The sequence below is a fragment of the Magnolia sinica genome, chromosome 10 (assembly GCF_029962835.1).
Source record: "Magnolia sinica isolate HGM2019 chromosome 10, MsV1, whole genome shotgun sequence".
NCBI lineage: Eukaryota > Viridiplantae > Streptophyta > Magnoliopsida > Magnoliales > Magnoliaceae > Magnolia > Magnolia sinica.
In genome coordinates, this window is record NC_080582.1 from 47,180,676 (window position 1) to 47,324,854 (window position 144,179).

The 144,179-nt window shown below is 40.8% G+C and overlaps 2 protein-coding genes and 3 long non-coding RNA genes across 8 annotated transcripts; 3 read left to right on the plus strand and 2 right to left on the minus strand.

Annotated features, from left to right (window-relative positions):
- Nucleotides 1-2,389: 2,389 nt before the first annotated feature.
- LOC131258362 (uncharacterized) lies at nucleotides 2,390-10,058 on the plus strand. Of its 3 annotated transcripts, XM_058259634.1 has the most exons (6): nucleotides 2,390-2,514; nucleotides 5,671-5,729; nucleotides 7,117-7,953; nucleotides 8,049-8,525; nucleotides 8,744-9,177; nucleotides 9,291-10,058. In XM_058259634.1, exons 3-6 carry the CDS (start codon nucleotides 7,749-7,751, stop codon nucleotides 9,927-9,929), a joined length of 1,755 nt encoding a protein of 584 aa, XP_058115617.1. In that variant the 5' UTR covers nucleotides 2,390-2,514; nucleotides 5,671-5,729; nucleotides 7,117-7,748; the 3' UTR covers nucleotides 9,930-10,058. The 3 variants fall into 3 exon arrangements, with proteins under 3 accessions (XP_058115617.1, XP_058115616.1, XP_058115618.1); XM_058259633.1 differs by lacking the exon at nucleotides 2,390-2,514 and having other exon boundaries at nucleotides 5,352-5,729; XM_058259635.1 differs by lacking the exons at nucleotides 2,390-2,514; nucleotides 5,671-5,729 and having other exon boundaries at nucleotides 6,722-7,953.
- A 652-nt stretch (nucleotides 10,059-10,710) lies between these two features.
- Nucleotides 10,711-11,745, plus strand: LOC131257457 (uncharacterized). Its single transcript, XR_009177418.1, has 2 exons — nucleotides 10,711-10,955; nucleotides 11,206-11,745. It is a non-coding gene; the product is annotated as an uncharacterized LOC131257457 (long non-coding RNA).
- A 9,080-nt stretch (nucleotides 11,746-20,825) lies between these two features.
- On the minus strand, nucleotides 20,826-21,445 carry LOC131258364 (uncharacterized). The gene is made up of 2 exons (XR_009178076.1): nucleotides 21,157-21,445; nucleotides 20,826-21,049 (listed from the first exon to the last, which is right to left on the minus strand). It is a non-coding gene; the product is annotated as an uncharacterized LOC131258364 (long non-coding RNA).
- An 18-nt stretch (nucleotides 21,446-21,463) lies between these two features.
- Nucleotides 21,464-47,705, minus strand: LOC131258363 (uncharacterized). 2 transcript variants are annotated; one of them, XM_058259636.1, is made up of 4 exons: nucleotides 47,337-47,699; nucleotides 46,749-46,892; nucleotides 31,794-32,002; nucleotides 21,464-21,735 (listed from the first exon to the last, which is right to left on the minus strand). In XM_058259636.1, exons 1-4 carry the CDS (start codon nucleotides 47,582-47,584, stop codon nucleotides 21,590-21,592), a joined length of 747 nt encoding a protein of 248 aa, XP_058115619.1. In that variant the 5' UTR covers nucleotides 47,585-47,699; the 3' UTR covers nucleotides 21,464-21,589. The 2 variants fall into 2 exon arrangements, with proteins under 2 accessions (XP_058115619.1, XP_058115620.1); XM_058259637.1 differs by lacking the exon at nucleotides 46,749-46,892 and having other exon boundaries at nucleotides 47,337-47,705.
- On the plus strand, nucleotides 34,906-41,817 carry LOC131258365 (uncharacterized). Its single transcript, XR_009178077.1, has 2 exons — nucleotides 34,906-35,560; nucleotides 41,000-41,817. It is a non-coding gene; the product is annotated as an uncharacterized LOC131258365 (long non-coding RNA).
- Nucleotides 47,706-144,179: the final 96,474 nt, after the last annotated feature.

A 144,179-nucleotide genomic window follows, 5' to 3' on the forward strand; every position in this document is an offset into this window, starting at 1 on the left:
GATGTACAACGTGGATTAAATACATACATCATGGTGGGCCCACAAACACCAACCATATGCGAAAAGGGATGGACGACCGGTGGAGAAGACAGAGAGGCGGGAAAGAGAAAACAGACGGGGATGAGAGAACCGATGGAGATTATACCCCGTAACCCTGCCTTTATCAAGTGGCTACTCATAATGTATGTATTTAATCCATACCGTCCATCCGTTTCTCCAGTTCATTTTAAAGAATGAGACAATAAATGACACAGATCCAAATCTAAGGTGGACCACACTGAAGGAAAAAAAAAATGGTGATTAGATGACCACCGTTAAAAACCTCTTATGCGATACAAATGGTTTCAACAATAAATATTACGGTGTGCATTACGGTGGGCTTAGTAAGTTTTTAACGGTGGGCATCCAATCATCACCCTTTCCAGTCGTGTGGTCTACCTGAGATTTAGATTTACTATATTTTTGGGATCATTCAGTTACCTGAGGAGGAGCCGCACCTAATCGAGAATGCATTTAACTTGCGGGCAGCATTGCCTCTATCCTCCACGAAGATTGCATACCGTGCTCTGTGGGCCCCATTATGATATGTATGCTTTATCCACACCGTCCATCCATTTTTTTCCAATCATTTTATGAAATGAGACCAAAAGTGAGGCAGATCCAAATCTCAGGTGGACTACATAAAAAACGGAGGTGATTGAACTCCCACCGTTAAAAACATCTCAAGGGGCCACTAAAGTTTTGGATGAAGCTGATATTTATGCTTTCCTTTCATCCAGGTCTGTGTGACCTAATTAACAGGTTAGATGGAAACTAACCATTATGACAGGCATTTTGGTGGGCCCTAGGAAATTTTTAATGGTAGGTGTTTAATCATCACTTTTTCTTATGGTGTGGTCCACCTGAGATTTGGATCTACTCATTTGTAGGGCATGAAAACTGGATGGACAGCTCGGATAAAACACATATATCATGTTGGGCACACGGAGCACCACCAATGGCGATGCCCCCATGCACTCCATGGGAGAGAAAACTCTTCTTAAACAAAAATTTCCTTTCTTTTTCTGTTTTTTTTATTTTCAGTCTCCTCTGCAATCTCATTAACTGGTGGGCATTTTTGTCATTTAAAAAAATACAGTTTAAATGGACAAATATCATGGAAAATTTGTGGAAGGTAGAGTTGGACATCGAGTTGAGTTGGGCTCAGCTCGACTTTGCTCGATCAGCTGCTACCCCTGGCTCGAGTTTGGATCGGTTCAGTGACCGAGCCACTTTGTCCAGCTTGACTCGGCTCAGTCAGCAACTCGGGCCAATTCAAGTCGAGTTCGAGTTTGAGTCTGAACTTTTGAGCCAAGTTCGAGTTCGGGTTTTTGAGTTTGAGTTTGAGTTGAGTTTTCGAGATGAGTTCATATTCGAGGTCAGAAGTTTCGAGTTAAATTTGTAGTTGTACATAACATTTAATAACACAATAAAATTGAAAATAAAAAATAATATACAAATTGAAAACTAAAATATTCTAATTACAAACTTGAAAATTTACAACAACATTAGAAAAAAAAAAATTACTTTCATTATTTACTAATTACGTACAACTGGAAAGGAGATTCGTTTGCCGAGTTCGAGCTGCTATCCAATTCTTCATATATATACTCATTCACCTCTCTCGAATTAGAAGGTGGAGAAAACTTTTTATCATGCTCTTGTATAATTTGAATTAGATTGTTCAAACTTTCTTTGTGAGAATATTTATTTGTAGTTTCAAACACCCTTTAAAATACACCAAGACTTCAGAGAAACTTGGATGGTTTGTTACTCTTCTTCTTTTTATTTGTGCAACTTGAACCTGCTTCGGCATATGTTGCATTGGAGGACATCGTTGATGTTTAGAAGCTTCTTTCATACTACATTTTAAAGTAAGTTGAAATTATTCTTCTTTCAATGCTAATAATCTAGCTTCCTCATCTACCTCAGAAAGTTTGGATGGGGGGGGGGGGGGGATGTTTTTTATTCAAATCAATAAGGCCCTGTTTGGGTAACCGGTTTAACACGGTTTACAGTGGATGCGATTCCTCAATCCCTGATGTGACAAGTGAGAGCGTGTTTGGAACGCCACCGCCTTTCCACGTATTAAGAAGGATTAAATGCGTTGCCGGGAGTCAATGGGATTTCGAGATCCTTGCGGATACGCCTCTTTCATTTCTTATCCCTCGAGCCACACCCGTTGTCTTTCCGAGGACACCTTGCGGACCTTGCGCGATGGAAAATCACCTTATCCTCTCACCAGACCTGTACGGATCGAAGACCGGCGCCCATCTTCTTCCATCCCATCAGCTGTAATCGCAGGAGATGGGAGGAAATGGCAGGATTGCGTGGGTATATCCCCCATTTGGAAGGATTGGTCCTAGATGGAGGGAGAAATCCAAACCTTACGTGCACAGGCATCGTTGCAATTTCAGAGGCTGATTTCTGGTGCGGTGTAGTCGGGGATTCATTCCTCGAGTTGGATTCGAAGAGGTATCTCTGTCGACTTTCCAACTACATATGTTTGACAGGTATGGATTGTTGTATGCGTGCAAATGACGGTGTATTCCCATGCCATAGAGCTTACATGTGCTTAGATATCTTCTTTTATGAATATAACCAGTTGGATTTGGGGTTTTTTCGTATGGGGCACTTGTATGGTAAGAGTTGGGAATTTCCTTCGGTTATGGATTTTCTAAATGGTTTTAAAAAGGTATGAAGACATGATTAAGGTGAAGATTACTGTTATTTTTTAAATTATTTCCACCATGATTTACATTAATCAGGGAAATGCGGAAATATCGATCATATATGTTTTTCTTACAGACCCTTTTTTCAGGGCTCGTTTTGGTAGGAAAGGTATTGAGAGATTGTAGTATATTGGTTTCATAAGTCTGTGATTTGGTGGCCATTAAAATGTGGGTGATAACATTCCATCTCCAACGTATCAGGAATTCACTTCCAGTATATGGATTCTAGACTGTAACATTCGTTAATCCATTGCAGCATGTTTATATTCATACATAGCCGATGGGATAGATGTCTCTTACTCATCTAGGATGGCCGCTGTTGCAGGGATTTGCAGTGGATTGTACTACTTTAGTTTTTTACTTCATTGTTGTCATTTGTATAGGATGACTATAATTTTTACTCTAAATTAGATGACTGTAATTTTTCTTGGGTGTCCTTGTGATTTATTTTTTTATATGATTTCTTCATTTAAGATTTGCACCCCTTGAAAATGTGAAAATGGCTTTTTCTAAATTGAAATTTCCATTTCTTTTATAACTTGGAAATGTCTGTGTAAGTGGCAGTGATCTGTTTTGTTTCCAATCGTAATTTGTTATTGTCATTTGTTTGGTTTTGTTATGTTCTAGATAATGTTTATTTCATTATGTTCTTCTCTTTTGGGTGGTCTTCTCATTTTTGTTTTTGGAGCTATAACCAATGGCACATATTTACACTATTTATCTGCTCTTGAATGTCATTTGCTTAATAAATGAAATTTGATTTTTATATTAGAGAACAATCATAAACTCTAATTCTCAAAATACCTTTTCGCCCCAAAAATATTCCAGACCCACAAGACTTGAGAAGAAAAAAAAAAAACAAAAATTGTAGTAAATACACCACACTTTTCATCCCTTTAAATCCTTTTTAAAAGAATTCAAAACTGACCATGAATCCTTTAGAAAAAATATTAAATCAAACTTAGGACATACCCCACACACTTCTGCCCAATACACTTTTTTAAAACAACTGTAGTAAGAACCCTTCCTACAGGTTTTTGACCAAAATCCCTTTTTAGATAAATCAATTTAGACCAAACCCCACAAATTTAGGATACCCCCCCCCCCTAAATCACCCAAAGATTCCAACTTGCAGTGGATTGTACTTCTTTAGTTTTTTACTTCATTGTTGTCATTTGTATAGGATGACTATAATTTTTACTCTAAATTAGATGACCGTAATTTTTCTTGGGTGTCCTTGTGATTTATTTTTTTATATGATTTCTTCATTTAAGATTTGCACCCCTTGAAAATGTGAAAATGGCTTTTTCTAAATTGAAATTTCTATTTCTTTTATAACTTGGAAATGTCTGTGTAAGTGGCAGTGATCTGTTTTGTTTCCAATCGTAATTTGTTATTGTCATTTGTTTGGTTTTGTTATGTTCTAGATAATGTTTATTTCATTATGTTCTTCTCTTTTGGGTGGTCTTCTCATTTTTGTTTTTGGAGCTATAACCAATGGCACATATTTACACTATTTATCTGCTCTTGAATGTCATTTGCTTAATAAATGAAATTTGATTTTTATATTAGAGAACAATCATAAACTCTAATTCTCAAAATACCTTTTCGCCCCAAAAATATTCCAGACCCACAAGACTTGAGAAGAAAAAAAAAAAAAAAAAATTGTAGTAAATACACCACACTTTTCATCCCTTTAAATCCTTTTTAAAAGAATTCAAAACTGGCCATGAATCCTTTAGAAAAAATATTAAATCAAACTTAGGACATACCCCACACACTTCTGCCCAATACACTTTTTTAAAACAACTGTAGTAAGAACCCTTCCTACAGGTTTTTGACCAAAATCCCTTTTTAGATAAATCAATTTAGACCAAACCCCACAAATTTAGGATACCCCCCCCCCCTAACCCTAAATCACCCAAAGATTCCAACTTCCACTCCACCAAATAGTAAAAGAAATGAAAAATAGAGAGAGAGAGAGAGAGAGAGAACCTTCAAAGTTATTTATTTATTTTGCTTCCCTTCCCTTCTGCAACTACTCTAAATAATACCATCCAAAAAAACCCGTACTTCAAAAGACAATATAGAATACTTCCATTGACTATATTTGTTGCCACCCACTCTACAAGTCATATAATAGACAGATTTTCCATTTTTTTATTTTTTCATAAAATTTCATCACTAATCAAAAAGGAAAAACAATATATGGTGTGGGAAGTCCATTCAAATGAGTTACTATACCAACTCAATTGTACCGTAGGGCTCACTAGTCTAACTGTACACCTTTATATGCTCTATATACCAACAGTAGAGCATCTTATTTTTGGGTCACACAATCCATACAGCCCAGCAGTCCATTATTTGCACTTTATTATCTATCTTTGGCATAAATTATCTATAGTGTGCTAATCTTGGAGGAATTGATGATGGAAGAGGTATATTATCCATATCTATTTACTCCATCTCTTTACTCGCATTTTACAAGTGATATATCCAATAGAATTTCCATTTTTTTTCCATAAAATTTTGAGCATAGCAAAAGGAAAAATAGTAAATGGTGTGGGAAGTCCATTCAAATGGCTCTCTATACCATCCCAGTTGGACTATGGGGCTCACTAGTCTAGTTGTACACCTTTATATGCTCTATATACATACTGTGGAACATCTTATGTTTTTGTTTGCACAATCCATACAGCCCAGCAGTCCATTATTTGCACTTCAAAATTCTATCTTTGGCATATATTATGTATAGTGTGCTAATCTTGGTGGAATTGATGATGGAAGAGGTATATTATCCATATCTATTCAAAGATGATGAATTGTAGATGTGTTCTGTTTTTTTTTTTTTTTTTTTTTTTTTTTTGGGGGGGTAACTTCATTGTAGTTGTTGCCGCAGAAAGTACAGCAACCGAAGAAGTCATTCAATACCCAAATCCAATCACTCAATTCTGAAAGGTGTGGTTATCATGGCCCCTACTACAAATATATTGTATCTTTTATTTTAGTTCATGTTTTGATAGAATTTATTTTGAAATCATGCATATTTCTTTCAATATCCTTCATTATCCTTAATTTGAGGCATACTTACAGCCATCCTATGTCAAAAATGAGGTTGTTGAAATGAAAAAACATGGAATGAAAGTATCACATGACAAAGGCCCTGTTGCATATGTATTCTTTGTTTGATCACAAGTATGTATAACTCTGTTTTCCAAAATAAAGTGGTTGTTTTCCAAAAAAAAAAAAATGGTTTATTTTCTCCATAACTACATTGGCTGTAAGCAAATACCTATATGTGAATATAGCTCAAAATTCTACATGTAGAAAAGATGGTTGGAACAGGATGCCAGTTTTGTAAGAAAGGAAACAATATTTTCTTATTCCTAGCAAGGGTATGATTTCTGCCAGGATAGACAGGCATAAACATCATAAAAATCATTTGTACTATAGAATGCTTAAAATAATGTTGTTTGGAATTTTAACCTGATATAGCAGTGGGGAAAGCTCTAAATCATTACAAATCCTCTACAGCATGGATATTATGTAGTGATTTGTACTCGAAGAGTTGCTTTCATATAACTTCAGCAACCAACATAAAATATGAATAATGGTGTTGTTTGTAAATGTGGTAACCAATTTGGGCACACTGGCATCCTCTTGTACCTTCCTTTCTACCTGTTCTTGATTGGAATTGGCAATGTCGTGACTTGAATCCTCAGCTTTGGGCACACTGTGATCCTCTTCTACCATCTTGTCTATTTGTTTTCCAATAAAATTGACAATGTCATGACTTGAATCATCAGCTTTGGGCACACTGGCATCCTCTTCTACCATCTTATGCTCTGTATTATTACTGAGTCTTCTAATTCTTATGTCACTTTCATTATTTTGCATTCTATCTGTAATTACCACTAAATAAAGAAGATAATTGGAGGAGATGAATGAGGAGGCTGGTCCATCATGTAGGGCCCAACTCAAAGTGTCAATATCCCCCACTATGTAATCATAGTTGCTCAATCAATCCATACATCTTGACAATGACCTTAGTAATGGATCCATGTTGTTATCAATTTGTCATCATCCATCATGTGGAGCTCACAATTTCAATGTTCCATCAATCTCATATTCTCTTTCATAGGGTGACCCTAACCATATGAGAATTTGATCCTAATCCCTAATATTTTCATCATACGAGAATTTGGTCCTAATCCCTAATATGCAATCCCTTTAACAGACTTCTCTTACCTTTCCAATGACCTCCTATTGCTTTACGTGCTTAACCTGAATATTCAAGTAGGGATTTCCGTGGTGATTTCATGGTATCTTGTCTCCGTAAGTGTAGGTGAGGTTTATGAGATGGATAGCGACGATGAAGAAGAGATGGCCGAGACCGTGGTGGTGCTCGCAGTGGCCGCATGCGTCGCTGCTATTGGGGAATATTATCGCCACTATATGTTAAGAGAACCGCCGCGTCAAGGGGAAGACAAGCAGGCAAGATTTATCAGCTCTATCATTCGTGCAAGTGACAGGGACTGTGTTACGCAGTTGAGGATGAAACGAGAAGGTTTCTTCTCACCATGTAACATACTATAGGATAAAACGTAACTACGCGATACTCGTAACGTTAGTCTTGAGGAGCAATTAGTCATATTCCTCCATACAATTGGACATAACGTGCGTAATCATGTGATAGGACACAGGTTTATACGTTCAGGTGAAACCGTAAGTCATCACTTTCACCGTGTGCTTGATGCAATAGTGTCTTTGTATCCTGAATTTGTTAAGCAGGCCGGTACTGATACCCCCGCCGAGATTCAATCAAATCCTTATTGGGCCACTTATTTCTAGGTACCATTTTCGATATGAAGAAGGCTTTTCTGTTATTATGTTGAAGTAAGTTATTATTTACCATATTATCTTATAAGTGAAATTTGATATCATGCTAGATGGGACTGTGTTGGTGCGATAGACGGGATGCATATTCCCGCTCACGTGGAAGCATCCCAACACCCAAGCTTTCACAATAGGAAGGGTGTCGTATCTCAAAATGTGCTTTCTGCTTGTTCGTTTGACATGACATTCTTATACGTGCTAGGTGGATGGGAGGGTTCTGCTTCGAATGCACGAGTCCTACATAACGCACTGACGCGAAGTGATGATCCACTAATTGTCCCACACGGTAATTGTTTTATCACAAATACCTGGTAATATTGTTCATGGTAACGTCATTTTCAACACACTAACCCCCAAAACCATAACTCTTATGCATTGTAGGAAAATATTTCATCGTCGACGCAGGATACGCTCACTCACCTGGATTCTTGGTGCCTTACCGCGGTGTTCGATATCACTTGCAAGAATATCGACCTGGGAGAGCACCCATGAATAAGGAGTTATTCAACTACCGACATGTACAATTGCGAAACGCAATTGAGCGTTGTTTCAGTGTAATGAAGGGTAGATTTTCTATTTTGAAGACAGCTGCACAATATCCATTTGAAACACAGGTCAAGATTGTAGTAGCTTGTTCTTTACTACATAATTTCATTCGTCAGGAAGACGAAACTAAACAAGATTTAGATGATGTTGGTATACCCGTGGGGGATGTAGAGAGTAATCCTACACTAAATGAGGTATTAACAATGGATGAGCGACAGTGGCTAGTTCAAGTGACACAGTGGGAGAAAGAGGCGTGGATCAAAGTTCATGATGAAATTGCGGAGCGCATGTGGACAGACACCCAAATGAATAGTAGGAATAGATAGGCTCCTTTTTTTATTAAATGCATTGACTTATCGGATAGGCACATATATGTATAAGTAAAATATGGTCGATTTGAACACTATCATTTTGGACTTACATATTCACTTGGTACGATTATATACTCTTCAATGCATGAATAGCTGCTAGTAGAACTGTACACTTCACTATTTATTCATTTTATAACTCTTTGTTAATCCACACATTAGGTGAGATGTCTGACAATTGGGTAAGTAGTACACCTACACCGACGCAGTCCCCGGCGAGGTCTCCAGTTCTACCGACACGTTTTTCTCCACGCGAGAAGACTGTAAAATCACTTGTTGAGCCTCTATTGCGAGCTGCAAAGATCAAGTGGACCAGAACAATGGATCAGATATTATTCAATACGTTGTTGGAGCAAATTGCTTTGGGTCGAAAGGTGGATAATGGATTTAAGAGAGAAGCATATCATGCGGCCGCTGAGGAGGTGTCTAGGAGGACTGAAATATTGGTAAACTGGCAAAACGTCCAAAACCGATTGCGGTATCATAAGCGAGAGTACAACGATGTGAAAGACATGTTGGCCGCAAGTGGTTTTGCGTGGGATAGCGAGCGTATGGTTGTCACAGCCCCAGACGAGGTATGGGAAGAGTACCTCAAGGTAATGGTTGCTCACAACCCCTTGCATTGAATTTCATTTGTTACATAAGTTTCTCTCTTTAATTATGTGTACTCAACTATTATCTACTTACTTAATCCTTTCCTTGTATGTAGACGCATCCAAGAGCAGAAAAACTACGTGGGAAGCGGATAGAACGATTGGACGATTTAGCGACGATTGTAGGTACAGACCATGCAACAGGTTGCTACGCCCAAGGAAGCAGGAACATGGTCGCAGCTTCATCTCGTGTTCAACGAGATCTAAATGAAGCATGGACTGACCTGGACGATGACACCGATGCACATATCGATATTTCCGAGGATAATCTCGGGGATTCAGCTGGGAATTTTCGAGCTTCGAATGAAAGCCATAAGGAATCTGAAAATCGCTCATTCCGCAACACTCCCAGTCGAGGAACCGAATGTGGGAGTAGTCGTGGTGGGAGTACGACAACGAAACGGATGCGTACTGCTTGTCCCTGTGACGTCCTCGGGGTATCTCTGGATGGGGTGGCAGAGGCAATGCAAAAATTTAGACTTGGTAAAGAGGTCAACCGTAATACTAAAGTACTAGATCTCCTCGAGGAGGTTCAGGGACTGACCAACCCAGAGTTCATCGAGGTTGGTGGGCTGCTGACCAAGGATGAGAAGCTCGCATCCTTTTTCGTAAGTCTTCGACCAGAGCGGAGGGTCGATTGGTTGAAGAAAACTTTGTCTGATTTCAATAGAAATGTTGGTGGGGGTTCTGCTTGATGGTTGCAACAACATTAATTAGATTTCGTTTTGGATAATTTCAATATCAGGATATGTAATAACTATATACACATTCTACACTTATTTTTTTGGTAACCATCAGTTTTTAGGGTTTTTGGATATTTACCACATGCATGATATTCTATTATGTGTGAAACTAATCTTCCATTTTCAGTACTATTCACTTTACATGCTTTCATATTATGAATTGTATAACATGCATATTTTTCGTATCTTGGTTATGTTTTTGTGAATGCAGATAGGTTCAATTAAATATTACATTGTAGTCAACGGTCGTCGACCTAGGATATATGTGTTTTGGGATGAGGCACGGTTGCATGTAGAAGGATATAGTGGTGCTAGACATCAATCCTTCAAATCATTCCAATATGCGACTGCATGGTGGAATTCTAACCATGCAAGTACAAGTAGAGAGTCAATGATCCAGACTTGTGGTGAGGTTGAGTCACCTACATATGCCAGTAAATTGATCCAAGAAATTCCGAGATCCAGGGTGTGCATGAGTACTCAAACAGATGATACTCCCACAAATGACGGGGGCACGGTGGCTGCATTAGTAGTTGTCATCTTGGTTACATTCTTCATCTTATATATAATCATTAAGCTATAGTTTCAATGTTTCTGCACTTATTCTCACTCTGATTTTGGTAGACATCTGATATTTGGTTCCAGTAGGCTTTTTTAATGCATGTATAACTCCCACAAATTATCTCTCAATCTGCCTGTATTTAATAGTACTGTGATGTTCTAGTTAAATGTAACGTGTATTTTAATTTCCTTCATACATTAAAATCTTATAACTGTTGTCCCTTTTCATTCCCATGAGTATGGAGTTCACCGCATTCCATCCTGACACCTGAACACAACTTCCCAAGGGCCAGGTATGATGTGTTCTATTTGTGATCAGATTAATGTATAAATCTATTTCATTCGTGAACGCATTTGTAGGCAAGATTTATCATGGAGGGTAACTACTAGAGGATCGGAGTATCGTGTCTTACATTGGTATGAATTTCCATTTCCCATTGACATTATAGGTCATCACATTTGGACATCACTCGGACATGTATAGGTAGTAGTTAGTCCTAGTAAAAGAATATGCATTGCGCATATCTAAATGGGTTAATGTACGATGCTTCTCCTTCTCGAGGTATGATTTGTGTTCCAATAAATTTCTTTTATTTTTAGTCAGGTCGCAATTGATTTACTAAGCACTTTAGCCATGAATGCCCTCGTTGTCAACCTCTTTCTACAGATAGGTCATGCACCAAACAACCACGCAGGCCGTACTCCAACTCTGAAACTTGATTCCATCGGATTGCGTAAGTTCTATAGAAGGCATGGAACATCTCATTTTAATTTTTTTCTTACAGATGATTACAACGTGCATGAAAATGAGTTAGGATTTCATCATATTTCGTATTGCTTTTGCAGACAAACATTCATGTCTCTGGTTCACGATCCGTAAGTGCCTCCATCTTTCCGATCTATCACACTACGTAAACATTGTGGTCCTCATGTAGAGGAGATTGGAGGAATATGATAGAAGAACCGAAGATATTTGGGTGATTTTAAAAAAATGAGGTTTTCTGTATGTTGCATGTAATTAAATCGTTGACTGTGACTTTTGCCTTTCAGTGATAGCGTCTATATAATGAATGTAGTATATTCCCTGTTTTTGGACACATGTTAACCAATATTGTCAGGGCTGTGATCCACCCAATGTAGCCAATGGCTGCTGGTCGGTGTGGTGGACCCGACGAGGATGTATAGCTTCCATCCATGCCATCATTTATTTTTTCTTTTTAAAAAAAATAAATTTAGATAGTTTCATGGTACGAGACCAATCATATTTCTTTCAGATTCTGAAGTGGACCACGTATTAGGAAACCAACTCAGAACAGTGTTGGTGTTTACAGCATGTTTAGGTGGGCCACATAAATCGGTTTTGATCTTCCTGTAGTTGATTAGTTGATTTCTGTGAATCTTGGCGTTTGGGCTTGATCAATATGTTGGATATCAAATTAGCGGTGACAGTGGGCCAGACGTTGAATTGGCGTCTGTCTCTCCATGTATAATCTTCTTTCCTGAACTAGGGCCCACAATGAACCTGATGGGCTTATCCACGCCCTCCATCCGATTTTCTAGCTAGTTTAAGGCATTGCGTATTAAACTTGACGCATTCGAAATCCTGTACTGGACCGTATCGGTGGAAATGGGAATAATGATTCCCACCGTTGATTTCTTCATAGGACCCACGCATGAGATTTATTTGTCATCCAACGTTTTCCTAAGTTCTCGAAGACGTAGATGAAGGGAAAAAAACCAATATCGGATTGATAAAAAATGTGGGTACCCCAGAAAACGTACTCCACACAGGAGTTCAATTGATATTGTATCATGTGGTGTGGTCCACTTGATCTTTGGGTGTGCTACAAGTTTTAATTAAACACATATTTGTATCTACTCAAGTGGATGGACGATGCTGATTGAACACAAATCTCACTGTTGGTCCCGCATATCAGCCGTACAGTGGGTAAAGTTAGATGGAGAGGTGTCCGCATTCGATATGCAGTGGAATCCCATCGTGTAACTAAACAAAAGCTCTTTCGAAAACTTATGGGATGGTTGCAATCCCATAAACCCCAAATAGGGCCCGGCGGTGCATGGGATACAGATTTACACAACAATCCGCCGACAATACCCTGGGCGTCATAAATGCATGGGATGGTTGTAATTCCATCCCATGTAATCCGCTGTAACTCACGCACCCAAACACGCCCTAAGGGTCTAAAAAAGAAGTTGGACTTCCTTTGAAGCTTTAGGACACGGTTCTACATCTTCAACCCTGACATGATAAGTGTAACCCAAGCTAATTAGTTTTGTTAACAAACTTGACCCTACACAAATGACACAAAATCTTTAATTTTTCAGAGTTTAGAGAGTGGACTAAGGAACCATAGTCCCAAACGTCGGTCGATGATTCACTTGAAGATATATCAAGGTCCTAGAGGGGGGTGAATAAGACTTTTTAATAAATATGTCAATTTAAAAATCCTTCTTGCAAAGCTTAAACTAATCTCGGATTAAACTAAGCAAAGCAATCTAACTCTAAAGACTTCTAAGCCACTAAAGGATCCAATCTTATAGACTTCTAAAGATATATCAATCATCCAACTAGTTTATAGCATGGTGAACATGGTGAATGGAATATGCAACTATCAATCCTAAGCATCCATACTTATCTAATCATATAAGCATGAATCAAGTAAATGCACAAATGACAATTCAAACATAAGCATATATAGTGGTTCGGCTAAGTACCTACTCCACTCCCGGCGGACGTACTCTCTCGTAGAGTGTACCGAATTTCACTATGAGAGGTTTTAAATCAGGTTTACCTCAAACCTTTATAAACTACACAATGTATAGCCTATACAAGGCAATCACTCATGCCTACACAAGGCAATCATACATACTTACACAAGGTATTTGCCTACACAAGGCAATAACACTTGCCTACACAAGGTAATAATAACACATGCCTACACAAGGCATTAACACATGCCTAGACAAGGCACTCGATCAAGCCTACACGAGGCTATCACACATACCTACATAAGGTATTGAGTCGTATACAAGGACATTATATGTATTCTCCCGTCGGAGGCCTACAAAAGGTCTTAACGAGTTTACAAACAAACTCTGAAACAAAATCCTACACAAGGAAGAAGTTTCAGACTCTTTAGACTCTTGTACTTACTTATAAGTGGATGAGCCCTTCTCGATGTAGCTTATAGGTTGCTTGATCTCTGCTTTGTTGAGCTTCAATCAGCTCCCTGATGCTCCCCCTATCACGATGATGTGGTTGTTTTGATGTTTCAGCTTCACGATCAATTTTCTTGCATATAATACTCCTTTTAGGGTAAACAAGGTAATGGGAGTAGGGCCTAATGTGATGTATATGTGGCCCATTTGGTAAGGCCCATTATGATGAATATGAGGCCTTTGTGTGAGTCCCAATGGGGTGTGTATGAGGCCCTTGAGTGAGGCCCATTGTGATGTATATGTGACCCATTTGGTGAGGCCCATTATGATATATGAGAGACCCATGTGGTGAGGCCATTATGATGTGTGAGCCCACCGTGATGTATATAGTAATGTTATGATGCTCAACTATTCTCCTAGCTAGTATAAGGCCTTGGGCCCCCATCGTAGAATAGATTCTATGGGCCATGCCTTGGGAGCAATGATGGTTAAATGTCCACATTGTAAGAGATGCACACATTGTGATCTCCCATTAGGCCCACTGATTAGGCCCGCTCTCATCTCCCCTTGTTGTGGGCTAACCCAAATTGATGGGCCCCCACTAGTACAAGTATGATCCATCTCACCTTTTTGGGTTATCCCAAATTATTGGACCCCCATTAATGCTCACCCATTTATATCTTTTGGGCCCCATTGATAGCCCAGCCAGCTTTATAATAAGGTGGGTAAGGAAGCCTACTTACTGTATGATTCACCCTTGTTGAAGATGGATGAATATGGGGTATCAGATTTGGTATATCCACTATAGAGGACCGATCTTCACATTATAGATCAAATCCATTGTCCTTTTGTGGACCCCGTCTTGTCTATAGGTTGATTATCGATTCCGACTATGATTATGTGATAGCACAACATCATGATACATGCCCATACACATCATCTACATGCTTGTTATGAGAAGTGACTGATCATAGCATTATGCCATTAGGCAGGTTGTTTATGGGACTCCTTGATAGGCGGAGTTGTCCCACATGAGCGCACGGTATGCGCAGGATTGGTACATGACTGGATTGTGTGACTCATGCATCTTGCATTATGTGTTTTGATTACTATACACCCTACCAACATCAGAGTTGTAACCTCCGCAGGTATAGCGTGACGACAGGATTGGATACTGAAAATACTTGTTAAAGCACGGGGGCATCATAGATGTCCAAGGGTGAAAGTCCCCAAACCCTTATGGTACCAAGAGGATGCTCCAATATCGAGACCGAGTGGATGTATGAGCGCATGAGTGCCGAATACCATTAGGCCGCGTCTCCTACTATGTCGTGGTCGGTTGTAAGGAGGTGCCTTACCTGCCCAAGGGTAGGAGGCAATGCTAGGCCGAGTCTGACTAGCTTGTAAATGGGTCCACTACCGACATGCCGGGTAGATATTGACAGACTATTAGTCAGGCGGGTAGTGAGGTCTCTTCCACTTGCATGGTTGCACGTCCAGTTAGGGCGGCGATCTGGTGTAGAGTGTATTAGACTCGGTGATATCCCAGCAATGAGCTGTATTGATATGTGGATTCAGATGAGGACAGACATGCTTGAGCTATATCTAGCATATGACATTGGCCATATAGGCCTTGCATTGCATGGCCTTAATGTGGCTGATAGCATTCATGCCTTCCATCGTATAGCCTTGGTACGACTAATAGTAATCATGAACTTACCAGCACTTTCACATTACTCTGATATTGCATACTTGCATTTTTACCTTGCGCACACACTTTCACCACCCTCTAAGCTTTTTATAAGCTTATGCACGACCGTTGCGTGCAAATAACGCTATGACATAGCTAAGCAAGAGCAGGAGCATGCAGCCGAGCTTTTAGAGTTCCGATATTATCTTATATTTCCCTTTATGCATTGTACTTTAAAGATTTTGATTATGTTGGATTTTGTGATGGTGTTCTTTTTATTGTTCGTGAGTTATGCTTATAGTTATGCTTCTTATGGAATAAATTCATGTTGAAAATTCTCCTTGTAGGATCCCAGGATCGGAACCTGGTATATGGGTGCCGGGAGCCGAGAATGGGGTACTACGGAGGTTGTCAGGGTCGGATTCGACGATCGGGAATTTTGTGAGCCCGGTTTCCGAGTTTGGGATGTGACACCACCCCTCCCATCCATCCATGTATCCAACCATACAACCAATCATGCATCCATCCATCTTTATAGAGGCTTTAGGGTTCTATAAATATATATATATATATATATATATATATATATATATAGAGAGAGAGAGAGAGAGAGAGAGAGAGAAATGGTCTACTGTGCACATATCGCATGAGACCTTTGTGCGCACCAAGCTAATGTAGTGGGAGTGAGTAGGCTTGGAGTGGGCTCTGCGGTAATGTTTTGGTGAAATCCACTATGACCATTAATTTTTTTTATAGTAATTTAATGGTAGTCCAAAGAACAGGTAGATTCATGATTCGGGTAGACCATACTAAGAGAAACACCGGGGGAAGAATATATTTACCGTTGAATTTTTACGGGGCCCATAGTGACTTTTATATGAGATCTAATCCAACCATTAGATGCCTCATGACAATATATGCATAGAGATCAAATTTTAGACCTTTATATGATTTATGTGGGCCATACCAAGCCAAACAATTTAGACGATGGGCATTCCCTTCATTGTCTCCACTTATATGGTCCAATTAAATTATGAAAGTGGGTGATTTTTTAACCCTATTGACAAATTATTGTCACACATCTTATTATTAGAGTGGATTTCACACACACATTAAGATGACCCCACCCTGTTGGCATGCTATAGCAAGATATGCGGGTTACATGTTGGGGAGCAGATTAGGTGAGATCCGAGACTGACCCAAGACGATGCCACCATTACGTGGGCCCATTTGATGTATGTATTCTATATCCACTTTGACCATCCATTTTCCCAATCATTTTGTGGTATTATCCCAAAAATGAAGATATCCAATTATCAGGTAGAGCATAACATAGGAAATTAATGGTGGCGTTCATTCACCACTATTTCCTGTAGTGTGGTTCAACTAAGCTTTGGATCTACCTCGTTCTTGATCTAATGATATAAAATAATCCAGCAAAACAGATGAATAATATAGATAAAACACATATGTTATAATGGGGCTCAAATAACACTTTTAGTAAGCTGCTGAAAGAGTCAGCATGCATAAGGACGTGAACAGGCGGGCAAGGCAGGAGGGTTGGGGTGGGCCCATCCACTTCGATAATGAGATGCATGATATGAATTTAACCATAGTGCTAAAAGCTCACCCGCCTACACAATTTAGGTGGGCCATATGAGTGGAAATAGTGCATGATACGCCCACCATTTAGATTGTTTCACTTGTATGGCCCCACATAAATCCAGGATGGGCATGAATTTTTGTCCTCATGAATGTATTTCTAGGAGGTAGGTAATGGTTTGAGTGGATTTCACATAAATATCACGGTTGGCCCCGTAAAAATTTAACAATAGACGTATCCTTCTACTGCTGTTTCTCCTGGTATGGCCCACCTGAATTACGAATCTGTTTATTCTTTTAAATCTACAGTTAAATTACTATCAAGAACCTAATGATCAGAGTGGATTTCACAGCACATCACCATAAAGCCCACCCCAAGCCTACTCACTCCCACTCCATTAGCTTGGTGCGCATAAAGATATCCTGCGGGACGGTGCGTATGAGACCATTACTCTCTCTCTCTCTCTCTCTCTCTCTCTCTCTCTCTCTCTCTCTCTCTCTCTCTCTCTCTATATATATATATATATATAATATGGGGTTTACTGTTTAGAATTTTTATTTAATAAATAATATATAATATATTTTTATATATTTATAATATATAAATAATATAATGCAACGATCGATGATCGGGTTTCCAACCATGGATAGCATCCGGGTTGGTCTGGCTGAACTCTCAATCCCACATACATATACATATCATAATTCACAAATCACAACAAACAACAAACAACCAAGGTTTGATTGCTTACCGCACCGAACGAGCGGGCAGGGTAGCGAGGGACGAGCAGGGCAAGGGCGACAGACGAGCAAAGACAGACGACCGAATTGGTTGAGAGAGAGAGAGAGGGTTCGACTTCAAGCTCGATAGAGTTTGGGCGGTTGGGCTGGGTAAGTGAGAGAGAGGGGTAGGGTCTTTTAGTTAGGGTATTTATATCACTAGAACTGAGTCAAGCCGAGCAAATCGAATCGAGCCGAGTTCGAGTTATGTACCAATCTGAGTCGAGTCGAGCTCGGGCCAGCTCGAACTCGGCTTGAAATATTTTTGAGCTAAAAAAATCAACTCGACTCGGCTCAAACTCAGTTTCGAACCGAGTCGATTCGAACTTTTTCGAGTCAAGTCAAGCAAGTTAACCGAGCTAGCTTGTGTACAGCTCTAGTGGAAGGTACATCCTTAATAATAGCTTGATTAATGAAAAAAATAATTTAAAAAGGTATCAAGTTGTAAATACCACTATTTTGAAAAGAAAAAAAAATCCCTAAAAACATAGAAAATAATAAAAAGGGAAGGAAAAATCTGGGCAATCCAAATTCATCAAAAACGATTATATATTTTCCAACAATTAAGGGTTTGTTTGGTTGTACCTAGTGTTCAAAGTGTTAGTATTGCTACAAGTTTCGTTAGCCAAGGATATGGAAACAATATCAATATCGCCGATAACTAAAAATGCCGGGAAACATAGGAAAAATAGTGGAATTTTTAGTGGAACTTCACGATATGCTAAAATACGCATTTGCATATAGGAATAAAAAAATTTACAAAAAGAATGCATACATAATAAGTTTCCATTTAATGGGGGCTTAAAAGCATGTGCCGTTGTAAGAAATCAGTCTCACCATCCAACGATCCATCCAACCTTCCATCTAAACATCCATTGATATTGCAGAATATCGACAAGATATGATGTTTTGCCAAGAAATCATATACAACGGCAAAGGAAACGAAAGATTGTGGTCTCGATATCGCACATATTGCGATAACAATAATATCAAGATATTGTCAATATTATCCAAGACAAATTGAACACTACATACAATCATGTGCCCATGAAAAAATTTTAATAAACAAATTTTTGGTGATATCGATACATCAGGGATATTATTGAAATATCGTTGATAGACTTGTGATACAAGCGTCGCTTAGAATTTACACGTTCAAAAATATTGGCAATACGTTGGAGATGTTGATACATTGGCAATACAAGTGTTTAAGTTATACATTGATACGCCATCCCCTAATAGCTCGAGCTTTTAGAGAAAGTGGTGATTTGACATGGCATCAGAGCGGATGGTCAAGTGTTCGAATTCAGGGAGCAATAAATATGCCTCCCTACTATATTCTTCCATGGGAGGCGTTTATGGTCATTTATGGTGTAAGTTGTGAGTGTCCCTCCACCCTTGCTTAATATGTTCCAAATGTGAAGTGTGATGGTATTGCTACTAGTGTTATCGGTATTGTCGAGCTGGAGATAAAGAGAATATCGGAGATATTTCACTAATATCGGGAATAATTCAAACAATGGTTCTACCCAATGCCAACAGCAAGATGGGTTTTCTGCCCACAAATGGTGGCCAAGTCAGAAAAAGGTTGGCACTTGGCACATGGCTTCAACCCAGATGATCCCCGGCAACATCTAACCAAATATCGATTTACTAGACATCCCAATATCGTCTTATATCATGCAATCTATTCATACCCATTTCGGTCGAGTCTGTGATTTGTACGAGTTTGCATGGTGTGTCGTAAGATTTTCCTACAGATATGTACGGTGACTCCTCGAAAAGTAGAATCATAACGTATCAATTGTCACTGAACAACGGCTGAGCTTAAATGATTAAATGACATCAGAAAAGCGATCAAACTCGCACGGTCACAAGATAGGTGGAGAGAGGGGAGAGTTAAGAAAGCGAAACGTGTGAAGCGTCTAGAATCCAAGTGATGGAGAACGGTTACCATAATTGGCGAAACGTGGGAAGCATCCAGAACAGGTGGATCGAAAATTCAATAGAAAAATTCATCTCATACCAAACCAAACAAACCCAACATTATCTTTCAATTATCTTATCAATTACTCTTTCAATTTACATTCCATAGTGTAATCTTTTACTTTTCCTGTTGAATAAATTACATTCCTTAGTGTAATCATTTTCTTTGTCAATTTACATTCCATAGGGTAATCTTTTACTTTTCCTGTTGAGTAAATTACATTCTTTAGTGTAATCATTTACTTTCCAACCTACCAATTTACATTCCGTAGTGATAATCAAGTAACTGATAATCCTTAATTATAATTAGAGTTTACGTTCACACTCTGGACTTTGTTCAATCATCGAAGAAGTGTCCTTCGACAGTTCACAGCAGCCGACTGTAAGGATTTCTTTCTTATTTTGTTTATTCTATATTGAAAAGTCTTTTCGTACAGAAAGCAAAGGAGTAACCCATCATCAAAGGACGAACCCCCACCCTCTGAATATCATCTGATCCAATTTATGCATTGAGCGAATAGACGGCCGATCTCCTCAGATCTTGATCATACACTATGCTTACTTTGGCAACCTAGGGTCATTGCTGTTTAGTTTGAATTGTAGCCGCAATCCCAATTTTGGCATACCCGCATACCCAATTCTGGGAAAAATTGCAGCGAACACAACCTATTGAAATTTTCAAGTAAAACCACCCATCCAATTGGGACTGAAATATTAAATACAAATCAGGACCCAAAAAATGTACGGCAGACATTAACCCAACCCTAGTATCTTATCTTGATACTCCCCAAATATGCCTTAATTTCTCATTAAATGAAACTACGGGAATTAGAGCCTGCTGATCCCAGTCGAAAATACATGTACAACATTCGTTAACTATTTTGCAAAGATGAGAAACATCATGCAGCAAAAGAAAACAACAATACCATAACTACAACATTAAAGCCACGGCAATGATGCTGTTTCATCCATCCTAAGCTCAACAACTGTCGTTACAAAAATACATCATGTATGAATATAAAAAGAGGATTAAGAACGGGCAGCTAGTGTGGTTCAATGCCTCCGAGGCCCCTTTATGAAGGATTCAAAATTTGAAGGCAGAGGAAAAAAGAAAATCTTCTTCTCTTAACAAAGCATGAATGGTGACTGAACTCAAACAATACCTTTTGGGATGGGTTATGGGCCCCCGGCTTGGTGTACAACATTTAGGGCTATCTGATTGTTCTCGGCAACCTGATCTTATTTGTCAAGCTCCACCAACCTGTCTGGGTCGCTGGAAAAACTACTCCTGAGCTCCCTTTGAAATCCTTTCGGCATCTCCAAAATAATCGTACTTAATTAATTACGGTATGGAAGAAGAAGTTGGGTTGTCAGGCTTACCAGTCCACCAACAAGCATAAATTATAATGGCATCAAATGTTACAATACTCAAGGTGATATTGGCTTGGAATGTCGATTCTTTAAACAATACCTATGTTAACAACAGAGGTTAGTGGGGAAAAAACAAGAAACAGGTGCATCCCAATCAAAGATAATTTGGCCATTCCCTTTAATTAATACAAGGGATAAGTGCCATTCCTCTCAGATTAAAATGGCCGAGGGGGAGCATTCAAAATGAAAGTGCCTGCAACTGCTACCTTTGTTGTTTGGTCCCATCATAGAAAAAAAGTTGTTTGGTCCCATCATAGAAAAAAAAAAAATTAATAACACATGTATATATATGAGAACATGGAAACCTTTCAATCACCAACTATAACTCACAAACACTGCAATACACCAAATTACTTGTTAGAAAAAGGAAAGAGGAAGATCTCTAATCACTAGAATAACCGTCCTCGTCTTCTTCATGCTCCGTCACAATCTTCTCTATAAACCTCTTCCGGACTCCTTCGATGAAAGAGCTCCCACTTTGGCCGTCATTAAGCACAGGATTTGATTCACAAAGTGCTAACGCAACACCTGGATTGAAAAGTTCCAAGGGTTACATATTTCAATCCCAGACTCAAATAAATATAGATTCCTAAGCCAGATGGAGAAATAAATTATATAAGCTACAGAAACCAAGAAAAAAGAAAATGCAGTTGCGCCTTTTCTTGCAAGTATACAAAAAAAAAAAAATCATTAAATAGAGAAATATATCAGGGGAGAGGGCACGAGTCTTCTATACAAGCAAAAGGTCAATGGACACCGATCGTGGCAAAAGCATCAGCCTAGAAATTTGCCTCCCTTTCCATGTGGGTTAAATGAAATGTTTAGCTTCACAGCAAAAATGGTGAATTTCATTTGAAATAAAAAGTGAGCATCAACGGCTCAAAATGACTTTTAAGAGCCAGACAACAATGCTCAAAAAAAGTCCTGTCCGCTATCCCTGGTTTGGAACAATTCTTCATAAAATAAGTATCCTTTGCTTGAGAGCAAGCAACTGTGACCTCGCTCCACTGGAAAAAAAAAACAAAAAAACAAAAAAACAAAAAACCAAAAAACCAAAAAATGATACTCCATAATTTCTTAAGGTTTGGCCAATTTCACTAGGTCTGGAATTCCCAATGGTGGTACCGTCGGATTAAGTTTCCACCCTTCCTCTTGTGGACATTTTCTGCAAGGAACAATTTCAGTCACAGAAACTTAAATAACACTGGCAGCCAATTGGACAAAAGGTACGGCATGATGGTACCTCGGAATTGACTAAGACTACTTTTAATTATTTCATTGAAGCTTTGATTGTCTCTCCTTCCACACCTCCCGACATGGCCATTTGGAGCATCCTCCAAAGGATCCTCTCATCATTTTTGAAAGGATTACTACCCCAACTCCTTGGAAAGTCATCGAGCTTTTTCCAGAAAACCAGTGTCACTTTTCTAAAGAGGTAATGATATCTTTATTAAAAAGGCACAAAGCAATACAGATTCAAAGATGATGAGAGATAATTTAGAACAACACAAACCCTAAACTTTTAAACTGCATTTAAATCCCTATTGCAATCTTCCTGCCCCAGAGCCCAATCGATAATAATCTGATCCTAACCTGCCAGAAGACATCCTCTCTCGATTCAGACAGATCGTGAAACACTATTATTTACCTTCTTCCAAATGGACCACAGAATTGCAAGCAAGGAAAGCTGTCGATTTGTTTTCTTTCTTCTACCTAGCCAAACTCCATGCCAGGCCATAAAGAAATCATGGGTGCAATTGTACCCTACCCAGGCAAACTCCAAATGAGCGGAACAAATTCCACCATATGGCAGTGGAGAATTCACAATGTAGGTATAGGTGGTCCACTGTCTCCTTGTACACATAGATAATATCCATCTGTTATGATCATGTTATTATGCCTCAAGTGATTGATAATCGACACCTTGTTCCTCCCAACCAGCCAACTGAAGGCAACAACTCTGGGAGGACCTGGATGCCGCCATTTGTGTTTCCTTGGAGCAATGTTAGGCCCAAAGGAAGCACACTCCAAAAAAACATAAAAGGATCTAACTATAAATCTTCCACTTTTTTTCAAGCCTCAACCACCACATCATTTTCCTCAGGATCTGGGACAACTTGGGATCCCCACACCAATAAACTAACAAAGTCGTTTGCATCCTTGTTATAGGCACTTTTGGAGGCCAGCACCCACACTTAACAAAGAAAGATGTGGTACTCGCTCACCATAATCTATTGCCAAGTGGCTCACTCGTTACATCTGTAACAACGCATCAAAAAGGGATGTGAAATGAGCCCAAGTTTTTCAAACCAATTAGCAATAGATGGAGAGATAACCAGTTTACAGATCCTTATTACACACGAAGCAAACACTAGGGAGTTGATACTCAAAATGCTGAAGATGGTCAATGGTGATGTGGGTGATTGCATGTATCCGCAGGGTTTAGTCTCACTTCAAAAAGAGGTGGGGACACCCTGTGTCTTCAAAAAAAAAAAAAGATGGTCAATGGTGAGGGTTTCATCCACCACGGCCATCCAAGTGAATGCCTCAATCCTTGTGGATGCCAAAGAGCTACAAAGTAGAGCACAAGGCGAAGAACTACCCTCTTTGAATAAAACTTCAAGGAAGAAGACCCTTTGGTTTTCCAAATTCTTAGCACATAATAAAGACATCGTAAAGTGCTGCCATCAGAATCTTCCACTTCAACATCTATAAGGTAAAATCTGCAAACCCACCCCCAACCAGTGTTTGAAATATCGGCATCGCGTTATGTATCATATCCTTGGGATACAGATACGTATCAGTTATCGCACAGGATATATCATTTCTATCATGTAATTTATCGCACTTTTTGGAAAAACACGAGGAAACATTGGGAAAATGGTTGAATTTTTCAATGAAACTTCAGGGATTGTTATAAATAAATAAATAAAGATCTTAATACACACTTTTATCATAACATCACAAAAAAGAAGTACACATAATAAGTTTCCTTTGTATAGGATCCTAAGTTATACGTTGTCTGACTGAACTAATGCAACTATATTCAAATTGAATGCATAACATTTAGAGTGCATGTGATGATCATTTCATCAAACACTCCTAAATACTTCAAAATTAGTCTCAATTGATAGCTGGTTGAAGGGAAATCTCCAAAAAATAAATATTTTAATAATTTTTTTATTTTTTTATCAATTTTCAATTAAAAATATTTTTTTATTTTCCAAATATTGACAAGGACTTAACAAATTAGTAGATCAGCCCTCATACATGCTTGATTTCATGTTTGGAGTGTAACATTGCAAGCAATTTAGGAGAAATTTGGAAAATTTTTGAATTTTTTCCAAAATTTTCCAAATCGGACGACCTACACTCAAATTTCGAAATTAGTCTCAAATACTCTTAAATACTTCGAAATTAGTCTCAATTGATAGCTGGTTGAAGGAAAAATTTGAAAAAAAACACATGGAGAACATGAAGAACCAATGGATATCGAAATCAAAGCTCCAACTCCATGATTTTTCATACAAAACATAAAAAAACAATGGATTTGTAACCATTTGACACTGATTTAACATAATTTCAACAGGAAAAAGAAAAAAGATCGGAAATTGAAAATGCTTACTGGATTGAACATGTCGGATATTGGCACTACTTGTGCGTTTCGTATCACAAAGGTGGGATACAAGATATATCGAGGGATATATAGGTTGATATTGTTGATATTTAAAACATTGTCAATATTCGAAATTTCGGTATTGCGCAATGTATTGCACCCTTGGGATATAGATACATATCGATTATTGCACAGGATACATCGTTTGGATCGGGTAATTTATCACGTTTTTTGGGAAACAAGGGGAAACATTGGAAAATTGGTTGAATTTTTCAATGAAACTTCAGGGATTGTAAAAAAAGACATTAAGACACTTTTAAATCATAACATTTCCAAAAAAAAAAAAAAGTGCAGATGATAGATTTCCTTCGCATAGGGTCCTAAGTTATGCACTGTCTGTCTGAACTAAGGCAACTATATTTAAATATAATGCATAACATTTACAAATGTCGAAAGAGGTGTATGAAATCACATCCAATTCATTCAAAAGCAGAAGATATAGTAGAAAGTAATATTTAGAGTGATAGGCATCCAAAGGTGGACCCAGATGAACGACTTCAAATTTTCAAACGGCTCAAATAGATAAATAATCACATACACATGCATATATGAACCTTCATGTGCATTTCTTAATGTCCTTTTCAGCCTTTAAATTCAGCCGGTTCACTTATCAGGTGGGCCCCACACTTGAAATCAATGGACAGACAGTGGTCTGATACAGTGTGAAAGTGCAACCTGTCTAATATGTGGCCCGCTTGAATTTATATCTTTCTCATTTTCGGGCGTGTGGCCTAAAATGATATGGAAAAATAGATGGACAATGTAGATAAAACAAATACATCATGGTGGCTCTCACAGAGCACCGTCCAACAGCCACCTCGCTACTGGCCGCAACAATAGGCAATCCACAGGACACGAATTTAGGCCACCATCCTACATTGGGATGCGACGTGGGGTCCACCGTGATGTTTGTGAGAAATCTACCCCGTTCAGCTGTTTTGAGAGCTCACTTTAGGACATGCGACCAAAAATGAAGCGGATCCAAAACTCAAGTGGGCTGCACGAGAGGAAACGGTGGGGATTTAGTGACCACCGTTGAAATATTCGTATGGCCACAGAAGTTTCGTATCAGGCTAAATTTTTTGTGCTTTCACTTTATCCCAGTGGGAATGACCTTATAAACGGTTTGGATGGCATATAAACATCAAGGTGGAGCCCAAGAACCTTTCAATGATAAGAAACTCTTTCCCCAATTTTCCCTCTCGTGCGGCCCACTTAAGTTTTGGATCCACCTCATTTTTGGTCCAATGTCTTAAAATGAGCTCTCAAAATAGATGAAAGAGGTGGATTTCTCACAAACATTATAGTGGGCCCCATTTAGCATCCCAATGTAGCAACTTCCTGCGAACGGCTTTCACAAGAAATGTACGTCTGACCTAGTGGGGGTAGTACCCAATCAGCGCATGACGAAATAGGGATTTAGGTGGGACCCTGACTGTAGCCCTACCATGATGTATATGTTGTATCCACACCGTTCATCCAGTTCTTTATGACCTTACCAACAAGTTGGATGGAATATCAACATTCCGGTGGATCCCATGAAGTTTTAATGGTGGGGATTCAATCACTATTGTTTCCTGTGTTACGGTACACCTAAGATTTAGATCTACTTCATTTTTAGGATCATACCCTAAAATGAGCTTGCAAAATGGGTGGACAGGGTGGATGTAAGGCACATACATCACAGTGGGCCCCACAGGGAACCACCGAGGATCAACTCATCTGGGCAGAACCAGTGATCTCGGCATCTAACCAAACCACGCAAATGGAGCAGCGATGTGGGTGGGACCCTGACTGTGGGCCCCACCATGATGTATGTGCTGTATCCACACCATCCATCCATTTGGAGAGATCATTTTAGGGCACGAGCCAAAGAATGAGGCTGATCTAAAGCTCAAGTGGACGCCACCACTGTGCAGTGATGGCCACCATTGAAACTTAAATCATTTCTAGGGGCCCACCATGATGTTTATTTGAGATCCAACATGTTCACAAGTTCAAACAAATATGAAAGGAGGGAAGCAGAAATATCAACTTGATCGAAAACTTCCGTGGCCCAAAAGAAGTTTTTAATAGTACGCGTTCGATCCCCATTGTTTTATGTGGTAGGGTCCACTTGAGCTTTGGATTTGCCTCATAACATGAAATGATATCTCCAAATGGATGGATGGAATGGATATACAATACATACATCAAGGTGGGGCCACCAAAAGGGCCGCACCGTCTTTTGTGCAGTCGGGTCACATCGAATCTAGTCTTCCTTAATGGGTGTGGATTAGGAGTTACCTAGGTAATAGCTTAGTGGGCGTTAACCTTACTATAGGGCCCGCCTTGATGATATTTTGTATATCTAATCTGTCCATTCGTTTTTCCAGCTCATTTTAGGTCGTGGCCCCAAACATTAAGCACATCCAAATCTCAAGTGGACCACATCACATGAAATAGTGATGATTGAATGCTCATCATTAAAAACTTCCCACAGCCCACCTGAGATTTGGATCTGCTTACATTTTGGGATAACGTCCTTAAATAATAGAAAAACAAAAAAAAACAAATGAAAGGCGTGGATATGAAACACATTCATTAAAATAGGCCGGATACGGTAATCTTAACAACCACTAAGTTGTTATCTGTGTAATAACTAATCTACTCCCTAACTTAAGAGACCGCGAGAGAATTTGACAGTCTTTCGACTCTCTTCTCCGTTAAAGACGGCTGAGAAACCGCAACGGCACAATCCATCCCAAATTCTCCCTAGAAATCACAAGATTATCAAAAATCTCTTGAAAATCTTTCTTTTGACAAATCCCAACCCAAATCCCCATCATCCTCGTCGGAATAGTTTCCTTCCCAAATATTATCTTTGAAGAAGGAAAAAAAAAAGGTTTTAGGAATTTTCTTACATGATCCGACAATGTCAACCGTGGCCCACCAAATTCAGACAAAAGCGACTCCCTCAGGAAGATCACAAAGGTAAGAGAATTTTTTTCTCTGATATCGCCGATATTGGCCGATATTTTGTGATATCTCGTGATATACCGCACAATACACAGGAGTTTATCAATTTTTCTTTTTTTTTTTCAAATTTCTAGGGTTTCATATCGCTGGACCACGATACCGATAATATCGGCCGATAGCATCAATATTGTGAACACTGAACCTCCCCTCATTACGGTACCTAAAACAATTCACACCATTAGATATTTTTACTTGCATTCACACTATCATCACACTATGATGAAAGGATACTATAAAAATCAAGCTTATGTAATCATTATGCAGGCTACATCATAAATAATAACAATAATAATAATAATAATAAATAATAACGCTTGGAATTGCCTTATTTTTTAGCCAAGACTATCTTACAATGGGTAAATTACATGTTGAACATGTATAACATTTGAGACAATACCAGGTCGCATTCATTATCCTATGAGTATACACACGACAATTCCAGAAATCCCAGGTCAAAATCCGGGTTGCCAAACACAATTTCTAAATTCTAGATTCTGAAAATCCATATTGCAAGATAATAGAAAATCCAGGGTTTTATATGCAGGATCTGAAAACTAGGGATTGAAATCCATGGGCCAAACAGACCCTAAGATAACACAGTTTACAAAATCCTCCATTATTGTTTATTTTAATCAAACCGAAGTAATTGTGAAAAGATGGAAGATAATGTTGTTCCTTTCAAAAAAAAAAAAATGCTGTCCCATTTCTTTTTTATAGGAAACAAGAATTTATTAACGAGAAGATATGCGACTATCCATTAAAGCAATGGATAATCATTTCCGATACAGAAAATTGGGTCAGGAGATGCCATAGCTAGCCATCCACAATGGAGCCACCTCTCTCTTCACTTGGCTAAAAGAAAAAAAAGGTTGACCCAATTTCTATTAATGATGAATTGGGTTAAAGTATTGACGCCAACCAGGAAAAGAAAGGCAGTCTAGACCTGATTTTTATTTTATTTTATTTATTTATTTTTTTTTGTACATGGATGACCCATCTAGATTTTGATAAGATTGCTAATAGAACCTGGACAGTGGAGATTCAAGGGTATGGGGTGTTTATCGAATTTAGAGTCATCCAAAAAAAAAAAGGAATGAAAAAAATGTCCTCGGAGAAATTGGAACTGCAGCAAGTTGTGAAAGATGACAATTGGGTTGCCAAATTCAAAGGTGAGTGGGAAGGCACCAAAAATGCGTTCCCAAGGACCCCATGAACAGAGAGTTGGCATAAGAAGTGCGTACAATGAGTATTAATTTCTCTAATACCTATATAGTAGTAGGGGGGAATTTTACTAGACAAATCAATTTCGGAGATTGTAAAACAATCTCTCAATACTTCAATTAGTACGCAAGAAGCCAGGAATGAGATTGAAAAAGTCAAGTTACAAAACGGTGAATGAACAGATAACCGAATTCATTGATGAAAAAGTTGAAGGTTCTTCAATGATCTTCCAGCTACACCAGTTGTAAGCAAGAGAGTTCTACCTTAAAGATTCTGTAAATGATCAAGATTGGGAAAACGAACTAGTAACAGATGAGGAAATTGAGAGACTGATAAAAAGAAGCTGAAACTAAAGCCCTTGAACTGATGTGTTAATCCAGCTTTCTATAAACATTGGAAGATTGCACGGAATATGTTTGTGAAGCAGTCAGAATCTCTTGAGCAAATTTAGAAATTAAGTGGAATCAAATCTACTTCCATTACGAAATTCCAAAGGGATTCACCAAATTCTATGTACATGTGTAAGCTTATCCAATTGTGTGCTTTCCTTATAAGCAAAAAATCAATCCGCAATCATAAAGGGCAGAAGCATTGAGATAGTGTTCTTTTTTTCTCTTGGTTTTTTTTTTTTTTTTTTTTTTTTTTTTTGAGAGAGAGAGAGAGAGAACTGAAATTTATTAAGACGCCCACCAAAAGGCGGGTACAGAATACAACCCGACTCTACAGCTCAAAAAAAAAAGAGGGACATTAAGATACTTCTTATTCATGAATTGCAACTTCCAGGGAAAATCTGGAGAGCCTATAGCATTGAGGTGGATATTAAAAAAGATAATAACTCCTTATTTTGTTTCTGATAAATAACAGAAAGTTCATCAGATAGAAGAATGGGAAGAACTAAGCATTAGGGTGTGAGATTTCAACCAAAAGTAATTCTCTCAGGACCCCTTTTGAAAGAGATTTGGCTACATCACCAGCCCTCCCAGTAAATAAGAAAGAGAAATTTCGAATATGCCAGAGGTGGCCTAATCTTATACAATTTCCTAGAGATTTCCCTTATGCTACTTGGAGCTACAAAACCTTTGAGCGTGACAAGGCTTTCCCAACAAGCTTCCATCCAAACTGTGCCTTGAAACACCAGATGGACTTGTCTCTTCCAAACACTTTTCGACTAACAATTATTGCTATTCGGTTAAAAGAAACCCACTCGAATCAAATGAGATTTCTAGAAACACAGATTAGGTGTGCAAATGATATTTGGAATCTCTCAAATTTTCAGTGCCGGTTAATGGTATTCCAGTGGGCTATTCCAAATTAATAAGAGGAAACAAGAACTTCACAATTGTAATTGTACCTTCAGCAGAATGGTTAATGAAACCACTAAAGAAGAGAGGATCTCCCACGAACAAGCAAGTCTGCATATCCCCTTTTCGCTTGCCAATCACCCGATGGCTTTAATCAGGTATTGGAGTGGTTAGACACTTAGAGACAAGAACAGAAACATTTATTTTTTTTGAATTCAGTGATTCAAATACAGTTAAACTTATGACGATTAAAATTGGGACTGAATTCTTTTTAGATCTCTTTGAGGTAACACTTATTGTTGAAGGAGAATCCACTGAGGCAATGGCATGGGAATAGGGTAAGGCATTACCGCCATGGTCATTAGCATTCGTTCTAAACAACATCAGCATCTGCTATCATATCTAGTTCCTTCAATCTGGTCCTGAGGGAATCCATCGCCATTGCAGACTCTCTGGCAAAGGAAGGAACCCATAGAGACTATTCTTTGTATAGGGGACTCTTATCCATTGCCTTGATGGATTGTATTTCTTTGTAACTAATGCTTTAATAAAACTTCAAGTTATTCACTAAAAAAATTACCTGATGATTTATACGGTTGTTGGCAGAGATAACTTTGGCCAAAAAAAAAAAAAAGGTGCTTCCTGATTTTGTTAAGGCTGTTGCTTACTTGGATGAACCAGGAGCTGGGGATCGCAACTACCAGGAAGAGCTTACTTTATGGATTTAATGTCGTCATGAAAGCCAATAGGTAAATCCAACGATTTCATGGCATTGCGCAGACCCCAGGCCAAATTAGCCCTTTGTAGCACCGTATAACAGATTTAGCAGGAAGGTAATTAATTAGCTTTTCTCAAGAAGTGCAAAAAAGGAAACCATGGTTCTTGTTCTGATTATAGAAGATGTAACGATGAGAACCAGTGTATCTATTACTGTTAAAAGTGGAATCCTGGTAACTGCAATATACTGGATCAGTGGAATTGCAAAACTATACATAGGATTCAAGTTAAGAAATCAAGTGGATGAAACAACCAAGACGCTACGTGGATGAAACTCAACACCAACAGTATGGTTGGAGCTAGCAGTGCAAGTAGGGAAAGAAAATTTTATGATATTATTCATTTACATTAAGCAAAGTCATCATTAATAATAGAAAAGGTGGGGGAAAATAAAAAGAAGAAGTGAACACCCCAGTTATGCACACTAGTAGTAGTTGGAGCATATTCCATATCAAAACTTGCAAAGTCCGGGTTTAAAGTAGCCAAATGAGATTAATTAAAAACCTGAGCAATAAGAGCTGAAAACAATTATACATTTTGTAAAACTGTTATGATCAGAATGTTGGAATAGTGTAAGCTTGATAGACAAATACCTTCAGGAGTGCATTTTTGGGAGCCAAAATGATGCAAACCAACATAAGTTGCTTTGACAGCACTGTTATTGTACACCAAGAGAGTTGGAAGATTACGGTCCGGGTAGTTTGGAATGCATTCGGTAGAGATAATTTTAACGAATTTTGTTGCAGGGTATCTAGTCGCCAGTTCTTCCAGACAACTCGAAAGTATCTTGCATTCTGGTATTCTGTGATAAGATTGCAAATTTGCAACATCAATCAATGAAAAAAATGCGCATTCACAGATAAAATTATACATAAGGACAACTGTTGGGTAAAGATGGGATCAAACATATCACTTGAACATCGTGGCCGTCATGTCCAAATTGCGAAGGCACGACAAATCCCTCATGGTATTTGTGGACCCATGTCTGTCTCTATTTGCATTTGCATATGCACGCATATTCAAGTTCTTGAAAAACAAATCAAATACTAGAATCATAATCACCGCAAATCAAATTGAACCCCAAATTGAAATATTATTTTAAAATTTGTATAATTAATTAAAATCAAAATGTGAAGAAAATGATAAGATATGGTGAAATTAATGATAATTTACTGTCCCACATCAAAATCTAGTTCAGTACTACAAAAAAACATCAGACTACGTAATCACACATTGGACAGAAGTCTCTGTTACTAGTTAACCCCCAAGCTAGTCAATTTCATTTCCTTCAGACCAATAAGATAAACATAACTTTGAAACTAGCAGTAGTCATACAGTCTGTGCAATTTTCTTTTTTAAAAAAGATGGACAAAACATCTTCCAATACGAATGAACCGAATGAACCATAGAATCTGAATAGTAATTCAAAGAATTCTCAACCACACTCCATGAAATGTATTTCAACCAGATTGTATACTCTATGTATGTATCAAGCACCAGGATCATACGCATATGTAGAGATGTTACAATTGGGCCAGTGTGATCATTCTACAAACTATTTAACCACAATTCAGGATCAAGGGGAAGCTGCTATTCACATATCCACACGTCTATGCATTAACAACTCAGCCTGGTAGTGATGCACTGACTAGTCCCAACCTTACATATGTCATTGATGTCAGGCAGGCAGCCAATCATTGAACTAATGTCAAAGAACATGAAAGCAGACGGAAATTGCCGGGAGAAGGCTATGATGATGACTACTCATCGTCAGCAACATCTGAACCTTTCTCCCAGCAATTTTGAGCCAGTTTTTGAATGTCAGATAGGCTTTTACCTGGGCTTTGGAACTGGCCATGGTAAAGGCTCAAATTGACAAAAAGACGTATGCCAACACAATCCCGCTCAGTACTAACCCCCAACCCAGCTAACCAGGTGATGCAGGACAATTAACCACTTGCTCTAAAAGCTCGAACTGTTACAGTATGGCGAATTAATCCCCTTATCTCATAGCCCAGGCCCCACATCTCATTGGTTAGGACCTCGGCCGAACCCCCTTCGTGGGCCCCAAATCACATGGGTCGTCCACCCCGAGTGTGTCCCCGCATCCCACGGGCTACCCCACTCAAGCCCGGTGTGAAATGCGCATTACTCACCCCTGGTAAGGAGTCTCGAACACGAGACCTCCCCCGTGGGCCCCAAATCGCATGGGTCACCCACCCCGAGTGTGCCCCTGCATCCAACAGGCGACCCCACTCGAGCCCAGTGTGAAAATGCCCCTGCATTAATCACCCGCGGTGAGGAGTCTCGAACATGAGACCTCCCACTCTGATACCAATTTGATGCAGGACAATTAACCACTTGCTCTAAAAGCTCGAACTATTAGAGTGTGGCGAATTAATCCCCTTATCTCATAACCCAGGCCCCACATCTCATGGGGTAGGACCTCGGCCGAACCCCCTTCGTGGGCCCCAAATCACATGGGTCGTCCACCCCGAGTGTGTCCCCGCATCCCACGGGCTACCCCACTCGAGCCCGGTGTGAAATGCGCATTACTCACCCCTGGTAAGGAGTCTCGAACACGAGACCTCCCCCGTGGGCCCCAAATCGCATGGGTCACCCACCCCGAGTGTGCCCCTGCATCCAACAGGCGACCCCACTCGAGCCTAGTGTGAAAATGCCCCTGCATTACCAGGCAAGTAAACAGAGGAGGGTCATGAAAGCAGCCAAAATCATAGGATGCAATTAGATGGTAAAAGATCTAGATAACAAGCTAAGATCAACAGCCCATGGACAAAGATAAGTATCATGAAGATGTATGGTGTAGAGTCATTTCCATGGATTATTGTCACCTGACACTTGGAAAACCATGGACACGACATCAAAAGGCCATTCATAATGAGAAAAGTAATACATATAGATTCATGAAGAATGAAAGAAAATTCATGATGAAGCCAATAACCAAAGAGCTTTGGTCATCTTCCAAATCTTCAAAAGAGGAAAAGAAAGAACATGCGACAGAGCAAAAAAGAAAGCAGATGATGCAACCGAGTCAAACATACCAGCAATCAAAGATCAAGCACATTCAAGGGTTGTGTTCAAAGTGGATCTAGACCATCAAACCATCTAGATTGACGATTTGAACCACTTGAGGGTCTAAATAACCCAAAATTGGGTAGAGACAAGGCATCGGGTCTTGACGGCTTTCCTATGGACTTTCTTCCAGATTTCTTGGAAGAGGTGAAAGCGGATGTGATGAACTTTATGAAGGAACTCCATGAAAGGGGTCGGCTATAGGCAGGGCTTGGGGCCACATTCATTGTCATTCTTTCAAAGGTGATGGGTGCAAACAATTTGAAGGATTTCCATTCAATTAGTCTCATTAGAGGACCCTACAAAATTTTAGCAAAGACCTTGGCGACTAGATTCCAAAGGGTGCTAGCAAGTGTCATCTCATAAAGCCAAAGCGCCTTTATTAAAGGAAGACATTTGATTGATAGTGCACTCATAGCCCATGGGTGTGGATTCTTAACACAAGCAAAGGCGTAGTTTACATGCTGGACCTCAACAATGCCTACAGTCACATTGATTGGGACTTCTGAGACTACCTGATGGGTTGTTTAGGTTGCAACTTAAAATAGCAAGGATGGATCCCGGAATGGCTAGACTCGGCTTCTTACTGATGCAGGAAATTTAAAAATGATATGCAAGATCTCAGACTTTAGATCATACTAATTCAGAAACAATGACATAAAAATTCAACATCCCACATGAAAGTCCAAACCATTAATTAAGGGGAATTTGCACGAGTCCAGGCTTACACATGATAGGGTTGGATCAATAAAATTTATGAACTAAACGATGCTCAAAGATAAGCAGTAATCATCCAGACATGCATAGCAATCAGTCCCTAAACCAATGGATTTACCAATTTCAATTCAAGGAACCCTAGGGTGAGAAAAGGGGCAAACAAATTAATGATAATGCAATCTAGGGTTAGAGTTTATGAAAAACTGGTATGAGAGGGTAAAATAAGAAGAAAACCCAAACCGGAAGACAGTTCCCACGCGCGGACAGCAACAATGGCCCAGATGCACATGCGTGAGATCACGGCTGCACGTATGTGGGGCCCGCTATTCAGAAAAAGGCCACCTTGGCCCTGATTGGCCAGGGATGGACTCCAAAACCCCCAAATCTCAGCTCGATCTGATGCACGGTTTGTGCGTGGTGCTCCGCCGAAATTTCAACCCTCCTGCAGGGCCAGATTCTGGAATCTGCTGTAGAGAGAAAAACGGCCGCAACTATTGATGAATTTGCAGATGGAATGCTTGTAGGAGAAGAGAAATATGGATGGAAGAAGGTGGGGGCGAATCGAGATAGATGTGGCTTTGCACTACGATAGTTAACCCTTCGAAGAAGGGAGGGCTTCACACCCAATTAGGCTTCAACCCAGAGAGTAGGAAAACGCATAATTTTTATTAATCTTCAATGAATTAAAAGAACTACAAGGGGTACCTATTTATAGGAAAACCCTATACCCTAAAACTCACGCCATGTGCGCAACCTATTCCTTGGTGATGAAGTAAACTAAAATAAAAAACCAAACAAAAAAATCTAAAGCGTAAGCAAAACCTAAAATATGAAATCAATCCGACTAGTAGACTACGATCATGAGATCCCATGGTGGGCTTTTCTTGATTGTTGGGCCCACTCTTTTGAATCAAAATTTCTTTTCCTAACTAGGAAGCCCTCCCTGGACGTCATCATCGATCCATATCGATGGTGGGGTCCTTCTTCTGGCGTACGTGCGTAGGGGGCGGAGTGCATGCGCGTGTGCGCGTGATGTCCCCATCAATTCTCCCCGACTGCGAATATTTCGCCACTGACGAAATAAAACTCCTAAACTACTCCAGGATGTCAGAATCAAGTCTCTGAAGCTCCTCCTTAGTGAGCCACGTGTTGTCTGAAGCCGGGCGTGACTTCCATTTAACCAGGTACTTCTGAAACCCGCCGTCTGACGTTGAAACTATCTGATGGTCCAGGATATCCTCTATTTCCTCTCTGGGTGTGTGAAGGTTAGGTATGGGGGCAGAGGCTAGGAAGAAAGGTCAGAAGAGTAGGTATGGGAGGTAGAGGTTGGGAAAATGGGTCCGGACGGGTAGGTATGGGAGGTAGAAGATGGGAAAATAGGTCGAGACGAGTAAGTATGAGACGTAGAAGCTGGAAAAATGGGTCGGGAAGGGTAGGTTGAGGATGAGAAGAAAGGTCGGGAAGAGTAGGTATGGGAGCTAAAGGCTAGGAAAATAGGTCGGGAAGGGGCCATGGTTTAAGGGATAAATATGGGGAATCATGATGGGTGGGCGAAGCGCTGGACAAAGTATCAGTGGTCCCCTGAAAAGTAACTAGATCCTCCACATCGATTGTGAAACTAATTCCCATGGAAGGTGGAAGACCTACCTCATACACATTGAAACTGTTTCGTTTTATAATTTTGAAGGGTCTAACGCTACGCGCGTGTAACTTACGAACGGCTCCCGGAGGGTACCGCTCGGGCCTGATGCGGACCATCACAGAGTCCCCAATATTGAATTCTTTGAAACGTTTATGCTGGTTTGCAGAAAATTTGTAATGTTCATTACTGGTAGTGATCTTCTACCTAATTTCTTGATGCCACGAATGAATGTGATGCGTAAAAGACTCTGCAGGCTCTGACACCCTATGGGAGAGTGACATAGGGACAAGATCAATAGGTTTCCCAGGTTTATAAACAGTAACGACTTCATAAGGACTGAGACCTGTGAATCTATCGACAGAACTATTATACGCAAACTCGGCTGTAGGTATTACGGTATCCCATGTTCTGGTGTGCTCCATATCCCTCCTAGGGGGAGACTCATCCCGCAGATCATCAGGAAAGACATCACGTAACTCATCCATTACCGGAATGGCCTCAGTGGATAACTCCACACTAGCCTTTGGTGCACTCTCTCTAGCCACAAGGCCGCACATGTTGTACCCCTCAAAATAGTGGTCTTGATGTCCCTAATGGGGTGGGTGCAGGAGTGCACGCCCATAATTGATTCATTGACCAACTCCATTCATTGGTCTATCCTCCAGGCCACTTGCCTGAGATTAGACATCTACCCCAATGGTGGGGTTTGTCCTGTCGATGGTATTTAGTCGGGTAATGCGCACATCAAGTTGTTCAAAGCATTGGTCCATTTCCAAGCGCTTATTCAAAGACTCAATCTGCTGGGATAGCTTGTTTAGTGACTCTAGCAGCTGTTCCATGTTTAGTGTAGGGTGCAAACCGAAATTCAGCAATATAGTTGTCAAAATATAAGATTTTTTTAAAAAAAGAAATAACCTAGTTTCTAAAAACAAATTAGGAAAGTTTCTAAAAAAGCAACCTAGTTTCTAAAAACGAAAAAAGGAAAGTTTCTAAAAAAGCAAGCTAGTTTCTAAAAACAAAAAAAAATGAATTTTTCTAAAAACAAATTAGGAAAGTTTCTATAAAATAAAATAAAAAAAAATTTAAAAAAAAAAAAAAAAAACAACCTAGTTTCTAAAAAAAGAGAACGGAAAGTTTCTAAAAATAGAAAGTAAGTTAGTTTCTAAAAAAGAAAAAGGAAAGTAAACTAGTTTCTAAAAAGAAAAAGGAAAGGAAATTAGCTTCTAAAAACAGATTACGAAAGTTTTTTAAAATTTAGTTTCTAAAAACAGAAAAGGAAAGTTTCTAAACCTAGAAATAGAAGGCTAAGTTATTTTCTAAAATAATTCAAATAAGGGGATAACAGAAAATTTCAGCAGCTAATGTTCGGGTTTATGGACCTCTAAACAGTCATATATGATGAGAATTGATGCGTAATGGACATAAACAACTAAACCCTAAACATGTAATCCATTCCCCTATAAGAACCCTAAGCTTTGATACTCAGGGTGTCCCAAATCGGTTACGTATCGGCCGTAACGGTAACGACCGACACCGTTACGCGATACGAGGTCGAAACGAGCACCCCCCCGGATTTTGTGACCGTAACGGGCCATAACGGCCGTTATGTCTCGTAATGGCTGTTACGGGCTAAAGAAAAAGGGGAAAAAGAAATAAACGTACCTTTTTTCTTTCCTTTTTATTTTCTTTTTTCTTTCTTTTCTTCTTCTTCTTCCTCTTCCTCTGGACTGCTGCAGCTGCGGCTGCGGCCTTCTTCTTCTTCCCTCTCTCTCTCTCTCTCTCCCTCTTCTTTCCCTCTTTTTTCATTTGGCGTTGGAAAAAAAATCGGAAGCAGATTTGCTGGTGTACCACACACCAGCTATGTAGCTGCTGCAGGTACGTGTCATGCTAAGACGAGCGCTGACACTCCTCGAGCTCCAAGTTTTACGAATGGTTCAAAGGAAATCAAAGTTACATGGGCTTCACAGTGATGTATTTATTATATCGACACCGTTCATCTATTTTTAGAGATCATTTTAAAGCATTACTCAAAAAATGAATCATATCCAAAGATCGTCTAGATCACACCAAAAATAACAACGAAGATAATGATTTTCACTTTAAACAATTCGTAGGGCCCACCGTAACGTTTATTTTCCATCCAATCTGTTTGTAAGGTCAAAAAGACCTGAATGAAGAGGAAAAACAAATTTCATATTGATCCAAAACTTCTGTGATCCCAAAAAGGGTTTCAACGGTAGACGTTCAATCCCCCACCGCTTTTTGCAATGTGGTCCACTTGATAATTAGATCTATATTATTTTTCACGTCAATCCTTAAGTCGAGCTCGTCAAATGAATGGACGGTTTAGATATAACACATACCTCAAGATCAGACCCACAGGAATTGCTGACGTTAAATGAATGGACTGGTTACGCGGCACGCTTTTAACGGACAAGTTAATAAATGGTACACGTGCCACATGGGCCCCACCATGATGTATGTATTTTATCCATGCCATCCATCCATTTTGCCACATCATTTTAGGTCATGATCCAAAAAATTAGTAAGATCCAAATCTCAGGTGGACCACAGCATAGGAAATAGTGGTTATAGAATGCTCACCATTAAAAATTTCTTAGGGTCCACTGTAATGTTTATTTTCCATCTAACCTGTTAATAGGGTCACACTGACGTGGATGAAGGGAAAACACACATGTCAGCTTGATCTAAAACTTTTGTAGCCCCCAATAAATTTTTAATGGTGGACGTTTAATTATTGTTGTTTCTTATGGTGCGGTCCACCTAAGCTTTGGATCTGCCTCATTTTAAGGCTCATGCCCTAAAATTATTTGGCAAAATGGATGGACAGTGTGGATATAACACATTCATAACGGGTGGGGCCCAAAAAACTTTGACACTCGTGTGCTACACTTCACAATCTGAGTCCCACCTAATTCGGGCCCTTAAAAAATTACACACAAGACATGTATTAACTTAAAATTTACCAATTAAATTATGGACTGTAATTGCTAACTCACAATGCCAAAATCAATTTGTTTGAATAGTTTTAATTGTTAATTTATGGACGCTTATTTTTTAAAATAGGGCCTTTTGATTTTTTTCATGATTCACTATCCAATAAATGTCCACCAATTCATAAGTGGGATAATGCCAATAAATTGCATGAATTTGAGGCTGATTTGTGGCATGGATTGGTCATCCAAGTCAGCCCCAAAATGGCAACGCCATCTACCTGAATTTAATTTCATTTTTTTAAAGAACTATTGGGAGAAATGATATCAAATTGTTAAGTATATAAATTAGATATTTAGAAAATTAAATATATGAATTTTGTAGTCAAATTCAGGTTATCTGGTTCATAAATTCATCAGACAGTCCGATACGACTTCTCACCAAAGAGTGGACCGTTACACTACCATAAACTTGTTCCAATTTATAAATGAATGCATATTTGGAACGCTTAGAATATTCTGGATTTAATCCATATTTTTTCATTTTTTTTAGCAAAAAAAAATTGCACCGTTACGGGCCGTTACACCCCCGTATCATCGTTACACCCCTGTATCCGTATCGGTATCAGAGGAAACCGTTACGCCAACCGATACCAATACAGGATACCTTGCTGATAACAAATTTGATGTAGGACATGAAATTTAAAGATGATATGCAAGATCTCAGGCTTTAGATCATACTAATTCAGAAACAATAACATAAAAACTCCACATCCCACATGAAAGTCCAAACCATTAATTAAGGGGAATCTGCACGGGTCCAGGCTTACACATGATAGGGCTGGATCAATAAAATTTATGAACCAAACGATGCTCAAATATAAGCAGTAATCATCCAGACATGCACAGCAATTAGTCCCTAATCCAAGGGATTCACCAATTTCAATTCAAGGAATCCTAGGGTGAGAAAATGGGCAAACAAATTAAGGATAATGCAATCTAGGGTGAGAAAAGGGGCAAACAAATCCGGTTCAGGTTTATGAAAAACTGGTATGAGAGGGTAAAATAAGAAGAAAACCCGAACTGGAAGACAGTTCCCACACGCGGACAGCAACAATGGCCCAGACGCACGTACGTGTGATCACGGCCGCACGTGTACGGGGCCCACTGTTCAGAAAAAGGCCACCTTGGCCCTGGTCGGCCAGGGATGGACTCCAAAACCCCCCAAATCTCAGCTCGATCCGATGCACTGTTTGTGCGTGGTGCTCCACCAAAGTTTCAGCCCTCCTGCAGGGACAGATTCTGGAAATCTGCTGTAGAGAGAAAAACGGCTGCAACTATTGATGGATTTGCAGATGGAATGCTTGTAGGAGAAGAGAAATATGGATGAAAGGTAGGGGCGAATCGAGATATATGTGGCTTCGCACCACGGTAGTTAACCCTTCGAAGAAGGGAGGGCTTCACACCCAATTAGGCTTCACAACTCAGAGAGTAGGAAAACGCAGAATTTTTATTAATCATCAATGAATCAAAAGAACTACAAGGGGTGCCTATTTATAAGAAAACTCTATACCCCAAAACTCGGGCCATGTGCGCAACCTATTACTTGGCGATGAAGTAAACTAAAATAAAAACCAAACAAAAATATCTAAAGCATTCATGATGTTCTAAATAATAACAATAAGCAAAACCTAAAATATGAAATCAATCCGACTAGTGGGCTACGATCATGAGATCCCATGGTGGGCTTTTCTTGATTGTCGGGCCCACTCTTTTGAATCAAAACTTCGTCTCCTAACTAGGAGGCCCTCCCTGGATGTCATCATCGATCCAAATCAACGGTGGGGTCCTTCTTCTGGCGTACGTGTGTTGGGGGCGGTGTGCGTGCGCTTGTGCGCGTGATGTCCCCATCACTTACTCTTTGTTGGTACATAGATCGCCCAAAGGCTTCTTCAAAGGCACGTGCGGAATTCAACAAGGGGACCCACTTTCTCAATCCTCTTCATGTAGTGGCTGAGGTGCTTTGAAGGATGTTGGAAAAGAGACAGAAACAAGGTATTCAAAATCGGTTACATATTGGCTGTAACGGCTGATACATAACGGTCAACCGTTACGCAATATGGCCCCAAAACGGGGCACCTCCATTTTTTGGGTTTGTAATGGCCATTACGGTACCGTAACAATTGTTACAGGCCATAACCTTAAAGAAAATGGGGAAAAAAAAAAAAACCTTTTTTTCTTTCTTTTCTTCGTCTTCTTCTTCTTGGGCTGCTGTAGATGCTGCGGTTGCGGAGTTGCTGCAGTTGCGGTGTTGCTGCAGTTGCCGCACTGCTACGGCTACGGCGGCAGTAGTTGTTGCTGCCCTTCTTCTTCTTTCTTCCCATTCCTCTCTCTCTCTCTCTCTCTCTCTCTCTCTCTCTCTTCTTTTCGGTTTCCCTCTCTTCTTTTCATTTTCGGTCTTGGAAAAAACAAATGGACTGACAGCCACGCTCTCTTTTCTTTTCGGTTTCCCTCTCTTCTTTTCATTTTCGGTCTTGGAAAAAACAAATGGACTGACAGCCACGCACTTCAAATTTTTTTTGATGCTCTGCGGTGCACGCAGCACAATGCATTTGCACTGTTTTGTTACATGGGGCCCACCTTGATTTATGTGTAGTACATCCATGCCATTCATCAATTTTTCAAGTTCATTTTAGGGCACAATCATGGTGTGCTGTAAAGGCCGTTATGGGGCCGTAAAGGCCGTTGGTAAAGGTAACGGTGGCAACCGTTACACGTTATGGGGTCATAACGGCCGTAAAAACCGTTATGAAAAAAATGACCCATAATTGCCGTTAACGGCACGTTACATATACTATAAAGGCCATAATGGCCCCGTAATGGTCTATTACGGGACATATACAGGTTTTTCATACTTTTTAATCGACTGACAGCCACACACTTCAATTTTCTTTTTAAATGCTATACGGTGCACGAAGCACTGTTTTGTTACATGGGGCCCACATTGATTTATGTGTAGTATATCCATGCCGTCCATCAATTTTTCAGGTTCATTTTAGGGCACGATCCTTAAAATGAAGGGATCCAGATCTCAATTGGACCACACAGTTAGGATTGAATGCCCACTGTTAAAATCTTCCTAGGGCCCACTATAATGTTTATTTTCCATTGAACCTGTTGATAAGGTCACATAGACCTTGACCTTGATGAAGGGAGAACACAAATAACATCTTGATCCAAAAAAAGAAATGTCTTAAGAAATTTTTAATAGTGGGAATTAAATCCTTATTTTGTGGTTCACCTAAGATTTGGATCAGCCTCATTTTTTGGACCGTGCCCTAAAATAGGTTGGCAAAAAGGATGGACCACATGGATATACAACAAATGCATTGAGATGGGCCCCACTTTTAAAGGGATACTAACCAATAGTCCACCGAAGATTTAGATCTACCTGAATTTTTGGACTATGCCTTAAAATGAGTTGGCAAAACAGATTGATGGCGTGGATATACAAATACATCGAGGTGGCCCGCCTGGCCCACTAGTGGTCCACCTGAGATCTGGATTTACCTTATTTTTTTCCAATGCCCTTAAATGAGTTGCCAAAACAGAAGGATGACATGGATATATAATACATAATCGAGTGGACCCCAGTACATGGCCCTAAAAATTTATACATGAGGTATATATCAACTCAAAATTAACCAATTAAATTTTGGACCATTGTTGCTAAGTCGCAATCCCAAAATTAAATAACTCCTACAATTTTCACCATTAGTTTGCAGACACTTGTTTTTTGAAATAGGATCATTTGATATTTTTCATTTTTCATTATCCAATAAATGTCCACCAATCCATTAGTGGGATACATGCCAATAGATTGCATTAATTTGAGGCTAGTTTGGGGCATCAAATGGTCCCCAAATCAGCCCCAAATCAACAACACTATTTACCTCAATTTAATTTTATTTTATTTTTGGGGGAAAATGATAGCAAATTGTTAGGTATATGAATTACATAATAGGATAAAAAAGTCGCTAAACTCTATATTTTGAAATGAAATATATGTGAGTCACGAAGTATGCAATGCACTAGCACTATAAATAAAAGGAAAACTTGAAAATATAAAATGTTTTGGTATTACATTCATTATAGTAAATTTATACAGATATTATATAGTTAGAAAACTAAATATAAAAGGTTTGCAGTTAATTCCAGGTTGTCATGTTCATAAATTCATCATACAGCTCGATATAGCATTCTCACCAAAGATTGGACCGTTACACCACATAAACATGTTCAAAATTATAAATGAATGCATATTTGGAATATTTAGAATATTCCGGATTTAATGAATATTTTTCCAGATTTTTCTGATAAAAAAAAAATCAACTGTTAGTTTGTTACACACCCCATATCGGCCGTTACGGCCCCGTATTGGCCGATATGGGGCATATCCGTATCGGTAACGGTGGGGACCGTTACGCCCACCGTTTCGGCAATGGAACACCTTACCAGAAAGTAAATCTTACCAACAGCTTTAAGGTAAAGAATGAAAGTTATCCAATCTCCCACCTCCAATTTGTTGACGTCACCATGCTCTTCTATGATGCCAATACAAGCATGGTGGACAATTTATAAATAAATAAATAAATTTAAAATAAAAATAATAAAATAATAAAAATAAAAATAAAAATAAAATAAGTAAGAAGAAGATGAAGAAGAAGAAGATTATCGAATGCTTTGAGGTAGTATCCAACCTGAAGGTCAATATCGCCAAAAGTGAGCTACTGCGTATCAGAATATCCAAGGAAGAGGTTGGAAGTATGGTGACAATTTTTTGGGCGTAAACCGAGATCCTCTCATTCGACATCCTTGGCCTTCGCTTCTATATTGGGAAGCCAGCAAAGCATTTATGGGGCATGGTGATAAAAAGGATGGAAGGAAGCTGACTAGTTGGAAGAGATGCTATTTGTTGCTTTGGGGTCGGTTAACACTGATGAAAGCAACAATGTCAAACATGTCAATCTGCTTCATGTCCTTCTTCAAATGCCCCAAATCTATGATGCATAGATTGGAAAGGTTGAGGTGCGATTTCCTTTGGAAAGGAATAGAAGATAAGGAGAAATTCCACTTGCTTAGGTGGGAGGAAGTATGTAGGTCATATAAGGAGGGAGGGGCCAACATTTGGAATTTGGAGATGGTTAAACGAGCTTTAATGGGAGAGTGGCTCTAGAAATTTGGGGCGGAAAAAGAAGCATTGTGGAGAAAAGTCGTTAAAGAAAAATACGGTTGCCAAGGAGGAGGATGGTGGACCCAAAACTCATCTTTATGCAGGGCTTCATCCATTTGGAAGTCAATTGTGGCCTTAAAGAACAACTTTTGTGATGGAACCATATTTGTGGTTGGCAATGGTGACAATGTGCAGTTTCAGGAGGATATTTGAATAGGAGACAAAGCAATTAAGGAAATCTTTCCGAGATTGGCAAATCTAACAACAGAGAAAAACATGACCATATCCCGATGCTTTTTCGCGGTTGGCAATGTGATTATTGGGACACCCCCATGCCTAAAGAATCTTGTAGAAAAGGAAATGGAGGACTATATGAAGCTCCAGGGCCTCCTTCAAAGATGCTCACCAAACATGGCAAAGTAGGATAGAATGGAGTGGAAGGAGGAAAATTTGGGCTGCTTCTCGGTTCACTCATTTTATCACATTATTGCAGCCTTGAGCATGGGATGAGAGGCGTGATTTACGTCTTTTGTTTGGCTTACGGAGCTCCCCCAAAAGTGGCAACGTTTGCTTGTCTAGTGCGAAGGAAAAGGGTGTTGATTGTTGAGAATCTACAAAAAGAAAGATCAATGGTGTTGCCCAACATTTGCATGATGAGCAATGCTATGAAGATGCGGAAACAGTAGATCATCTCTTCCTTCATTGCAGTTATGCCCAGAAGATGTGGCTACATTTATGAGCAAATAAAACATCCAATGGGCAATGATGAAGTCAACTAGGGATTTCTTTTTAGCTTGGCATGGGGTTGAACTCAAAGAAAATAGGAGGGCATGCTAGAAATTAGTGTTACTGACTGGCCTTTAGACGTTGTGGAGTGAGAGGAATGGGAGATGCTTCCGAAATACACACATGTTGGTTAACGAGGCATTGCCAGGCCTCAAGTGGTGAAATGGACTGCCCATATTTTGATGCTGGAATATTATAATTTTCTTTTATTTAAGGCTAGTTTTGTTTTGGTTTCTTGCTTTGGTGATTCCTCGCTTGCTTAATAAAATGGCCCTTAATTTTCAAATAATAATAATAATAATAATCCAATGAAAGATCAACAGTCCAATGGGTATTCTAGATCATACCATCATCTATTTATTAGTTGTTAGAGTTAGAATTATTCTATGACTTGTTCAATAAATTTACTTTAGTATTTATATCACTTATTTTGTGGGTCATTTTTCAAGTGTCAAAGGATGAATGATTGACATAAAATTGGCCAAGTTTGAAAGCTTATCAAGTCCAAGGAACCCACTCTTGCGACTCTGATCCGTTTGAATGAATTATGGCCAATTTACATAAAACCTATGGTGTTGTGTGAAATAGATGGATAGGATTGCAGTAATGGAAAGTTTGGAGTACACACACGCACACATATAAAGACTCTTTCTTGAGTTATGATAGTTATTTAAACAAAACTATTTTTATTGTGTTAGAGCATGAGATTCTTCACTTTTGGAATGTATTGGCTATGATAGAAGAAAAGGGGGCAATAATTACTAGCATAGTGGCTGGTAAGTTTTAGGATATCAATCCACAATCCTTTATCTTTTTTTTGTTGCATGTGAAGAGGTTTTGTGGTTTTTTGTTATTCAAGAAAAAGGTATGCATCCAAATTGGAATTCTCCTTATTTTATTTGGTTTCGTAAGTCGTGGAAGGCACCCAAGTTGAAGCACACATCTACCACCATTGGACCAAAAGTTGAAAAGAACATGCTTAACCAGTCAGCTGCAAGCAATGGCAGGGGAGCCCACCATATATGTCTCCCAAACACAACACACATGTACACTGTATATGTAAAGGAAAGGGAAATTAAGAGGAGAAAAAAAAAGAACACAAATCTCACGGAATCGTAATTACCCTTCCTTGTGGAGAAAAACAACAACCCAAACATCCGGCGGTGCCTGCGAAACCTCCCTAACGAAATCTGCTCCTGCAATGGGCACCATTGATCCAAATTTCGAAACACGAACAGCTTCTCTCATCTCAGCCAATCTTTTCTTCCTTCACCAAAATAAAAGTAATAATACTAAATTACCTTTCAAAAAATAGAAAACACTAAACACGAGATCCACCCTCGGTGATCAGAACCATTCGTTAGGTGGACTCATCACGTATGTCCATTGCTGCAGAACTTACACCAATCCAATGATTCTGGCCGTCAGTTAAAAGGATTCCCACTCAAACGAACTGAACCACAACAACCGTCGGCCTTCTCCATTCCAACCGTCCGCTTGAGGGGCCACTGGCGGGACACAAAAGATTATCTAATCAGGGGGGGAATTTTCCTCATGGGCTACACATGGTGGGTCCATACTATGAACGGTTCAGATCAGAAAAAGGAGTGCCTTAGAAGTAGAATTTCGTGTGGGCCTACAGGCCACCAAAATAACTTTCCCCTTCTGCTGTAATCAAAGGCAAGAGATCTTCGATGTTAAAGAGTAATACCTGTACTCTTCGAGGAATCGGTCATCGTCAAGATCGCGATCATCTTCGAGATCCTCGAGCTCTTCCTCTGTCTTGTCATCGATCCAGGCCTTGTCTTTGGATTTGGAAGAATCATCCTGAGAAGGAGAGAAAGGCGGAGGTTTGAATGGGGCGGGCTTTGGAGGGAGATTCCCAAGCTTTCTTTGGATGTCATCCCATTGGGTGCTCGTGCCCTCGACATCCTTGTATACGAAATGGTAGTCCGCCATTACTGCGGGTTAAGATCTTCGGAGAACCCGCGACTGGGGTTTCGAATGGGAATGGAAACAGGATAAGCTCGGAAAGGACGTTCTGGCACCAGAGAAGAGTTCGTTTGCTAAGAAAAAATAAAAAAAAACATCTGGGGGTCGTTTGGATGCATGTAAAGTCCTTTTTTTTTGGGGGGGGGGGGGGGAGCCGCGCGCGTAAAGGGATAAAAGGTAACGGGAGCCTGTTTGATTTTTCGGCTCAACTGCAATTACCATTTACATGGGTAATAATTATTTACCTACGTAATTACCGCATCTTTTTCAGTTCAGATGTGACAACTTACCTTTTTAATACTTAAATTAAGAATTTTTTAAAATCAATTTGGGCCCATCTTGATGTATGTGACTTATCCACACCGATCATTTGTTATGCCAGCTGAATTTAGGGCATGATAAAAAAAAAGAGGCAGATCCAAAACCTTAAGTGGACCACACCCTAGGAAACAGCGGGAATCGAATGCCTACTATTAAAAACTTCTTAGGGCCCTTAAAACTTTTGGATCAAGCTTATATTTGTGTTTCTCCTTATCCATGTCTGTGTGATCCTGTGAATGGATTAGATGATGAACAAAAACCTGGATGTCAGCCCAATGAATGAAACAATTTTCAACAGTGGATGAATTAAAGCTACTATTTCCTTTCTTGTGGGTCATTTGAGCACTGGATCTGCCTCATTTTTCGGCTCATGCTCCAAAATGTTTTAATAAAATAAATGGACGTGCAGAGATATCATATACATTTTGGTGGGGTCTACATATTTAAGTCAACACTTTTGTATCAATTTTCGAGATGGAATTACTATCACATTTTCAAACCAGGTGAAAAGTAATAATTACTTATTTACCATGATTTACATGTATCATGAAAAATTAATCACTTATTTGTCATGATTTACATGTATCATGGAAAATCAAACAAACAGTTTAAATGCATGTATTTGCTTGTAAGCTGTAAACAGATTACAGATAAAAGATTGTAAAAGGTCATGTTTTGAATAAGGCTTTATTGCTTAAAAGGCATTTTATATGTTAGAACACAATGATTAATATACACTCATGATATGTGGGGCCCACCGTAATGTGTATGGTACATCCAATCCATCCATCATGTACTTCCCTTTATGCTTTCCTGTGGCCCTAAAAAAACAGCTTGTCCATTATCAAATGGATCACACGAGGGAAGGATGGGACCTCCACCATTAAAAACTTCTAGATTGCGTTTGGGGGCCACTGTGATGGGTGGAAGACATCCAATCTATTTTATGTATGCATGCTTTGATGCTCTTTTACGGCCCTAAAAAAAAAATCAAGTCTTTCTTATATAATTTGCAGATTTTGGAAGGTTCACCACCCAAGCTCTCTAACATGAATACCTACTTTATTCATTGTAAACACTTTACCTAGTAGTCAGACACAATCTGTTTACTTGTTTATAAGCCAAATGGAATAACATGTAAATTGATTACACCTGGAGCTCTTTTCAGGTGTAATGTGTTTACAACTTTAAAAAAATTACCGGCATCCAAAGATGCATGTAAAGTCATTAAGTTGTAATCCGTTTATAGCTAATCTAATTACAGGTGTAAAGTGTTTACATGTTGTTATGTTTGGCTTTAAGTTGTAATCCGATTACTAGAAACAATTGTCTATGTTTATGTTAAGTATTCACTCACAATAGAGTTTGGAGTGGTAAAATTTTTAAAAATAATCAAACAATATATAAAGTTTTTATGTAAGATAAATCATTAGGATAAGCCTAACTCAATAAAGCATGTGATTGATTTTTACGGTAAATAAATCATTTGGTGGGCTACAGAAGTGTGCTCATGTAACGCCCCGAAAATCGGTACCCGAGTACATAAACTCTGATCTCGAGTTCCCAGGTGTCAATAATATAAAATGTACTTGTGTCTTCATTCACATTTATTCCATACACGAATAATTAGAGTTGTGCAATTCAACTTAACGGAACCAAAGCGAGGTAGAGATAACAAAAATCCACAAATATAAAGCTAAGAGTCAAAATACAATTCTAATAGTGATGATCACCCAAATGGGGATTATACAAGCCACAATAAACATACAATAAAACCAATAAACGGAGCATGCCCAATCAGGGACTCCAACATATACAAGCACGAAATTAAGTAAATGCAAGGTCTTTTATTTTTTCCTGACACTTTCCGGGACATCATGATGAAAGTACAAAATACGAAAGCTCCTCCTCTGAGTCCATGGATGCCTCGTCCTAAGCGTCGGACTCCAGAGTGCCTACATCTATGATAAGGTCTGATTGGTGTTTTAAAACACTATTCCAGAGCGGGAGTGAGTGATCAACTCAACGGTTCCATTAACTATAAGTTACACATGTTATCAAATCCACATGCACAATTAATAAAAGCAACTTAAACATACAGTCCCTAAATACTTTTGTTAATGCACGTGTAAGCTATTATGATATGATGCATGCCCTCACCATCTAACACTCCTTCACAGCGACTCCAACTTCACATCCACAAATGACTAACACTCCCTCATCGTGCGACCTCAACTACCGAGTCACCACACCTAACTAATGCAATATGATGAATGTTCATGTTAGCCAAGTAAATTAATTAAGTTCATTCATCCAACAAGATTAAGGAAGCTAGAACATCTCCATATAATCAAATGACCTTATCCAGATTGCTACGCCCAACACGGCTATAATGACTCTGTGCTTGCGATCCTTGATCCATATTAGGTTTACCACTCAGACAACAACTCCTCATTCAATGTGAGGTTAACACTGGCCTGACCAACTAGCCTGACCGACCACTCAGGAACTGGATGACATAGCCTGGATGCACTGGGTTAGGCCACCCATCGACGGGTAGAAGGGCGCCCACAAATGATATAAGGGTCGTCACCCAAACGCAATTGTGGAACGGTTGTGGCATCATTACAGTTTGATATACTAGGCTCATAGCCTTATTGGTTGCTCATTGATCATTACGGGGAAGCTCATCACCCCAGCATAGGCCGACAACACGAACACGGTCTCCCATACCACCATGCCTGGCTCATGAGACATGGGGATCGTATCACTAATGGTTATTAATAGGCCTCTCATGGGTATGGGGTGCTCCAAATTCAGGCGGGCGTGATCGTACATGGTGGACACACATGGTTAGTTGGCTACTAGGCTAGTTCGGTTGATTCGAACGAACCTTGAAGTAACCGGCATTGGGTGCAAGCATCCCATATAGTCTGACTACCGTCGGTTGTCCACGTTCGTCCTAGGTCAATCGAACTAATCTGGGGCGGCCGACTTAGTCAGGGCTACGCTCGTGGGTCTGCAGTTTGCCGGCCAACCCGACTACCCAAGTAGTCCCAGTAAATCAATAACACTAATAAATCAACTATGCAGTTACAGGAAATGATCAAAGTAATAAATCAGGAAATTTTACTCTATTGGGCATGTTTTCGAATATGCAGGTCGTGTTATGACTAACATAGTAATTCAAGTGAGGTAAGGCAAATTGAGTACATAAGTAGGTGAGTAGTAGGAAGCATGAGCAATAAATTGACAAATTCAACCTATTCTAGCAACCAATCAAACATATAAGCTTCATTACACATGGATAGCAATTTATGAAAAGTAAATGGGTTATACGAATACGCATAGGTTAGCATGCAATCATCTATTCACTACACAAATCATTAATCATTACATGGGGTTCGGTAAACGGCAACTTAGGGATAATGGTCTACACCTTAGGTCGATATATCGGGTTCAGGCTTGTTCTTAGTGCTAGGGTCCCGCAGGTTGGCTCACCGGTGCCCTGTACCAAGACGGTTGGCTTGTAAGAGCTCATGCATTTGATTCTTAAAGGAAAATCTTCATAAAATGGGTTGTTATTTACCTCAAATCGTTGCGAGGGAGATTTTAACAATGCGGCATGATGCGAATGCGTTGCCGGCTAGTGGCAGGAAGGTGGATCTTCCGCACTAGCTTATCTCCCTCACTTTCCCCTCTCTTCTCCACTTTCTCTCTCTCCCCCCCTTTCTTACAATGAAATTCATGTGGGAATGAGGGGGGGTGATAAATGGGGCTATTTATAGTTTCGAAAGTATGCACAATAACCTTGGTTCTCCTTTTCCTATTAAACTTACTCTGGGGAAGGTTGATTTCGATTTACAGGGTCTTTTGGGGGCCCACTAGCTCATCCATGTCAGGGGAAAGGTGCCCCACTATAGGATCTATGGTTTGTCAAAATCGGATGGCAATCGGGCACTTTGATCAACCGTGGGGACTCCACTTATGATTGACAGTCATCGATGCTCGATCGGGGTCATGGCTATACGGATATGAGCAGGGAAATATTTTTAACTCGTACCTCGAGTTTAGTTGCGATCTAACGGTCGAAAAGTCATAACTTTGTGAAAAGAGTGGGGGGTCTATTTCACTTAAGTTTTAGATTTCAGCGTAGGGGATTTGCACATTGAAAGTACTTAGCTTTTAACCCAAGTTGAGAGTTTTAGGCACTTTCTTAGTTCGCCACCCGCGATAAGTGTTAAGCCTAGTGAGACGAACATTATTTTATAGTTTCGGAACTAGTGGCTCACTAACGAGTGGTCTAAAACTCGCTTGGATAATCAAGGCATTTTTTGAATGAATTAGGTATTAAGATTTCTTATGCGCAATGATTAAGGTTTGGATTAACTATGTTCATAGTGTGACCTATTGGCAATTAGCGAAAATGGTGATTCAGTCATAATCACTCTAAACCATTAGTTCGCAGGCTAAATGGATATTGGGTCACTCTGGTTTGTTAATTAAGATCTGACCCCTAGTTGGCTCGGCTTTGGTTAGATCCTTAATTTAGTTGTTGTTCTCTTGATTATTCAGTGATAGGTCAGCTAAATTTAGGCCCTAGATGAACATATCATGAGGCTAGACTTGATGTTTAAGTGATCGGGTAGGTTCATTGTCTTCCTACGGTCGATTAATTAAATTTATGCAGTTCTTTATTGGTACCACCTGCGTATAGGCTCACTTTGAACGTTAAGGGTTAGTAAGTGATAACATAGGCTAGTCATCTTGAAAAATTTCAAGGATTTTTTTGAAAATATAAAATGGCAAAAATCTAGGACGTTACAGCCCACTAATTCGAACAACGCACTAAGGTTTAATAACATCCCAACATATGTGTTCATCCCCATTATTGTCGTACCCTGCAACAACCAATCAAGAGGAGTTATGTGTGATCCGTACAGATTCGCATGGTACATTCAGAGATATGCAGATATGTATGGAGAGATTTCTAGATAAGTGTAGCCAGGATGTATCAGGTGGTGTTGTGTACTACTTGAGTGGGTGAAAGAGGGGCGATCGTGCTCAAATGGTCACATGACATGTGGTATGAGGAGAAGCAAAGGAAGTTAGAACGTGGGAAGCATCCAGAAGGCAATAGTGGCGAATAGTTATGGCAACCGTTAGAACGTGAGAAAGATCCAGATGATCGGATAAAAGTTATAAATAGCAAAGCAAAACAACAAAGAAGGTGTCTCATACCAACCCAACCAAACCAAATCTATCTTTCAATTATCCTGTTAATTTACATTCCATATAGTAATATTTTACTTGCCTTGTTAAGCAAATTACATTTATTAGTGTAATCTTTACTTTCCAAGCTTGATGTTTTGCATGTCGTAGTGTAATCCGTAGTAGTAACTGAGTAGCTAGTAAGCTTTAGCCATAATTTGAGTCTACACCTGTGTGTTGGATTCAGTTCATCCATCGGAAATGTGTTCTTCAACTGTTCTTTGTGACTGACTATAAGGATCTCTTTTCTATTTCATTCTGATGTCTTGAAAAGTCCTTTCATACGGAAGGCAAAGGTGCAACCCATCATTAGAGGATGAACCCCACCCTCTGAATATCACCCAATCCGATTTACACATTAAGCGAGTGGCTGAATAGGCGACCGATCTCTTTAGATCTTGATTTGAATTGAAGTCGCAATTTCATTTCTGGCACACCCACGCACCTAGTGCAGAAACACAACAACAACAATTTTCTAGCGTGCCTGGTGAGACCTTATCTCTAAATTACTGGTATAGCATTGCCAACAATGAATAGAAAAAGTGTCCGTATTACTAGGGTTGAGCCCTCTACACCAACCGCACCACCCCAATTGAGAACGTGCTGATTCTCGCAACCCTTGAGCCATTGAATTTAAACAACAACCCGACAATTATTGTTGGAGACTCGAGAGGGCCATCCACATCTTGAACTATTCTTCCAGATGAGATAGTTGTCGTGCTCTGGGACGTTCAGATGAGCATTCATCTTGTGCAAGAATTCAGAAGAGCCCAAAGGGAACAATTTCGTATTCAAGCTGAGAACACAATCGATATATGACTAGCCAAACTGAAGCCATGCAGTGATTGATAGCTATGATAATTGAACGAACACCATCGGCAACACAATATAATACCGAGGGAAGTTTGATCAGCAATGCAACTCCATTGCCACCAATGCCACCTCCGTAGTAAATCCACCCCTAGTTTCTATCCCAAAGATGAGAAATGTGCCACCCCCTATGGAAGTTAGGCAACTAGAGTGAGTGGCTATAAACTTTATACCTAAAAATAGGAATCAAGGACTATAAGGTAGATTCAATCGCCAACAATTCCCTAGATGAAGGACAATGTAAATCGATTTGGTCATGACCCTCCACCAGCTTTGGAGTTTTAATGGATGAATCGCGATCAAATTATACAAATTGTTCAGGAAGTTATTGGCCAAGTGCTCGACTGCAACACTATCTCGGTATATCACAAGCCAAACCCTGAGTGGATTGATCGCCAATACCCGTTACTAAGGAACTATTGACTAAATTTTGAGTTATTTTCAAGTGAGCTCAGTCAGTCGACCATCAAGTAATGTTGGCTGCTTCACAATGCAGTGTAGATAATTGGCCAACAACAACCATCATAAATTATAGTTGTTCGGTCATTCATTGACTGCAACGACCTTCACATGGTACTCAAATTTATTGCCAGATTCGATACACACTTGGCAAGAGATGCAAGAAAAATTCCATGCTTAGTTCTTTTCTAAGAATAAAGAGATTACCATGGCTAATCTTGCACGGTTCCAACAATTTCCTAGAGAATCGTGTGAGAGTTACATGACACAATTTAAGCGGGTAAAGGCTATTGTAATGCTGTCATGACTGAGGCTGAATTTGCGCAACTGGCACAAGACGGACTTGAATATAAGCTCCATAAGAAATTCGTAGGTACGAAATTTGTTGATTTATACGACCTAATTAAAAAGGTCCCTTGTTACGAAGAACTCTTGTAAGATGGAGCTAGGCAAAAGAACTCGTTATTAGAGATGTACTACAATGACCCCAATTACGAGATTGCAATTGTTGAAGTAGTGGCCAAGAAGCCATTAGTATGTTTTGCATTGGTGAAAGCGGAGTCGACCGCTTCGACCGCACTGAAGGCTCAAAAGGTTTACACCTTTAATATTACCAAAGCTGAAGAGGTATTTTATATTTTGTTGGCCAGAAAATTCATTAAAGTTCCTATGAATCATAAGATCCTTCAGTCGATGAATTGCAGAAGATTGAGTACTGCAAATGGCACGGAACTTGGTCCTATTTAACTAACAAGTGTGTCGTGTTCAGGAATGTTGTCCCGGACCACACTGATTGAGGACTGTTGAAATTTTCAAAAAAGGGTGAGGAGGCAATGTTGATTGACACTAACCTATTACCATCCAACATTGAAGTAAACATGGTCACTGCCAACCGAGAAATCAATTGAAACCGAGGGTTGATCTCGGCCCGGGCAAGCAGCGAAACCCCATTCTCGGATCCCGACACCCATTTACCAGGTTCCGATCCTGGGATACTACAAGGAGGATTTCAAATCATCAGTCTGATTCATAATGAGCACAACAAAAGCATAACCCACAAATAATAACCACAAGAACACCACAAAATCCACTATGATAAAAAACTTTTGAGTACAATGCGTCTAAAAGGAGAAAAATACAAGGTAGTGCAACAGATAGAAACTCCAAAGCTCTTCTGCACGCTCCAACTACGGTGAGACTATGGCTGCGACTGCGTCCTGGCGTCACCTGTACGCATCAATGGTGCATAAGCTTATAGAAAGTTTAGAGGGTGGTATAAGTATGTGCGCAATATAAGCGTACTCAAAATGCAAGGTCAGAGTAATGCAGAATCATGGTGATGAGCACATGAATGCAATCAGCTGTACCAAGGCTATGCTGTGCAAGATATGAATGCTATCGGCCATAACACGGCCATGTGATGCGAGATGCAACTCAAGTATGCCAATCCTCAACATGTATCAGTACAGTTCTCATTCTGGATAATCACCGGGGTTCAATACACTCCAAATGGCACTGTCGCTCTCCTAGCCGCATAGTCCAAGTGAGCGTAAGAAACCTCACTATCCGCCTGACCAAATACCTATCCGGCACGTCGATAGCGGACCCATTCGCGAGCTGGTCAAACTCGGCCTAGTATTGCCCCCTACCCTCGGGCGAGTAAGGCCACACTCCTTTCCAACCGACCACGACACGGTGGGAGACGCGGCCTCCGGTATTCGGCCCTCATGCGCTCATATATCCACTCGGCCTCGACATTGGAGTCATCCTCCTGGTACCATCGGGTCTAGGGATTTTCACACAGTGACTTCTATGTCGCCCGTATTCTAGAACCAAATATTTTCGGAGTCCATGACCATCCACGATGTGTCCATGGAGGCTATGGCCCCGATGTCGCTAGGGCATACAAGAACTACAATCACACAAATGCAAGTGCATGAGTCACACTATCATTCATGACAGCCCTGTATATACCATGCACTTATATGAGGCAACTCCGCCTATTAGGAAGCCCATAAACATCTATCCAAAGGTATATGCTATGATCGGTCACCCTCACATCAGCATACATATGGTGCGAATGATCATGAATCATGGATCTATACTAAACATGTATAAAGAGATGAGCTCTGGGTATAATGGAGATGGCCCTAGACGGCCTACTTACCATAATTATGGGCCTATCGGTGGGCCTTAGGGAGAGTTATAATGCGGACATTTAACCAACATTATCCATTCAATGTGGACATCAAACCAACATTGCTCTCAAGGAATGGCCTTCCATGAATTACACATTGTAATGGGCCTCTTGTGCATCTAATTGGGCCTTGACCCAAGGACCCAAATACATCAAATGGGCTACATGACATGAGCCCCATATCTATCTCAAGGTGGGCCTCAATGGGCCTCATAATATGGGCCTAATACAAATCAAGGTGGGCCTCAACAAGGACCACTAATGCATGAAGATGGGCCTCCATAATGGGCCTTAAATAATCACCAAAAAAGTTGGACATTAGGATGAAACACATACATTATGATGGAGCCCACACTAATAGAGGTTCTGGTTTACAATACATACATAAGTGGGGCACACCAAAATGCTCATTTTTCACCCAGCCTAAGGCCCAATATAATGTTTATTTTCCACCCAACTTAAGGCCCAACATGATGTTTATTTTCCACCCAATTGTTCATACAGCGACCTGATCCAAGGTAGGGCCCACTGGACTGGGCCCACTGGAATGTTTATTTTCCACCCAAACTATTCATAAGGTCCAACGGACCGTGGGTGGGGCCCACCATTTATTTATTTATTATTATTATTATTATTATTATTATTATTATTATTATTATTATATTTTTTTTTACAAAGAGAAAACCAGGGAGTCCACGGTGATGTTTATTTACATCCAACTTTTTTTTTAAAAGGGGTCATGTGGATGGTGGATGTGGGGCCCACCGAAGTGTGGTTCACGAATCCAGTCCATCCATTATGTGGGTCCCATCTGGCTAACGATCCAGCTCAAGTTTCAGCAACATCCAAAACTTAGGTAGGCCCCGCCAAATGATTTTATATGTTTTGGCATGCCTTCACATGATTTTAAATGATGTGGCCCACCGGAGTTCCATAAACAGATGAATTTTGTGGTGGACGGCTGGTCCATGGGGACCCAGCGGCTGGCACGGTGGCAACAACAGCGTCAACGTTGCTGCCTCCCCTCTCTCTTTTTTTTTTTTTTTTTTTTAAAAGCAGTTTTTCTGCGGATTTTCATAATCGGGGCCCGCATCCACAAGATCCACTCCAGCCATGGGTCCCTGTGGCTTGATACAAGCCCATAGAGTCCAATATTGGGCTATTTTTAATATACAGGAACATTAGGGAGTAAATCGAAGGTAGGAACACTGTTTCCTATGGTATGGCCTGCTTGATTCTCAGATTGGTCCCAAATTTTAGCTCAACGGTTAAAATGATCTGGGCAACGGGATAGACGACTTAGATTATCTGTATACATTAAGGTGGGGCCTGCACGAGTGGTTCACCATTTCTCTCTCTCTCCTTTTTTTTTTTTTTTAAAAGCAGTGCCAGCCAACGTCAAGCGTCCTTGGACGCTGGACGAATTACATAATCACTTCATTGTGGTGGGCCCCACGTGGACGTGGCCCACCAATATAAATAAATATAGATATATAATATATACCTTATATTATATATGTATATAAATACATATTATATTGTATATTATATACATATATTATATAAAATATAACATATATGTATATATATATATATATATATATATATATATATATATATATATATATATATATATAAAGATGTATTGGGCCCATCCAAACAGTGGATGGTGCGGATCATCACCTATAATAGAGTGGGCCACACCGTCTGGATGTAGATGGACGGGGGAGATGTAACACATATTGGTGGGATCCACACCATTACAAAGAAAGAAAGAGAGAGATAGAGAGAGATACACGGTGAGATAGAGGAACCCCGCCACTATGGGCCCTCTTGATTAAATCACATACATCCAAATGGGTCCCACCAACAAGTGGGCCCTAAAATTTAAAATAATGGAAAATCACCCACCTTATCTTCCTTCTCCTTGCTCCCTTGGACTCCTTAGCTCCTTACCTTCACTTTTAATGGAGGTTGATGAAAGATGAATGGTTGAGATTGGAGATGAGAGGGTGGGCCACACTTGAAGTTGAGAGAGTGTGTTGGATGTGTGAAATTTCTCATGGAATTTGGAAAAATTGCTAGAGAATGAGAGGGAGAGATAGAAATAATGGATGGAGGGATGGGTGGAGTGATGGTTGTAAGAAAGGAGTGATGAGAGGTATGGTTTAGTTTGAAATTGGTGGAGAAGAGAGATGGTTGTGGTTGAAAATGAGAAAAAGAGGAATGGTGAGGTGGAAAGATGGTAGACTTTTGAAAAAGGTGAAGATGGGTTGTTGTACTTGATGTATGGGATACATTAAAGGTTGATTGATGGGACTACTTGTAGAGATTCTCTCGAAATCCGCAACGCGGTGTTTCTTCGGAATAAACGCAGATCTGCATCTTCTTGCCTGGGTATTGGTTCGATGCGCAATGGCACGGAACTTGGTCCTATTTAACTAACAAGTGTGTCGTGTTCAGGAATGTTGTCCCGGACCACACTGATTGAGGACTGTTGAAATTTTCAAAAAAGGGTGAGGAGGCAATGTTGATTGACACTAACCTATTACCATCCAACATTGAAGTAAACATGGTCACTGCCAACCGAGAAATCAATTGAAACCGAGGGTTGATCTCGGCCCGGGCAAGCAGCGAAATTTGTCATATCAACCCATGCAGGGATGCCGAGGGTCCCCTCGTCCTAGCGATGATCGGTCGAGTGTCGTTAGGAGAATCAATTGGGCCCCCCAACTTTGCGATCGATGCGCTCGAGAAATTGTCTCTTGATAAGAAGACCCTGTAAAGTAGGGATGGAAATGTCGCTACGCTACCATTCAGCTAGGTGATGGCCTTGACCGCCGTCAGTCTTTGCAGATGGCCCCAAATCGCTGCTCATGTTGGGGGCCGCATGGGCCAAGGATGGTTAAACCCCCTATCACACATGAAGGGGTTTGGAAATGGGTCACCCGCCCAAAGTTTTCAGCAGTACCAAAAACATTGAGACGAACCCAGAAGCACTGATGATAGAGGCAGCGGGCCACTGCAAGAAGAGAATTGGGAGAAAAGATGATACTTCCTCGACCAGAAGCAATGGTGCCTAAACCTTTCTTGAGGATTTCTAAAGAACATATGATAGTAAACATGGTTGAAGCAATTTTATTTGCTATAGTGCAAATGATGGATTCAGATGGTGTGACGACATAGATTGGTCAATGAACCTTAAAGAGGAAGATAGTTCTGGTAACTTGTCAGATTACCTTAGTGAAGAATGCTTCCTAATAGATGAGTGGTTGGCTAATGAACTGCCATTGACCGCTGATGCACTAAAGATCACCTTACCTGTCGACCCATCGGGTGAGCTTGGGGATGATAAATGCTAATCAGGAAGTTACCATCAGTGACATTTCATTGTAACATGGTCTTTACCTTGCCATCCAATTTTCAGGCAAGGCCCACTCGGTCGAATAGGATGGTTTGTGATGTGGAAGAATATACCCCACCAATGATCATACATCATGCTTCTTTTCCATTTGACGAAGGTTTTGAAAGTGAGTTTAAGAATGATAAAGTACCATAGGTCAACACAGTCACGGCGGAGGCAGGGGATGCGTCTGAAATGGTGATTATCGATAAGCCTGCCCATGACATGACGCAACACCTCAAGCCATTATATATATATATATATATATATATATCGGCCCATTTAGACGGATGCCCTGTTACCATGATTCTGGTCGACAACGGAGCAGTAGTTAACCTATTGCCATGGACAATGATGGTTAAGTTGGGGAAGACTACGACCGATTTGATTCCATCAGAAGTAACGGTCAGTAACTTCACTAGTCATGTAACAAATACCCATGGTGTCTTGCCAGTCGATTTGACCGTAGGAACCAAAACCATTTTAGCACCATTCTATTTTGTTGACACCTCATCAAGCTACAACGCGTTATTAGGGAGGGATTGGATCTACTCATTTGCATGCATCACATCCTCTCTATACTAGTTTGTAATTTTCTGGAACAAAAACAAAGTTGAGCTAGTCTTGGTTGACAATAAGCCCTTCCTCGCTACTTCAACCGCCAATAAAGGTTATTATTACGAGGAAGAGGTGGGATCGATCAAGTTTACCGGGAGAAAGAAATTCGGCTGCCCTATCAGAATATTAGTTTAAAAAAAAACCCAGATAGTATCATGCACACTATCTCAGAGATAACTTGAGTTAATGATACCCGACCAAGGGACATCACTCCTTATTAGCAGGTTTCACATTGCACCATTAAAGAGATCTCATGATCAGAACACCAAGGGATAAGGTCAACCAAGCCAACCTTACGTCCAGAATAAGAAGGCTCGAAGAAATCCTGAGGGAAATGGATGATGGTTGTTTCATGATAATGGCTGAGGTGGAGGAATCATCCGAAGAAGACAACATTCGACTTGAAGAAGTACTCGAGGAGTTGGAAGATTCTCGGCCTCAAGTTCAAGATCCAATGGTTGAGATTAATTTAGGAACAAAACTCGACCCTAAGCTAACATTCATCATTGACTTGTTAAAACCGACCGAGAAGGAGCAATTGGTAGAACCGCTTAGTGAATTCGCTGATTGTTTTACGTGGGATTATCATGAAATGCTAGGGTTAGATCGATCTCTAGTTAAGCACAGATTGCTCACAAAAGAAGCTTATCGACTGTATAAACAGCCGCCTAGGCAGATGAGGGCTGAAGTCACCCTCAAGATTAAAGAGGAAATAGAGTGACTTCTAAAGGCCGGTTTTATTCGACCGATTAAGTATGCCGAATGGATGTCAAATGTGGTCCCAGTAATAAAAAAAATTGTAAGTTGAGAGTATACATCGATTTTAGGAACTTGAACTTGGCTACACCAAATGACGAATATCCCATGCCGGTGGCCGATCAGCTCATCGATTGAGCTGTTGGGCATGGAATTGTGTCCTTTACGGATGGGCATTCTGGGTACAATCAAATCTACAGTACATTGGATGATGTGCTTGTAAACACCCTGCCCAGGCTAACATCTTCAAGAGGCAAGGACAATCCGCTCCATGATCAACAATCCGAACCCGAAACCCTAATCCAAACCATACCCGAACCTGAAACCCTAATCCAAACCATACCCAAACCCGAAACCCTAATCCAAACCATACTCAAACCCAAAACCCTAATCCAAACCCTACCTGAACCCGAAACCCTAATCCAAACTATACCCAAACTCGAAACCCTAATCCAAACCCTACCCAAACCCAAAACCTTAATCTAAACCAATTTCGAACCCGAAACCTTGATCCAAACCTTACCCGAACCCGAAACACTAATCCAAGCCCTTAGAACCTCCCAAACCTAGCCCTAAGTCCCAAATTTAGGACCTATTCGAGCTAAGTCAGCCTAGAAATACACCCAGACGAGCCAAAAATCTAAAAAAGGGACCACCATACAAACCAACGTGTCACATGGGGACCGCACATACGGGCCCGGCCCGAGCTTGGACCGGGCGGTAGTTTGACTACCGCTGGCGGTACTTTGATTACCTCCATTCTCTGAACGCGTGTGTCCTCTGAGCAACAGTTGGCACAACATCCGAAAGTTAACTTTCTCTAGGAATTACCCCCCCATTCAATCCTATTTACCACTTTACTAAGCCCAAGAGCCAATGAGAGCGCACCACATGGCGTTTCTCTCTCCTCAACCAATCACCACTTGCCACCTCAGCTTTTACCCATCTTAAACCTCACAATTACCGCAATGCCATTGGAGAAGGCAATAAATAGCCCTCTCCTTCTCTCATTTTCAAGAAGAACACCTTAAGCATCTCCACATCTAAGAGAGTGAGAGAAAGAGGGAGAGGGAGAGGAAGAGAGGGAAGGAGAGGGAAGGAGCTCCCAAGCCTCCCAAGATTCGATCCTTTAGCCACCCCTTAGCCATTCTTCTTGACCCTTCTAAGCCTAGTCCATGTTGGTCATGGTTCAATCCATGTTCTAGCCTACCCAAGTGTAACGTCTCGAAAAAACCCATGCAAAGACCCGAGTACCACCTTAGGTAGAAATTACCCAGGATCAAAACATTTAGAAAATTAGGTTAATGTTAGCAAGTGCTAAACTAGAGTGCTTATGAAATTAACACTAATCACTTTAAATATGATCTGTAAGACCCAAAATGTGCAGAATCATTGATGCTACATTACTCTGAAATCTAGAATACATCCTTAAACCCGGTTGCTCTCGGGAGCACACCGAAACTCCGTATCGGACCTGGACCGCATGTTGAAAGTCCGATTACCCTGAAACTATACAGTTATGACCGCATTACTGGACTTGACAACCCCTTCAAAAATTAAGTCTTAATTGTGTTTAGAACTACACAACTTGAGCCCGGAGTGAAGAGTATGAGAAACGTGAAAATATTTAGAAATAAAAATCTGAATTTAAGTAATCTGAGCCGTGTCGCTTACAGGCCAAATATAAGGATTCAGACCGTCAGAATCTGACCCAAATACACCCTCAGATCAGGAGAAATGTCCCACCCATGTCGATGTACTTGTGGCCCTGATCGAGTGACCGTGACCGTTAAACTGAAACTGGTCCGCCACGGCTGATTTGTAAATTCGATCGGAACGAAAACTTAGCTTGACCTAGATCCATGGTCAGGGAGCTTAAGTCCGACCGCACGTGAAAAAGGGGCCACCAGAAGTGCTCTGTTGGACTGGAACGGTCCGTATTTGGATATAACCTAAGTATACCTTGGCCCTGAGGCCATTCCCATCAAACCTGGGCCTATATAAGGACCTTAAACCCTCTCCCTCTCACCCCATACGAATTTGATAAAACCCTAGGAGAGAGAGAAGAGAAAAGAAAAGGGAAAAGAGAGAAAGTGAAGGTGAGAGTTGGAGATTCTTCCTGGAATTCGATTCTGCTACTCCACGCACTCAACCGCCACTCCTGTATCGCTGTACAGGCGATTTCGATTTCGTTCTTAGGTAAGAAAACCTAACCTTAATCTGTTTTAGGGTTTCATATAGTGTAAGTGGTGAAATAGCTAACCTAATTTATTATATAGGATGCCAATCTGCCATAGACAAAGACTTAGCTTTAAACTGAGTTCGTTACGAGTCTATCGGTGAAAGGTGCAGACTATAAACATATAGGTTATGGTTTTCAAGGCTTTCAATGTCGGTTAATGGTTTATTACTGATGTGGGTGCAATTTCACATGCCAAATGCGATGTTTGTATCGCGTTTCTGATATATATGAACTATATTGAGTTTAGCGTATTCCATGTATATGTAGAAAGTATCGTATACGTATGGAATTTGAACATGTGTTTGCCATGATTAATTGTCATATGTTTATGCTAGTTGTATGTGTAATAACTCCTTGGTGAAAGGATTTGCCCTAATACGTGCTATCACCAACATAAGTCATGTATGTTGGAATATGTAGTCTAAGTGTTTGTAGAAATGTCTGCATGAACATGTATGTAATAAATTGTACGTTATATAGGCGTTGAGAAGAGATTCTCAACTATCTTGATAATGTGTATGATTTCCTCCATGTAACTTACATTCTTTGTCTGTTTTACTTAGGAACTACATATGTGTGAATTCATGTTTAAGTTGAAATCCATCAAATGCTCATATGCTAGTATGATTGGAATTGTTGATCCATTACTATTCTGATTAGCTTGTATGATTATCTGTTATAATTGAATGTGTTTGGGACTACGGAACAGTCCAGGCAATCGGTAACGGGTATTGAATAAGTGGCTGAGGTTGATTTCGCCACATAGGACGTGATCGATGAATCCGAGCCATACTTGGGATGTCGACAGTGGTTAGGCCACACGGAGTATTTTTGCACTTCATGTCGGTCAACTCAACGTGTGCTCATACTAATCGAGCTCATAAAGTAACCCGATTGACCCGATGTATGTTCACCATGTATGGACGTTACTGCTTGAATTTAAGGTACCAAACTCACCAGTAAAAATCCTTTTAAACCTTGTTACCACGATCCGCTAAGACTCATGAGCCGGGCATGGTGGTATGGGACACCGTGGTCGAGTTGTCAGCTTACGCTGGGGTGACGAGCCTCCCTGTAGTGACCAGTGAGCAACCCAGACTTGTGAGCTGAATACGGTAGTATGAGACACTGTATTCGAGCTGTCGGCCTACACTGATAAGGTGACGAGCCCTTTGTAGTGACCTCGAGCGTACACTAAGATTGCGTAGAGGCGATGAGCCCTTACGTAGCAACAAGAGTACACTAGTCCTTCATTGATAAGGTGACGAGCCCTTTGCAGCGACCTAGAACCGTAACATCGTATGAGATTTACTAGGATTAACGACCCTAGAATGGATCATTGTTTGAGAATTGATATAAGGGAGGTACCTTAGCTTCCCAATCCTGCTGTATGAAAGAGACTAATAATAACTCGGTAATCACGCTCATTCCATCGCACTGCATGTGCCCCGGGTTGAAGAGCACAGAGGGAAGAAAGCATGCCGCGACCGTAAGATAGTGTCGCACGAGGGAGTGTAGGCGAGGGCATGCATCATGCTTACATTTCATCCTTGCATTAATAAGAGCATCTAGGAATGTCTGATATGTCTGCTTTATCATTACTGCTTGAATGAATTAATAACATGTTAACTTTTGCTCTATGATCCCACTAAGTTGATCACTCACTCCCACGTTCTGGGACGGTGTTCTGAACACCCACCAGACTCTGTCTTAGTTGCAGATGATGATGCGACTCAGGAGGCGGAGCCCGATTACTATGATGATTAGGACAAGTTCTCATACATGCAATTCTCCGGTGGTTTCGCTTAGGCCATCCGGATCGACGGGGTTACAGGGTTATTATTGTAGTTGAACTATTTTGAACTATTACATGTATATGGTGACTCAATGATGTATTCATACTCTGGAGACCGATCGTGATCTTTTTGGTTCATACACGTCTATATACATTTTTCAGTCTTCCGCTTGCGTTATATGAATTGATCTGGAGTATGAATTACTATTTTGGTATAATCCCACTCATGATTAATGCACTAACACAGACAACATTTAATCATCATTATCTATGTTGCATAAGTGATGCGTTGGAACTCGTGGGTTGAGTTTATGCTCGACCCCCAGTTTTCAGGGCGTTACAAGTTGGTATCAGAGCATGATTTGGATTAAACCGGACCTGGGTTATGGTCACATGACTTACGCCGACGCATTTAGATCTAGGTGGGTGCGAGAAAAATGTAGAGACAAGCTTAGGATTTCTAGTTTCGCCGATTGACGAAAGTTACCGAAAATGATCGCCGAGATCGGGTCTGTACACATCCGTGATCACTTGAGTCGACCCCGGATCATCCCTAGACCATCAATCGACGAGTTTAGACTATGATTTACCCAATCCCAGCCTTCAACAATCGAGAAAAGATGAGGTTACATCAGAAAGTGCTCGAAAGGACCCGAAACGACTCAAAACGGAGTTGGGGGCCAAATGAAACACCGCTAGGGGGACCCAGGGTGGGACCCACACCTTTTTGGGACCCAGGGTGTAGGAGGACCTCGCCCAAAGGGCGAACCCTCACTGAATAGTCCAACGACCGGTGAGGACCTCGCTGGTTTGGCGAGGCCTCGCCGCCAAACGGGCCTGGCCGGGCGGGCCGGCTGGGGCCGACGGGTCCTGAGTGCTGTGGGGCCCACGGACGTAGGTGGGGTCGATTAAAACCCCTCCTATGCTATCTCTCATTCACAAACCACCACCCCAAGCTTTCCTTTTCTCCAAAAATTTTAGATTTTCCATTCAAACCCCTCCTTCAAACGCTCCCTTTCTCATTTTCGTGCAACCCTTGCACCACCCCTTCAAAAACCCTCTACCACCGCTGCCAACCCCTTTCCATTCTCTCATTTGAGCTCTTAAATCCTCCATTTGAGTCTCAAATTTGTGTAAACTCACTAACCTATCATATTCCATCATTTTCCCTCTTTATCCCCTTTCATTTGAGCCTACACATCCCTTTTTTGTAGCTCAAGATTTCAAAACCCAACAATCCCTCTTCTAATCTTCCTCATTCCTTTAACTTTCTTCATTCCTCCTCTTTTTGGAGCACACAAATACCATTGTGTGCTTCAATGATCTTGTGAGCCCATAGCCCATCTTATTCCCACTTTTCCTTCCATTTTAATGGCTCTCTTTAAGCTTGTAACGACTATTTTCTCTCTTTCCGCCATTCTTTCTCTCATGGGAAAGAAAAGAGCTCCTGTGAAAGAAGCTGGGCTTAGTCGCCCTACTCGTTCGAGGAGGCCAAGAGGTGCCGCCGTAAGTACAAGCGTCACTCGAGAGTTTCAGACTGAATGGGATCTTGATCCCCAGGCTCCTGTCAGAAGGACTCTGTTGGCGAAGTTGTTGCATGGAGCTTATGAGGGTTGTAAAGTCCTTTTTGAAGCTCATGTGGATGGAAGGCTATTCGGGAAATACCTCTTGCTGAGCACCTAGAAGAGGCCGAGTGGGGTTCGCTATTTGAGGGCGAGTACCGCGCCAATGTGGGCACTGTCCGAGCTTTCTATGCCCACATTCAAGATCCTACGCTGGAGCCCTTGTAGTTCAAGATCCCTTGTGGAAGAGATCAGGAAGCCACAATTGACGTTGGTTTAGTATCTCGGCTTATGAATGTGCCTCTTGGTGAGGTACATGCAAGTGAGAAGAATCTGAGGAGTGTACGTGAAAGAGATCGCCGCACACGGACCCTTTGTGGCCAACTGGTTCAGTGGCAACCCAACAATAGCCTTCTAGCAACTAATATGACTGGTGACTTTCGTCTACTTCACCACATCTTCACGTTCAATGTCTACCCCAGGTGGAGCAACTGCGTCGAGTGCACGCACCTGATGGTAGATTTCCTTATCAAGTGGGGCAGGTAGAGAAGCTGTGTGTGCCTACGTATATTTTGTGACAGATAGTTCTCACCGCACGCTCTAACAGGAGGTCAGATTCGCTCCCATTCGGCCGACTCATATGCAAGATGGCACATGAGTTTGGCTACGGACTTGGAGCGAAAAAGCCAGTGCCGATCTATTACATCAATGAAGTGACTCTCAATCAGATGGGAATCGGGCCACGACAACGACAAGCCCGACTTAATGAGAGTGAGGATGAGACAGAGAGCGAAGAGGAAGAGAGTGAGGAAGAAGGGGGAGCTGAAATAGAAGAAGAGCAGAGCGAGGAAGAAGAGGAGGCCTAGGATATGGATGAGAGCTCCCCTCCTACGGCACCGGAGCATGGCACTGTTCAAGCACGCTTAGCTCGACTTGAGGAAGGTCAGGCTGTCCTATGACAGGATATAATGGATCTTCGGGGCCTCGTGAAACACAAGTTTAAGAAAGTGACTCGCACTTTGAAGTCCATCCTGTGCTGCCTGAAGGATAAGGGTGCCCCTCCTTTGTCGCTAGACTCAGATGTCTAGTCATCCATGCCGTTGTCCTGTAGTTTTGTTTTGTTGCTGTCTTAGAATGTTTGTGTTTCAATGTTTAAGAGCTTAGTAGCATCGTGGGTAGATAGTGTGTTTGTGGTTGGCAGTTGCTCTACGTTGGTAGTCTTACTTTGTAATAGCTTTCATGCATTTCCTGTCATGATTCATGTAATGTGTATTCCATGTATTATGACAATTTTGGTAAATGAAATGCATGCGGTCTCTTTTACTATGAAGTTGTGTGGAATGCTTAAAGGATTGTGTATTGCTATGCTCATCTTACGTAAGCTACACCCTACTTTATATAGGGAATGCCACTTAAGGTCACGCGGAGCACGACACGCCTCACACTTATTGATTCGATGGACCAGGCACCTCCCTAGAGTGAAGGTCGTATGGACCCTGGTTTGGGCCCGGTTCGTGAGACTATGCCTGAGCCTCAGCCTTCTACTGGTCCTACAGTTAGGCCGCCACCTTTCACACCACTGATTCATGATCAAAACCGTGCGTCTTCTTCGACGGAGCATGAGCCTCAGTCGGCCCCACCTACTGATAGGTTGGAGCAGTTGATGATGATGATGCACCAGCACACCAGCAGCTCTTGGCCACTATTGCAGGGGCCGTAGCTTAGGGTGGAAGTGCGACTTCACCTTCACCATCTGTACACCCTGCTGGGACTGTAGGGCCTTCCGCTCAGGATGAGGGTGTGGCTTCACTTGCACCTGCTATATACCCTACGGGGAACTTGGGTATGAGTGGCCTCCTCGAGCGATTCCAGCGCTTGCGGCCGCTACCTTTACGGGTTCTCACAGACCCGAGGAGGCCGAATATTGACTAGACCGCATCTCTAAGATGCTGAGGATGCTACACTGTACAGAGCCGGAGCAGGTCAAGTTAGCCACCTTTATGTTGGAAAAGGAGGCCAGCTTATGGTGGGATAGTGTCTTGCAACCGTTGTAATTGACTATATATGGACGTAGGCAGCTTTTGAGTTCTGCTTCCATGAGAAGTACTATCCCCAGATGTACCGGCACGAGAAGGAGAATGAGTTCTTGCGCCTCAGACAAGGAGGCATGTCAGTGACAGAGTACGAGCACCAGTTTACGGAGTTGGGTAGGAACGTCCCTACAGTACTCGTTGATGCGCAGATGCGGATGCGACATTTTTCCGAGGGCCTGCGACCTAATATTCACTCGAAGATGTGCTGTGCTAGCATACCCTCCTATACTGAGCTAATACACATGTCCATGCCGGCGGAGCAGGATGGAGATCGATTATCCCGTTCTCGTGGGCCTATGATCCCTAGGCCACGACCAGATATGCCGACCAGGCCATTCCTCGGCAAGAGATCCCGTACCGACTCTCCTCCTAGTACCGGGGCGCCACTAGTTCCGATGAGGCGACCTGGTGTGACATGTACGTATTGTGGGAGACTAGGTCATGCTGCGGAGAGCTGTTTTGCACGCATGAGAGATAGTGGGTTTTCGCCGCCACAGAATCGACCGCCCTCGCCCTCAGGTTATATCGGCACCACCTCTACGCATGGCACCAGCTCATCCATCATTCCGGCCACCTGTACCTCGATCTAGGCCACCTCAACGGCCTATGGTACCTTAGCCTAACCGTTTTCAGTAGGCTCGAGTGCACTCACTTACAGCTGAAGCATCAGAGGTAGCACCTACGCCACCCATGGCTTTTGATGTTACGACTCATATCCAAGGTACTCCGGTCTTTTTATTAGTGGACACCGGGTCCAATGTCTCTATCATATTATGCGCAGCGGTCAAGCGGTTAGGGTTGGAAACTAGTCCTATGGTTGGGGTGAGAATCCTTACCGCCACAGGGACTTTCTCAGATGCTACCAAGATCTGTAAGGGATGTTCGATAGATGTAGGGAGCGGGACAGCACTCCTCGACTTGATTGTCACCATATTACATCATTATGATGTCATTCTCGGGATGGATTGACTCACAGAGATGAAGGCAGAGATCAACTGCGATAGTAGAGTGGGGACAACTTATGGACCAGAGGGCACGACCTTTACTTTCCCGGTGCAGGTTAGTTGGCCCTATCGCATTGATTGTTATGCTTCCATGCTGGAGGATGCTCATGGTCCAGTGCTTGAGGATACTCCTGTGGTCCAAGAGTTCTCAGATGTGTTCAGGAAGATACCTGGACTACCCCCTCAGCGCGAAATTGATTTTACCATCGACTTAGTGCCTGGTACGACACCTGTATCTCTTCCGACTTATCGCATGGCTCCGTGTGAGATGGAGGAGCTGAGGAAACAGATCGATGATCTGTTGGATGCAAGCTTTATACGACCCAGTGTGTCTCCATGGGGAGCGCCCATGTTGTTTGTAAAGAAGAAGGATGGATCTCTGCGATTATGTATTGATTATCACAGATTGAACCATGTGACGGTAAAGAACAAGTATCCTTTACCCAGGATAGATGATCTGTTCGATCAGTTGAAGGGGGCAAGATATTTCTTGAAGATTGACTTGCAGTCGAGGTATCACCAGTTGCGCGTCAGGGATGAGGACGTGCAAAAGACGGCCTTCAGGACCAATTTTAGACATTATGAATTTCTCATAATGTCATTCGGCCTTACAAACGCACCAGCTGTGTTCATGGACTTGATGAACAGGGTATTTTAGCTATTCCTTTTCTAATTCATCATCGTGTTTATTGATGACATCCTGATATACTCCAAGAGTCGGGAAGAGCACGAGAAACACCTGCGAGCAGTCTTAGATACTCTGAGGAAGAACCAGCTGTTTACACAGTACAAGAAGTGCGACTTCTGGAAAGAGGAAGTCAAGTTTCTAAGACACGTGGTGTCTAGAGAAGGGATAGGTATGGACCTTGCTAAGGTAGCCGCAGTTCAGGACTGGAAGCAGCCCGGTTCGGTTACTGAGGTGAGGAGTTTCCTTGGTCTGGCAGGTTACTATTAACGATTCATTCGGGATTTCTTGAAGATAGCTAGACCTTTGTCTCAGTTGACACGGAAAGATCTAAAGTTCGCCTGGAATGAAAAGGCGGAAGCAACTTTTCAGGAGCTGAAGGACAAGTTGACGTCCGCCCCTGTGCTAGTATTGCCAGAGCAAGGGGTCAAGTATACGATATACATGGATGCGTTTCGCGTCGGTTTAGGCGGTGTTTTGATACAGAAGGACAGGGTTATTGCTTACCTGTCACGACAGTTGAGGAAACACGAGAAAAACTACCATACGCATGACCTGGAGTTAGCTGCCATCATCTTTGCCTTGAAGATCTGGAGGCATTACCTTTACGGAGAGGAGTTTGAGCTCTTTTGCGACCACAAGAGCCTCAACACTAACAAAAAAACGGGCAAACGCTACGGATTTAATCCGTAGCCATAGGCCTAAGGCTACGGATTAAGTCCGTAGCTAGTCCGTAACACGACCGTCGTCGTAGGTGCCATAACGATAGGTCTGGAACCTATGGCTACGGATTTAATCCGTAGCCTTTTTCCCTGTAGCAAAAAAAAATAAACAGCTATAGATATTATTTATAGCTGAAAGTTCATAGCAATAGGCCAAAATTTAAAAGGCTACACCTATCTGTTTATTGGCTACGGATTTAATCCGTAGCTATATGTTAAATAGCTACAGATATAATCCATAACAATTATATAATCTCAGAGAAAACTTCAAACTACGGATATTATTTGTATGAAAGTCGTAGCAAATATGCCAAAATTAAAAAAGGCTACACCTGTCTGACTAGGCTACAGTCAGTATCCGTAGCTATTTTATACATTGAAAAATTAAATCACTGTTCATTCAATTACCACCTGTTATAAATATGTGCATAGTCAATCATTCATTCATTCAATTACAATTACAATCCTTCATTCATTCAATTACAATTACAATCCTTCATTCATTCAATTACAATTACAATCCTTCGTTCAATTAATTACAATTACAATCAATTACAGTTACAAATACAATAATGCTGAAAATACAAATCTTTGGCTTCATTAGAGAAATGTGCTCGACTTCACCGAATTTCAACAGCTTTGTATATTCCATCATCCTACAAACAGTCATGTCATTCATAAATTAGAATGCCCATTAGAGAAAAGAAAGACAGTGAAAGAAGTACATCACGTATAACCACTATTTTTTTCTTAATGAATTAAAAAAAAAAAAACCTCAAAGAGGAATGAAATTGACACAAAAGAAATGGTCTCACCATATGATTATAGGTTTAGGTTTGGTTTAGGTTTAGGTTATAGGTTTAGGTTAAGGTTAGGCTATAGGTTATAATTAAGTTTAGGTTATAGGTTAAGGTTTAGGTTATATGTTTTGGTTTAGGTTTAGGTTAAGGTTTAGGTTATAGGTTATAGCTTTTGGAAACTTGATTACAGGTTAAGGTTTAGGTTTAGGAAATCAGGTTCGGGTTCGGGATCGGGTTTAGGTTTGGGCTTTCAAGTTTAGGTTTAGGTTAGGGAGTTGAGATTAGGATTAGGTGTAGGTTTGGGTATAGGGATAGGTCAAGGTTTAGGTTAGGTTATAGGTTATAAGTATAGGTTTAGGTTAGGTTATAGGGATAGGTTTAGGTTATAGGTCAAGGTTTAGGGATTTGAGTTTAGGCTATAGGTTTAGGATTAGGTCTAGGTTGAGGTTTAGGGAATTGACTTTAGGTTATAGGTTTAGGTTTAGGTTTAGGTTGAGGTTTAGGGAATTGAGTTTAGGTTATAGGTTTAGGTTTAGGTAATAGGTTTTGGGATTTGGGAATAGTTTTAGGTTATAAGTATAGGTTTAGGTTAGGTTATAGGTTAAGGTTTTGGGATTTGAGTTTAGGTTATAGGTTTAGGATTAGGTCTAGGTTGAGGTTTAGGGAATTGAGTTTAGGTTATAGGTTTAGGTTTAGGTTTAGGTTGAGGTTTAGGGAAATGAGTTTAGGTTATAGGTTTAGGTTTAGGTTTAGGTAATAGGTTTTGGGATTTGGGAATAGTTTTAGGTTATAAGTATAGGTTTAGGTTAGGTTATAGGTTAAGGTTTTGGGATTTGAGTTTAGGTTATAGGTTTAGGAATAGGTCAAGGTTGAGGTTTAGGAAATTGAGTTTAGGTTATAGGTTTAGGTTTAGGTTTAGGTTGAGGTTTGGGTTTTGGGATTTGAGAATGGGTTCGGGTTTAGGTTATAGGTTTTGGTTTTGGTTTAGGGAATAGGTTTTGGGATTTGGGAATAGTTTTAGGTTTTAAATATAAGTTTAGGTTAGGTTATAGGTTAAGGTTTAGGGATTTGAGTTTAGACTATAGGTTTAGGTTTAGGACTAGGTTGAGGTTTAGGGAATTGAGTTTAGGTTATAGGTTTAGGTTTAGGTTTAGGTTTAGGTTTAGGTAATAGGTTTTGGGATTTGGGAATAGTTTTAGGTTATAAGTATAGGTTTAGGTTAGGTTATAGGTCAAGGTTTAGGGATTTGAGTTTAGGCTATAGGTTTAGGATTAGGTCTAGGTTGAGGTTTAGGGAATTAAGTTTAGGTTATAGGTTTAGGTTTAGGTTTAGGTTGAGGTTTAGGGAATTGAGTTTAGGTTATAGGTTTAGGTTTAGGTTTAGGTTTAGGTAATAGGTTTTGGGATTTGGGAATAGTTTTAGGTTATAAGTATAGGTTTAGGTTAGGTTATAGGTTAAGGTTTTGGGATTTGAGTTTAGGCTATAGGTTTAGGTTTAGGTCTAGGTCTAAGTTAAGGTTTAGGGATTTGAGTTTAGGCTATAGGTTTAGGTTTAGGTCTAGGTTGAGGTTTAGGGAATTGAGTTTAGGTTATAGGTTTAGGTTTAGGTTTAGGTTTAGGTAATAGGTTTTGGGATTTGGGAATAGTTTTACGTTATAAGTATAGGTTTAGGTTAGGTTATAGGTTAAGGTTTTGGGATTTGAGTTTAGGCTATAGGTTTAGGTTTAGGTCTAGGTCTAAGTTAAGGTTTAGGGATTTGAGTTTAGGCTATAGGTTTAGGTTTAGGTCTAGGTTGAGGTTAGGTTATAGGTTTAGGTTTAGGTGTCAGTTTGGGTTTAGGGGATTTGAGAATGGGTTCGGGTTTAGGTTATAGGTTTTGGTTTTAGTTTAAGTTATAGGTCTTGGGATTTGATAATGGGTTCAGGTTTAGGTTATAGGTTTTGGATTTGAGAATGGGTTTAGGTAATAGGTTTTGGGATTTGGGAATAGTTTTAGGTTATAAGTATAGGTTTAGGTTAGGTTATAGGTCAAGGTTTAGGGATTTGAGTTTAGGCTATAGGTTTAGGATTAGGTCTAGGTTGAGGTTTAGGGAATTGAGTTTAGGTGATAGGTTTAGGTTTAGGTTTAGGTTGAGGTTTAGGGAATTGAGTTTAGGTTATAGGTTTGAGTTTAGGTTTAGGTTTAGGTAATAGGTTTTGGGATTTGGGAATAGTTTTAGGTTATAAGTATAGGTTTATGTTAGGTTATAGGTTAAGGTTTTGGGATTTGAGTTTAGGTTATAGGTTTAGGATTAGGTCTAGGTTGAGGTTTAGGGAATTGAGTTTAGGTTATAGGTTTAGGTTTAGGTTTAGGTTGAGGTTTGGGTTTTGGGAGTTGAGAATGGGTTCGGGTTTAGGTTATAGGTTTTGGTTTTGGTTTAGGGAATAGGTTTTGGGATTTGGGAATAGTTTTAGGTTTTAAGTATAAGTTTAGGTTAGGTTATAAGTTAAGGTTTTGGGATTTGAGTTTAGGCTATAGGTTTAGGTTTAGGTCTAGGTTGAGGTTTAGGGAATTGAGTTTAGGTTATAGGTTTAGGTTTAGGTTTAGGTTTAGGTAATAGGTTTTGGGATTTGGGAATAGTTTTAGGTTATAAGTATAGGTTTAGGTTAGGTTATAGGTTAAGGTTTTGGGATTTGAGTTTAGGTTATAGGTTTAGGATTAGGTCTAGGTTGAGGTTTAGGGAATTGAGTTTAGGTTATAGGTTTAGGTTTAGGTTTAGGTTGAGGTTTGGGTTTTGGGATTTGAGAATGGGTTCGGGTTTAGGTTATAGGTTTTGGTTTTGGTTTAGGGAATAGTTTTAGGTTATAAGTATAGGTTTAGGTTAGGTTATAGGTTAAGGTTTTGGGATTTGAGTTTAGGCTATAGGTTTAGGTTTAGGTCTAGGTCTAGGTTAAGGTTTAGGGATTTGAGTTTAGGCTATAGGTTTAGGTTTAGGTCTAGGTTGAGGTTAGGTTATAGGTTTAGGTTTAGGTTTAGGTTTGGGTTTGGGATTTGAGAATGGGTTGGGTTTAGGTTATAGGTTTTGGTTTTGTTTATTGTTGTTTAGGGATTTGATAATGGGTTCGGTTTAGGTTATGGTTTTGGATTTGAAATGGGTTTAGGTAATAGGTTTTGGGATTTGGAATAGTTTTAGGTAGATTTAGGTTTAGTTAGGTTATAGGTCAGGTTTAGGGATTTGATTTAGGTATAGGTTTAGGTTAGGTCTAGGTTAGGTTTAGGGAATTGAGTTTAGGTGATAGGTTTAGGTTTAGGTTTAGGTTGTAGGTTATAGGTTTGGTTTAGTTTAGGTTTAGGTTTAGGTATAGGTTTGGGTTTGGGAATAGTTTTAGTTATAAGTATAGGTTTATTAGGTTATAGGTTAAGGTTTTGGGATTTGAGTTTAGGTTATAGGTTTAGGATTAGGTCTAGGTTGAGGTTTAGGGAATTGAGTTTAGGTTATAGGTTTAGGTTTAGGTTTAGGTTGAGGTTTGGGTTTTGGGAGTTGAGAATGGGTTCGGGTTTAGGTTATAGGTTTTGGTTTTGGTTTAGGGAATAGGTTTTGGGATTTGGGAATAGTTTTAGGTTTTAAGTATAAGTTTAGGTTAGGTTATAAGTTAAGGTTTTGGGATTTGAGTTTAGGCTATAGGTTTAGGTTTAGGTCTAGGTTGAGGTTTAGGGAATTGAGTTTAGGTTATAGGTTTAGGTTTAGGTTTAGGTTTAGGTAATAGGTTTTGGGATTTGGGAATAGTTTTAGGTTATAAGTATAGGTTTAGGTTAGGTTATAGGTTAAGGTTTTGGGATTTGAGTTTAGGTTATAGGTTTAGGATTAGGTCTAGGTTGAGGTTTAGGGAATTGAGTTTAGGTTATAGGTTTAGGTTTAGGTTTGGTTTAGGTTGAGGTTTGGGTTTTGGGATTTGAGAATGGGTTCGGGTTTAGGTTATAGGTTTTGGTTTTGGTTTAGGGAATAGGTTTTGGGATTTGGGAATAGTTTTAGGTTATAAGTATAGGTTTAGGTTAGGTTATAGGTTAAGGTTTTGGGATTTGAGTTTAGGCTATAGGTTTAGGTTTAGGTCTAGGTCTAGGTTAAGGTTTAGGGATTTGAGTTTAGGCTATAGGTTTAGGTTTCGGTCTAGGTTGAGGTTAGGTTATAGGTTTAGGTTTAGGTTTAGGTTTAGGTGTCGGTTTGGGTTTTGGAGATTTGAGAATGGGTTCGGGTTTAGGTTATAGGTTTTGGTTTTGGTTTAGGTTATAGGTCTTGGGATTTGATAATAGGTTCAGGTTTAGGTTATAGGTTATGGATTTGAGAATGGGTTTAGGTAATAGGTTTTGGGATTTGGGAATAGTTTTAGGTTATAAGTATAGGTTTAGGTTAGGTTATAGGTCAAGGTTTAGGGATTTGAGTTTAGGCTATAGGTTTAGGATTAGGTCTAGGTTGAGGTTTAGGGAATTGAGTTTAGGTTATAGATTTAGGTTTAGGTTTAGGTTGAGGTTTGGGTTTTGGGATTTGAGAATGGGTTCGGGTTTAGGTTATAGGTTTTGGTTTTGGTTTAGCGAATAGGTTTTGGGATTTGGGAATAGTTTTAGGTTTTAAGTATAAGTTTAGGTTAGGTTATAGGTTAAGGTTTAGGGATTTGAGTTTAGGCTATAGGTTTAGGTTTAGGTCTAGGTTGAGGTTTAGGGAATTGAGTTTAGGTTATAGGTTTAGGTTTAGGTAATAGGTTTTGGGATTTGGGAATAGTTTTAGGTTATAAGTATAGGTTTAGGTTAGGTTATAGGTCAAGGTTTAGGGATTTGAGTTTAGGCTATAGGTTTAGGATTAGGTCTAGGTTGAGGTTTAGGGAATTGAGTTTAGGTTATAGGTTTAGGTTTAGGTTTAGGTTGAGGTTTAGGGAATTGAGTTTAGGTTTTAGGTTTAGGTTTAGGTTTAGGTTTAGGTAATAAGTTTTTTGATTTGGGAATAATTTTAGGTTATAAGTCTATGTTTAGGTTAGGTTATAGGTTAAGGTTTTGGGATTTGAGTTTAGGTTATAGGTTTAGGATTAGGTCTAGGTTGAGGTTTAGGGAATTGAGTTTAGGTTATAGGTTTAGGTTTAGGTTTAGGTTGAGGTTTGGGTTTTGGGATTTGAGAATGGGTTCGGGTTTAGGTTATAGGTTTTGGTTTTGGTTTAGGGAATAGGTTTTGGGATTTGGGAATAGTTTTAGGTTTTAAGTATAAGTTTAGGTTAGGTTATAGGTTAAGGTTTAGGGATTTGAGTTTAGGCTATAGGTTTAGGTTTAGGTCTAGGTTGAGGTTTAGGGAATTGAGTTTAGGTTATAGGTTTAGGTTTAGGTTTAGGTTTAGGTAATAGGTTTTGGGATTTGGGAATAGTTTTAGGTTATAAGTATAGGTTTAGGTTAGGTTATAGGTTTAGTTTTTGGGATTTGAGTTTAGGCTATAGGTTTAGGTTTAGGTCTAGGTCTAGGTTGAGGTTTAGGGATTTGAGTTTAGGCTATAGGTTTAGGTTTAGGTCTAGGTTGAGGTTAGGTTATAGGTTTAGGTTTAGGTTTAGGTTTAGGTGTCGGTTTGGGTTTTGGGGATTTGAGAATGGGTTCGGGTTTAGGTTATAGGTTTTGGTTTTGGTTTAGGTTATAGGTCTTGGGATTTGATAATGGGTTCAGGTTTAGGTTATAGGTTTTAGATTTGAGAATGGGTTTAGGTAATAGGTTTTGGAATTTGGGAATAGTTTTAGGTTATAAGTATAGGTTTAGGTTAGGTTATAGGTTAAGGTTTAGGGATTTGAGTTTTGGCTATAGGTTTAGGATTAGGTCTAGGTTGACGTGTAGGGAATTGAGTTTAGGTTATAGGTTTAGGTTTAGGTTTAGGTTGAGGTTTAGGGAATTGAGTTTAGGTTATAGGTTTAGGTTTAGGTTTAGGTTTAGGTAATAGGTTTTGGGATTTGGGAATAGTTTTAGGTTATAAGTATAGGTTTAGGTTAGGTTATAGGTTAAGGTTTTGGGATTTGAGTTTAGGCTATAGGTTTAGGTTTAGGTCTAGGTCTAGGTTAAGGTTTAGGGATTTGAGTTTAGGCTATAGGTTTAGGTTTAGGTCTAGGTTGAGGTTAGGTTATAGGTTTAGGTTTAGGTGTCGGTTTGGGTTTTGGGGATTTAAGAATGGGTTCGGGTTTAGGTTATAGGTTTTGGTTTTGGTTTAGGTTATAGGTCTTGGGATTTGATAATGGGTTCAGGTTTAGGTTATAGGTTTTGGATTTGAGAATGGGTTTAGGTAATAGGTTTTGGGATTTGGGAATAGTTTTAGGTTATAAGTATAGGTTTAGGTTAGGTTATAGGTCAAGGTTTAGGGTTTTCAAGTTTAGGTATAGGTTTAGGTTAGGGAGTTAAGATTAGGATTAGGTGTAGGTTTAAGTTTAGGGAATTGAGAATACATTTAGGTTATCGGTTTAGGTTTAGGTTTTAGGTTTTAGGTTAAGGTTATATGTTCAGGTTTAGGTTATAGGTTTAAGTTAAGGTTGAGGTTTAGGTTATAGGTTAAGGTTTTAGGTCATGGGTTTTGGTTTAGGTTATAGGTTATAGGTATAAGTTAAGGTTTAGGTTTAGGTTTAGGTTATAAGACATAGGTTTAGGGAATTGAGAATAGGTTAAGGCTTAGGTTTAGGAAATCGGGTTTGGGTTTGGGATCGGGTTTATGTTTGGGTTTTCAAGTTTAGGTATAGGTTCAAGTTTAGGTTTTGGTTTAGGTTAAGGGTATGGTCCCTGCAAAGCAAATACAGATATAAATACGGCCATCCGGCGCAAATGGCCAGGCCCTTCCAATGCTATCCATTAAAAATGGACAACTTCATCATGGTCATAATAGCGGTTCCCTCTTTCCAGGGAACCCCGCTCTTCCGAATAGCTCCGACGCACTCGGGTCTTCTCCATTAATTTTGATCAAATACATAAACACGGCTGTCCAAATGGCCAGGCCTCCCATATTATTGTCTAGGAAATGGACAGCTTCATCATGGTCATAACAGCGGTTCCCACCTTCCAGGAACTCCCGCTCATCCGGATAGCTCCGACGCACATCCGGGTCTGCTCCATTAATTTTGAGCAAATTTAATGGAGCAAATACGTAACCACTTGGTCCTAAATACTTACTTTATAAAAGAAAATCTCCTCTGTTTTCGTAAATTTTTCATTTCGATCTTTTTTAGCCCAAATCCATGTTAATGCATGAGAATCATGCATAAACATGGATTTTAAGCAAAATACATGAGGGAAATTACAACATAGATATCATGCACACGATATCACATAATGTATTGTTTGATGAACTACACATGTGCATTCTTGACAAGAGATGTACCAGATGCTTGAATTTGAAATATGCAGCTCCAACCCTCCCACATGCAACATCCACCTGAAAGAATGCGCATAACCGTCATGCTTGAGTAATCAATACAGGAATGTACAACATCCACCTGTACTTTAAAGCAAATAGCACCCTGCCAAATTAAATGCTTCTTGGAAGTTGAAGTTATTAGAGATCCATATACTTTAAAGGTATTAATAGATAACACCAAATCTGGTCACTGTTGACATTTTTAGAAGAATTATAAGAAGAGAAGTACAGGCTCCACCAATGAGGTCAATCAATCACAGTGTGAAGAGCATCGCACATCAGTATCTTATGAATATCTTTTACAGTCTTGAGTTTCAAAAGGATGTTAATAGATGTTTTCCGGAGCTAAGATTTTCTTGATGTAAACAAGTGTAAGTAGATCCATCAGAAAGAAATCCCAGATGAATAACCATATCTGGTTGTATAGTGCTGGAAGGTCAACTAGCAACTACCAGAAAAGTCTTAGAATATAGAAGACATGCATAAAATCAATAAAAAGTTATGAAGAGACTTAGATCTAGGTTGCTCCCTACGGTTCCAAGTTCCAATCGCATGCAGCGGCAACAAGTTTAGTAATAGGGGTACCTTGGTAGGCACACCTCTTTCCAAAGCAAATTGCAGTTGTGCCTCGTGTGAGTCCCTCAGTGCAAAGGACATTGCCAATACATTTCTTTTCAACAGATAAGCACCCTAGCTTGCAACCTGTGCACAGTTTCCTAAGTTAGCTAATAAACTACAACTAACGCAGTATCCTGAAAACTGTCGTGTACTAAAAAACTGGCCCAGTCAGATCGACTCCATCCAACTTGGCTGACTTTAATCAGTAACTTGGTTAAAAATTAACCAGAATTGGTTGGAGCACATTCCATCCAAGGTGTGGTCCATCAGATCAACAAGCTGGATCATCGGACCATGTCCGCACTTGTAAATAGGTATAATTGATTTCTTCTACATGACCATTTAAGGCTATTGACATTGACAGCCATTAAAGTATTCCAAGAACTTTTTTTTAAAGTAGTACAAGAACATAGATATGAACTTTAAAAGTTGGTAGTAGTAAGTGATGAATGAAAAGGAATGAGCTTTCAAATCCAGTACACAGAATTGAGATACCATACCTTAAAGTAGCAGACATGAAAAGGCATTGGTAGTGTCGAGGGACATGTGGGATAAGGGCTTTTAAGTCATCTTCATAGCCATATGACAAAAGGAGATCTACCTGGAATCAAATATAAATAAAGTATTATTCTTGCAAAAGAAACCACACACACACACGCAAAAAACCCACATTCTATAGTTGAATAAAAGAGGAGACAAGTAGGTAAAACTTAACATCAATAAAACCTTGATTCCATCCAATACAATTTGAAATGCATTCAAATGAAAAAGATAAATATGGAGAAGTTTTTCAAAATTAACAAGATTTAAAAATTAAAACAATTCGAGCTTCGACTAATATGAAGCATGTGTAAGTGTCAAGTTTCTAAACCAAAAACCAAACAACAAGCTAGGTACCATATAAACCTCTTGGACAAAATCAACCTGACACTAAAGTTTGGAGATGCTAAACACAAAGTTATATCGTGCTAAAAACAAGATCTTGTGTGTTTCACTTGAGATTTGGATCTGATTGAGTTTTGGGACTGCATCCTAAAATGGCCCGGATTCCTCCATGGTATGAGAAAATTGAATAAAAAAAATATTTCCAAACTCCTTTTTAAAAAAAAAATTAATTTTTTTATAGCTTGTTAGTACACTCCACTGTCAGTTAACACTTTACTGTTAGCCACCCCCACTAGGGAATCAATACCAAGACTATTGTCAGTTAACACTTAACTCATTTTTACAAGTAAAGCATCGATCTATGTGGCTCAAGAGGAGAATGTAAGACTATTGTCCATTTAGTGGGCCATCATAGATCAATGATTTGATTAAATAGATTGAATCAAGTTGTTGGATCTTAACTAATGAGCATGTTTGTGAGCCCCACTTATGATTTGATCATATCCTACATAGTATGGGCTGATCATAGACACTCATGTGGTAGGGTCTTAGCAAGTGTGGGCATTCTAAAAGAATAGAGACTTGAGGGCTAAGGAACCTTGATGGGCTGAATGTTCTTAAGAGTCCCTTGTATATAGAAGTGTTGGTCCCCAAGCATCTCTTATGTCTTCCACTTCTTCCCTATCTTGAAAGTGATGTAAAGGGAGAGAAGGCAAGCAAGAACAAAGTCTCTGAGCCTCCTCAAGATTCAACAATGACCCAACATCGCCTGGTACACATTTAGTTTATTAAACTCCATGGTATTGATGCAAAGATATTGTTGGTTTACATGGTCCAACACTCTGCCCAAGTATGACATCAACCACAAAATGGATGGTTCGAATCATTTGATGGATGTAATTTTCAGCTTACTTTCTATCAACTATGAGCACAAGATGTGGACAGTCTGGATGCAAATATACAAATTCATGGTTGATGAATTTCCACAATTTAGTTATTTATGAAGTGCCTAAGAGAAGATTGCAATAATGCCCTCTAAGAAGTTGGGGAATAGAAATGCATACATCACAAATAAAAAAGAAAGCAAGAAAATCCACAGAATCCTCATTTGTATCCTTGTGATGCTTTTATATCCTAGCAACTCTAGAAGCCACATAGTACCATTATGGATTGTGGTACATGCTTGAGATCCAAACCATCTATCAGTTTCTCTACAAGCGATCACATATACTAATGTGGCATATGCATGCAAGAATCCAAGCATTCCATCAAGCAGGCCCTGTGTGTATATTATCCCTCGTGAAAAGATCAAGCCGTAGTTTTCATGTGGGCTATGCAAAGTGTACCTAACAAATAGATGACCGAAGAAAGTTGGCCGAATATCTTTCTTTCTAGTCATCCATTTGTTTCATAGACTAGTGTACCCGATGGTGGTACATGCCTATGTTGGTGACAGCGCATATACACGAGCAAGCCCACCTGATGGGGGATTTCTTGTTTGGCACACATGCCAATTTGAGAGATGTGGCAGCTTGTAGAGGGGCTGTGTGTACACTTGTGGAATTAACAAGGTCTGTGTTACCCGATCTAAATTTTAATTTCGTGTTTGTTACTAGCATGAATATGAGCCTATCCGATAATGGTGCTGCCACTGTGAATGATGAAAAGACGACTCTGTTAGACAGTGAGAATCACAAAGAGATTAATGCTAGTGAAGATCAGTTCCCTGTTGGGAGTAGCGACAACCTGATAGGCGCTTTGGTCGAAATTCCTTCTATTCCTTTTCAAGCTGACATGGGTCTTGAAGGGACTGCCATTCTGAATTCAAGGCCTAGGGAGGAGAAGATGCCAGTTGATCATCCAGCAGGTGATTCTAGAAATGATGTTCAAGTTGTAGAGGTAGATAAAGCTTGTGATTTAGGAAACCATGTTGAAGCTGCAGGTGAAGAAGATATTGCAGCAAATAGTAATAGTTATGTCGAATCCAAGTTACTGGTTGAGGATCATTCCTCTGTTTCAGAAGGCCAAAATCGAGATGCTCTTCCCATCAAGCAAGTTGGACATCCCCTGACAGCTGCTGCAGGAGACGGTGGTAACTTGGCTGTGGTGGAGATGGAAGACAAAGCGATGGATGAGGTTAATCAGACTCAAACAGCTGTAGGGAACATAGAAAAGGTGATGACCGATGAGGTTGATCAAATTCAAATGGCCACTCATTCTACATCAGATGTGGGTGGAGACGCGAAACGCAAAAATATCGATCTAGCTACTGGGATCGATGTTGTTCTAAATGAGAAGGCCATGGAATCAGATGGAAAGCTGGTGGAAACCATTACGAGTTCTGAACAGGCAAGCATAGAACTGGATAGTGAGAGAGTGCTTCGATGCGTGAGTATGCAGATGCTGGAAAAAAACTTGCTGTTAACCGTTCGATGTTCTCGGAATTCGATAAAACCATTGATTCAACATTTTCTTCATAATCTAAAAGGTCCATCAATGTTTTCTTCACAATATCCACGGCCCATGAAACAAAATCCTAAAATCCCCAAATCCCCAATTTGTAAAATTAGAAAAACCCAAATTCAAGGTCCACATTCAAATCTGTAAACCCTAAAATTCCCAAATCCCTAAATGAGGGTCCATATTCGAATTGGAAATCCACAAATTACTAAATCCCCAAATTCATAAATCAACATTGAGATTGAGAGAGATTGAGAGAGAGAGAGAGAGATACCTCACGGTCGAGGATGGGCAGGGAGAGAGAGAGAGAGAGAGAAGTGGAGCCATCCGAACGAGTCCCTCACGCAGTCGAGGATGGGCAGGGAGAGAGAGAGAGAGAGAAGTGGAGCCGTCCGAACGAGTCCCTCACGCAGTCGAGGATGGGCAGGGAGAGAGAGAGAGAAGTGGGGAGAAGATAGAGAGAAAGGAGCGAGAGAAGATAGAGAGAGAGGTGGGCGCGAGAATGAAAAATGTAGTGGGCGGGCGGGCTATTTTGTTTTTTTGCCACGCGACCGCCAAATTGAGATGGACGGTCATGTTAGGGGTTCCGTGTGGCCCACCATGACGTATGTCATTTATCTATGCCTTCCATTCAATTCAATGAATTATTTACGGATTTATCCCAAAAAATGAGGCAAATAGAAGACTTACATGGACCACACCACAAATCAACAAAAGAACTAAATCTCCATTATTTCCTATGGTGTGGTCCACTCAAGCTTTAACTTTATCTAATTTTTGAGCTAACGCATTAAAATGATTTGTCAAAATGGATGGACGGATTAGATTGAACACAAAAATTGTGGTGGGCCCCCCATAGAACTTCTAAGAGACCATCAATACGAGCAAAGGCTATGAATGATTGGAGTCTTTAGCTACGGATTTAATCCGTAGTAATATTGCTACAGTTTATATCCGTAGCTAAAGACTCCAATCATCCATAGCCTTTGCTCATTTTTTTGGTAGTGCAGATACATATTCACTCAGCGGGACTTGAATATGAGGTAGCGGCGATGGATGGAAACCTTGAAGGACTTCAAGTTCGAGGTCTCTTACCATCCCGGTAAGGCCAACCTGGTAGCAGATGCACTAAGCCGCAAGAAGGCATTGGCGTTTGCGGCTCCATTGACGATAGCAGAGTGAGACATGATAGAGTTTGTGTGAGACTTTGAGCAGAAACTCATAGTGGAGGAGCCGTATGAGGGCATCGCACATATTCGAGTACAGCCCCTCATTGATGACAGGATTATCGCAGCTCAGGCAGACGATGAGCTATTGGCGAAGATGAGAAGGCAGGTTAGTGCAGAAGAGGACTCAGAGTAGAGTGTTGGTACGGATGGGGGCTTACGTTACCGTGGCCACCTATGCGTCTCGAACCTCCCTAACTTGAGGAAGGAAGTTCTTGAGGCCGCTCACGATTCTAGGATGGCTATGCATCCAGGCAGTACGAAGATGTATCGCGACATGAAGAGGTTGTACTGGTGGGACAATATGAAGGCTCACATAGCAGATTACGTGTCCCGTTGTCTCACGTGCCAGCAGGTCAAGGCAGAGCATCGCCGACCTCCTGGTTTGCTTCAGCCCATGCCCATAGCAGAATGGAAGTGAGACTTCATCTCTATGGATTTCATTTTAGGTCTACCGAAGATGAGGAAGGGTTATGATTCCATATGGGTGATCGTGGACCGGTTGACAAAATCAGCTCATTTCCTCCCTATCAGAGTTTCGAACTCTGCAGACGAGTTGGCCAGATTGTACATCAAGGAGATTGTACGTCTGCATGGAGTTTCTTTAGAGATCGTGTTGGACAGAGACACGTGATTTACATCTATCTTCTGGACTCGCATCCAGGAAGCGATGGGTGTAAAGTTGAAGTTCAGTACCGCGTTCCACCCACAAACTGACGGGTCGACGGAACGGGTGAATCAGATTCTGGGAGATATGTTGCAGGCCTGTGTGCTGGTTTTCAAGGACAGTTAGGATGACTGTCTTCCTTATGCAGAGTTCGCTTACAACAATAGTTTTCAGGCGAGTATTGGAATGACTCCCTATGAGGCCTTGTATGGGCGCCCGTGCAGAGCGTCGCATTGCTGGGCAGAGGTTGGCGAGAAAAGCTTGATTGGCCCAAAGTTAGTACAGGTGACTTCAGAGAAAGTCGACATCATCAGACGCCGACTTCTGACACGCAGGGTAGACAAAAGAGCTACGCCGATATGAGGCGGTGATCACTAGAGTTCGAGGTCAGAGACCATGTGTTCCTTAGAGTTTCCCCTATGAAGGGAGTTCTTCGGTTTGGCAAGAAGGGAAAGCTTATGCCTCGATTCATTAACCTATTTCAAATACTGGATCGAGTGGGAGCAGTGGCGTACCGCCTTGCTTTGCCCACGCCACTTGCGGGCGTGCATAACATGTTTCATGTTTTTATGCTGAAGAAATACGTTCCCGATCCTTCCCACATTATCAAATGGGAGCAGGTACAGTTGAGCGAGGACGCTACATATATACTGCAATCGACGTATATCCTAGACAGGAAGGAGCAGGTATTGTGTAGCAAGGTCATTCCACTTGTGAAAGTGCTGTGGACGCATCACACGGAAGAAGAGGCTACTTGGGAGACAGAAGCCGAGGTTCGAAAGAACTACCCTCAGATTCTCAAGGAGTACGAAAATGTACTAATTTTGAGGATAAAATTTTTCTTTAAGGGGGGTAGATTGTAATATCTCGGAAAAACTCGTGCAAAGACCAGAGTACCACCTCAGGCAGAAATTACCCAGGATCAAAACATTTAGAAAATTAGGTTAATGTTAGCAAGTGCTAAACTAGAGTGCTTATGAAATTAACATTAATCACTTTAAATATGATCTGCAAGACCCAAAACGTGCAAAATCATTGACCCTACATTACCCTGAAATCTAGAATCCATCCTTAAACCCGGTTGCTTTCGGGAGCACACCGAAACTCCGTATCGGACCTTGACCACATGTCGAAAGTCTGATTACCCTGAAACTATACAGCTATGACTGCATTACTGGACTTGACAACCTCCTCGGAAATCAAGTCTTAATTATGTCTAGAACTGCACAATTTGAGCCCGGAGCGAAGAGTGTGAGAAACGTGAAAGTATTTAGAAATAAAAATTCGAATTTAAGTAATCTGAGTCGTGTCGCTTGCAGGCCAAATATAAGGATTCAGACCATCAGAATCTGACCCAAATACATCCTCGGATCAGGAGAAATGTCCCACCCATGTCGATGTACTTGTGGCCCTGATCGAGTGACCGTGACCGTTGAACTGAAACTGGTCCACCACGGCTTATCTGTAAATCCGATCGGAATGAAAACTCAGTCTGACCTAGATCCATGGTCAGGGAGCTTAAGTCTGACCGTACGTGGAAAATGGGCCACCAGAAGTGCTCCGTTGGAATGGAACGGTCCGTATTTGGATATAACCTAAGTATACCTTGGCCTTGGGGCCATTCCCATCAAACCTGGGCCTATATAAAGACCTTAAACCCTCTCCCTCTCACCCCATACGAATTTGATAAAACCTAGGGGAGAGAGGAGAAAAGAGAAGGGAAAAGAGAGAAAGTGAGAGTGAGAGTTGGAGATTCTTCCTGAAATTCGATCCTGCTACTCCACGCACTCAACCGCCACTCCTGTATCACTATACAGGCGATTCCGATTCCGTTCTTAGGTAAGAAAACCTAACCCTAATCTGTTTTAGGGTTTTAGATAGTATAAGTTATGAAATAGCTAACCTAATTTTTGCTATAGGTTGCCAATCTGCCGTAAACAAAGACTTAGCTTTAAACTGAGTTTGTTACGAGTCGACCGGCGAAAGGTGCGGACTATAAATGTATAGGTTATGGTTTTCAAGGCTTTCAATGTCAGTTAATGGTTTATTACTGATGTGGGTGCAATTTCACATGCCAAATGCGATGTTTGTATCGCGTTTCTGATATATATGAACTATATTGAGTTTAGTGTATTCTTTGTATATGTAGAAAGTATCATATACGTATGGAATTTGAACGTGTGTTTGCCATGATTAATTATCGTATGTTTATGCTAGTTGTGTGTGTAACAACTCCTTGGCGAAAGGATTTGCCCTAATACGTGCTATCACCAACATACGTCATGTATGTTGGAATATGTAGTCTAAGTGTTTGTAGAAATGTCTGAATGAACATGTGTGTAATAAATTGTACGTTATATGGGTGTTGAGAAGAGATTCTCAACTATCTTGAAAATGTGTATGATTTCCTCCATGTAACTTATATTCTTTGTTTGTTTTACTTAGGAACTACATATGTGTGAATTCATGTTTAAGTTGAAATCCATCAAACGCTCATATGCTAGTATGATTGGAATTGTTGATCCATTACTGTTCTGATTAGCTTGTATGATTATCTGTTATAATTGAATGTGTTTGGGACTACGGAATAGTCTAGGCAATCGGTAACGGGCATTGAATAGGTGGCTGAGGTTGATTTCGCCACATAGGACGTGATCGATGAATCCGAGCCGTACTTGGGATGTCGGTAGTGGTTAGGCCACACGGAGTGTTTTCGCACTTCATGTCGGTCAACTCAACGTGCGCTCGTACTAATCGAGCTCGTCAAGTAACCCAATTGACCCGATGTATGTTCACCATGTATGGACGCTACTGCTTGAATCTAAGGTACCAAACTCACCAGTGAAAACCCTTTTAAACCTTGGTACCACGATCCGCTAAGACTCATGAGCCGGGCATGGTGGTATGGGATACCGTGGTCAAGCTGTTGGCCTACGCTGGGGTGACGAGCCTCCCCGTAGTGACCAGTGAGTAACCCAGACTCGTGAGCCAAATACGGTGGTGTGAGACACTATATTCGAGTTGTTGGCCTACACTGATAAGGTGTTGAGCCCTTTGTAGTGACCTCGAGCGTACACTAAGATTGCATAGAGGCAACGAGCTCTTACGTAGCAACAAGAGTACACTAGGCCTGCACTGATAAGGTGACGAGCCCTTTGCAGCGACCTAGAACCGTAACATCGTATGAGATTTACTAGGATTGATAACCCTAGAATGGATCATTGTTTGGGAATTGATATAAGGGAGGTAACTTAGCTTCCCAATCCTGCTGTATGAAAGAGACTAATAATAACTTGGTAATCATGCTCATTCCATCGCACTGCATGTGCCCCGAGTTGAAGAGCACAGAGGGAAGAAAGCATGCCGCGACCGTAAGATGGTGTCGCACGAGGGAGTGTAGGCGAGGGCATGCATCATGCTTATATTTCATCCTTGTATTAATAAGAGCATCTAGGAATGTCTGATATATCTGCTTTTCATTACTGCTTGACTGAATTGATAACATGTTAACCTTTGCTCTATGATCCCACTGAGTTGATCACACACTCCCACATTCTGGGACGGTGTTCTGAACACCCACCAGACTCTGTCTTAGTTGCAGATGATGATGCGACTCAGGAGGCGGAGCCCGATTACTATGATAATCAGGATGAGTTCTCATACATGCAATTCTCCGGTGGTTTCGCTTAGGCCATCCGGATCGACGGGGCTACAGGGTTATTATTGTAAATGAACTATTTTGAACTATTACATGTATATGGTGACTCAGTGATGTATTCATACTCTGGAGACCAATCATGATCTTTTTGGTTCATACACGTCTATATACATTTTCCATTCTTCCGCTTGCATTATATGAATTGATCTGGAGTATGAATTACTGTTTTGGTATAATTCCACTCATGATTAATGCACTAACACAAACAACATTTAATTATCATTATCTATGTTTCATAAGTGATGCGTTGGAACTCGTGGGTTGAGTTTATGCTCAACCCCCGATTTTCAGGGCGTTACACCAAGCCTAAAGCTAAGGATCCACTCATCTCATACACCATCTTGACATTTACTCCTTTCTTAACCCCCCTGCTCCTCTAGACTTCTAGCGAACGTATGCTCTGTGACTTGCCATACTACGGATCCTCTCACTCCAGAATTCCTAGTAGTTAGTCCGATTTTCTGAATTCCTTTGCATAATCATCATCACATCCGCCTTTTAGATACGCTATCGGACGTATGCTCTGTGGCTTGTCGAAACTTCGGATCTTGTCACATCAGAAATCTGTGTATGTGTCTAGTCTTATCCTGACCATAGCATCCATCTTCCTTTGAGAGTATTTTATTACACTAAGTAGAGACCGTACGTTTGTACGGATAGAGAGGGTGCCTAACACCTTCCCTCTTTATAACCAAGGTCCCTTACTCGAAACCTGGATCGCAGACCAGGAGTCAACCTAGGGTAGTAGAATCTTTAGATTTCTCCAACCTTATGTATTCCGCGGTTTTAGCCGACCGCGGGATTCTGAGATTTATTGGCTAGTGGCGACTCCAACATCCACAAATTAGCCTAATCACCCCCACTGTAAAAACCACACATTCAAATCACCATGGGCACAGATTTTCAGTGTCCACAAAATGATGACTCCACTGGGGAGACTAACTTTCACTAGTTGAGACCCGACTCGAAAGTTTGTGATACTTTACTCTTAAGGGATATTCACCATTGCATTCAACAAAGAAATCTTTGGCTTACACTTGCTTAGGCATTGATTTGAACCATGACCACTCGATCCTGCACAACCATGACCTCTTAAGCTACCCATGAAGAAGAGGCGACAGCTTAGCCAGCTCCCGAAACATCAGAACTCGCACTTACACCAACACCCACGCCGTTACCTCCAGCAGCTCTAATAGACCCACAAGCTAACGCAACCATGCAAGAGGTAGCCCAAAGTCTCTGGGCCATGCAAGAGCTACTACTTCGCCTGGTACCAAGTGCCACACCAAATACATAGGCAACCCAGCCTAGTGTACAGAATAGTTCAATCCCTCATACTCCTTTTGTTTTTTCCCTCATTCCTCCAACAAATCCTGTTCTCCCTCTCCCAGAGGAGTCAACACAAGATCAACAACAACCAGCAAACGGGAGCAACCCTCCCACACATCATTATGCAAACAATCAGGTTATAACATCTGTTCCCCCTAATAGGAACCACAGACAAGAACTGGCGGATGCCCATGAAGGAGGTCAGTTTCAAGTCCAACTCACTCCCCCTAACGGGAGTAACATTCTGGAATTGATAGATACCCCATGGGGGAGCCATTTTCGTACATCACACCCTCCTCCGAAAGGGAGCGGTGTTCAATTTCAATTACCTCCCGCCACTGGGAGTCCATCTTCTTTCCAACAACCCCCCATTCTGGTAAACCAAAGGATCGAGGAAGTTGATCCTTACGAGGAAGAGGCAGCACAAGCCCTACAACAAGGGGCAAGATACGCGCAACATAATAGAGCAGAGATTAAGGAATTGCGGGAACAACTACAAATGGTGCAAAACCAACTGCAGAGGCAACAGGGGGTGGATCACCCATCCACCAAGTTCAGGGACCTATGTCCTTTTCCAGATGCTCGGTACCTCAAAACTTCGAGGTGCCCAAATTTAAGAGGTATGACGGTAGTGGGTGTCCCACAACACACTTAAAAGTTTTTTGTGGGGAACTCAACGCGATAGCAGGGAATGATGGAGCCTTGATACGTCTCTTTCAAAAATCCCTTAAAGGTGACGCTCTGGATTGGTACACCTCGCTGGACAGCCATCAAATCAGAACCTGGGAAAGACCCTCCCTAACATTCATTGATAGATTTTCATATAACCTGAACATGGCTCCAAGGAGGTTAGACCTGGCTGCCCTGAGACAGAAAAGCGACAAGTCTTTATCAGCATACGTAGGGCGATGGCGGGCCATGGCAGCCTGAATGAGAAACCCTATTTGTCATGCCTCAAACTCAGAAACCGGGCTCATAAAATTCCTGATCTCTGAATTTGGTGCCGACAGCCTCCATAGTATCCCATTCTCAGCTCCTAGCATGCATACGCCAGATTCCGATCTTAGGATCCTACAAGGAGGATTTTCTAACGTACATTTGTCTCATAAGAAGCATAACCACAAGTTTACCTAAATCACAAAAGCAACATCATCATCACATATCCACTAATATAAACATTTGAATACAATGCTGAAAAAGAAATACATATATCAAAAGTCAAAGCTCCAGAAGTCAGTTGCATGCTCCAAGCTCGACGATGTTGCAACCTAATACCACCAGCATGTATCTATCGTGCATAAGCTTATAGAAAGCTTAGAGGGTGGTGTAAGTGCGTGCACAAGATAAGTGCCAAGTATTCAATACAATGCCTTAATCATACAATATCGAAATTACTGGCAAGATCATGAATCATACGATATCAAAGTAAGCGGAAATACTGCAAGTTTATAAATCATACAATATCAGAGTACGCAATACAAATTAGCTATACAAATAAAGAGTCATAGAAAGTCAAATATCAGATGCCGAGGATACAATGCAATATGTAAATCCTAATAAGTCCGTCTAGGCCATATAAGTGCAGAAACATAGCAACCCAAAATACCATATGTCGGCAGATGTAATATAATATGCGATGCGAATGAAATGGCCAAGCTGGAGTGTGAACTCGGGATGATAATATGTAGTATCGCAGGCTATGGGGTCCACCACAAGGGACTTCTATCCAAACCAGTCCCATACCTAAATTTGGATAGTCACACTCAATGTAGTAAACTCCTGATCTCAGGTTAGTCGCATGCCCCAACCGAAATCCTAGCCATTGCGAAGGTACACGTAATAAATAGTTGCGCACCACCAGTTTGAGTGGATAGTGAATGAATAAATGAATAAGTATGCAACTCCTGCTCAATACGTCCACATATCAGTACTGTACATCTCTGAATCATCCCGGGGTCTAGTACACTCCAAACTGGCTATCGCCCCTGTAGGCCGCGTAGCCCAGCGAGTGGAAAAGACCTCACTACCCGCCTGCTAGCAGTATATCAATGTCTACCCAGTTCGTTGATAGCGGACCCATTTGGGAGTTGGTCAGACTCAGTCTAGCCATGCCTACTCCCTCAGGCGGGCACTCGGGCGCTCATGTATCCACTCGATCTCGACGTTGGGGCGTCTTCTAGTACTGAGAGGGTTTAGAAATTTTCACCCAGGGCCATCTATGGTAGCCCGATGCTAATAATAGATTTTCAGTGTCCCATCTGGCCATCCACGATATGCTTGTGGAAGTTACGGCCTTGATGTCGATAGGGCATACAGTAATCACAACACACAATGCAAGGTGCATGAGTCATACAATTCAGTCATGCATCAATCCTGCGCATACCGTGCGCTCATGTGAGATAACCTCTACCTATCTGGGAGTCTCATAACAACTTGCCCAATGTCATATACAATGGTCAACCATATCTCATAACAAACATGTAGATGATGCATATGGGCATGTATCATGATGCTATGTTGTCACATACTCATAATCGGTATCAGTAATCGGCATTAATAATTGACCTCGACAACATGGACATTCAACCAACATTGCCTCCAAGGAATGGCCTACATAGAGCCTAACATATAGTGGACCCATGGCCTCACATGAGGGCCAAAAATACAACACCACGGGCCTTACTCAAGAGCTTAATACACATCACGATGGGCCTTTCACATGGGCCTAGCATACATCACAATGGGCTCCATAGCCTGGCCCTCAAATGCACCACAATGGACCTCATACAATCATAATGGGCCACGTCACATGGGCCTAATACACATCACATGGGTTGCTTCACATGGGCCTATATACATCGGATGGGCCATGTCCCATGGGCCACGAATACATCACAATGGGCCACAGCCCATGAGCCACAAGCACATCGCAATATGCCTCCCATTATGCATCACATCAAGGTGGGCCTCAATGGATGGTCATAAATACGTCACATTGGGCCTCATCTACATCAAGTGGGCCGCCTTTAACATGGGCCTAATATACATCATAAAGGGCCACATCCCATGAGTCTTATTTACATTACATTAGGCCTTGACAATCGGAATCGACCTCGATGATCGGCCTCAACAATTGGAATCGGCCTCGACAAACCAAATCGACCTCATCAAATGGAATCGGCTTCGACCATTAAAATTGGCCTCAACAATGGAATCGTCCTCGACAAATGAAATCGACCTCAACAATGGAATCGGCCTCGACAAACAGAATCGGCCTTGACCAAATGAAATCGGCCTCGATAATCGAAATCAGCCTCGACAAACGAAATCGGCCTCGACAATCGGAATCGACCTCGACAATTGGACTCGGCCTTGATAATCAGAATCCACCTCGACCAAACGGAATTGGCCTCGATAATCGGTTTCGACAATCTAACTCGGCCTTTATAAGTGGAATCGGAATCGGCCTCAACAATCTGACTCGGCCTCGACAATCGGAATGGGAATCGGCCTCCATAATCGGCACCAATGATCGATAATCGGCATCGACAATCAACATCGATAATCGGCACCGATTATCATCATGTAAACAAGGCGGGGTCCATAGAGGAACAACCGATCAACCATAATATAAGGATCAGCACTTCGCCGGGGTTATATCAAATTTGATAGCGCTAAACCATCCATTTATGGCGAATGGGGCCCATTTATCTGGGTTAACCCACAAGAGAATTATGAGAATGGGCCTAACAAGGCTTAAGGGAAGGTCACAATGTGGACGTCCAACCATCATTACCTATCAATGTGGTCCTTTAACCAACATTGCTCCCAAGGAGTAACACTCATAGGGCTAATCATATAATGGGCCCACGACCTTATATAAGGGCCTAATATACATCGTCATGGGCCTTGCTTATGGGGCATATACGCATCACATTGGGCCTCACGCATGGGCCAATATATATATATCTATATATATCTATATATATATATATCATCCGGTGCTGACAGCCTCCGTAGTACCCCATTCTTGGCTCCCAGCGTCCATACGCCAGATTCCGATCCTGGGATTCTACAAGGAGGATTTTCCAACGTACATTTGTCCCATAAGAAGCATAACCACAAGTATACCCAAATCACAAAACAACATCACCACATATCCACTAATATAAACATTTGAATACAATGCTAAAAGGGAAATACATATGTATCAAAATCAAAGCTCAAGAAGTCCGCTGCATGCTCCAAGTTCAACGCTGTTACGACCTAACGCCACCTGCACGCATCTATCATGCATAAGCTTATAGAAAGCTTAGAGGGTGGTGAAAGTGTGTGTAAGGTAAGTGCCAAGTATACAATAAAATCCATAAATCATACATCATCGGAATAAGCACAAATATACTGGTAAGTCCATGAGTCATATAATATCAGAGTACGCAATGCAGATCATAATGAGCCAAATATCATATACTACGAATGTAATGCAATATACAGATCCTGCCAAGTTCGTCTAAGCCATATAAGTGCAGAAATGTAGTAATCCAAAATGCCATATGCCGTGGATGAAATGCAATATGCGATGCGAATGAAATGACCAAGCTGGAGTGGAGTCGGGAAGATAGTACGTAGTATCGCAGGCTACGGGGTCCACCACAAGGGACTACTATCCAAACTAGTCCCATACCTAAATTTGGATAGTCAGACACCATGTGGTAAACTCCTAATCTCAGGTTAGTTGCGGGCCCAAACCGAAATCATGGTCATTGCGAAGGTACACATAATAAATAGTTGCGCACCACCAGCCTAAGTGGATAGTGAATGAATGAATGAATGAGTATGTAACTCCTGCTCAATAAGTTCACATATCAGTACGGTTCCTCTCTAGGATCATCACTAGGGTCTATTACACTTTGCGCCAGCTTGCCGCCCCTATTTAAGAGCACAACTGGGTAAGTGGAAGAGACCTCACTATCCGTCTGCCAGTATCGGGCCCGGCTCGTCGATAGCGGACCCATTCCTCAAGCTGGTTAGACTCAACCTATATATTGCCCCCTCACTCAGGCGGGTAAGGTCACACCCCCTCTCAACTGACCACGACACAGTTGGAGACGCGGCTTACTAGTATACGACCCTCATGCGCTCATATACATCCACTTGGTCTCGATATTGGGGCTTCTCCTGGCCACAGAGGTTTAGAGATTTTCACCCAGGGACATCTATGACGCCCGTATGCTAGAACTAAACATTTTCGGTATCCCATCTGGCCATCCACGATATGTTTGTGGAGGCTACAGCCCTGATATCGCTAGGGCGTACAGTAGTCATATAAAAAAATGTGTGATGCATGAGTCAACAATCTAGTCATACATCAATCCTACGCATGCCGTGTGCTCTTGTGAAATAACCTCCGCCTATCAGGGAGTCTCATATCAACCTGCCCAATGACATATGCAATGCTCAGTCACATCTCATAATAAACATGCAGATGATGCGTATGGGCCTGTATCATGGTGCTATGCTGTCACATACTCATAATTGATATTGGATGATATACTTGTAATCGGTATCGATAACCAGCACCAATAATCAACCTTGACAATGTGGACATTCAACCAACATTGCCCCCAAGGAATGACCCACATAGAGCCCAACATATAGTGGACCCATGACCTCACACAAGGGCCAAATATACAACACCATGAGCCTCACTCAAGAGCTTAACACATCACGATGGGCCTTTCACATGGGCTTAACATACATCACAATGGGCCTCAAATATGAGCCACATATACATCACATTGAGCCTCATCAATCGGCCTCGATATACATCACATTAGGCCTTAAACACGTGCTGAATACACATCACAACAGGCCTCAAATATGGGCCGCATATACATCACATTGGGCTTCAAACACGGGTCGAATACACATCACAACGGGCTTCGAATACGGGCCACATATGCACCTCATTGGGCCTCGACAATCGGCCTCGACAATCAAAATTGGCATCGGCCTCGATAATCAGCCTCGATAATCAAAATTGGCCACGTCAATTAGAATCAACAATCGGCCACGACAATTGGAATCGATCGACAATTGGGATCGGCAAATCGCCACGTCAATCAGAATAAGCAATCGACCACGTCAATTAGAATTGATCGATAATCTGGATCGACAAATCGGCCATGTCAATCAAAATCGGTAATCTGTCATGATAATCAGCCTTGACCACTAACCGGCAATCGGCCACGACGATCAGAATTAATCGATAATTAGAATCGGCAAATCGGTTAAGTCAATTAGAATCGGCAATCGGTCATGATAATCGGCCTTGATCGCTAATTGATAATTGGCCACGACAATTGGAATTAATCAATAATCAAAATTGACAAATCGGTTATGTCAATTAGAATTGGCAATCGCTCATGATAATCAGCCTCGATCACTAATCGGCAGTCGGCTACGATAATCGGAATCGGCCTCGACAGTCGGAATCGGTAGATAATCGGCACCGATAATCAGCATATAAACAAGGCAGGGTCCATAGATGATCAGCCGATCAACCATAGTATAAAGATCGGCACTCGGCCATGGTTATATCAAATCCGATAGTACGGAGTCATCCGTCTACAGCGAATGGGGCCCACTTATTTAGGTTAACCCATAAGAGAATGATGAGAATGGGCTTGACAAAGCCTAAGGGAAGAAGGTCACAATGTGGACATCCAACCATCATTGCCCATCAATGTGGACATTTAACCAACATTGCTCCCAAGGAGTGGCTTACATAGGGCCAAACATATAGTGGGCCCATGGCCTTATATAAAGGCCTAATATACATCGTAATAGGCCGCATGGCATGGGCCTAATATGTCACATCGAGCCTCGTGTACATGAAGTCAAGCCTCATCATATGGGCCTCATTTATGCCAAGTGGGTCACATCAATAGGTCACACCAATGGACTTCATACACACAACAGGTGGGCCCTGCTCATGGGCCTTAAATACATAACATGTGGGCCCTACACATGGGTCTCGTATGCATCAAATGGGCCACGTATCTGGGTCTCGAATACATCAAATGGGCCTCAACAATGGGCCTCATATATCACATCAAGGTGGGCCTCAACAACGGCCTTGTACACATCAAGGTGGGCCTCATATATCACATTGGGCCTTATCAAATGGGCTGAATCAATGGGCCTTATATTCATTGCAATGGGTCATAACCCATGTAAAGATCATTATAGAGCATTTCACAAGGGATGAATCGTATCGAAAGATCATCTGGACCGCACTCCAAATAACAGTGGTGACAATGATTTTCGCCATTAAAATTCTCAAGGCCCACCATAACGTTTATTCTTCCATCTAACAGCTGATAAGGTCATACAAACCTAATAAGAATAAATAAATAAATTTTATGTTTATCCAAAACCTCTAGGCCAAAGGAGTTTCAATGGTAGACATTCAACCCACCACTGTTATTAGTGGCCCACCAGACAAATAGATTTGTCTCCTTTTGGCCTCAAGCCATAAGATAAGCTTTCAAAATGGTTGGACGTATGGATACAAAACATGCATCATGGTGGGTCCCATAAATGGACAACATGAATAAAGCACATACCTCATGGTGGGGGTCCACACCGATGAAAGGTGTGAACACATACATCAGTGGGTCCCACGTGGGGCCCACCATAATATTTATTTTTCACCAAACCGTTGGTAAGGTCACACAAACCGGAGTGAAGAGGAAAAACAAATTTCATAATGATCCAAAGCTTCTGTTACCCAAAAAGGGTTCCAATGGTAGATGTTTAATCCCTCACTGTTTCCTGCCATGTGGTCCACCTGAGTCCCACACGTGGCTGATTTTTGGGGTGGCCCATAGCCAGAAAGGGAGGGGGGGGACCAAATGCACGGTGTTGATGTCCTCACACATCATGTTGGGGCCCACGGTTGGGACCCCCTGCCTCCAGCGTCCACGGCAGCAGGAGCTGCTGCGCCGTCCTCTGGACGTCAGCAGCAGCAGCGTCTGCTACTGTTGTTATTTTTAAAAAAAAACTGAATTTTTAAGGTTTTTCCTAGGTGGGGCCCTCATCAGGAGATTCCATTCTAGCCATTGTATTCTATGGTTCAAGATAGACCAAATAAGCCCAATATTTAGCATGTTTTGGGGTGTAAAAACATCAGTGGATTTTGACGGTAAAAATCAATGTTTTGTATGAAATGGCCCGCCGGATAATCGGATTGGCCTCGTATTTTACCTTAACGTCTAAAATAGGCCAGGGAATGGAATGGACGGCGTGGATTAAGCCCACACTTCAAGGTGGGACCTACATAAGCGGCACACCCAAATACCTTAAATATATAAATATATATTATTTTTTTTATCGCTGTTAGTGTATCCCACTGTCTGTTCACACTTTACGGTTTGCATGTAACACGTCTAACGTGGGCCCCACCCGCAGGCGTGCTGCCTAGGTGGGTCACCAAATGGTTGGATGGTGTGGATAAGACATACATCAAGGTGGGGTCCATCCGAGTGGGCCACACATCACACAAAATGAGAGAGAGAGAGAGAGAGAGAGAGAGAGAGAGAGAGAGAGAGAGACGTGTGATGGAGGGACCTCGACACTATGGGCCCCTCTAGGATCTACATGTAACGACCTTGGAATTTTTGTGCTTATCTTTCCTTAAGTAGTTGTTTTGGGGTGATTAGTGCTTTACTCGATTGCTTATGAAATTCGCATCAATCACTTTAAATTGTATCTGCCTGGCTCTAAACTTGTAGATTAGTGAGCGCTACGTTACTCTGAAATCTAGGATCCATCGCTAAATCCAGTTGTTCTGGGGAATTTTTGGAAGATCTGGATCGGACCTGGACTGCGCGTCGAAAGTCCGATGGCGATGATCTTAGGTTGTTGCGGTCACCGAGTTGGGCTTGGTCATCTCCTCAAAAATCAAGTCCATCTGATTTTCTAGGTCGATTTGCTTGAGCTCGGAGTGAAGAGTGTGAGAACGGTTGGAATTTATTAAGCTTTTATTGAAATCTGAGTCGTGTCGCTTGCGCGACGATTTTAAGCATTATGACCGTTGGATTCTGACCCAATTTCACCCTCTGATCAGGATAGTTGGCCCAGGCATATCCTAGTGCTTGTGGACTTGATCGAGTTTCGGTGACAGTTGAATTGAGTGTGGTCCGCCACGGTTGATCTGAAATCCGATCGGTATGAAAACTCAGCTTGACCTAAATCCATGGTCAAGGAGCTTAAGTCTGACCTTTTGTGGTTATAGGCCCACCAGAAGTGCTTCGTTGGATCGAGCAAGGCTTACTTTGGTTATAACCTAAGTATACCTTGTCCCTGGGGTTATTTTCGTCAAGTTTAGGCCTATTTATAGTCCTTAAACCCTAGCCCTCTTTTCCATACGATTTTCTCTAACCCTAGCTTGGAAAGAGAGTGGAAAAGAGAGAGAAAGTGAGAGAGATAAGTTGGTGAATCATCTTGATTTCTTCCTCGTTCATCTTCATCTTTGAATCGTTCTTCTGACGATTCTGAGTTCTTTTGGGGTAAGTTAACCTAACCCTAACCTGTGTTAGAGCTTAGACTAGACTTGGTGTTGTTGTATCTCATTTCTATCCTTATTTTAGGGTATTCTAACGCCGTTGACGAAGACAACTCGTCTAAATCAGTTCGGTGTTCCTTTCTTTGCTTAAGGTGCGGACTTTAAGTGTATAAGTTATGGTTTTCAAGGCTTTCAATCCCAGTTAGTGATTTATTCTTGTTATGGATGAGATTTCACATGCCAAATGTTATGTTTACATTGCTTTCTTGATATGCATGTGCTATATTGAGATTTGTGTATTCTATGTGTATTTATAAAATACCGTATACGTATAAAATATGCACTTGTGTTTGTCATGATTATTTGTCATGTATGTATGCTAGATGCATGTATGACGACTCCTTGGTAAAAGGAATTGTATAAGTGCATGTATTCCAACATACGTCATGTATGTTGTTCCATGTATGCTAAGTGTTTGTAGAAATGCATGAATGATCTAAGTGTAACTTATTACACTAATTGCAGGCGTTGAGAAGTGATTCTCAATACTCCTATTGATGCGCATGATTTCCTTTATGCAAGTTACATTCCAAGTTATTTAAATTCAAGCATCTCTTATGCTTACATTTATGCTAAGTTGATATCCTTCAGATGCATTTGTGCCATGATTTGAATTGTTGTTCCATTACTGTTTTACCTTCCATATGATTATCTGTAGTAGTGTAAGATGTTTGGGACTATGTCTTAGTCCAGGAAATCGGTAATTGACCCTACATTCGTGGTTGAGATTGCTTTCGCCACGTAGGACGTATTAGACGAACCCGAGTCGTATTAGAGTTGCCGGCAGTGGTTTGGCCACGCAGAGTGTTTGCGCACTCCATGTCGCTCAATTCAACGTGCGCTTGTGCTAGTCGAGTTTGTCAAATAACCCGATTGTCCGATGTATGTTAACCATGTATGGACGCTACTACTTGAATCTAGGATACCGAACTTACCAGTGAAATCTTGTTAACTATGGTACTTGATCCGTCAAGACTCATGAGCTGGACATGGTGGTATGGAACACCATAGTCGAGCCGTCGGCCTATGTGGGGTGACGAGCCTCCCCGTAGTGACCAGTGAGCAACTAAACTCGTGAGCCGATTATGGTGGTATGGGACACTATATTCGTGCTGTCGGCCTACATTGATTGGTGACGAGCCCTTTGTAGTGACCTCGAGCATACCTGGATACCGCAAGGAGGTGACGAGCCAAATTGTGGTAGGAAAGGCATGAAAGGCGTGCATTGATTGGTGACGAGCCCTTTGCTACGACCTCAAATGTATGATCGTATGATATGTCTAGGATTGACGACCCTAGTATGGATTACTGTTTGGATGGTGACATGAGGAAGGTATCTTAGCTTCCCAATCCTGTTGTGTGAAACGGACTAATAACAACTTGGTAATCATATCCATGCACCGCATTTGCATGTGCTTTGTAGATGTGGCGCACTTTGAGGCGATGTCATGCGTAACGTAAGATGAAGACGCTGAGGGTGTACGCGTGAGGGCACGCATCATATTGCATTCATCCTTGCATTAATAAGAGTACTTAGGATTTATTTAATTGTTCTGCTTTATCATTACCTGTTTGATTGAGCTGATAACATGTTAACTAGTGCCTTATTGTTCCACGAGTTGATCACTCACTCCCACGTTTACGGCGGTGTTACACACCCACCGGACTCGTCTTAGGCCCCGATGTTGCAGATGTGGATGCGACGTCGAGGCAGAGCGGGAGACGACGAGGCTGCCTTCTCCTATATGAAGTTTTAGACGGGTTCTAGCGAGCCTCGATCGTCGCGCGGGATCTCTGGGATTATATTTTGGGAACTGAAACGATGTAATTGATACTTATAATTTTGTTACATAACACTTTCAAACGATTTGGCTTGTATATGTAATTTAGGGATTTACACTTGTACACATGTTTTCCTATAAGTCTTCCGCTTGCTTTATTCACTTGTCCCTGAATCATATCGTGTTTTGGCTTAATCTATTCCATGTTTTATGCACTAATACGATCAACATACATCTCTCATGAGAGAGAGAGACGTGTGATGGAGGGACCTCGACACTATGGGCCCTCCTTTTCAAGCATTCAATTATACATTAAGTGGGTCCCAATACATGTGGGCCCATTAAATCAAAAATCAACGATGGAGATTACTTCTCCACCAAAATGGAAGGTCTAGATGACCTCTTTAAATCTTCAGAAAGTAAACATCATGATGGGGTCCATGGACAATGGCCCCATCATGAAATGATCATGTGAGTCAAGGTGGGCTATCGGCCACACCTAGGGTCCAAAGTGAGATCCATACCATCGATCGGTAGGCCTTACATGGCCCATAATCTAAAAAATGAAATCTAAGCCTATAGAAGCACCAACCGTTTGATTTTCTTAGTCCGATGGAACGTCGATCTCCTTGTATCTCACTTTAATGGAAGGTGATGAGAGTTGAAGGGCTAGGATGATGAGTTTTGGGAGAGGAAGTGGGCCACACACAACTCACTTTTCTCTCTTGGGAGAGCTTAGATGTCCACCACTTTTGCTTGGAATTTGTGTTGAGAAAGAGAGAGAAATGGTGGTTGTAAGGGAGAGGTGATGGATTTAAGGTGATAGTTGTACTTGACATGTATGGGTGTGTAAGAGAGAGGGTGAGAAAGAGTTGACTTTAGGGTTGCTCTTGTACTTAACATGAGGTGGTTGATTGATTGATTGAGTGATTGATTGATGAGACATGTTGTAGAGATTCTCTTGGGATTGCAAATGAGCGGTGTTTTTTCTCGAATTGAACGTGGGCCCACATCTCCCGGCTAGGGTATCGGATTGGTATACAAGACGCGGCGACGGTGCGGTTGCAATGATACAAGTCTTGGATTGAGCTGACTCAAATCTACCGGATATGACTTAGGATTACGCACAAACGTTGATTATAAGTCGTGGATTGCCGGAATTTGATGGGAAGGATCGCGGGAGCCTACAAAACAGTACGGGCTAGGATACGGGTCTGACATCACTCATGGGCCAATATATACATCATATTAGGCCGTATCAAATGGGTCGAATCAATTGGGCCAATTCCAGTACACTTCATCCATTGGTAGAGATCATTATAGAGCATTATTAAAAAAATGAATCATATCCAAGGATCATTTGGACCATACCACAAATAACAGCGGTGATAATGTTCAAAATATCATTTGGACCGCATTACAAATAGTAGTGGAGGTAGTGATTTTCACCATTAGAAAATTTCATAGGGACCACCATAACATTTATTTTCCATCTTGACTGTTCAAAAGGTCATAAAGACCTGAATAGGAGGAAAAACAAATTTCATATTGGTCCAAAACTTCTGTGACCCAAAAGGTTCCAGTGCTGGACGTTCAATCCTCACCCCACTGTTATGGCAATGTGGTCCACTTGATAGCTAGATCAGTCTTATTTTTTATTATCTTCTTCTTCTTTTTTTCTAGTGTCAGGCTGTGAGATGAGGTGGCCAAATAGATGGATGATTTGGATGGATCACATCCATCAAAGTGGGGCCCACAAGCACATCAGATGGATGGGCGGCTTGGGATAATACATCAAAGTGGGCTCCACACAGCACTAGCTGACGTCACCACGTCAGTTTATATAGGTGGTGTGGGTACTCCAGCCATTCAGTTCCCAGGTGGGTCCACACGTGTGGGACCCACCAGCTTTGGATGGATCGTTTGGATATAAACGCATGCATCAAGCTGGGTAGGCCCCACCGTCCAGCTCATCTGGATGGTAGGGATAAAACATATATATATATATATATATATATATATATATATATATATATATATCTATATATATATATATATATATATATATATATATATATATATATATATATATATATCATAAGCAACCCACGATGGTCACCAGCAACATATCCTATGCGGGACCCACACGTGCTGACATAATTACAGCAGCGGCTATACATGTAGCTGGTGTGGGACGTATCAGCCAATCCATTCCAAGAAGGTGGGTCCCATGTGGGGCCCACCATATATACATACGGTATGTATATACAATCTAACATTACATTATTATTATTATTTATTTATTTATTTATTATTATTATTATTATACTTCTTTTTAAAACCAAATAGCCCAGCATCCAGCGTCCTGAACGAACGAGCTGGATGCAAGGCACATCATTGAGGCCAGCCCAACCGTCCAGAGAAAGGTGGACTGGACGGTTAGGATACAACGCATATCTCATGTTGGGGTCCACACGTGTGGCCCACCAGAGGGAAAAATGGACGGAGGGTCTGGATCACGGCTGTGATCAGACCACCATGCTGACGTTTATACATCAGCTTATACGGCTGGTGTGGGTCACACGTCTATGGTCTGGACAGTGTGCACCACCTGACATTTGGATCTGCCTCAAACGTAGATGAACGGTGCCGATCCACATGAGCAGTGAGATGTGGTCCATGAGAGTGTGGCCCATCCAAACATTGGATCAACTGATATTTGTGTTTTTCCTTCATCTAGGTCCGGTTGGGAAGGACGGTGTGGATAACACATCATGGTGGGATTTCCACCATCCATGGTGTAGATCTAATCCATTCTTTAAGGTGGGCCGCAATAGAAAAAAAATAATAGAGAGAGAGACATGGTGTAGTGGAGGGACCTCGCCACTATGGGCCCCTCATATGATTAAACACATACATCGAATTGGGTCCCATCACAAGTGGGCCATAAAATTGAAAATCAACGCCGGATCACCCACCTATCGGCCTCCTTCTTTAGCTCCTTGGACTCCTATGTTCCTTGCCTTCAATTTGATGGAGGTAGATGATGAATGAATGGTTGAGATGGGAGATGAGATTGGGAAAGTAGGCCACACATGTTTTGGGAGAGAGAGCTTGGCGTTGGAAATTGCTAGAGAGAGAGAGAGAGAGAGAGAGAGAGAGAGAGAGAGAGAGAGGAATAATGGATTGATATGGGATGGGTGGAATGGGTGTTGTAAGGAAGGGGAATGGGAAAGCATGTGTTTGTTGAAAATTTTGGTAAACGAGGGATGGGTAGGGAGAGAGAGAGAGTTGACTTCGGAAAAAAGAGGGATGGGTGCTGGTACTTGGGATAGGGTGAGGTGGCTTTGAGGTATGGTAGTGTACTTGACTTGATTTGATGTGACATGTTGTAGAGATTCTCTCGAAATTCATAACATGTGGTGTTTCTTTGAAATGAACGCGGGCCCACATCTTCTGCCCCGGGTATCAGATCAGTGCGTGAGTCATGGCGTTGGAACCGCGGCGACGGCGCGGTCGCTACAGTACAAGTTTCAAGTTGAGTCGAATCCGATATGCAGGACTTGGCTTAGGATCGTGCGCAAAAGTGGGATACAGGTCGAGGGTTGCCGGAATTCGACCGGGAGGACCGCGAAAGCTTACAGAATGGTACGATCTAGGATACGGGTCTTACACCATTGATGACGAAGAGTAGATATCCACGATCGTCCACTCTGTAAACCCAAGCATTTCTAAATATCTGATCTCATACCTATACGTGAATTTCTCCCAGCTCATCTGAGCTGGGGAACAAAGTCGAGGGGAAGCCTGTCGGTCATGAGAATGAAAACGGTACTGCTCCCGCGCAACGCGCCACTGAGGTCAACAATATCGTCACCAACGCTTGAGGCAGCCAGTACGCTCCACAACTGGAGCCACAACAAAATAGGTAGTACTAGCCACCGAACCAACAATACTAGCCACAGCAAACCCAGGAGGGATATCAGGCATAGCCACCTCAGCAACAGCAACAACAGCCTCGGGGAAATGCGCAAGGCCCATACAAGTAGGCAATGTTAGGCAGGAAGTTCGCCCCTCTAGCATAAACATACAGTCAAGTCTTGACAATGCTGATGCAAAGGCAACTCTTGACACCACTAAGCCTCGGCTTCCACCAAATCCCCTGCCACCAAGATACAATGAAAACTAGTATTGTGCATATCATCAGGCTCCCGGTCATCTAATAGACTGTTGTTTCCCCTTGAAACATGTGGTTCAAGACTTGATCGAGAGCCAGAAGATTGTAATTACCCTACAGGCTGGCAATGCCAATCAGGCCAACATTCTCCAGAATCCCCTGCCATCGCATCCCGCGAGACCCAACACGTCTGGTACCTCTACCGTCAACAACATCGAAAGAGAGCATCCCACATACTCTTTCTCACATCTCTCCATACAAGCAATCATGCCCGATAAAACAAATCGGACATGGGGATACCGACAAGCACCTCCACATGGACCACAGGTATACCTCGAAGCAGCACCAATAGCTTCACCTCTCATTCTTAAAGCAGTACCCACCACGCCTATGCTCATACTCAAAGCGGCACTGACAGCACAACCCCTAACCCTCCAAAGGGCATCAACAACATCCAGGTCACAATCTCAATCTTTCACCCTTCAAGGGGCACAACTAGCGCCACCCCCGGCACATCTGAACAGGTCAGGTCCTAACCTATCATCCTTCTAATCAGGCTTCCCGATCTCGCCTCGTTGACCCTACAAGGGGCACCCCCTGTCTGATCTCCAAGTTTCCTCTTGCCTCACCAATTGGCACATGCCCAGAGGATCCCTCCTTCACATAGTACACATCAAAAGGAGGAGAAAAATCCCACTGTTAAGCCCTATGAGGATTCAGTCACACCCCAAGGAAAGTCCTCGACACTACGTGAAAAATGGAAAAAAATGACAGATTTTGAGACGGTTATGGACCGTCTACAAAATCCCTTGGTTTAAAGACGATTTAGAGATGACCATAAACCATCTCTAAAATTTTAGACGGTTCTTGACCATCCTTAATATTATCTTAAAAATGTTGAACGTCCACAAATCATTTAAGATGGTCAAAATCCGTCGTTAATTGCAGAGAAAAGACGACTATCGACCGTCTGGAATAAAAGACGGTCTTTAACCATCTTATATGCGGTCATCTGAGACGGTCAAAGACCGTCCGCATTAGAGATGGTCATTGGCCGTCTTTTACTAGTAATCTGAGACTGTTAAAGACCGTCTGTATTAGAGACGGTCCTTAGCTGTTTTATAAGGGTCATCTAAGATTGTCAAAGGCCGTCTGCATTAGAGACGGTCCTTAGCCATCTTATAGCGGTCATTTGAGACTGTCAAAGACCGTTTGCATTGGAGACGGTCCTAAACCGTCTCTAATGCTCAGGTCAAAAATTAAGAAGTTCAAAAAAATTATGAATTTTGAAAAAAGAAAGTTGAGAGAAGCTTAGAAAAATAATTAACAATGTTTAAGAAAATTTTAGATTTTGAAAAAAAAACTGTGATTTCATAAAAATCTAGATTTTGAAAAAAATAATTAAGAACTTTAAATAATGTTGATAATTTTGAAAAAAAAAAGATTTCGATAAAAAAATGATATTTTGAAAAAGAAAATTTAAAAAATTAAACAAAATTGTGAAAAAATTGACAAATTATAAAAAAGTATATATTTTAAAAAAGAAAACTAGATTTTGTATTTTGACATGAAAAATTAAAAAGTTATATAACAAAAGTGAGATTAAAAAATGATATTTTGAAAAAGAAAATTTTAAAAATTAAACAAAATTGTGAAAAAATTGACAAATTGTAAAAATAAAAATAAATATATTTTTAAAAAGAAAACTAGATTTTGTATTTTGACAAGAAAAATTGAAAAGTTAGATAACAAAAGTGAGATTTTGATGATGTGTTGTATATCCATGCTGCCTATATGTTTCTCCAACCCATTTTTGGGCTGGATATAAAAAATTATATAGATTTAAATCTTAAGTGGACCATACCACTGAAAAGAATGATAATATAGTACTTCACCATTAAAAATTATAAAGTGCCCATCGTAAGGTTTTAGTAATGTTTATTTGCAATCCAAATAATGTAAGATGAAGGTAAACTACAAAGATCAAATTGATCCAAAACTTTTGTGGCCTTCAAAAGGTTTTTAATGGTTATTCATCATTGTTTTGATTGGTATGGCCCACCTGAGATTATTGAGTTCTTATGATTTGAAATCGCATCCTAAAATATGATGGAAAAATATATATGGACGGTGTCGAAATACATAAAATATATCAAGGTGGACCCTACACAATTAGAGTAACACCCATGAAGGAGTTACCTAAATAGTGAAATGGTATTATAAGGTCACCTCATGGGATCTAATTCCCATGATGTTAATCTGTGTGGGCCCCACCATGATGTGTGTAGAACATCAACACCATGCATTTGATGTGTCCCCTTTAAGTCCAAAAATCAGTCATATATGAAAGTCAGGTGGGCCATAACATCTAAAACTATGTGAAGACATCCCTAAAACATATAAAAGCATTTGGTAGGGCCCACATGAGTTTTGGATGTGTATGAAACTTAGTCTGACCCCTCATCCAAGTGGGACATGCATAATGAATGGGCTGGATCTATGAACCACATCTAGGTGGGCCCAATAAATGATTATGAATGTTTTAATGGGAGGGTAACCCTCTCAACTATAGTATGTGGTGTGGCCCACCCAAGTCATGGATTGACTTTATTTTTAAGGTCATGGCCCACCATGGAATGGTGCATCTGACTGACGGGGCAGATCTAAAGTTCAAGTGGACCCACCATAGAAAAGAGTGGGATAGTGACACCCACTATTGAAACCTTCTTAGGGCCCGCCGCAATATTTATTTGAGATCCAACCTGTTTATAAGTTAATACAGACATGGAATAAGGGAAAACATATATATTAGCTTGGTTGAAAACTTCTACGGCCCAAAGTAAGGTTTTAATGGTAGGCATTCAATCCCCACTGTTTTTTGTGATGGGGTCCACTCAAACTTTGAATTTGCCTTATACTTTGGCTCAATCACAAGAAGTTTTTAATGTTGGATATTCAATCAACACCATTTCATGTGGTGTGGTCCAAATACTTGGATGAATAAGAAAAACAAATTTCATATTGATCCGAAAATTTTGTGACAGTGGTTGAGCCCAAAATTAAAGCATATCCAAAGCTCAAGTGGACCATACCACAGGAAACAGTGGGAATAATGATTTCCACCGTTGAAATCTTCCTGTGGCCTACAGTGATTTTTACTTGTCATCCAACCTGTTCAATGGATCACAAACACATGGATGAAGGGAAAACTAAAATATCAACTTGATCCAAAACTTCAGTGGCCTCCCAAATTTTTTCAATGGTAGACGTTCAGTTTATACTATTTCCTATGATGTGGTCAACTTCAGATTTTTATAGGCTACATTTTTGAGCTTATGTAATAAAATTATATGTTAAAATGGATGGATGGAGTGGATAAAATGAATAAATCATGGTGGGCCCCACAGGATTTACTCAGTATGCTTGGGAACGGATTGACTACTCCCCCTGACACCAAACAATGGTTGGTGGTCGGTGCTCTGTGGCCCCCACCATGATGTATGTGTTTCATCTATGCCGTCCATATATTTTTACAAATAATTTTACAATATGAGACAAAAAATGAGATATATCCAAATCTCAAGTGGACCACATTACAGGAAACAGTGTTGAATGAGCGTCGACCATTAAAAAATTTTGGTAGCCATAAAAATTTTGGAACAAGTTGATTTTTGGTTTTTCCCTTCATCTGGTCCTGTATGACCAAATAAATAGTACAGTGGGCCTTAGGAGGATTTTAATGGTGGATATCCAATCACTATTGTTCTTGTGTGGTGTGGACCACCTGAGATTTATATCCCTCTAATTTTTGGGATAAAGCTCTAAAATGATCTTTAAAAATGGATGAACGGAATGGATGAAACACATACATCATGGTAGGGCCCACAGAGCACCGTCCATGGTCCCGCCCAAAATTGGGCGCGCGCTCAAAACAGAGCCGCGCCCAATCCCTCTGCCCTCTCTCTCTCTCTCACCCCTGCACTCTGCCGCCCTCCCTCTGCCCTCTTTCTCTCTCTCTCTCTCTCCCTCTCCCTCTCACGCGCTCTCCCTCTCCCTCCCTCTCTCTGCCTCTCCATCTCCCTCTCCCTCTCCGCTCGCTCTCCGTCTCCCTCTCCCTCTCCCTCTCCCTCTCTCTCTCTTAAAATCTTAGTCATCTCTCTCTCTCTCTCTCTCTCTCTCTCTATCTCCTCGGTCCTCTGCTGCAGTTTGGCCTTCCTCTGCTCATGAATCTCCGATTCTCAGGTATGATGCCCTTCTTGCTATTGCTTTCTGCAATTTAGAATACCTGATTAGGGATTTGCATTGTCAAATCTTGAATTAGGGATTTGCATTGTCGAATCCCTTTTTAGGGATTTGCATTATTGAAACCCTTTTTGTAGTTAGCATGCTTTTGTTCCCAGGTATATTGTCGGATAGTTTCCAGTTGCATGTACAGGTATTTGAAATTGATTTTTTTCTTTTCCTTAAGGAATTGATGGATCTGATCAGGAATCAAATTCCTATGCCAGGATAGAAAGCTGGCCGCTACAGAACATGTTGTTGTATAATCTCATGAGCCCCGTTTATGCAGACTGAGCTATTAAATTTTTATGCAAAATGCCAAGTGATTGGGTGCGCACATGGGGTGTTCGATGAAATTCCTAAGAGGAATTTGATCGATTGGATTGCACTTGTGTCGATCATTATATTCAGCTAGTGTACTGAATAACTCCTATTGCTCAGTGGAAAAGTGAGCCTATTAAAAATGCTTTTGGTTTTCTTGATTCAACAAATGCTTATAGTCATGGATGTGCAATTTGGCCATAAATGCTAAGCCATTTGCAATTTCAGTGCATCACATATGATTGCTTTATTTTTTCCATTTGATTTCATTTTAACTTGATTCATGATTTTTTTTACTCAGTTTTAATGCTTCATCGCTTTGAAGCATTGCTGGAATTTTTTGTTGTTGTCAATGTGGTGGCATGTTGCCTGGCTTAAGGATTTAATTTATGGATCTTGGGCCCTTCATTTGCATTTAAGAATAATCAATTGTCCTATTTGTCTTGTGGGTTTGAGATCTGATGGTTTGAGAATCTTTTACATTACTCGAATATATTCAATGCAGGTGCAGATGTAAGTAAATCTCCTACCATAGATGCCTTAATTGGCTATCAAATCCTTTTAGCGTAGACTTCCCCTTTGTTTAATTGATCACTTGTAATATTACTTAAAAGTCAATATGAAAAATGGCTGAAATTGGAGTCTTAATAAATTCCTGCATTGATCGTGTTTGTTGAAATTACTGTGAGCTGGCCCATCATCTTCCCACTAGCTATTTTGTTGTTGATGATTCTCCATGTATAAGATCTATATCTGATTTGTCAATTTTAGTTTTGAAACTTCTACTAATTTTCATTCGGATAGTTTGGATAAAAATTCCATATTGTAAAACAACATTCCTATTTTGATGGGGTTGTTTACTTGTTGCTTGTTAGTTAGGTACATAAAATGCATCATGTTGTGGAGCTCTTCATTTGCTTGACAGACTTCATTGAATTGACTATGACTAACATAGGCAGAAAGTAATTTCACACGAGATATTATAAAAGAGCAAGTAATACAGGAAGAAAAACGTGTCCATTTGTGGTAGTCACTGGTTTGATGATTGTTGAAAGAGCCTACCAGAATTTGGTATTGTCATTCAATGCATTGCGCCTCAAAGAATCAATGACCAATGCCTAACAAATGTTCTTCTGAAGATAAATGCCAAGGTGAGCTGTCACTGAAATATCATGTCCCTTCCCTATGGACTTTCAGTTGTGATCTCTCTGTCTAGCTAACAACCTCCTTTCCTTTCTTTTTAACAACTTGGTGAAATGAATTCCTTACTTGCAGTTGAACGCTCACTTTCCATTCCCCTAATTTCTGGAGTTCCCACAATCATCTTTGGGATAGATGTATCACATGGTTCCCCAGGCCAGTCCGATGTGCCGTCAATTGCGGCGGTAAGATAAGATGTATAATTTTCCTTTTCAACTGTTAGTCATAGAGTGACAGTACTTGTTTCAATTTTCTTGGATGGATGATGAATGTATTTGCAAATGTAAATGAAAATAAAAAACTTATAATATATATATATATGTTATCAATGAAGGATACCTTGTTTAAGGGGACATGAAATTCTTGTAGCTTATGGTATAGTGCCTCAATATTGGTTGTATGTTACTAGTATGTAGTAGATAATACTAGGTTCAATAGTAGATAATACTAGAGAATACCTAAACCCGATTTGAACCTGAAATTGAACCTGATTCCCTAAACCTAAACTTAAACCGTGGGGGTCCCTGGAAGGTGGGAACCACTGTTATGACCATGATGAAGTTGTCCATTTCCTATGGACAACATGGAGTAGCCTGGCCATTTGGATACGCCGTGTTTATGTATTAGCTCGAATTTGTTGGAGCAGACCCGGATGTGCGTCGGAGCTATCAGGATGTTGAGTGGGGGTCCCTGGAAGATGGGAACCGCTGTTATGACCATGATAAGCTGCCCATTTCCTATGGACAGCATTGGAGTGGCCTGGCCATTTAGACAGGCCGTGTTTATATCTGTATTTGTAGGGACTAAATCCTTAACTTATAACCTAAACCTATTCTCAAATCCTAAAACCTATAACTACAACCTAAACCTTAACCTAAACTTATAACCTATAACCTAAACTTTAACCTACAACCTAACCTAAACCTATACTAATAACCTAAACCTATTCTCAAATCCCAAAACCTATAACCTAAACCTAAACCTTAACCTAAATCTATAACCTATAACCTGAACCTATAACCTAAACTCAATTCCCCAAACCTTAACCTAGAACCTAACCTAAACCTATACTTATAACCTAAACCTATTCTCAAATCCCAAAACCTATAACCTAAACCTTAACCAAAAACCTAAACCTATAACTAAACTCTATTCCATAAACCTTAACCTACACCCTAACCTAAACTTATACTTATAACCTAAACCTATTCTCAAATCCTAAAACCTATAACCTATAACCTAAACCGAAACCTATAACCTAAACCCGAACATAAACCCGAACTCGAACCCGAACCCGAATTCCTAAACCTAAACCTATACTTATAACCTAAACCTATTCTCAAATCCCAATACCTATAATTATAACCTAAACCTTAACCAAAAACCTATAACCTATAACCTAAACCTATAACCTATAACCTAAACCGAAACCTATAACCTAAACCCGAACATAAACCCGAACTCGAACCCGAACCCAAATTCCTAAACCTAAACCTATACTTATAACCTAAACCTATTCTCAAATCCCAAAACCTATAACTATAACCTAAACCTTAACCAAAAACCTATAACATATAACCTAAACCTATTCTCAAATCCTATAACCTATAATTATAAACTAAACATAAACCAAAAATCCCAAAACCTGTAACCTAAACCTAAACCTAAACCTAAACCTATAACCTACACTTATAACCTAAACCTGTAACCTAACCTAAACCTAAACCTATAACCTACACTTATAACCTAAACCTAAACCTATAACCTAAACCTAAAACCTAAATGTATTCTCAAATCCCTAAACCTAAACCTACACCTAATCCTAATCTCAAATCCTTAACCTAAACCTAAACCTAAACTTGGAAACCCAAACCTAAACCCGAACCTGAACCCGATTTCCTAAACCTAAACCTACACCTATTCTCAATTCCCTAAACCTTAACCTATAACCTAACCTAAACCTAAACCTATAACCTACACTTAGAACCTAAACCTATAACCTTAACCTAAACTTAAAACCTAACCTAAACCTTAACCTATAACCTATAACCTAAACCTAAACCTCTATAACCTAAACTTAAACCTTAACCTATAACCTAAACTTATAACCTTAACCTAAAATTATAACCTTAACCTAAACCTATTCTCAAATCCCAAAATCTATAATTATAACCTAAACCTAAACCTTGACCTATAACCTAAACCTATACTTATAACCTTAACCTAAACTTATAACCTTAACCTATAACCTAAACCTATACTTATAACCTTAACCTAAACTTCTAACCTTAACCTAAACCTATTCTCAAATCCTAAAACCTATACTTATAACTTAAACCTAACCCTTAACCTATAACCTAAACCTATACTTATAACCTTAACTTAAACTTATAACCTTAACCTATAACCTAAACCTATACTTGTAACCTAAACCTATACTTATAACCTTAACCTAAACTTCTAACCTTAACCTAAACCTATTCTCAAATCCCAAAACCTATAACATAAACCTAAAACTTAACCTTTAACCTAACCTATAACCTATAACCGATACTTATAACCTATAACCTAAACTCAATTCCCTAAACCTTAACCTATAACCTAAACTCAATTCCCTAAACCTTAACCTATAACTTAAACGCAATTCCCTACACCTTTAACCTAACCTATAACCTATAACCGATACTTATAACCTATAACCTAAACTCAATTCCCTAAACCTTAACCTATAACCTAAACTCAATTCCCTAAACCTTAACCTATAACTTAAACGCAATTCCCTAAACCTTAACCCATAACCTAACTAAACCTAAACCTATAACCTACACTTATAACCTAACTATAATCTAAACCTAAAACCTAAGCCTAAAACCCAAACGTAAACCCGAACCCGAACCCGAACCCGATTTCCTAAACCTAAACCTTAACGTATTGTCAAATTCCTAACCCTAAACCTACACCTAATCCTAATCTCAACTCCTTAACCTAAACCTAAACCTAAACTTGAAAACCCAAACCTAAACCCGATCCCGAACCCGAACCCGATTTCCTAAACCTAAACCTGAGCCTATTTTCAATTCCCTAAAGCTATAACCTAAACCTAAACCTATAACCTAAACCTATAACCTTAACCTAAACCTAAAACCTAAACCTAAAATCTAAATATATGCTCAAATCCTTAAACCTAAACCTACACCTAATCCTAATCTCAACTCCTTAACCTAAAACTAAACTTGAAAACCCAAACCTAAACCCGATCCCGAACCCGAACCCGATTTCTTAAACCTAAACCTTAACCTATTCTCAATTCCCTAAATCTATAACCTAAACCTTAACCTAAACCTAAACCTAAACCTATAACCTAAACCTAAACCTTAACCTATAACCTAAACCTTAACCTATAACCTATAACTTATAACCTAAACCTATAACCTAAACTTATAACCTATAACCTAAACCCAAACCTAAACCTATAACCTAAACCTAAACCTAAACCTTAACCTAAAACCTAAACCTAAAACCTAAACCTAAACCTAAAATCTAAATGTATTCTCAAATACTTAACCTAAACCTAAACTTGAAAACCTAAACCTAAACCCGATCCCGAACCCGAACTCAATTTCTTAAACCTAAACCTAAACCTTAACCTATTCTCAATTCCCTAAATCTATAACCTAAATCTAAACCTAAACCTTAACCTAAACCTATAACTTAAAGCTATAACCTATAACCTAAAACCTAAACCTAAACCTAAAACCTAAACGTATTCTCAAATCCCTAAACCTAAACCTAAACCCAATCCTAATCATAAATCCCTAAACCTAAACTTACACCTAATCCTAATCTCAACTCCCTAACCTAAACCTAAACCCGATCCCATACCCGAATCTGAATCCCTAAACCCTTAGCCTAAACCTAAACCTATAACCTAAACTTAATTCACTTAACTTAAACCTACACCTTAACCCAAACATATAACCCGAACTCGAACCTGAACCTGAACCCGAATTCCTAAACCTAAACCTAAACCTATAACCTATAACCTTAAACTAAACCTATAACCTATAACCTAACCTAAACCTAAACTTATAACCTAAACCTATTCTCAAATCCCTAAACCTATAAGCTAAACCTAAACCTAAACCTAAACCTATAACCTAAACCTATTCTCAAATCCCTAAACCTATAACCTAAACCTAAACCTTTAACCTATAACCTAAACCTATTACCTATAACCTAAACCCAAACCTAAACCTATAACCTTAAGCTATAACCTAAACCTATAACCTAAAACCTAAAACCTAAAACCTAAACCCAAACCTAAACTCAATCCCAAACCTGAACCCGATTTCCTAAACCTAAACCTTAAACTATTCTCAATTCCCTAAAGCTATAACCTATAACTTAAACCTAAACCTATAACCTAAGCCTATGACCTTAACCTAAACCTAAAACCTAAATGTATTCTCAAATCCCTAAACCTAAACCTACACCTAATCCTAATCACAACTCCTTAACCTAAACTTAAACTTGAAAACCCGAACCCGAACCCGAACCTGATTTCCTAAACCTGAACCTTAACCTATTCTCAATTCCCTAAACTTAACCTATAACCTAACCTAAACCTAAACCTATAACCTACACTTAGAACCTAAACCTAAACCTATAACCTAAACGTAAAACCTAAACCTAAACCTAAAACCTAAATGTATTCTCAAATCCCTAAACCTAAACCTAAACCTAAACCTATAACCTATACCTATAACCTACAACATTAACATAAACTTATAACCTAAACCTATAACCTACAACATTAACCTAAACCTATTCTCAAATCCTAAAACCTATAACCTAAACCTAAACCCTAACCTATAACGTATAACCTATAACCTAAACCTATAACCTATAACCTAAACTCAATTCCCTAAACCTTAACCTATAACCTAGCCTAAACCTAAACCTATAACCTAAACCTATAACCTAAACCTAAACCTACAACCTAAACCTATAACCTAAACCTAAGCCTAAAACCAAAACCTAAACCTAAAACCTAAATATATTCTCAAATCCCTAAACCTAAACCTACACCTAATCCTAATCTCAACTCCTTAACCTAAACTTAAACCTAAACTAGAAATCCCAAACATAAACCCGATCCCGAACCCGAACCCGATTTCCTAAACCTAAACCTTAACCTATTCTCAAATCCCTAAACCTATAACCTAAACCTAAACCTTTAACCTATAACCTAAACCTATAACCTATAACCTAAACCCAAACCTAAACCTATAACCTTAACCTAAACCTAAACCTTAACTTTAACCTATAACCTAAACTTATAACCTGAAACCTAAAACCTAAACCCAAACCTAAACCTGATCCCGAACCCGAACCCGATTTCCTAAACCTAAACCTTAAACTATTCTTAATTCCCTAAAGCTATAACCTATAACTTAAACCTAAACCTATAACCTTAACATAATCCTAAAATGTATTCTCAAATTCTTAAACCTAAACCTACACCTAATCCTAATCACAACTCCTTAACATAAACCCAAACTTGATAACCCGAACCCGAACCCGAACCCAAACCCGATTTCCTAAACCTAAACCTTAACCTATTCTCAATTCCCTAAACCTTAACCTATAACCTAACCTAAACCTAAACCTATAACCTAAACTTATAACCTAAACTTAAACCTATAACCTAAACGTAAAACCTAAACCTAAACCTAAAACCTAAATATATTCTCAAATCCCTAAACCTAAACCTAAACCTATAACCTAAACCTATAACCTACAATATTAACATAAACTTATAACCTAAGCCTATAACCTACAACATTAACCTAAACCTATTCTCAAATCCCAAAACCTATAACCTAAACCTAAGCCTTAACCTAAACCTGAACCTATAACCTAAACTTATAACCTAAACCTAAAGCTTAACCTATAACCTAAACCTTAACCTATAACGTATAACCTATAACCTAAACCTATAACCTATAACCTAAACTCAATTCCCTAAACCTTAACCTATAACCTAACCTAAACCTAAACCTATAACCTACACTTATAACCTAAACCTACAACCTAAACATATAATCTAAACCTAAACCTAAAACCTAAACCTAAACCTAAAACCTAAATGTATTCTCAAATCCCTAAACCTAAACCTACACCTAATCCTAATCTCAACTCCTTAACCTAAACTTAAACCTAAACTTGAAAACCCAAACCTAAACCCAATCCCGAACCTGATCCTGATTTCCTAAACCTAAACCTTAATCTATTCTCAAATCCCTAAACCTATAACCTATAACCTAAACCTAAACCTTTAACCTATAACCTACACCTATAACCTATAACCTAAACCCAAACCTAAACCTATAACCCTAACCTAAACCTAAACCTAAACCTTAACCTTAACCTAAAACCTAAAACCTAAAACCTAAAACCTAAACCCAAACCTAAACCCGATCCCGAACCCGAACCCGATTTCCTAAACCTAAACCTTAAACTATTCTCAATTTCCTAAAGTTATAACTTATAACTTAAACCTAAACTTATAACCTAAACCTATAACCTTAACCTTAACCTAAAACCTAAATGTATTCTCAAATCCCTAAACCTAAACCTACACCTAATCCTAATCACAACTCCTTAACCTAAACCTAAACTTAATAACCCGAACCTGAACCCGAACCCGAACCTGAACCTGATTTCCTAAACCTAAACCTTAACCTGTTCTCAATTCCCTAAACCTTAACCTATAACCTAACCTAAATGTAAACCTATAACCTACACTTATAACCTATAACCTAAATGTTAAACCTAAACCTAAACCTAAAATCTAAATGTATTCTCAAATCTCTAAACTTAAACCTAAACCTATAACCTACAACATTAACATAAACTTATAACCTAAACCTATAACCTATAACATTAACCTAAACCTATTCTCAAATCCCAAAACCTATAACCTAAACCTAAACCTTAACCTAAACCTAAACCTTAACCTATAACGTATAATGTATAACCTAAACCTGTAACCTATAACCTAAACTCAATTCCTTAAACCTTAACCTATAACCTATCCTAAACCTAAACTTATAACCTACACTTATAACCTAAACCTATAACCTAAACCAAAACCTATAACCTAAACCTATAACCTAAACCTAAACCTATAACCTAAACCTAAACCTAAACCTAAAGCCTAAATGTATTCTCAAATCCCTAAACCTAAACCTACACCTAATCCTAATCTCAACTCCTTAACCTAAACTTAAACCTAAACTTGAAATTCCAAACCTAAACCCCATCCCGAACCCGAACCCGATTTCCTAAACCTAAACCTTAACCTCTTCTCAATTCCCGAAAGCTATAACCTATAACCTAAACCTAAACCTATAACCTTAACCTAAACTAAAACCTATAACCTAAACCTTTAACCTATAACCTATAACCTATAACCTATAACCTAAACCTAAAACCTAAACCTAAACCTAACCTTAACCTACTGTTGTTTCTATATTTTTTAAAACTTTCTTTTAATTCATTGCTTAGTTTCAATAAGATTGTACATAATCTGTTGCAACGGAAAAGAAAAGGGCTTAGTTTTTGAGTTCTTTTAAGCTTCCTTATCATCCATGCATAGCACTGCAAACCTTTACTAAAATGTAACTCTAATCGGAACTTTATGTGCAATCTGATCAAGTGCATTAACATTTAATACTATCCTATTCCTTTGCAGGATAACATTACCGTATTTATGGGCCCTTATGCTACGATTCTTGTTCTCATCATCATTGGACTCTCATGCATGGGAATCAAGGATGTATCCCTTTAATACATGCCCTTTTTTACAAAGCTTTAATTTTTGTTGTTGTTTCTATTAACTTGAATTGAAACACTTTTTTGCATTATTTGCTTACATTAGTTTTATTTTAATAATCAATTTTATTTTAAAAAAGTGTACCCACTTTTTTGAAAAAAAAAAGCGAATGAAGTTTCTGCAATTCGTCATGATTCTGAATTATAATGTTTTGTTGGTTGAATATTTTTTATTAAATGAAAGACAAAAAGAAAATTGTTACTGATTTTTTTTTATTTTTTATTTATTTTTAATGCAAGAAAAATTTTGATGGCCATATTTTTCTAAATATTTAAATCTGAGACGGTCCATAACCGTCCTTTTAAGGTTCATCAGAGACTGCTCATAACAGTCCTTTATAAGGACGGTCCATGACCGTCCTTTTAAGGTTCATCAGAGACTGCTCATAACAGTCCTTTTTAAGGAGGTCCAAGACTATCCTTTTAAGGTTCATCAGAGACCTTATAACGTCTATATTTATTGACTGTCCATGACCATCCTTCTTTATAGATGGTCCATAACCGTCCTTTAAATGTCCATAGAAATGACGGTTCATGACTACCCTTTAAGTAATACAACGTCCCAAAATAGGACGACCCTTGTGACGGTCCAAAACCATCCTTTATTGTCTTTTGAGACGGTTTTTAACCGTCCTTTTTTCCCCAGTTTTGGCATAGTGCGAGTCTACCATAGAAAGATCTCATCACTTAACCTCAAGAACCGGTGATATATCTGAAAGGGAGGATGGGTCCCTCCTATAACCCAAAGGCAGTCCCATAGCATTATCTTGAATGTGCTGAAGTGGGCAACAACAGCAGGTATTTCAAAAGAGAACCAAAACCCAAAAGAAACTCATGGAACTGTGGCAGGAACAACCCATAAAGCTATTGCCGCTTACGACATAGCAGCTCAACTCAAGTCCATTCCCGAACAAATTTCTATCTGGGAACTCTTGTGTACATCAAGATCACACCGAGAGATCTTTGTAAAGACCCTCAATGATGCACACATCTCTCCTGACGTACCACCTGAAATGGTGGCAAGAATCATTGACTAACTCCTCGCACCACGAGCGATCACATTCTCAAACGAGGAGTTGCCACCCGGGGGCCGTAAACATGGACGCTCATTAAATATAGCTGTCCATTACAAGAACTTCAAAGTCCCACTTGTGCTTATAGACAATGGATCAAGCCTAAATGTTTGCCCTCTGAGGACTGCCAAATGTTTAGGGATAGAACTATCCTCTTTCCAACCCAACACCATGAGTGTCTGAGCTTTTGATAACTCCCGAAGGTAGGTAGAAGAAGAAATAAACATTGAGTTACAGATTAGACTAGACATAACTCTAGTCACATTCCAGATTATCGATATTCCTACCTCTTTCAACCTTCTATTGGGACGGCCATGACTCCATGCTGTCGGAGCCATCCCATCCACTCTCCATCAAAGGGTCAAATTTCGGTCGGGAAATCAAATCATCTCGGTGCTGGCTGAGTCGGAAGTCATCCTACCAGTGGTGGTTAATACCTCAGAAACTGACATTCCAGTTATTGACGTCCAACATGCAGAGGGTGACATATCATATCACAGTTTCAAGTTCGAAATTGTGAACTCTATTGCTAACCCTTACCCGCTTGTAGTCGAATATGTTATCCCTCCTACTGAATGTCTAATTCTGAACTACCGTACCGAGTTTGTAATGCCCTGAAAATCGGGGGTCGAACAGAAGCTCAACTCCCGAGTTCCAACGCATCACTTATGCAATATAGATAATTGTCACACCCCAGACAGGGTAACCGGACTCACAAGGAACCCGATGGCCGGTTCTGGCCGCAACAGCCTCCGTAGTACCCCATTCTCGGCTCCTGAGGTAGGTTCCGATCCTGGGATCCTACAAGGAGGGTTTTCATGACAATATAATCACTTCCAATGCGAGTATACCCAAGATCACAACAAGTATATCTGAGAATAACAAAGGCACACATCACAAAATCCACTAAAAATTTGAACTTTTACAATCATCCAAAAGGTCCAAAAGGACATACATGAGAATAAAAAGGAAAAGAGAGAGAAATCAGCAACACTGGAGTCCTCACTGCTCAACTCTACTCCATGCTCTACTGCTACGGCGCCTACCTAGAGTCTCCTGCACGTATCAATCATGCATAAGCTTATAGAAGCTTAGAGGGTGGTGTAAGTGTGTGACAATGGTGCACAGAAGAATAGTAGGAGGTACAAGGAGAGAAGCATAATCAATGAACATATCACTAGTCTTACCAAGGCTTACCATGAATGCGATGCAATAAGTAATGAGTGCCATACCAAGGCAATGTATGAAAGGGGGGCTTGTACAGCTAATGCTAATGCGATGTAAGTAATGTCAGTGCTCATATCCAAACCATAAGTCAAGTACATTTTCAATCATAAGGAAATCACCAGGGTCCATTACACTGCTGAATGACTGCCGCTCTGCAGACCACGCACAGTCAAACGAGCGTAAGAGACCTCACTACCCGCCTGTGGACAACCAATCACCAACAAGGCTCAATGGCAGTAGACCTATTTCACAAGCTAGTCAGACTCAGCCTAGCAATGCCTCCTCACACCAGGCAGGTAAGGCCACACCCCTATCTAACCGACTACACGACAATGGGAGTCGCGGCCTAACGGTATAAGGCCCTCGTGCGCTCATGTATTCCACCCGGTCACGGTGTTGGAGCAGATCCTTGGTACCATGGAAGTTTTGGGAATCTCACCCATGGGCATCCTACGCACCCAGTATGCTCAAGTAATATTTCCGGTGTCCACACATGCGGCCATCCACAAATGTCCCTATGGAGGCAAGGCCCTGATGAAGCAAGGGTGGTATCCTCATGAAATGCGATGCAAATGTATGAGTCGCACACACAAATCATGCACAAGTTTCAGGCACTCAATGTGTAAAAGGGAAGAAACTCCATCCCTGAATGACCGCTATACAATGCAATCAATTCATACAGATGATGCATATGGGTTGCAACGATGTAAGTGTACTACCTGAGGAATATGAAATCGTCTGTCCCAAGGAGGGTCAAGATCTAGGCACATCGACAGGTATTCTAAGAAGAAGAGAAGTCCTCTAGTGGGAGCCCAGTACTTTGGGATGACCCACAAACTAAGAGAGTCAAAATCCTAAGGAGGAACAGTCCTAGCCAGGCCCAAGGTGGGCCTTTAACCACCTATAAGGGCCTCTATGGGCCTACCTTAGGGCCACCAAGGAGGACATCCAACCTCAACTGGGTCCCAAAAGGTAGCCTACTATATATGCAAAGAAAGGTCCAAGGCACAATCAACCCATGGCCTAGTGGGCCATACACTAAGCCCAAAAACAAAGGCAACCTGGTGGGCCCTTAAGCAAGGTTAGGGCCCAACCATAAGGGTCATAGGTTCATTCATTGTGGTAGGCCTAATGGGCAGCCCATTATCCCAACATATGGGAAATTCTTAAATTTTTAAACACATGTAAGTTGGGCCTCACATCTCGGCCCAAGTATGGATTTATTATAGTGGGCAAACAAGGGCCCAACTACTTGAGTATTTGGCCCATAAGGCCCATCACAATGACATGGTAAATATAGGACCCAAGGGTTCAATGGGCCTATCAAAAGTTCCAGCCCAACCAAGGCTATAAGGCCCTTACTTAACTAAGAGACTAGCCCAAGAAGAATCCTATTTGGGATGGGCCTTTAATTATACACTAATTAAGCCCAAAAAATAAAAATTAAGATGATAAGATACTGACATAAATCCTCCTCAAATCTAGTGGGCCATATTGCCCCAAAGAACATCTATAGGCAACAGTTATCGGGCTCAATGCCAAATTCCAGCCCACCCAAATTTCTGGGTTGGTTAGAGTTCAGTATTAGAAGTATTTCTTAGTATAATTAATTCTGGATGGCTCACACACATCACTGTGGGCCCCACCAGATGAGAGAGGATATACAATACATATATGAAATGGGCCAGACTGTTAGAATGCAAGCCCAGCAGTAGCCTAAGGCAGGGATGTCCCATGTGTAGGCAGTCCTATGGGCCTGGGGTATATGGCCCAAAAATCCACCTAATGTGTTCTAATTGAATAAAAAGGGGGCAAGTATGATCAATCCCCTAAGGACCCTACATGGATGGGTGGTGGGACATTCAATACATCGAGGTGGGCCTACGAAGCAGGCTAGATGCCCCAGCCTGGGCGCCCTGCCTAGCAGACCACTTCCAGCCATACCACGGGCAACTCAAATGTATTTTGGATCTGAAATTTTACAGAGTGATACTTCCATAGGTGACCTACACTCCCATAAAATTTCAAGATTTTTGGACACTTAGAAGTATTTTAATTTATTTAAATAAAATAGACTGTCCAGAAAATCGGACTGACCTGGACGTCCCAACGTGGTGGGCCAGTCCGGCCCTTGCCACGGTATACACAGAGGTCCATTGGCCCTGAAATTTGGTAAGTGGGTCATAGAATGGGTGAAACATATCTCCACAAAATTTCAGAATTTTTAGACATATATAAATATTTTAATTTATTTAAAGAAATCAATCTGTCCTAAAAATCGGACTGATCTGGACACCATATTGTAATGGGCCAGTCCAGCCACTACCATGGTGTGTACAGGTGTCCATTGGCCCCAAAATTTTGTAGGTGGGTCCTACCATAAGTGAACCACCTCTCTGTAAAATTTTATGATTTTTGGATACTCATAAATATTTTAATTAAATTAGGAATTTCAATCTGTCCAGGAAGGGATGTTGCTGTCCATGCATTGTTTACCCAATAAGGTGGGCCCAACCTTCATCCAAGAGGGGAAAAATGGAGGTTTAGTATTTTCTTCATAAAATAAAGTAAGGTGGGGTCCATAAAAGTGGCCCATCCTTCAGAGAAACCAAGCTGAAGTGTATGTTTTCCCTCCATACATGTGGGTTGGACAGCCCAACAAGGTGGACCGCCCACCCCTATGGGCCTCTTTTTTGGGTACCATATCATGGACCATCTGAGGTATGACCCATCACACCTCATGGTGGGGTCCACACCTTCTCATTACACTCCATACTTATAAAGAAAATAATGACAATCATGATCCAAAAATCCATGCCAAAGATTGAACATGACAATCCATGCAACAGTCCAAGTTTTTGGACAACAATACATGGCTGGACACATCAGCCTATATCTCAATAATCCCAGCCATAAAAAGGGTGTGTGGCCTTCCTCAGTGGGCCCCACATAAGTCCAGATCACATACTAGAACTAGGACACTTGCATGCATTTGATTAAGGTGTCCGATGATCATGGAGTTAGGTGATAAGAGCATCCCACCTTGCTGGATTTTTATTTTTATTTATTTTGGGACATCCAAGGCCCACTATAAATGGGCCACACACACACTATCATCCATACATCAGAGAAAGAAAAGAAGGAAAGAGAGTAATCCGGCCATAGGGGTAGGGCCCCGCCACTAGTGGGCCCTCCCAAGAGTGAATCATACCCATACAACTACATTGATTTTACATGCAACATAAAATCACTACATGCATGATATATAATTGTTATGGATGGTTGAGATGCCATCCCAACATGATCCTTAGGGTCTAGATGACCTTAAGATGGAGTGGATTATAAAATACATCATGATGGGGTCCATGGAGAATGGCCCCATCATGGATCATGACATGCATGTAGGATGGGCCAAAGGGCCACATCCATGGGATCAAATGGGATCCCCACCATGGATTGGTGGGTCCCATATGATCCATCTAGAAAGAAAAAAAGATCAAGGGTAGAAAATAAGATCAACAATTATAATCACCCACCTTGAATCTTCAAGCTACTACCAACACTAGGTACTCCAAGTTCCAAGCTTAAAGGTTCAATGGTCAAGATAAATTTGTGGTGGCTAGATGGAGGAAGAAAGGAAGGGGAAGTTGCTAGAAATTGGGAGAGGGAGGGCTGGAAATTCTTCCATGGAAGAGGAAAATGAGAGAATGAAGGAGGAGAGAGAGGAAGGGAAGGTTGTAGGGGAGTCATCATTACTCTCCCTCCTTGGTTAGAGAAAGAAATCATGACCTATGGTGATACAAACAATGCTTGCTAGGGTAGGTTAGGTGTGGGTAGTGTTTATTCCATGGGAATTGTAGTGTGTGTGGGTGGTGTGCATGGGAACTTGTGCCTGAGAGTGGTCCATATGCTTTTGTACAAAAAGTGGGCCACATGATGAAATGTTCACAACTTTTGATCTATAAGTCGGATGAATGTACAAGACGCGTCGTTGGAATCGCAACGACGATGCGGTCACAATGGTATAGGTCTCAACTCGATCCGAGTCGGGTCTTCATGACTGGGCTCACGGATGACCGCAAACACTATCCAAGGGTCACGGGTCGCCGGGATTCGACTGGTAGGACCGCGGGATCAAGATGGACGGAATGCATACTCACACACACACATGCACACATGCGAACTCGGGTCGGGTCTCACAATAATGATGATTAAATGTTGTCCGTATTAGTGCATTAAACATGAATGGAATTATACCAAATCAGCATATCATATTCCAGAGACAATTAGATTTCGCAAGCGGAAGACTGTGATAAGTATATAAAGCATAGAGGTGTTCATAAGTCCCCATAGTATGAACGTCACCAGGTTAAATAATTACATGTATAATTCTAAAATTTACAAAATGACAAGGTGTAATGTTCAACTAGTCCGTAACCATGTAGCCCCGTCGACACAACTCCAGGTCTACATAGACCCACCAGAGAGTTGCATGTAGGAGAACTCCTAATCGTCATAGAAGGCAGGCTCCATCTCCTAAGCCTCGTCATCATCTGAAACTATAATAGAGTTTGGTTGGTGTTTTAAAACACTGTCCCAAAGTGGGAGTGAGTGATCAATTCAGTGGAGCTATAAGGCAAAGGTTAACATGTTATCAATTTAGTTAGCAGTAATGATAAAGTAATACAACAAATATTCTTAAATACTCTGGTTAATGCAAGGATGATATGTATTAATGATGTATGCCCTTGCCTGTACTCCCTCTGCGATATCATCTCACGGTCACGCATGCAACACTCCCGCTGTGCTCAACTCCAACGCCAAAGGCACATGCAATGCGGTGCATGTGCGTGATTAGCCAAGTTCTTAATTAGACTTATTCATATAATAGGTTTGGGAAGCTAAGGTACCTCCCTTTATATCATTTCCCCAAATAATGATCCATCTAGGGTCGTCAATCCTAGTTAATCACATACAATAGGCAAGTTTAGTGAGTTTACAGTATAGGTCACTGCGGGAGGCTTGTCACCTCATCATATGCTTAAATCATACTTGAGGTCACTACGAGGGGGTCGTCACCCGATCGCAGGCCTATTTATACTCAAGGTCACTATGGGAAAGGCTTGTCACCTTAGCGTAGGCTGACAGCTCGAATACAGTGTCCCATACCACCGTATTCGGCTCACGAGTTTAGATTGCTCACTGGTCAGTACGGGGAGGCTCGTCACCCTAGCGTAAGTCGACAGCTCGACCACGGTGTCTCATACCATCATGCCCAGCTCATGAGTCCTGGCAGATCGTGGTACCAAGGTTAAACAGGCTTTTCACTGGTAAGTTGGTACCTTAGATTTAAGTAGTAGCGTTCATACATGGTGAACATACATTAGGCTAATCGGGTTACTGGACAAGCTTAATTGGTATGATCGCACATTGAATTAATCGACATGGAGCGTGTAGGCACTTCGCTTGGCCTAACCACTATCGACAAACAGTGTACGACTCGGATTCATCGAATGTGTCTTGTGTGGCGAAACAACTTAAGCCATTGATTCGGGAATCATTACTGATTGCCTAGACTACGCAGTAGTCCCAATCATATTCAAAACATAATAGACATTTGTATGTGATGTTCAAATAGCATGTGACAGCCAATTCAAATATAAATCTCATTTATGCATTTCAATAAACATGTAGTGCACATGTTATCATACATAAGCATTTCATCCATAAATCATGTAGTAGTAAGATAGGTTACATGAAGGAAACTATAGCTATAGATAAAGTGATTGAGAATCTTATCTCCACACCCTCATTAAATACATTTCAACAAGCATTTTCTCATTCAGGCATTTTATCAAACACTTAGACTACACATATCGACATACATGTAATAGATTAGTTATAACGTATATTATAGCAAATCCTTTCATAAGGGAGTTGCCACACGTACAACAATAATGTATTCATAAACAACAATCATGGCAAGCACAAATCATAATTCCATATTCATACAAACATTTCAACAAACACATGGAATGCATTAATGTCAACATAGTTCACATATATACGTAATACGCGGAAAACATCGCATCTAAGCATATGTGATAACAATCAAGTCAGTCATAAATCATTAGCTGACATTGAAAGCTTTGAAAAATATAACCTAAACGTTTATAGTCCGTACCTTTCGTTGATAAACTCGTATCGAACTCAGTTTGAATACTACGTCCTTGTTTATGACACAACGAAAACCTATAGCATGAAATAGGTTAGCTATTTCACCATTTACTCTATTTGGATACCCAACACATATTAGGGTTAGGATTTCTTACCCAAGAACGGAGTTGAAATCGCCAGTATAGCGATGCATGCAGGATGATTTGGCATGTAGAGTGGTGGGATCGAATCCCAGCAACTATCTCTCTCACTCTCTCTCTCTCTCTCTTCTCCTTACTATTTCATTCTCTTTTCTCTCTTCTCTCTCTTAGGGTTTTGAAAATTCGTATGGAATGAGAGAGGGGTGGGTTAAGGCCCTTATATAGGCCCAGAACTGATGCCAATGGCCCCAGGGCCATGTATACTTAGGTTATAGCCAAAAGTCATCTGGAGGTCCATACCTTGCATACGGTATAGAGAAAGTTCTCTGATAATGGATCTATGTCAGGTTAAGTTGTCGGTCCGATTGGATTTACAGATCGACTGTGGAGGACCAGTTTCAGTTCAACGGTCATCGTTACTCGATCAGGGCCACAAGTACACTGACATGTGTAGGGAAATTTTCCTAATCCAAGGGTGTAGTTGGGTCAGAATTTGATGGTCTGAAACCTTATATTTGGCCTGCAAGCGAACTGCCCAATTCACTTATGTTCGAGTTCATTTTCTAAAGATATTCGCGTTTCTCACATACTTCGCTCTGGGCTCAAGTTGTACGTTTCAGGATACTATTTGGACTTGATTTCTGAGATGGTTGTCAAGCCCAGTAAGACAGTCATAACCATATCGTTTCACAGTAATCGAACTTCCGACGCACGGTCCAGGTCCGATACGGAGTTTCAGTATGCTCCCGAGAGCAACTAGGTTTTGAGATTGATCCTAGGTTTTCAGGTAATGTTGAGTTAGCGATTCTATTAGTTTTGGGTCTTGCAGTTCATATAGAAAGTGATTTGAGCTAATTCGTCGATTAATTCAGTTTAGTACTTAATTAATTTTTGTTTAATTTCTAACGGATTCGGTCCTTAGGGATTCCTGCCTGAGGTGGTACTCGGGTTTTTGAATGAATTTTTTCGAGACGTTACAATCTACCCCCCTTAAAGAAAAATTTCATCCTCGAAATTAGTACCTTTTCATACTCCTCGGGAATCTGAGGGTAGTTCTTGCAGACCTCGGCTTCTATTTCCTAAGTAGCCTCTTCTTCAGTGTGGTGTATCCATAGTACATTCACAAGTGGAATCACTTTATTGCGCAACACCTGTTCCTTCCTATCTAGAATTCGCGTCGGTCGCAGTACATAAGTAGCATCTTCACTCAACTGTACTTGCACTCATCTAATAATGTCGGAAGGATCAGGAACGTATTTCTTCAGCATCGATATATGAAATATATTGTGCACGCCTGCGAGTGGTGTGGGCAACGCAAGGCGGTACACAACCACACCCACTCGGTCTAGTATCTGGAATGGGCCAATGAATCATGGCGTGAGCTTCCGCTTCTTGCCAAACCGAAGGACTCCCTTCATGGGAGAGACCTTTAAGAATATATGGTCCCTAACCTTAAACTCTAGCGGTCGTCGTCTTGTATCTGCGTAACTCTTCTGTCTGCTCTATGCTGCAAGAAGTTGACGCCTGATAATGTCTATCTTCTCTGAGGTTGCCTGTACTAACTCTGGGCCAATCAAACTTTTCTCGCCAACCTCTGCCCAGCAATGCGGTGCTCTACATGGACGCCTATACAACACTTCGTAGGGGGTCATGCCAATACTCACCTAAAAGCTGTTGTTATAAGCGAACTCAGCATATGAAAGACAGTCATCCCAACTGTCCTTGAAATCAAGTAAATAAGCTTGCAGCATATCTTCCAACACCTGATTCACCCGTTCCGTCTGCCCATCTGTCTGTGGGTGGAACGCGGTACTAAACTTTAATTTCACACCCATTGCTTCCTGGATATGAGTCTAGAAGATAGATGTGAATCGCGTGTCTCGATTTGACATGATCTCCATAGGAACTCTATGCAGATGTACTATCTCCTTAATGTACAGCCTGGCCAAATCATCTGCTGAGTTTGGGACTCTAACAGGGAGAAAATGAACCTATTTCATCAACTGGTCCACAATCACCCAAATGGAGTCATGACCATTCCTCATCTTCGGTAACCTTGAAATGAAATCTATAGAGATGAAATCCCATTTCCATTCAGCTATGGGCATGAGCTGAAGCAGTCCAGGAGGTCGGCGATCTCTGTCTTGACCTGTTGGCACGTGAGACAACGGGACACATAATCTGCTATGTGGGCCTTCATGTTGTCCCACCAGTATGACCTCTTCATGTCTCGGTACATCTTCGTACTGCCAGGATGCATCACCATCTTCGAATTGTGAGCAGCTTCGAGAACTTCCTTTCTCAAGTCATGAAGGTTTGGAACGCATAGGCGGCCATGATAACATAAACCCCCATCTGTACTAACTCTCCATTCCGAATCTTCACTGTCACACACTTGCTCTCTCATCCTTGCCAATAGTTCATCGTCTTTTTGAGCCGCAATAATCCGGTCGTCGATAAGTGGCTGAACACGAATATGTGCGACGCTCTCGAACAGTTCCTCTACCGTAAGCTTCCTCTTAAAGTCTCGCACAAACTCTACCCTGTTCCATTCGTCGATCATCAGCAGAGTTGCAAATGCTATTGTCTTCTTGCGGCTCAATGCGTCTGCTACAAGGTTGGCCTTACCGGGATGGTAGGAGACGTCGAACTTGAAGTCCTTTAAGGTTTCCATCCATCGTCGTTGCCTCATATTTAAGTCCCCCTGTGTGAATATGTATCTGAGGCTCTTGTGGTTGCAAAAGAGCTCGAACTCCTCTCTGTAGAGGTAATGTCTCCAGAGCTTCAATGCAAAGATGATGGCTGCTAACTCCAGGTCGTTCGTAGGGTAGTTTTCCTCGTGTTTCTTCAACTGTCGCGATGCATAGGCAATAAACTTGTCCTTATGCATCAGAACACAACCCAAACCAATACAAGACACGTAGGTGTATATCGTGTATTTGACCCCCTGCTTTGGCAATACTAGCACGGGTGTGGATGTCAACTCGTCCTTCAGTTCCTGAAAAGTTGCTTCTGCCTTCTCATTCTAGGCAAACTTAAGATCCTTTCGAGTGAGCTGAGACAATGGTCTGGCTAAATTGGAAAAGTCCCTAATGAATCGACGGTAGTAACCTGCTAGGCTAAGAAAACTCCTCACTTCAGTAACCGAACCGGGCTGCTCCCAGTCCTGAACTGCGGTCACCTTTACAAGGTCCACAACTATGCCTTCCTTGGACACCACATGTCCCAGAAACTTGACTTCTTCTTTCCAGAAGTCACACTTCTTGTACTGGGGAAACAACTGGTTCTTCTTTAGAGTATCAAAGACTGCTTGTAGGTGCTCCTCGTGATGTGCCTGACTCTTGGAGTATATCAGGATGTCATCTATAAATACAATGACGAATCAGTACAAATACAGTCGAAACACCCGGTTCATCAGGTCCATGAACATGGCTGGTGCGTTCGTGAGTCCAAATGACATCACTAGGAACTCGTAGTGCCCAAAACTGGTTCTGAATGCTATCTTCTACGCGTCCTCATCCCTAACGTGCAACTAGTGATACCCTGACTGTAAGTCAATCTTCGAGAAATACTGTGCCCCTTTCAACTGGTCGAATAGATCATCTATCCTGGGCAAAGGATACTTGTTCTTCACTGTCACTTGGTTTAAGCTGCGATAATCAATACATAATCACAGTGATCCATCTTTCTTCTTCACAAACAACACAGGTGCTCCCCAAGGAGCTACACTCGGTCATATGAAGCCTGCATCTAACAGATCATCGATCTGTCTCCTCAGTTCCTCCATCTCACATGGAGGCATGTGATACATCGGTAGTGAAATGGGTGTCGCACCGGCACAAGGTCGATGGTAAAATCGATCTCGCACTGAGGAGGTAATCTAGGTATTGTCCTGAACACGTCCATGAAATTCTGAACTACAGGCGTGCTCCCAAGTGCCGGACCATTATGATCTTTCAATAGGGAAAATAACAAAGGACTCGGAAGGGGCAACTGACTTGAACGGGGAATGTGAAGGTCGTGTTTTCGGGTCCGTGTGCCATCACTAGTTAGGTCTCGCGGTCGATCTCGGGCCTCATTTCAGTAAGCCAATCCATGCTGAGGATGACGTCATAATGGTATATTGTGGTGACAATCAGGTAAATGCATATCGTTCTGCTCCTTAAATCTATCAAGCAACCCTCATACAACTTAGTGGCATCTGTAAAAGTTCCTGCTGCTGTGATAACTCTCACCCCAACCATAGGAGATGTATTCAGCCCTAAGCACTTGACCGTAGAACATGATATCATCGAAATAGTGGACCCGGTGTCCACCAACAGAAATATGGGTGTACCTTGGATGTGGGTAGTGACCTCGAAGGCTAATGACACAGTAGCTACTGACTCAAACGCTTCAGCTGCAAGCGCATGTACTCGCGCCTATTGAGTACGGTTCGGCTGCGGTACCATAGGCCGTTAAGGCGACCTAAATCGAGGTGTAGGTGGCCTGTAACAAGGCTGTGTAGGTAGTACAGAACGTAGAGGTGGAGTTGAGATAGCTGGTGGCATCTGCCGGTTGATCTTCTGAGGAGGCATAAAATCGTTGTCCCTCATCCTGGTGAAATAGTAGGTGTTAGCATGGCTCGACCTCTTGTCATAGGTGCACCATATATCAGGTCGCCTCAACTATGTCGGTGGAGCCATAAGCCGAGGAGGAGAATCTGCTCGTGGCCTCTTGCGGATGACTCGACAAGTCTGGTCGAGGCCTAGGAACCATGGGCACGAGCATATGGGATAATTTGTCCTCGTCTTGCTCAGCTCGCAGGGACATGCTCACTAGCTCAGCATAGTTATTAATGCTAGCACAACACATCTTCGAGCGGATCTTAGGCCGCAAACCCTCAAAAAATCGCTGCATCTTCATCGGCTTGTTGGCTAGGATTGAAGGAGCGTATCTGGCCAACTCCGTGAACCTATTCTCGTATTCTGCTACTGTCATTCCTCCCTGACGAAGGTGAAGGAAGTTACTCTCTCATTAGTATAGGTCACTACGGGAGGCTCGTCACCTCAGTGTAGGCTTAAATCATACTAGGCTTAAATCATACTCGAGGTCACTACGAGGGGCTCGTCACCCGATCGTAGGCCTATTTATACTCGAGGTCACTACGGAAAAGGCTCGTCACCTTAGCATAGGCTGACGGCTTGAATAGTGTCCCATACTACCGTATTCGGCTCACGAGTTTGGGTTGCTCACTGGTCATTACGGGGAGGCTCGTCACCCTAGCGTAGGCCGACAGCTCGATCATGGTGTCCCATACTACCATGCTCGGCTCATGAGTCTTGGCAGATCATGGTACCAAGGTTAAACGTGCTTTTCACTAGTAAGTTGGTACCTTAGATTTAAGCAGTAGCGTTAATACATGGTGAGCATACATTAGGCCAATTGGGTTACTGGATAAGCTCGACTGGTATGAGCGCACGTTGAATTAATCGACATGGAGTGCGTAAGAACTCTGCATGACCTAACCACTGTCGACAAACACCGTACGACTCAGATTCATCGAACATGTCTTGTGTGGAGAAATAACCATGGCCACTGATTCGAAAATCATTGCCGATTACCTGGACTACGCAGTAGTCCCAATCATATTCAAAACACAATAGGCATTCATATGTGATAGTCAAATAGCATGTGACAGCCAATTCAAATATAAATCTCATTTGTGCATTTCAATAAACAGTAGTGCACATGTTATCACACATAGGCATTTCATCCATAAATCATGTAATAGTAAGATAGGTTACATGAAAGAAACTATAGCTATAGATAAAGTGATTGAGAATCCTATCTTAACACTATCATTAAATACATTTCAACAAGCATTTTCTCATTCAAGCATTTTATCAAACACTTAGACTACACATATCAACATACATGTAATAGATTAGTTATAACGTATATTATAGCAAATCCTTTCATAAGGGAGTTGCCACACGTACAACAATCATATATTCATAAACAATAATCATGGCAAGCACAAATCATAATTCCATATTCATACAAACATTTCAATAAACACATGGAATGCATTAATTTTAACATAGTTCACATATATACGTAATACGCGGAAAACATCACATCTAAGCATATGTGATAGCAATCAAGACAGTCATAAATCATTAACTAACATTAAAAGCCTTGAAAACCATAACCTAAACGTTTATAGTCCACACCTTTTGTCGATAAACTCGTATCGAACTCAGTTTGAATACTACGTCCTTGTTTACGACACAACGACAATCTATAGCATGAAATATGTTAGTTATTTCACCATTTACTCTATTTAGATGCCCAACACAGATTACGATTAGGATTTCTTACCTAAGAACGGAGTCGAAATCGCTGGTATACCGATGTAGGCAGGATGATTTGGCACATGGAGTGGTGGGATTGAATCCCAGCAATTATCTCTCTCACTCTCTCTCTCTCTCTCTCTCTCTTCTCCTCACTATTTCATTCTCTTTTCTCTCTTCTCTCTCTTAGGGTTTTGAAAATTCGTATGGAATGAGAGAGGGGTGGGTTAATGCCCTTATATAGGCCCAGAAGTGATGCCAATGGCCCCAGGGCCATGGTATACTTAGGTTATCGCCAAAAGTCGTCTGTTTCGATCCAACAGGGCTCATCTGGAGGTCCATACCTTGCATATGGTATAGAGAAAGTTCCCTGACAATGGATCTATGTCAGGTTAAGTTTTCGGTCCGATCGGATTTACAAATCGACCGTGGAGGACCAGTTTCAGTTTAGCGGTCATCGTTACTCGATCAGGGCCACAAGTACACTGACATGTGTAGGGAAATTTCCATGATCCAAGGGTATAGTTGGGTCGGAATCTGATGGTCTGAAACCTTATATTTGACCTATAAGTGAGCTGCCCAATTCACTTAAGTTCGAGTTCATTTTCAAAAGATATTCGCGTTTCTCACACACTTCGCTCTGGGATCAAGTTGTGCATTTCAGGATACTATTTGGACTTGATTTCCGAGATGGTTGTTAAGCTTAGTAAGGCGGTCATAACCGTATAGTTTCACGGTAATCGGACTTTCGACGCACAGTCTAAGTCCGATACAGAGTTTCAGTGTGCTCCCGAGAGCAACTGGGTTTTGAGATTGATCCTAGGTTTTCAGGTAATGTTGAGCTAGTGATTCTATTAGTTTTGGGTCTTGCAGTTCGTATAGAAAGCGATTCGAGCTAATTCACCAATTAATTCAGTTTAGTACTTAATTAATTTTTATCTAATTTCTAAAGGATTCAGTCCTTAGCGATTCCTGCCTGAGGTGGTACTCGGGTCTTTATACGGATTTTTTCGAGACGTTACAGAGTTCCATGGGAAAGGTATGGTAGTAAAATCAGCCTGGGCCAACATACAAAGATAGGAACTGGGGTATCAACCGACACGGAAGATTAAGTCACAAGGTCTAAGAAGAGGCAACCATTCAAGTGCACACACATTAAGTTCGTCAAGGCTGGAACAGTCTGTGGTGACACGATGATCTCCCTTGAGGATCACCTCTGGTGGCTCAATCTAACAGACCATTCCAGCTAGGAGTCCATTTGGCCGCCAATAAGGTGGGACAAGATCCTTAAGGCATCAAAAGCACATCCAATGCTAGGGGTAGAACCCCCAAACCCATCACATGAGGCTAGGGACATTGAAGCAGGGCCACCCACAGAGGACCCAGGACTAGGAGTGCCCATTATAAAGGACACAAGCAAGAACAAGGAAGCACCCATCCCCATCAACAATCAAGGGGAAACAACCCCACCAACAATCAAGGGGAAACAACCCCACCAACAACTCAACAACATAAGGGGCATAAGAAGCCCATTCATTGGATCAAGAAAGGGAAGTAACCTTCCCTTGATTGGACAGACATCAGGATCCCACCGCAATGTGAACCTGAGGAGCCTGAGGAGCTCCAACTTCTGATAGAAGAGATCGAATCAGACTCCGACTCTGAGGCCAGCCCAGCAGACATCATGTTCATTGGGATGGATGACCCACATGAATAAACAAAGTAGAATGACAAGATCAAAAAGGGGAAAGAATCAGGCTGGATAGCCATCCCCCTAACGATCGAGTTAGCTGGTGAATCACCCACGGTTGCTAGTCCCCAAAAAAAATGCCAATGAAGATAGCAGTTGGTACCCCAAATCAAGATAGGACCAATCATGGTTTTCAACACCGTCTTGTTCGGGACCCCTTGACAACACAAAAAAAATCAGAAAACCTTCAAAACACAAAAACATCACATATTCCAAAAAACACAAAAACATAACATATTCCAAAAAGCAAAAAAAACATCAAAGACTTCTCAAAATCACAAAACATCGAAAAACCTTCAAAACACAAAAACAACAGAAAAACTTTCAATCACTGTGCCAAACACTTCACATGTAGCACACGAGTTTGAGGCCGATTCATATGATTTCGATTTAGAGTTGGGCTTTGAGCTCATGGGTTTAGATGAGACCCAGGATGAGGGAAATGATGATACAACTCTTGAACTTGAAGACTCCCTCGAAAGGTTCGAAATGAAGGCTAATGTTGTGGCTGACAACTTCAAAATTGTGAACTTGGGATCAGCGGAACTCCCCAGAGAAGTATGCATCGGTAGATCACTGTCTCCAGAATACAAGCAGAAGATGATGGAATTCCTGAGATCGAGGTTGTCCAACTTTGCTTTCTCTTAAGAGGACATGCCAGGGCTCAATGAAGACTTGGTAGTACACCACTTGCTAAAAAATCTAGACATGAAGCTTATCAAGTAGAAGCTACGAAGAATGAAGCTAGGATGAGCCCTGAAGGTCCGTGATGAAGTCATCAAGTAATACAATGTGGGGTTCCTGGTAGTCTCCAACTATCCGGAATGGCTCATAAATATCGTACTAGTTCCAAAAAAGGATGGCACAGTCAAGATGTGCATCGACTTCAGGGACCTCAACAAAGCGAGTCCTAAAGACGATTTCCCTCTACCTCACATCGACACACTAGTAGATAATACTGCTGGACACAAGATCTTTTCCTTCATGGATGGCTTCTCGAGCTACAATCAGATCAAGATGGCCATCGAAGATTGAGAGAAGACCTCTTTCATCACACCTTGGAGAACTTTCTGCTGCCAGGTTATGCCTTTTGGGTTGAAGAACGTGGGAGCCACATATCAGCAAGCCATGACTGCCTTGTTCCACGACATGATAAACAAGGAAATGAAGTCTATGTGGACGATATGATCATCAAATCTCACACAATCGAAGGATATTTTGAAGACCTCGAGAAGCTCTTTGACAGGTTGGATAAGTTTAAGCTCCAACTCAACCTACAAAAGTGTGTCTTTGGCGCAACCGGAGGCAAGTTGTTAAGCTTCATTGTCAACGAAGATGGCATACGCGTGGACAGGACCAAGACCAAGGAAATCATTGAAATGCCGCAGCCTACTACTGAAAAAGAGATTCGGGGTTTCCTTGGAAGGATCCAGTATATCAGCCAATTCATCGCACAACTCACACTAATTGTGAGCCCATATTCAAGCTTCTACGAAAGAATTAGCCAAAGGAATGGAATGATGACTGTCTAACGACCTTCAATAAAATCAAGAAGTACCTGTTAAATCCTCCAGTGCTCATGTCACCTACCCCAGGTAAGCCACTATTGCTGTATATCTCCATCACAATAGAAGCAATCGGATGCGTCCTTGGCCAACACGACGACACAAGAAGAAAGGAGCAAGCGATCCACTATCTAGCCGACGGTTCACAAGTTACGAAGTTAAGTACTTCAGCTTAGAAAAAATGTCCCTCACCCTAGTTTGGGTAACGCAATGGCTACGACAGTACATGATCACTTACCCAACCTACTGCTCACTCGCATGGACCTGTTGAAGTACTTGTTCGAAAAACCAACACTAATGGGCAGGATAGCAAAATGACAACTACTGCTTTCCAAGTTCGACATCACCTATGTCACTCAGAAGGTAATCAAGGGCCAAGCTCTAGCCGACCACCTAGCAACACACTCTCTATCTGATTACCAACTGCTGAAGACCTTCTTCCCTGACGAAGACATCCTCCTGATTGAGGAAGAAGAAGAAAGAAAGGTAGGAGAGTGGACACTCTTCTTCAATGGAGCCGCAAACTCAAAAGGGAGTGGAGTAGGCACCATACTCTACTCTCTCAATGACGTCTCAATACCCATATCCAGGCGATTGGCATTCCAATGCACCAACAACGTAGATGAATATGAAGCATGTATTGCTGGTTTGAGAGAAGCCATCATCCTCAACATGAAGAAGTTGCAAGTTTTTAGAGATTCATAGCTCATCATCAATCAAATGAATGGTGACTGGAAGACCAAGGATGAAAAGTTGATCCCTTATCACGTCTATCTGGAGAATCTAACTGAGGAATTTGAAGAGATCACGTTCTCTTACATGCCCCGATCCAAGAACCAGTTTGCGGATGCTCTGGCTACCTCGCCTCAATGTTGGAGATCCCAAAAGGAGTTACGAATGGGAGCTCACTGTCGAGCTCCTGGAGGAACCCGTGTTTTGCTTACAGAGAGACGAAGTTGAAACTTCCTCGAATGATCAGCCATGATACATAGACGTCAAGCAATATCTCGAGCATCAGAAGTACCCGGAAGGAGCAACATCAACCGATTGTCACACTACCCAGCGGGTAGTAGCCCAGTTCACGATCACCAGGGGCATCCTATGCAAGTGATTCTTCAAGCAAGTCCTTCTCCGTTGCGTGGATGAAACAGAAGCAGCACAGATCATGTCAGAAATCCACGAAGGACTTGCGGCTCACACATGAACGGACATATGATGGCAAAGAAGATCTTACGATTCGGTTACTATTGGCTAACGATGGAGACAGATTGCTACAAACACGTTAGGAAATGCTTCAATTGTCAGGAATATGCGAACCAGATCCATGCGCTTGCTTTTGAACTCTACAACCTGACGATGCCATGGCCCTTCTCTATATGGGGACTTGACATCATCGGAAAAGTCAATCCCAAAGCTTCAAACGGGCATGAGTACGTCCTGGTGGCAGTAGATTACTTCAGCAAGTGGATAGAGGTAGCATCCCACACCACCATCGCAGCATCTCACGTAGTCAAGTTTATGAAGAACAATATCATCAGCCGATATGGGATCCCTCAGGCCATTATTACTGACAATAGAACCCCATTTGTCAATAAAAGGATGGGCGACTTCCTTGAAAAATTCAAGATTCAACGTCATCGGTCAAGTCCCTACCGTCCTCAGATGAATGGTGGGGTCGAAGCTGCAAATAAGACTATTATCCGCATACTGGAGAAAATGGTTAAGACATATCGCAACTGGTCAAAAATGTTCCCATACACATTATGGGCTTATCGGACGTCTGTACGGTCCTCTATAGGTGCAACTTCATACGAACTTGCATACGGAATGGAAGTAGTATTACCAGTTGAAATCGAAATCCCATCACTATGAGTATTGTTGGAGAGTGAGGTCAAGGAAGGCGAGTGGCAGCAAGCAAGATACGATCAACTGCATCTGGCAGATGAAAAACGCATGCGTGCATTGAGTCACTCACAATGTTACTAAAGAAGGATCGCACGGGCCTACAATAAGAAGGTTCGAAAAAGAAGTTTTAAAGTCAGCGACATGGTCATGAATCGCATCCTACTGCCGCACTTGCCCGAACCCAGAGGAAAGTTCAAACCCTCATGGGACGGACAGCTGATAATTCGGGAGGTACTCCTAGGAGGTGCTCTTCGGCTCACCAGTCTGAGAGGAGAAGATCTTCCTGAGCCCATCAACACCGACAATGTGAAAATCTATCACGGGTAACTATACCTAACCTTGTCAATGAGTACAATTGTAAGTGCTATAGTTTATATCCCTGTTTGTTGTCAAATTTGTAGTGCCAAAAATCACTGTTATGTTATATATAACCTGCTTAAGTGAAGCTCTCTCAAGGATCAACATTCATGACTCCATGAACAAGCTAAGCTCACAACAAGCAAAACTCACAAGACAAGACTCAAGCTGCAAGACTTCAAGAAGAGTTCAAGGTAGTTTGTACACTTTCAAGATTGAGCTACATCAAGGTTTGATCTACATCAAGATTACAAGGCTCATACTTCAAGGTCTCAAGTTCCGAATGTTTCAATGTCCATACTTCATGTTTGAGGTTTGATTGACCATAGGTTGACCTTAGAAGTAGGTCATTTCGGATACATAAACCGAATGTGATTGGTCTGTTCTTCGACTAGTCCTAGGTCTTCTTCGACTAGTCCTAGACTTGCTTCGACCAGTCTAAGATATTCCTCGACCAGTCGTAAGTTTGTTACATATTCCAGATAAAATCTGTTAGCCTTCAACTAGTCCAGGAATCTGTTCGACCAGTCGTAGGAACAGTGTCGACTGATCTTCGACCAGTCGTACAACCTTCGACTCGAAGTCCAGCGAAGGTTTACAGGACCTACGACCAGTCGTAGGAGGGCTACGACCAGTCGTAGAACGGTCAAAGTATATCCCGCCAGATTTTTTAAATATCTGTTATGGCTTCGACTAGTCGAAGAACACTCTAAACCAGTCGAAGACCCGATCTTCTCACTTATAAATAGTGCACGAATCTCAGAAGAAATTATCGATTTAATTAATTCATTCAAGCTAATCTTCGTCGAACTTCTGAGAGATAATTCTGTGCTCCATCTAAGCTAAGTGTGCTTATTTAATATTCTCTTTCCTTAGCTTTATTTTAATTGATTTTATTTCTGCTATTCCAATCTGATTTGATAAAGAGGAATTATTATTCCCTTTCTTTGGAATCAAAATCAATTAAGGCAAGCCCTGTTTGGTTTAATTTAAAATCTATTAGAATTAGAACCATTGTAATCGAGTACTGGACATTGAACTTGGACATTCAATCATCTACTTTGATTTGGTTCTACCGGGCTGCTACAACGAAGGAGATATTCAGGTATTTTACATATTGTAAATTCCTTTATATTATTTTGGTTTCTTTCAAGATTTGCCAGAAAAATCTTGTTATATTAGTTATCTGAGGAAAGCCAGGAAAACTCAGAGTGGGGTTTTTTTAATTGTGTAAGCCCACAGACAAAGACACAATTGTAAGGGTTTTGGGTGAACCTGGGAAAACCTATTTTTAGTGAACGCTAATATCCCCTGTGTGAGGATATTAGGAGTGGAGTAGCTTTTTGTGTGGCTGTTATTTAACAGCTGGTGAACACACAGGCGAACCACTATAAACCCTTGTGTTTGATTGTTTTATTCTTCTAATTTTTTTATTCTTTTGTGGGATGTATGTATGGTGGTGAATGTTGTAATTATTTAATTCAAGCTTTGTGTGAATGTTGTAATAGCTTAGAATTTATATTCTGCTATTCCTTTATCAGCTTGATTTTCAATTTCATTTGAAAGTTGTTCCAGCAAGGTTGCCCTGCCATTTTTATGGTGTATGGCTGTCCCTAGAACAATACTTTTTAATTACAAGTTATTTCAATTCAGTTTGTATTTATTTTTTGTATTCCTCTTCGGTTTGAGACTTGATACAAAGATCTTTCTAGAAATAAGGTTGTCCTACCATAAACTCTGTTTTTGGTGTAAGGTTGTCCTTAGAACAACATTTGTATCAACCTCTCAAGATATGAATTTTGAGGTTATTTTAATTTACTGCATTATGATTTACTTTGGCTATCATATTCTTAATTTCCGCTGTTACAAGTTTTATTTGGCACAATCCTATTCACCCCCCCTCTAGGACATATAGCTTGGCCTTTTCAAGTGGTATCAGAGCCTAATAGCTCTTTTTTATTCTTGGATTTAATTCCTGATCTAACGATTTAAGCTATTTAAGATGTCAAATTTTGATAGCCTTTCAGTCACAAGGCCTCCACCCTTTGATGGCTCCAACTATGCCTATTGGAAAGCCAGAATGAGGATCTTCCTCAAATCAATGGATGAAAATGTGTGGCAAGCCACAGTGACTGAATGGAATCCTCCTATCATGGAAGTTACTGGGGTTGACGGTTCAAAATCAATGAAAGTCACACCATATTACCAATGGACCACCCTTCAGAAAAGTGAGAGTAGTGCAAATGCTAAAGCACTAAATGTAATTACTTGCGCACTATCACCGGATGAGTTCAAAAGAATCATTTCCTGTGATACTGCAAAGCAAGCTTGAGATATATTAGAAATGACACACGAGGGTACTACAATTGTTAAAAAATCTAAAGTCTAACTCCTCACAACCAGATTTGAAGAAATTCATATGGAGGAAAATGAAATGTTTATGGACTTTTATACTAGATTAAATGACACTGTAAACTCAATGTGGGGTCTTGGCGATAAAATCCTAGAAAGTAAAGTGTGTGCAAAAATATTACGCTCACTTCCTGAACGGTTCAATTCTAAAGTAACCGCGATCCAGGAACTTCGTGATACGGATAATATGAGGGTAGAAGAACTAGTTGGTTCACTACAAACCTACGAGTTAAACTTTAAAGCTCCTAAAGGAAAATCTATCGCACTAAAATCTTTTAAATGTAATTCAGAAGAAAATTCTGATTCAGAAGATGATATGGCTCTTTTAGCTAAAAAATTTTACAAGATTTTCAAAAGTAAGAAAAGGGTTGATTTTCAAAAATCAAATGACAAAAAGAAGTTTAAACCCAAATCTCGAAAATCTTTAAAAGATAGTCAATGTTACAACTGTCTAGAATATGGGCACTTAGCAAATAGATGTCCTAAAAGGGACAAACCCAAGAAGAAGGGTATGTTGGCTACATGGGATGAATCATCTGATTGTGAAGGTTCTTCTGAATCAGAAGATTCTGAAACTGAGTCGGGCAATGAGGTTAAAGCTCTTATGACTCTAGCCAAATTCACATTTTCAGATAATGACTCTACAAGTGAAGAAAATCTTTATAGTAAATGTGAAAATGAAGATGATCTTCAAGACGCTTACAATGCCCTATATAAGGAAAGTTGTAAAATTGCTGTCAAACTTAAACTTCAAAAAGAAAAGTTTTTTAAACTCAAAAATTGTTTTGAAACACTTGTCTTAGAAAAATCACAAATTTCAAATTGTTTTGAAAAATCAAAATGCAATTTGGAATTCAAAAACTCACTAATTGTTGATTTAAAATCTGAAATTGAGAATCTTAAAACAGAAGTATCTTCTCTTCTGAGTTTAAACGACACATGGAAATATGCCCAAGGTGATCCAAAGTTAGAGAAACTTTTATCCGGATCAAGAAAAAGTGGCGATCGATCCGAGTTGGGCTATGATAAAAATTTACCTCCTAAACAAAAGTATACTCCTCCTATGTTTGTTAAAGGAGAGTCCTCAAACTCAAAAGGGAAAAGTACTTATCAAGATTTATCTAGAAATTCAAAAACTTTTCAAAAACTTAGAAGTAGCCATGTCAACTTTAATCAGAAACAAAATCCACTAGTTGAAAAGATAATTAATTTACTCAAGGAGCTCTTAAAATCTAACT

Excerpts from the sequence above, each read along its gene's own strand:
- LOC131258363 (XM_058259636.1), bottom strand. The coding sequence starts at position 47,584 with ATGGCGGACTACCATTTCGTATACAAGGATGTCGAGGGCACGAGCACC. Across the intron at positions 46,893-47,336 it reads CGATTCCTCGAAGAGTACAG|GAAGAAAAGATTGGCTGAGA; the intron begins GTATTACTCTTT and ends ATTTTGGTGAAG. Across the intron at positions 32,003-46,748 it reads GTTTTTCTCCACAAGGAAGG|AATACCAGAATGCAAGATAC; the intron begins GTAATTACGATT and ends ATCTTATCACAG.
- LOC131258362 (XM_058259634.1), top strand. The coding sequence starts at position 7,749 with ATGCATATTCCCGCTCACGTGGAAGCATCCCAACACCCAAGCTTTCAC. Across the intron at positions 8,526-8,743 it reads GACAGACACCCAAATGAATA|GTGAGATGTCTGACAATTGG; the intron begins GTAGGAATAGAT and ends TCCACACATTAG. Across the intron at positions 9,178-9,290 it reads TATGGGAAGAGTACCTCAAG|ACGCATCCAAGAGCAGAAAA; the intron begins GTAATGGTTGCT and ends CCTTGTATGTAG.